Here is a 126,781-nt window from a genome sequence, read left to right as displayed (position 1 = left end):
ATGTGTGTGTGTGTGTGTGTGTGTGTGTGTATATGTTTCAGAGCACCCCTTCTCCCCACCCCAGTGTATTAATCTGCCTCCCCCTTACCCAGCCTCCCAAACACTTGTGCAGATTCTCCAGATGTGCCCATTCCTGTTGCTTTCCTCAGCACTAGGCTTTTCTACTCCATCCATCCCCAGCTTCTTTGTTCCTTCAGTCCTCTCTTAGTGCTGTCTGGGGCACCTGGGAATCACACCTCCATCCCCTGCCCAAGCCATGGGGTGGGGATAACAGGAGAGAGTTTATTCACCCTGCTGTTCCAGCCCAGGGACAGGGCCATGACGGGAACCTGCAAGGAGGTGCTGGAGAGCCAGCTACAGAGGAAGGAAAGGACAAGTGTTTCAGGCATGCTCCTGGGCCTTCGAGAGTGGTGGAGCTCGGCCCATTCCAAGTGCTGAAGGACAAAGAAGCTGCCTTCTCCCTCTCCCCCACCTCCCGAAGGAGGACAGCCAATCAAAGGGATGTTCCCATAGAGGGACAGGTGTTCCCCATAGACTTCAGAAATCCTGAAAACCTGCATCTATGGGGAAAACTATGGAAACCAGAGCTGCCAACTCTGCTGTCACCACCTATGTGGTGTAGTCACTGCAACTCTGCATTATCTTTAGTGGGACCTTGATAAGTGGCCTACAGTTTAAGAGGTTGGCCATAATGCATCAGTCTTGCCCAACTGGGACAGTCCCACAATCCAAGGATAAACCTTTATGGCACTAAAGCACGCACAAAATGACTTTCACGTCATGTTACTTTAATCCGATCAACGGCTGCCCGAGACATTAAAACCCAGTGAAAAATATAGACAAACACTGGAATTAATGCTTTATGAATCAGGTCTTAACATACAAAGTGTCACCTCACATTTAACAATCTTCCCAAATTTAAGTTTGGGGGTTCCTTTCATTTGTATGGCGTTTCCCTCCCCCAAACCTCAGAGGCTGCTTGAGAATATCTGCAGAAAGAACTTTCAATTCAGAACCATGTGTTTGTTCTGGAAACCTCGTTTTAACCAGTCCGTCACCACCACCACTTAAAACACAAAAATGTATCCCAAACCAAACATTTCTTTTAAAGCTTACAGTTCTCCTGAAAATCATGACCTATTGGCAGGAATTTGTAGAAATTATGACATTTTTAGTGAATAAATTTATGGGGAGGAAGTCAAACTCCTCACAGGCAAGAGGCAAAGGGGGGGAAAAAAGCATCTAAATGTGATGGATACGTTATTTGCTACGAATTATTCATGTTGCTTTAGCAAATGCGTTTGTTTAGCAGAATTGTTCTGTTATCTGGTTGTTTTTCTATGGCATTCATCTCTCCGTGCTAAAGTTTCATTCAGCCACTGAGCTTATTCTTGTTCAAGACTTCATTGTATTTCTACACATATTTTGTCCTGGGGCAAATGTTTTTTAAATAGGTGACATTTAAGTCAGTTCCACTTTATTCATATAAATCTGTTTAACCAACATTTTGCAAAGCTCTCGCATGCTATTTCCAATTATCACCTCACGTCTCGCTGTGAACAGTATACAAGGGAAGTCGTTGAAGGCTGAAGTGTTCATTTCCAAACAAAAGCCATAGAGATAGTTACGGGACAATAAGGCTCAGGAATGAAACGATCAGCAGTCTGGTTTCCTTCCTTGTGACAAGATCTTACCTGGAACCTCATCAGGTGTGCCATGCCTCAGTTTCTCCTTGTGGCCCAGTGTCTCCCTCCAGCTGGTAGGATGCTTTGGGTGCTTTAACCCTTTGGCCAAACCAAAAGGATCCTCTCCAAAAGTAAATGAGTCGAACAAAAGCAGACCGTCCCCCTCCCTCCTGGGTTGAGTCCCTTTCTCCTGAAGATAGGGATTAACACCAGTTCTTGCCCATCCCCGAGATAAGTTCTTCTCCATGGCTGCAGGGACCGGGTGTTGGGAGGCTCCTCCCCCTTCTTCCACAGTCCTGGCCTGGGAAACCCTAACTGAAGAGTAATTGCACAGAGGTGTCATCCCCATACTGCTCCATCTGTCCAAGCCCAGACCATCCTCCTCCTGCCCCAAAGCATCACCAGAACAAGAGCTCCTTACATCTCAATGCAGGGCACACTCCTCCTTGGCCCTAATAAAGAAAGCAACAACCCTGTATCTCAGGATGTCTTCCAGAGGCCTGTGATGGAGACCCACAGATAGCTCCAGGCCTCCCTGCCAGCTTTCTAACCTAAACTCCACCCCTTCCTTGGGTGCTTCCTTTCCCCAGCCTTTAGTTGTTTCCTCAAGGCTGCCTTGCACACACTTCTTTGTTCCTTCAGTCCCCAATTAGTGCTTTCTGGGGCAGCTGCTTCTGTTCCCTTCAGTTCTTCCCTTCCCAGGTCCAGCTGTGGAAATGCACCCAGCAGTGGTGCTGGAACTCAAGAGTGCTGGGGGTGTGACAGCACCCCTGGCTTTAAATGGTTTCCATCATATATAGCGTGTAAAGTTTTGTTCAATGGCTTTCAGCACCCCCACTATAAAAACTGTTCCAACACCCCTGCTCCCAGGTACATCTTGCCCTCCCTGTTTCCCTCTTATTTAGTGGGAGTCATGCCATCACATGATTCCCTTCTCAGTCATACAACTCGTCCAAGTTTTAAAAGGGCTGAGGCCCTACAAATGCACTGGTAGCAATTTACCTTTAAATGGCCAGCTTGCTCTGTTCCAGACCTCATCACTTCCTGAGAATAGGTCTGAAGGGCACCTCATCCTAAGTGAGGAGGTAGCGTCTACAGAGAGTTTGACTCAGGTCCCATACCACAAGGAAGACAGAGACAAGTTGGTAAGCTTGTGTACATCTTGCCAATGTCTGGAACTAAAGACATGGGGAAAGTCAGAAGTTACTTTAAAAAAAACAAAAAAACAAACACAAAACCAAAAGCTCATCTTGTAGTTAATTTGACTGGTCGTTTTGCCATTGAGTACTAAGACTTACAGTCAATAGGTTTTATTGTAATATTGATAATTTCACTTCAAGACCTGTAAAAATGTATTGTTTATATTTTGACTTGAGTCTCTCTGGTTGACCAAATCTTAGCCCCATGTATAGGAGTTTTGCCTTTAGCCTTCAATAGAACAAGGATCTGTCTCTTTATAGCCTAATCCTGCAAATATTAATGCCCAAAGTTTTACTCACTGTATGCCACCAAGACTGAATTTGGGCCACTGTCGTCAAATGAATTTAATAAATCCAGCGTGTAACTGAGATCAGAATATAGGCTAGTATCTCCAGTAGACAAACATAGTAGCTGAATGTATTTTTATCCAGTCAAGCTCGTAGTTGCTATCCCATCCTAAGTGCGGATTTCATACCCTGCCACTGGAACATGGGACATAAGAAAGCCATTTATCTAACATCTTATGATTCTTTTGTTGCTTTATTGATTAAGTGGATTTTAAATACACCATTAAAACTATTGTAAAAAGTTAATAAAAGCTAACATTCAAAACAAAACTTTTACATGGTGGTGACATTTTTCTAGCCTCACCAGACATGGTCTTTTTTACAAAATTAGGAAACTGAAAATACAAAAGAACATCAATTCTATGGACAGAGATGAGGAGTTTGACATACAATTTGAATATAGTTTTATATTCCTAGCCTATTTGCCTCATGAGATATTCCCTCTAACCTTGTTTTTCACAGCACTTATTTCACATTGTTTGGTTTGCTGAGAAACTCACCAAGAGATGAGTTGTTTTATAGAAGTGATGGAGTAGCATTTTCCTTTGTCTCCACCCTCTAGCCCTTGTAGCCAATCAGAATGCACAGTTGTTATAGCACTATAAAATATTCCTCATACCAAAGCAAGCAGAGTCCTGTACTGCAATTTGGACTATCCTGCTGCTACTGTTGTCCGTCTTTGTACCTTGAACTATGTATTTTTTTTAAAACAAGCACATCTTGTTCACCACTACATTGGCCAATGACCGTTGTGTTTTCATGTATAAAGGATATCTATTGTCTCAAAAGTACACTATTATACTTGCCAATGTCATGTCAGATTTTCAAAAACGTGCACAAAATGTCTGTAATTTGCATGCACAAGCCAGACGGTTGTACCTGCAAATCATAGAATATTAGGGTTGGAAGGGACCTCAGGAGGTCATCTAGTCCAACCCCTGCTCAAAGCAGGACCAATCCCCAGACAGATTTTTACCCCAGTTCCCTAAATGGCCCCCTCAAGGATTGAACTCACAACCCTGGGTTTAGCAGGCCAATGCTCAAACCACTGAGCTATCCCGCCCCAAAATAGATGAGGAGCATTTGAATGTTCAGTTAAATTAACTGTGCATGCAAATTAGGCATGCATTTTGTATACAGATTTGAAAACTTTGAAAAAAAATTAGCCCAAGATGTAGAGTATCCCTCCTACTGATAATTCTAAATCATTACCCCCAGCAACCAATTGATCGGCATTTCCCAGCATTCTGACGCGTTCATATCTTGCCATCTCTCTGAACAACCGGGCTGAGGTTGGGAGAAGGGGGAATGCAAAGTCAGCTGCTTATCGGCTTGGGGGTGGGGGGGTCATTTGTTTGTATCTGGTAGGAGTGCTCTGCTCCAGTTCCCAATGGAGAGATATTGTAATGACTTATGAAATGTCACTAGACAAGTTTTACATTGAAAAAAAAAACCCCGAATATATAGTAGCCTATGTGTGGAGAAAAAAAAAAAAAGAAAGCCACATGATTTAGAACTATCAGGAGTGCATCGTACAGTCAAAACACCTTTAGTAGGAGGGTATGAATGGGCTCATCTACATACTTCTAACTCCCGCATCATTCATGAGATGGTCCCCTGGTATCCAAAGACGTGCCACCATGCAGCAGCAGCTATTACTTTAGAATATTGTATTCATGGTTTTGTAAATCTCCGCTGTGTTTTTGTTCTTTTCTTTTGCTAATGCTCATAACAATCGCTTTGGCCAAGATTTTTGGAAGTGACCAGTAATTTGTGGCCCTTGTGTTTTGAGGGCCCAAACTAAGAGCAGCCTGATTTGCAGGAGTCGTGAAGCATCCTGCCTCTGAAAACCAGGCCCCTCTAAGGTCACTTAAGTAACCCCTCCCCCCTCCCAAAATTGAGGCACCATACTCGTTAGCCACTTTTGAAAATCTTCACTTACAATTTCAGATTGTTATTTAGGCTCTTTAAAAGAGGATCAGGAGAGTGGAAGAAATGAAAGTAATGATCCCTCAAATCTGTGCATCTGCACATCATAGCTTTAATCTAAAAAACAATCAAAAACAACAGACATTCTCATATAGACAACATTTTAAAAAGTCAGCAGCGTAAATACAGGAACAACATCAGGACTAAGAAGAATTAAACAGAATATGGCTCAGCTGTTTCTCAAGGATCTTAATCCTCTCAAAAGAATTTAACTGGGATGGAAAAAGGAAAAGAAATCTATACTTAAGTGCTCTTATAAGAAATTTTATGATTCCAAGACCGGGAAGAGCAACAGCTAAATATCAGCCTGAGAAAACAGTACAGAGGATCAATTCAGATGGCAATGGAAACAATTCAATTAGTGAAATAAATAATACTGAGATTGTCTCCAGGGTGGATAAGGATGGGCAAAAGATGACTTTCTGAAGTATACTTGAAGGACAGCCCTGTCTGTGCCACATGAATGTTTAAAATACATTATATTGCCTGCTGGGGGTACAGTTAGACGGATAGATTTGCTGCACATTCCACATTCTACCATTGTGTATAGTGGGCTCCTTCATTCTTTAGGGGTTTCAGCACCACTGTAAGGATAGTGACACTTCTGAGGTACTCAGAGCTGCATTTCAGTTCTGATCTTAAGGAAGCCAGTACACAGATGTTTATGCTACCAGACAGGCTGTAACTATTCTGGGCTCTCCCCAAACCCAGGGCATGCACACTCCAGAGTCATGGAAGGTTGCAGCCAGTATAAAAGAGCCCGATTCAGTGCTCACAGTAGCCTGATGGAGTTTGTAGTCAAAGATTATCTCCGCACATCATTTAGATTACCTTTACCCTGGCAAGGACTATAAGAAGCTGTGTGGAGCTGTGGCCAGGTCAGACTAAGCTTCACATTAATGTTGATTTTGCAGGTTTTAACATATGATCTACCACACCCAAACCAAGTCCAGTTTGGCCCCTATATCAGGACAGAAGTTCTTTGAAATACAATAAAAACATTCCTCAAATACTGTTCCAGAATCTCTCCTCTGCCACCTTTTACCCTGGAGGTTTCACAAAGATGATCAAGCAGCAAAACTAGACGCTGGTCTTCCTTTCAGTACTGGAGCACGTCACATCTTGGGTGTATCTATTATGATTTCTACTGTGCATTACCAACAGGACATGTGCAGGGACGGGGAAGCAGCTCCTCCTTGGCATATCTCTTCTATCAGCTGGTCCCTCTGAGAAGAGCTGATTCCAAATCCATGTCTTTCCAGAAACAATTACTTTTTCTTGTGCGCAGCTTTAACTGTAGATGTGTTATTTGAAGAATGCAAGCCTCTCCTTATATCAGGTCACTCATTATATCACTCCACAAACAAAACCAAAAGAATTCTAACACTTTTCAGAGAAACCATGAGACTTGAGGAGTGGGGGGATGGGGGAAAACGAGTCTAGTTCTCCCACCACTGTACATGTGACACTCACTGAAAAGTCCATGAAACTTAACACACAAGACAAGGAGACTAGACCGTTGATAGTGCTAGTTGATTTGACCATCTCTCTCCTCCAAAATGAGGACGTGGTCAAAATAAAGAACAATGCAAACCCAAAAGGATTAAGACACATTCTACCAGGTTCTTCCTCCAGGACAGGTCTCTACCCCACTTTCTCTGCACCTCTGCTTGCAGGTGCTTTACTAAAAGTATTCACACCCTCTGGATTCTGTGACCTAATGTTGACTTCCGTTGGTTACCAACTCTCACGTGCTCTCTTTTTTCAGCCTGCTGTAACTGAACTAGTAAAAAACATTCCAAACTAACACTGCTTATTTCCCTCCAAAGTAACAACCTTCCTCCATTCTGGGACGCCACATTCATTAAGAAAAGTTCTAGCTTTCTGCTCCCACCCAGAATCTTGAAACAAAAGTCTATTTTCACTCATGTTTTCCCTAGAGCATCCGTGGAAAGGACGGATTTTGCCTTATAATCCATTCAGCATGGGGGTTGATGTGGTACAAGTCTAAGAGGTATGTATCTGGATCCAGACAATGTTCACCTGTTGGATAAAAACACAAATTTTCAAAAGAAGTATTTTGCACCCTCAGTCCCATAGCTATTACTTTTTCCTGTGTGTAACACTATTCAAATTACTTTAAATATATATGTATAGCTATTTAGAGCAAACAAGTTCCATAAGTCAGTAATAGCTACCCTTGTTTTTAGAAGTGGACTCATCACGGCTCAAGTTTTAAGAAGTGGTTTTCATTTGTAAACAAGCAACTTTACCCATGCACCTTAGGGGAGTGGGACAGCTCAGTGGTTTGAGCATTGGCCTGCTAAACCCAGGGTTGTGAGTTCAACCCTTGAGGGGGCCACTTAGGGATCTGAGGCAAAAATCAGTACTTCGTCCTGCTAGTGAAGGCAGGAGACTGGACTCAATGACCTTTCAAGGTCCCTTCCAGTTCTATAAGATGGGTATATCACTTCAGGACCATTAATGCTCCCAGATATGAGATAGACAATTCCACCTCTGTGCTGGTGATGAGTTTTGCATGTATAAAGTTCTATCACTTGTTTGTGCTTTGCTGGAATCTGATCTGAGGCCTAGTCTGCATTAGAAAGTTTTACTGGTATAACAATTTGGTTATGGGTGTGATTTCTTTTACTGAAATAATTATACTGGTAAAAGTCCTAGTGTGAACAGTTATACTAGTATAAAAGTGACTTTTACCAGTATAATTATTCCCTTTCCCATACAGGAATAAGTGATATCAAAATTACTGCACCCCCAACTAGAGGGGTTGTAGCACTAACGTACTGCTTTAAATACACCATTATAAACTCTGAGTTTAGAGAGGGCCTGAGTGTGCAGGCAGTGGTGTTGGAGAAGTTTAAGCACAGAGATGGGTTACAACCTGATCTTCCCTTTAAAAACATTTTTTTAAAATAACGAAGTTTCCTTACCTGTGTTATTAATGCTACCTTAGCTTATAATGATGACAGAATTTGTATTATTTAATCTAGCTTTCACAATCTATGCTGCTTATTTCATCTTTTTCATTTCAGCTTGGTCAATTAAAAGCCACATTTGTAATTTTCACGTGTTTCCAGTCAATTTCACTTTCTGGTTCTCATGCACTAGAGAGTCTTTGGGTTTATCACATTCCAATGCAACGTTTCAGAAATCAACATCTATTCTTTTTTAAAATCAACCAGAGATCAGATTACCTTTTACTTTCCTTACACAGTTCTGCTGCATATAGAAATGGCAGACCAGAATAGAAGCATTACGAGTAATGCAGCAATTTACCGACTGTATTAACTACGGAAGTATGGCCCTGACTCAGCAAGGTAATAAGCATGTGTCTAATGCTAAGCATGTGAGTACCTTTCATTGAAGTCAACATCATGAGATTAAAAAAAGGCATGTGGTTAAACACATCACCCGCTAATACTTACATGTGACAATAATTTGTCCTGCCAACTGTTCTGTGTATTTTTAATAAAGAACTGGCAGCTAAAAAAAAAAATTAAGTTCATTCTAGATCATGAATAATTTCCCCCAGTGTTCTGTGTGTTTAAGTTCTGGGGTAAGTTGACAGTGTCCCTTAGAATAAATGACACTTAGTGGGCCATCCTCCAGCATATGAACTAGTAAAGATTCCTGAACAGATACACTCTTGTGGCCAACTTCAGTCACTACAGAGAACCAGCCTACCACCCCCATTCTTAGCTTTGGCCTTTTATCACAATAAAGGCATAATAACACAGTATTAACAGCCAAGAACTTTAGTGCTGGTAAAGACCTTCATACAGATCACTCGCAGCCTTTGGATCTGGTCGAAGGGATTTAGTTACTTCTATCAAGCAGGCAGAGTCCCTTGTCTTCTGTTGATACTATAATGGAGAAGCATAAAAGACAGACCTCTTCTGGTAGATAGAGTTATTCTCCTGACAATCCTATAGCTCATTATAGATGGACATTACAGAAACTCCATCTTTGTGCTTAGTCCATGTTGCCTCACCTCTATGTCCTTTGTACTCATTAGCAGAGACCATCTTTAAAGATTCCTAATACCATAACAAGCCTTATCAGTCCTCACAAGACAAGCAGGAACCCAACTAGAACCTTGAATTTGTTGAGCCAGCTGCTATCAGGGAAAGACAACCCAAACAGGTTGTTACTAGTTCATTAGTGAGCAAGCCTTCCAGCAGCATTAGCCTTCTCCTTTAATATGTAATAGATGATGATACTGTACATCATATTATGGCACAGGTTCATTTTTACTAATGCTGCAGACTCAGTCTTTAAACAGGATGAGGTGTACAATGGAGACTGACTCACAAGAATAAAGTTGGGTTTGGTTAGAAAACCTGTATATGAATTAGAGGATGGCAGAGGATGGAATGGCATTGCTCTGGATGTCTGTGTTAAAACCACAAGCAAGTTCTGCAGGTCATTCAGAATTAGTGCCAGAAAAGCCTTTGTATCACCATGAAAAGAAGTAGACACATACCTAGCTCTGCTGCATTTCAGAGAAGTAACTATTTTAGGGTCACATTTTAAAGAGATCGCTACTGTAGGCACCTGCGCCAAGTGGACCAATTTTAAGAAGAGCTCAGCACCCACAAGCTCCCATTGTTCCAAATGGCCTTGTTCTCAAGGGGAGCTGACCACAACTTCGGGATGTCTGGGCTTTAACACTGTTTATTGGGCCCATTTTTTAAATAACTCCCCTCTCTATCAAGCTGGATTGCCTGGATAACCACTTCAAGGATTCTTTGAACCGCTTAAGTGGCAGAGGGTTTCGTATGGGTCCTGTGTACTTGGGTGAATTTCACCCATGGGGAGTACAGTTTGCTCCACCTTTATCAGAACCCTCTCCCGCAGCCAGACTTTCTTTCTTAATTCCCCACTAATGCCCCAGCACCAAGAAGAGTTTTGTGGCTATTCAGCATCCAATCTCACATACTTATATTGCCGCCTACTTCGTAGAGGAGCAGGTTCAGCGACTCGACAGCACCATTACTGCAGGAGACAAAGAAGAAACACAACATTGTAATTGCGCTTTGTACAAGTCAGGCTGGAACAATCGCATCAACTCAGCAGTTCATGTTTCTAAGGCCAGCAGGGGTAAGAGAAGCTACAGGGCATAGGGCAGTAAACTCCCCTTGTGCTCTAGGAGTGCAACTCTTGAAAAGATCACCCAAGAATAAAGACTGAAGCAAGGGACATTCTTCACTGCTACGAGACCCACAAAGGGCTGGCAAAGGACTAGCTTCTCAGACAGAAGATAAAAGGCACAAAATCAATGTCTATCGGCAGCGTTCACCTTGGACGGACAGCCTATCTGAACAGCACTCGTCTGTGTAAGGAAGACTGCAGCAGCCTTTGGCAGGGAAGGCAGCTGGTCATTGGGATATTAGTGCTAATGCTTTCCAGTCTGATGTGACAGCTTTGATTGCTTTCTCCCCTGCTCTCCTAAGCCTGGACATACCATGCCCAGGGATGTGGTGCAAGAGATGCATCAATGTGTGCTTCCTGAAAACACTGCCAGATACAAGCAACTGTCTGGATTAGCACAAAGGGTGATATTTTGGCTGCTAAGTAAAGCTGACACCACCTCTCCTGGTTTACTTGCAAATTTCAAAATGGAAGCCAATAAGGGTTTCCCTCCCCACCCCCCCAGAAGGGCATCCACTCCTCCTCCCCAAGAGGATCTTGCACATATTGTTACAGTTCACCTGCTCTCTAGCACCCAGGGGGCAGCAGACCAGTAACTGCTCCACATCCCCAAAAGCCCATACGATGACGCAGTCACAATTTAAAGGGAGATTAGGGTTTCCTCTTCCCCCTCCGAAACACACTTCAAAAGATTTAAACAGCAAACCAGAATGAGTCACTGAATGTAGTCACTATATAACCTTTCTCCCCTTGCCAGCCTCCCACCCCTGCAAGAGAAAACATATGGAAACTGGACTACTCTGTCTGCTTATAATGAAGAAAGAGGCTTTTACCGTTTGATGAGGCTGACTTTGTTGACAATACTCCAGCCGTTCTGACTGAGGTGTTTCTGAAACTGCCTCAGGACATCAGCAGCTTTGGTTCCATTGTTCAGATGAACCTCCAGTGAATCCTTCAATAACAGAGATGTCTGGACTTTCACTGTCTTGGAAGGCTAAAAATAGAGGGGGGAGGAAATGGTTTTAAAAGAAAGACATTGGCAATTTAGAACAAGAGAGATGCCAGTTTTCTAAATGGAGGTGGGAAATCATGTACAAGTACAAATCCAATGGCCCATTGATGGGATTTATACCAGGTTGAGATGTGAAAATACAGAACTGTCTAAAAGCGGTGAAGATTAAAGAGATCGACTTTTGTTTTAATATTGTAGCCAAGGATGGAATTGTTGGTCTTGGATATAATTTAGAATAGAATTAAGTGTGGGTGCCCTCTGGTGGTCATGAGTGGTCTGGGCATTCAAGTTGGTATAGAAACTTTGACGTAGCTAGAACAGTCAGTTCCAATGAAATGGAAAAGCTTAGTGAAATTGGGTTGATTTTGCCTGAATTTCATTTTAGAAGAAAAACTGAAAAGGAGGGGGTTCTGAAAGCACTGAAATGCCCCACTGCAGCATTTTCCAAACAAAACGTTTTGATTTTTAAAAAATTTCAGTTTTGGTTCCAATCAGAACAAAGCCAAAATTTCAGTCTCAAAATCCTTCATAAAACTGAACTTCCGTTCTCTGCACAGTCCTTTGAAAGTTTTATAATGGATGTCCCAACACACACAGTTCTTCCTGCTTAAATTATACCTGTTTGTTCCCTACTGGATGGATAGTTGCCAACTCTATTAAGCAGCAGCTTTTCAACAGTGATAACATGCATTGCATAATGCGGGATTTGAGAGTGACCTGTCCCTTTTGTTTAATTGATTTGTGGTTTCTAATTGTTTAATAGTAAAAGCCAAAATTTGCAAGTACACCACAGTCTGTACATCACTTCCTAACTTCGACATTTTTTTTTTTAAAAGGAAAAAAAGAGAGGCTCCCATTTAGTAATTGTTTTAAACAGAATTTGGATAGGGTCTGTCAGCACCCATGGGAAAGAAAGTGGTACGGAAACAAGTGCAATGAATCACTATTATTATTTGCATTATCTCACTGCCTATGAGCCCTAGTCATGGAACTATTGCTTGCTAATATCCAGCACCACTGCATGCACCTTTACTCATTAACGCTGGTGTCATGCAACCCTACTGATCAGAACAAGTGTTTGGAAGCACAAAAGCAGGGCAGGAGAGACAGACAGGTACCTGAAGGCTGCTGCCCTCATCTCTAGGTTTCTAGGATTTCTAGCTGGCACTTGTAATAAAAGCCAGTGTGTATCAGTAAGATAAGCCAGTATGTCCATTGTGAGCATACAGGGCCAAATCCTCAGTTGTGTCAAGTTTACACTTGGTGCAGCTAAGACGACAAGATTCAATCGACAACATTTCAAATTTCCCTCTTCACACACAAGCCTGAGAGCACATGGCATCTAGGCCACAGCATTTGCGCAGTTTAGTAAAGGAAATGGGGGTGTTTTGCAGCAAGCCAGTGAGACGAATTTTCGAGGAGTTTGTTGTAATGTTTCTTTTCTGTTTCTCTTTAATTTTGGTTTAAAGAGAATTTAATTCCCTGGCATACACTCATCATTTATGAGGGGACCTTTAACGGGAAATCCTCATTCAACCCCATCCTCAGAGGGTTCAGCTTACTTACTTCTGCCTGGTTCTTCTCCACTTTGTCCTTGTCTGTGTGAATCTTCCGTAGCAAGTTTTTGATCCGTTTGTCGTAGAACTGGTACCTCCGGCTGCTGCTCTCATTCAGTTTTCTCACTTGAGCTACCAGGAAAGAGGAGATCTAAGGGAAATAAAAACAAACCAATAAATAGAACCAATGGAGAGGGGTGCGTGGATGGATACATTGAAGGACTAGACAGGCATTCTATAAAGATACTCGGAAAGCACTAGGCTCCAACAAACGTTGACAGTTACACTGGCGCACGCGTAAATTTTCCCTACATTGAAAGGCTGATGGGGTTAAGGAGAACATGGTGAATGGGGGGGGGGCACATCCCCACCCACTTTCAACCCTGAGGAAGAAGAATGCCTCCTGGGGCATCTGCAGAAAGTTACTCCTGCAATGTCCATTGCCCTTTAGGGGACTTTTGGTGGCTTTGTTTCTTTTTAGAAGGGAGGATTTGTGGCTTTACGCATATCACATCCACAGGCCAGGTCACCTGCAGAGAAATCAGTGAGTCTTTCAAAGATTTCTATTGTAAATAGGAAAAAGCCCCTAAAAAACAACATTCCATAGACATAATATTTTGCTTATGTGCCTTCAGAACAGCAAAGACAACAAGAGAGTTTAGCCAAACAACTTTTGTCTACAGAGTTCTGTTTCGTTTAAGATCTCCAGGATTATCTCATTCTTCTGAGTTATAGCCCAGTCTGGTTAATGCACGGGTTGCTATCACCCAACAGCCACGTGACTTACAGTCCAAAGCAAGTCTTGGTAATGGATCATCATCCGCACAACGTCAGCTGCCCCCTCTGCCAGCTGCTTCTCCTTCCCTTCTGGGATCTTATTCGCCAGTCCTTTATGCATGAAGAGATTTGGAGCGATGACTGTGGAAACATTCCAGAGATTCATTTTGTTCTTTTTCTCCCTAGCAACCACTTTACTGAGAAATTCCAGCAGAGCCTGAAAGAGGGAGAAAGACATGTGGTTTCAAGACATCTGTGCACAGTACGATTCAGCAAACCTGATTGGGCAAGTGCTGGGTTGCTTAGTTGGTTAATGTCAATAGCTTTTCATTTCTGGAGACCTTAATGCAAATCACAAGTGTAAGTGGGCTTGGTGGTCAGGTCCTTGCACTAAGAAGGTCATCAATTAGTTGTACCAAGCTGTGGTGGCGGCTTTTGGGGCATCAAATTCATAAGTCAGGAAAGACAACAAGATTTGAACAAGGCATATAAGGTCTTCTTCCCTGACCCGTGGCAGGTTGCATCCTTTGGAATTCACTCTGAAAGTCAGATTCCAAAGACCCCTCAAAATTCAAAGCTTCACTCAGACGAAACAGACAAGCGTCTCCTGTTTCTACCCAAAACCATAAGCCATCCAAGCTGCCTCAGAACACTAGAACAATTGAGCCGGAGTTTTAAAGTTACAATAGTTCTGCAGGACTATGCAGATATAGCACTTTGATCATCTGGAGGCGGCACTATCAAGCGACTTGGGAGATACTTGTGGGAATTAAGGACATGGCTTCTGCAGTACTCCTACCACCTGGGTACCCAAACTGCTAGAGAACAGAAGTAAAAGCCAAATGTCCTGCACTGCCACAAAACTGCCCCGAAACAACATTCTCTTGTTCAAAATTAGCTGCATAGGTGAGAAAGGGATTTTAATGCAGTCTGATCTGTAGGGGGTAGAAAGTTAAAACTTCTGCAGCACTTTTTTCCACATTTTAAACAGAGATTATATAAGAATCACAAAGATCAGCTCCATCTTGGTATCCAAGAGCTAAGGAGACGTTGGTCAATGGATATTCTAATAGGAAGAGCCAGATTTTCAAACATGGGCATAAGATGTACCCTGAAAAGGCATGACTCCTGCTGCTCCTGCATTTGCATGCATAAACTTGGCAATCCCACTGAACTCACACAGGAGTTTGTTTGGCCCCAGGCATCCACACCTAGACAAGTTAATGGAGTTGATGCAAGATCAAAAGAATAAGTCCAGATTGCTTATACCTCTCTCTCTCTACATGAGGTATTAAGACATAGGTTCTCTGGAAGGATTCACATTTTCTCACACAACTAACTGACACAGTAGAAGGTGGTTATTACCTTTAGGGTGTTTCTATTGGGCTCTGGCAGAATCAGGATAAGCAGGTTGAGAGCTTGCAATCTCTGCTTCAGGTCCGGGATATCTACAGTAGGGAGACTGTACTGTGTCCCATCAAACAGCAACAACATACATGCAAAATAATCTGAGTCTAGTTAAACATCTAAATCCACCTGGCTCCCACATGGAATCAGAGCTCTGAACGTGCTGGTGCCCTATTGTGAAACACATACCACTAATATGGGAAAAACAAAGCACCTAAGTGATTTAGGGCTTGTCTACAAGGTACTGCAGTCTGGACTATGAGGGTGTGAACTGTAGAACGCTCTAACTGCCCTGTATTTAGTTTGCTTTAGGTGGTCTATAAAGGGCAGTTAAAGCACACTACAGTTCACACCCCCAAATCCAAACTGCAGCACCATGTAGACTAGCCCTTAAAAGCCTGAATCCCTACTGACGATCGATGAAACTTCAGAGTTTAAGACTAACAGATGTATTGGAGCATAAGCTTTGGTGGGTGAATGCCCACTTTGTTGGATGCATGTCACCCACGAAAGCTTATGCTCCAATACATGTTAGTCTTAAAGGTGCCACAGGACTCTCTGTTGCTTTTTACAGATCCAGACTAACACGGCTACCCCTCTGATAGTCACTTTTGAAAAATGGCAATTAGTTTCCGAAGTCTGAGGGTAAATTTTTCCAATGAACCTCAGTACATTATTTCGATTCTAGGATAGGCACTACAGAAACGTGAGAGTGTTTTACAAAATTAATTGAGCTCACAGCATCCCTGTGAATAGACAGATTATAACCATTTCAGACATGGGTCAACAGAAGCACCGAGGTTGTGATTTGCTTTAATTAAAATAGCAACTCTGTGGCAAAGCCACTCACAGCACCCAAGAAACCAGATTCCTAGAATGTGCTCCAACTGCTACTCCATATTTTCTCCAGAGGCAGAGAGAGATAAGTAGAGAAAAATATGGAATGAGTAAGTTTTGCGCAACAGCATTAATAAAAATTAACTAATTTAATAATGCATTTATGTTCCACTACAGCAGCTGAAACACTTGAAAAATACACTACACTAGATGGATTGAAAAGTGAACTGGTGCCACATTCATCTCTGTTTATGGAAGCAACACGTTTTGAGACAAAAGCCATGTTCTAGCTGAAAACCAGAAGGGAAAAAGGGGCAGGGGGGGGGGAAGTGTGTGTGTATGTGGTCTTGTCCAGAGGTGTGCAATCCATGTGTTACGGCAGGCTAGGGAAGAAGCATTGTGGTCCAATGCGGGGAGGGGGGGGAGCAAAAGGACTGGGATTCAGGAGAGCTGGTTTCTATTCCTGGTTCTGCCACTGACCTACTGTCTGACCTGGAGCAAGTCACTTCCTCCCTCTGTGCCTCTATTTTCCCTCCCATCCTTTATCGGTCTTATCTTAGATGATAATTTTTACCATGTGTTTGTACCGTGACTAGTACAACAGGGCCCTGAGCTGAATTGTGGCCCCTAGGTGCTACTGTTACACCAGTAATAAATAATGCTATTGGGATACTTGAGTGCCATGTAAACGACTTTCGTACACTATTGGAAATAAGAGAGAATCTAGTGTTTTCAGCACACTGGGTGTGGTGTCTGTATTTGACTGATCCTAGTTCATATCTGTCTAGAACACAAAAGCTTATGTGACACATATCAAATAGGAGATCACAAGACCAACAGAGCTTTGAAAAAAACCAAGGCTGCTAAGGCCAGACTGCTTGGAAAAGGACTCACTCTGCACAGCAGCGAAAGCCGGCAGATACTCGGCTGTCAACAGAGGGGTGGGCAGCTCTCGAATGAACCTCTTCAGTAAGCCAGACACATCATTCTGGCGGACTTCATCCCAGCGGAACAGACCGGTATAGAAGTCACTTTCCAGCTTTTCCTCCAGGCTCTGCATCGGGAGGAAATACCCCATCACTTTCACTAACAAACAGAATGGGAATCCAACAGGGGGGATCTTGCACAGGGCAACAATGCAGACACTGCAGAGTACTTCACAACGTAGACTTACTAGCAGGCTCCCCAGCAGTGAATTTTCCATATTGTGTTGGCAAGGTGAGTGGGGATAATTTTAAATAAGTCTGATACCATACATCAGGCTCATGCAACATGATCACTTGACATGTACTCCCGTACTTTAGAGTATTACCGAAATGACTGTACCTTAATCCTGGTCTGGGACCCAGAAACTCTCAGGATGCCTTCAGTGTCAAGCCCTTTCTTTTCCAAACATGACAGCAACTACAAGGGAAACAGAAAGCTTTCAGGTACAGACCTGAAGGCAGCCGTCCAGCTTATGGTTCAAGGCCAAGGAGCTATCACGTACAAGTGAACTCTGAAGGTAACTTACTGCTTGGAGAATCAGTGGGACCTTGGTGTTGGGGATGAGTTTTTGGTCATTTTCCAACAAAGTGCTGAGTGGAACTCCAAAGAGTCGATTCTCTGCATTGAGGACAATACATGTTGTAATTCTTTACTATGGTTATAAACCAAAAGGAGCATTTCTTCAATTGCAATGAAGAACTACACTTTATTATTATCCAAGTTGTTGGAGGAAAGAGAGGAACAGAAGCTACAACAGTAGTTAGCAGAGCAAGGGTATAGGGGAGACCCACAAAAAGCAGCAGTGAGAAACATGGACCTATGTTCTGATCTCAAGTGACAGCTGTGCAAGTCTGGCATATCTCGATAGTCTTTAGTCTGGATTTACATTGGTGAGACTGAGGGAGTCTGTAATGAAGTCTAGCATTACTGAGACCCATTGTCTAACTTTGATCACAAGAACCGAGATAGATAGAACTGACCTTTTGTCTTCTGTTTGGATGCCTTGTTCCTCTTTAACTCCAAGCCCAGGATGTCGCAGAGAGCCGTCAGCTCAATCAGGGCCAATGTGGGGATCTTCTTCATGTCCTGTGGAGATAAGTCTCCTATCCGGGTCACTCCCAGCCTGCCCTTGGGAATCTTAAACTGCTAGAGAGAAAGAATGGAAGAAAGTTTGTAAGGTATGATGGGGATAATTCTGTTGATTTTATTGTGTGTCGTGAATTCCTTTGTGTCCCTACCACTTCCTTCCACCGCTCTTATGGCTGTAAATCTGCCTCTCACCAGCCACAAACCACTGCCCAGGAATACCACTACTTCTGCTTCACCTCCAGGGAAGTTCTTATCTAGGCATTCACCGCCTCTTGTCTCCACTATTGCAATCACCTTCTCTGTGGTTTCCCCAGAGTCCTAAACTGCAGGTTTCCTAGCACCTGTAAAGTTTCATGCTGCAGCCTGCTTTGCACCCAGAGCTCTCATTAGTGTAGCAGAATGGGTTGAACGCAATAGTTCAGCTTCTTGCAGCGTCAAAATGCACCACCACTAGTATGGATGGGACTCAAACCAGATTACAGTTTCAAGGTGGATGCACATATGATAAGTGTGTGTTTTAAATAAACAATGGGATTTGTTATGCTCTGGAAGAGCTCACTTCCTTCAGCATTGCTTTTCCTTGATTGTGGTCTTATTTGGGATCCCAATTTTGTCAGGCAAATTCAATACATGAGACCATCCCAATCCACTGTAGCACTTAGAAAGGGGCCCGATAGCTTCATTTGGCTTTGACAGAGTCTCTTTTCCTATGCAAGTCAAAATTCCCCAACACAATACCTTGGGTCTGGTTATTATCCTTCCTCTAATGTACAGTGAAAAGAGGAAATGCAAGTGGCCCAGACACCAACAATGCAGAACTGTAGTTGTTACGTCAGCTAACATTTGGTGCAGAGATACCTCCTTTCCTGACTTCCACCACAACACAGTTCCTTTTATTTATCATTGCATTACAAGCACCCACATTCACATGTACACAGTTCTGCTATGCTTACCCAGAAGTCTAACCTTTTTAATACCCTGAAAACACAAAATGAACTAAATTCCCAAGGCTTCTCTCTATAAGAGTGGGGCTCAACAGGTTCCGAGGGTAGAAGTGCCTTAAAGCCCTTACAGTTAGGGCGCTCTCGTCCTTTATCCTCCTAGACTCCCGCAGAAATGATCCCTTGAGCAAAATGGCTGCTTGCTCCGAGTAGGCAATGTCAGTACAGAATATCTCCTCTTTTCCAGGGCTTCTGAGCATGCAAGAAAAATCCTGGAGTCCCCTTGAATCTGCTATGGACAAAAGAATCTCTTAGTTGAGGAAGTTTGGAAAGCAAAGAGGACACATGGGCAAACTAACCTAGGAATGCATATTAAAGTGCAAGACTTCTGGAGCCACCATAAACAAACAACATCCATGGGTATTTGAGCCGAGCAAGGTTTGTCAGCACACAGCATTACATCCATGTTCAACAGAGTAGACTGGCTTAAAGTCATGGTATTATAGCTACAATCTATCAGGTCAGTGACATGCAAAATGTCTAAAATGACCTTGAAATGAATGAATGTCTAGATGGACAACTTCTTAAATAGAAGACGCACAATTGATTTTGGTATGATAGCATGTGTTAATCTCTAAAACTACTTATTTTCACAATCTATAGCAACTACCCGAGTCTGTAGCGATGTGATATTACTCCATAAACTCTATCCTCTAAAAAACCTAACACCACACCACACTATTTGAGCATTGGGACAGGTCTGGCAAACCCATGACAGATGAAATGTTTGGGTTAAAAATCTAGGCCAACGCTCTTCCATTACCAGATGGCACTGGACTTAGATATTGTAGCACATAGGAGATGTGTTACATAAAGATAATATACTCTTCTCAGAGCCTTTAATACTGGAGGCAAAGCCGTTTAAGAACTTAGATTAGAAACACGTCCCTCCTGGATTTTTAGCCCTACCTAGGAATTTCCTTGCTGTTGGAGACGATAAATAAAGGTCAATACATGTATGTAGTTGCACATTATCTGAATATTGTGTCTGCCAGGTTGACTCCAAAGTCAGTTACTAATTAAAAGTGTAAACATGTGCTGCACTTCCTGACTTTTTTTTTTTTTTAAACCAAGGATCAATTAGGAAAACCCGAAACTTGAACAGTTCTAAGCCTTGGCCTTTGCATATGTGAAAAGAGAGAAATTAAACAGCAGAGTGAATTACATCTCATGAGTATGTTTTAATCCCTTATAAAGGGATGAGATTCTGATGGAAGTGGTGCAGGTACAGCTCTTAGTTTTTCACTGCTGCTAACAAAGAGGGCAGAGGAATATTTGCTTGTGTTTTTATATTGTGAAAAAGAGCTCATCATAGATGTTCTGTTCCCAAAACATGCTCCCTTCCTAAACCTCAATGACATAGTGTAGGTTTACAATACAGTAAAACTGCCTTACGTTTCTGAGTGTAGTCTGAAGTCTCCACACTGTGCTGAGACCGATCCTTGTCAGACTCCTCCATCCCCACTACCATCTCCTAGAAAAAAGGATGGAACACAATATGCCACATGCAGAGCAGATCAGCGGCCAACATGGGGCATCCTCGTTTTGGCAGAAAGTAACATGTCAAATAATCTTGCTCTCTAGCATTGAAGAGCTATAACAATGCCATTTAGCTGAGTTGAAATCTACAAGGTCTGCCATGGATACGACAATCACTTAAAGAACTGCTATGAAATAAAATACTTCACAAACCTCAGTGTACATGTCTTCATTTTATAGTATCTATAGCTTACTTTCTTCTGTAGCAGAAACCTGCAATTAGCACTCCTCTCCCTGCCCCTTCCTCCATAACCCATACACTCACACCATTGTAAAATCATCAATTCTTACTCTTTCACAGCTTCAGGTGTCAGTGGACATATGCAGAGAAGTCTCAATGGCCCCATTTTATACAGTAGTTTAAGTGTTCTAACTGGCTGTCAAAATGAACCAATCAGCAGTCAGTTTTCATTCAAACAGCTCCTGTGACATCCACCCACAGCATGATCCATCCATGGAATACTGGCCTTTGAGGAGAAGTCACTTTCTTCAATTATATGCCATTTAGCCACATGGATGAAAATGCACTAAACAGACTAAGCAACACAATGTTTCCCTTTTGTCTGCTCTACAACACATCTCTTTGCCACAAATCATATAGGTCCCTGAAGTGACATGTGTCTAAAAGATCAGTGTGATCCCAGATATCGCCGAAGGACATGCTGACAAAATCCCATGGTCAACAGAGCTGGCTGTGAAACAGGAAAAAGAATATTTTCATTCAAGTTTTTTGCCTCAAAAACTTTAAGACTTTCTAACTAGCTCCAATTGCAATGGTCTTAGTGTCCAGTTAACATGGCAATAAAGAATAAAGAACCTATGCTGAGCCATTGCAAATAAGTAAAATCATCCAGGTGCAAAGAAAGATTTTACTTCTTTTCTTGAACAAAACATGCGACTGATTAACCTTGTGTATAGCTGGCCCAGTGACTTAGCAACTATAGTCCTGTACCTAACAAGCACACGGCATGACGTCAGAGCACCACGGTCCTTTCCAGCCTGGCATGCCTGTTCTGTGAACAACAATGCGGGTGCATCCACGTGTGTGAAAAGCTATGCTAGAAATGCAAGTCATTTTGAGGACTAAAAATGCTGCTTCAGAGATGTAAATAGGAGGTCAAGGCAGTCTGCAATCTCTCTCTCTCTCTCTCTCTCACACACACACACACACACACACACACACACACGTAAGATAACTCAGATAAGGAAATGTCATTGTGAAGCAAATTAAGAGTCCCTGCTGGTTTTGATCCATTGGAGTGCAAGTGGTTCCTTCATAGGCCCTGAACCTGCCGCTATTGAAGTTAACAGCTGGACTCCCATTGACTGCAAAACTGCAGGATAACTCTCACCGTTGTCATATTTATTGGGCATAATACTTTCCTTAGATCAAATGTGGCACCTAGAATTCACTGTAAGAACAGCATCAGAAACAGGAACATGGGCGAGGGTCTGATCATAGGACCAGGAGCCAGGTTTTCAATGGTTACTCTCTGCCTCTTGCACTGACTTTTTTCTGAGCGAGATAGTTTTGTGATTAAGGCAGTGGACTAGGACTCAGGGGATCTGGGTTCAAAACTCAGGATGCAGTGAACTTCCTGTGTGCCTGTCGGAAAAATCACATTACCTCTGTGTGTCTCAGTTTTCTCATCTGTAAAGTGGGGATAATATTCAACCACCAGACAAAGGGATATTGTGATCGCTCATGTTTGTGGAAGTACCAGGAAGGTAAGACATGCTAAGTATATTTGTTTGTACAGGGCTCCCGTAATTTTCAGCAGAAAATCCACACTTGCATTGGAGGGCAGAAGTTGGCCCAGCATTCAAGCTGTTCTGTGGAAAAAAAACTGGCCTGCTCCAAAGCCAATTGAAATCAATGGGACTCTGTATCAGGGTCTGTAAAAGGGTACCAATCAACATATTATACAAGTTGTTTAGGATCTCAGAGCACTAAAATAGGAAGAATTAAACATTACAAATAAATACACTGATTGCTCTTTAATGACCCGAATTAAGAATTTGGTATTTCCCCTGCAATGGAGGAGGGTATCACAAAACTCAGAAGAGAGAACAGATTAATTGCCCTTTTTATTTTAAGTGTTTATGATTTCATCTTCTCTTGCAATAAAGGGAAAGAAAACCCAGGAATATGGAATTCAGGTCTTGGCAAGTCAGTAAAGGAGGAACAAGTTTTCAAACAGCTAGCTTTAAAGTAAATTTATTTGCAGTTTTTAGCTTTGCTCACCCTGTCCAGTACATTCTGCTAATGATTGGGGATCGTAAACACATGACTGCAAAGCTTTGAAGTCCAACAATATTGAGACAGAGAAAACATGAATAATTCCAATGGCTCTAACCAGAGCCAGTAGAATGGTGTCTAGAAATCTGGCTTACAGCTAGAAATGAGATGGAACATTCTGTTTTCTTATCAAGTTAAAAGCTATTTAAATAAGCAGGCTTGGTATCTTTGAATGTGCACACAGTAGACCAAATATTTTAAAGCATGAAGTTGGATCTCAGTTGCATGGATTATCAAATGCAAATATTAGCAAGGTATCAAATGCACACAGGAGACTGATATTTATAAGCTCGGCAAATGCTTTAGGAGCAATGGAAAACGGAATAATTTCAGAAGAGCCAATGGGATCACATTACATTTGTTGCTGATAAGTCAAAACTAAAACATTCAGCATTAAATTTTCAGACAAGCAACTAGATTGAACCCCAGGGCACAAACAGTTACTGTAGCTCCACATAGGGTAACCAGGCACCCTGATACTAGGGGCTTTATCTTATATATGTACCTTTACCCTCCCACCTACTCACGCCAAAAAAAAGTGTCCCAATTTTTCAACACTTGCTATCTGGTCAGCCTAGTTGCACCTGCAAAATGACTGCATGTGTGCTGTTACCCACTTGTGCATGAACAAGAGCAGTCTGTATTTATACAGGATTATTCATAACCCTATCTCTGTGCAATTAAGCATGCTAGAATTATCTCAACCTAAGAACAGTGAGAAAGCTACAACTAACATCTGCCACTTGTTTCCAGCCTTATATTATGGAGACACTAGTTTATTTTCCCAGCATGTATTTAAACAAACATTTATACTATTAGGGTGTTCAACTGAAACCTATCAGAAAGGTCATCTGGAGAAGCATGAAGGAACAGCTCATTCCTGCCATAGGTCTGAGTTATAAGGATGACACCAGGCTAGGCTCGGCTTGTATAAATGAGCATTCCAAATTTGTAAAAGGCATCAGGTGGAAAGGAAGGAATTGGACAACTTCTATTGGGTAAGCTCCCTGGGTGAATTCACTAGCAAGTCCACTTTCCAGGGCTCGTAATGAGGTAGGTTTAAGGACTGTGCTATCCTGCCTAATGCTTTTTTAATAAGACTGATACGATCAAGCCTCTGAAGGCAAATTAATTGGAAGAGGAGCAATTAATCCAAATGTTCCACTTTAATGGGACTAAGTTCAGGAACATGTTAAATGGGGCCTGTATTATGATCCATTCTCTCGCTCCTGACTAGGCACTGGCCCCAAACTCCATAGCAAATTGTGAATTAATACCTCTTTTTCCTACCCTGTGTGTCCATGTGGTCAGCTTAGACCAGGGGTCGGCAACTTCTGGCACGTGGCTCGCCAGGGTAAGCACGTCGGCAGGTTCGGCCAATCGCGGCTCCCACTGGCCGTGGTTTGCCGTCCCAGGCCAATAGGGGCGGCGGGAAGCGGCGCAGGCGAGGGATGTGCTGGCCCCGGCTTCCTGCCGGCCCCATTGGCCTGGGACGGCGAACCACAGCCAGTGGGAGTCGCGATCAGCTGAACCTGCCAACGCGGCAGGTAAACAAACTGGTCCGGCTCACCAGGGTGCTTACCCTGGCGAGCCACGTGCCAAAGGTTGCCGACCCCTGGCTTAGCCTCTGAGTTCTCGGAGGACAGTGTACATGCATACACTGGGGCAATGTTCTTAGCTGCGGCCTCTAAGTGCTTTTGGAATACAAATAAAATACTAATGTTTTTGTGTGTCATACATGGAACATGTCATGAATTCAGATCTGGCCAACAAAGTTAACAACAACAAGAAGTCACTGGTGCTGCAAGCTGTGGAAAGCGGCTCTTACTCCGGTACATAGTCGACAAGTATCGAACATCACAAAGATCCCCACCACAAAGGACATTAACTAAGATGCTTGTTGGCAGTCTGCAGGAAAGCTATGGACACTGAAACAGCCCCTCACCGCAAAAAGTGTTAAGGCATATTGGCAGAAGAGTAGCTGGAAAACTTGTATTGCTGCTGCCCATACCATTCCTGTTCTGTGGCTACAGAGAGGTCTTCAGACTTACAGAGCTGCCATTCTGCTACCTTTCGCTAGCACTACACTGACTAGAGTGAAGTCTCTAAATCCTCAGGTTCTAGAATATTGTTTTACTGTAACCCTGAGGCGTAAACTCTGCAAGATACACTTCCGTTTAGGCTCAAAGGTAAAATCCTGCTAGTTCACAGTCATATAACCCCACAGAGCCAGAAAGCCAAAGAAGCTGCTAGGACGCATGGAAATATTCTGGAAGTCAGTAAAGCAACATACCTCAGAGTTGACCACACCAAAAATGTCTCTGACATCACGCACGGGCGGTTTGTTCTTCTTCCGCCGTGACCGCGAGTAAGTATCCAGCCTTCGCTGCACAGCTGCAGCCTGGGTCTTGGTCAAGGTGGAGAGAAGCACTATATTGCCATTGTCTGAGGTGTCCTCCCCAATTAGGTCAGAGAGGCCTGCATCCTGTAGCCACTCAGCTTCGGCTTCTCCCTCTGAGAGGCAAGGGATGAGGAGAAAGGCAGTGTCTGTGAGAAAGCAGGGTAACACTACGAACTAACAGATACAGTCGGGACAAAGCAGGGCTAGAAAGCCAGTCAGACATGCCAAAAATCCCAACGGCTCACTTCCTTTGGGTCCCTCAAGGATTGTTTCTCTTGAACTACCGTTTTATGAAAACTAGAGGGCTTTGAGCCACAGCCCTGGATTGGGGATGGATCCAAGCCACATCACCCCAGTGGGCACCAGGAGAGACTGGGCTTATCAATTAGCGTTGGGGGGGCAGGGAGGGACATGCCCATTGCAAAAGCTGCAACATAAACTCCTCTCTGCAGCTGGACAGCTCCATTGAGCCATGGGGAGAAAAGGTAGTGCCCTGCTACCACCAAGTCCTCTTTGGGGCAGCTAAATACTGAGGGCTAATCTTTACACTCTGACAGTGCACAGACTGCGATTATTGCTGAACACTGGGGATGAGGGTGGGGGAGGAAAAACTTGTGCTCTCCCATTACACAGCTGCCAGCCACAATCTGGTCTCAAAGGAACTTCCTGGGCAAAATTCTGCCCTGGCATAAGGCAGCACACAACTCAGTGAGTGCAGTGGGGTCGGCACCAGTTCACTCCAGGAGTGAATCTGATCCGACGGCTTCTTATAACAATCAAGAGAAAAGCTCTGTTAAAACACAACACCTGATATTCCCTAGGTGGCTTTTATGCTCTTACTATTTAGATTGTTCCTTTAACAGCTAGATACATAGTTAGATTTACCTCAGGATATATCCAGACTCTACCTGGATTCAATTTTAATCACCTTTTATTTAACTTCTTATGAGCAGTTATCTTGGTGCAGTAACATTATTCTTTTACCACCTCAGTTTAGTTGCCATTACATTTTAAGTGGGCCCAGACATCCTTGCAGTATTTCTATATGTAGGTAGAACTAAGTTCTGTATTTAGTTTACAACTATATTCTTTTTTAAAAAAAAAAAATACTACTACAGTCAAAGCATGTTATGGGTCCAAAGTGAAGCTCTCAGAAGTCAGGATCCGTAAAGTTATCTGCAAAAACTTAACTCTTTCCCCTTCTGCAAATGAATCAAGTCGGAGGACATGCCATATTTTTCCTGCATAATTCATTCTATGTGCAGGTCAGACAGTGCTGTGTGAATGAGGCAGCTGTTTGAACTCTGAGGATAAACATAGTCATGTATAGCTTCAGCCTTAATACATTGTATGCCATACAACCTCCTCTCTTCCTCAGCCCTGTCTCTGCATACTGCATTTATTCACTACAGGGAGGTTCACAGACATTCTGTACTTATCCATTTACAAACATGGCCGAAAAATCACTATTGAACTGACTGAAGACCGAATATTTGTTCATGCTCTTCCTCTGACAGAAACTGATATTTCCTCTCCTGGGACAGCTGCTCAAGCAAACCATGACTGTCAAATCTATTATACCATATGTCTGTTAAATGTTTTTATAGGAAGTACCCCAGCCTTGTGAAGTTAAATTCACCTAACAACTGGATAAAGCTAACATCTCATCACATAGCCTTAAAAAGAAGTATATTGAAGTAAAAGAATCAATATAATGAAGAAAGAGGAGACAACTCATTATGGAGTCACAGTTGCAAGATATTTTCCATGGTAAACCTTATTTTTTAACTTGGTGAAAATAGAACAGAAACAAATATTACTTGCTTTGTCGTCTAGATTTGCTATTCTGAGGTTCAACTTGGCCAGGAAGAATCCCCCCCACACACACACACACCCCCCTTGGAAAAATCTCAATGAAATGAATTGTGGGGGGAGGGGGGGCGGAAAAGTTCCCATTTTGTCAGAGAGCCATTTTTGCTGGAAAAAGCAGACAAAAAAAAAAAATTCAGCCAGCTCTATATTAAGCCCCCAATCCTATAAACACCTGTGCATGAATCACGCCACTGAATTCAATGGGAACTCAGGTGTTTGAGGTTACTCATGTATTTGCAGGATTGGAGCCTTAATCTAATTAAAGAGCCTTGCACTAGACACCTTATTCTGACAAAAATCCTGACCTCTGAAGTCAGTGGGAGCAAGGCATGCACAACAGGGCCTCCCTTTATTACATTTTGGTGATGAGGAGAAATGTCAGTGTAATTTTTGCAACTCTGAAAGTTTCCAATTCCAATCATAACAGGAAACGAAAAACTGACACAGCTAATTGGGTATCTGATTTATGGTTTTCTGTTAAACCTATTGGCCTATCTGATGCATCCAAAGTATCTTGGATATAATTCATCTAAATAATTTCCATTTAATAACCTTGGGCTAAATTACATTTACTGCTGACATACAAGGAAGCAAGTATGACTGGTTATTTCTCTGGGAAACTCCATTGGGAGGAATTGTCCAGTACACAGGCTCATGAAAATCTGGCCTCAGTGATTTAATTTGGAGAATAATTTCAAGGCTGACCCAAGCTATGTAGGTGCTAGACATAAAACATTCCCAGGGAGAGAAGGGAAATATGTAACTGAGGAAGACACACGGATCTGGGAATTTAAAGAGAACACTGACCATCATGAACACACCTTTTGAGATGTAATTTAACCAAAAATAGTAGTCAAAAAGGAACATTACCCTGAATTACCTAGAGAGATTTAGCCCATCCTGCATTGGACTAATATATGTTGTAATCCCAAAAGCTAAGGGAAAATTTCTGACACATGGGTTTCAAAGTTTTAGAGAAACTGTAAGAGGAGAGGGTTTTCCCTTGCACAGACCCCTTTCTTAGGCATATGGCAAAGTCACTCGGCTTCAAGCTGGGCAGAAGACAAAGAACTTCTGAGATTCAGTAATCTCACAATCTTTGTAACTTCAGTTTAGTGCCATCCCAGCACTGCTTTCTACAACGCACAAGTTCTTGACCTCTTATTTGATCATATTCTCTCTGGAAAAAAACCTGCTACTAAAAATGCCCATTTAAATCTACATGCTTGTGACTGGACAGCTGGGACAGTTGCTAGCATTGAAGATCCTGAACTATGAGGACTGGGGAGGCAGCATGATGAACAGGTTGTGATTAAAATACAATTTCAGAGGCTTGGAGAAAGCTGCCATCTTCCTCCCCACACAGTGCCACAGAAGGACTTATGAGGGCCTTTGGGAGTACCAGGAGAGCCAAGTAACCAGAAGGGTCCTGGCCATCTTACATGCATGATGAAATACAAGTGCCCCACTGACAGTCTGTGGGGGAGTTCTATGATTAATTTTTCCAGAGGAGATAAACCACTTCCTCTCAGGAAAAAAAATCCGGATTTTTTTCATTTGTGGCAGCATTTTGGGGAGCTCCTCATTTGTGCATAGTCCTCAGTTTGTTTCGGTTATGGTTATTATTTATGGTTTGCTAAGCTCCAACAACATGCCCTGGAGTGTATACTGCCTTAGCAGTGCTTTAAACTGCAGTCTGGATTCCAAACTCTTCCTTTGCACTTCATGATCTGCAAAAAACATTCAGTACTCTTTCGCTACACAAAGCTTTGAAGAGCTCGTGCTACAATGCCATCTAGTGGGCTGCACTGACTGCAAGGAGAAACTAGTTTCAAAGAGAATGAAAGTAAGAGGTCATTGGAAAATTTGTAGATTTCAAACCCAGAAGGGACTATTAGATCTAGTCAAGGGGTGGGCAAACTACGGCCCGCGGGCCACGTCCAACCTGTCAGACCTTTTAATTTGACCCTCGAGCTCCCATCTATCTTTCATAAAGGACCCCTGTCTTAAAGGCACCACTTCCCTTGGTAGTTTATTCCAATAGTTAATCACTCGCACTGCTAAAAATTTGTCCCTTAATTCTAAATGAGACCCTGCTGCACAATTCTTTCGCACCACAAATCTTTTTGCCCTTTTCCCCATCCAAATAGTTGCCCCTACCCTTTACCCCTCTCCCCACAAAAAATGTTAATAGGGTGATTTTTTTTGGTTTGGGGGGGGGGGGAATCACCAGGCAAAATTATCAAAAAGTACCTATGTACTTAAATGACTTAGGAGCCTACATCCCATGTTCAAAATGACTCAAGTACAAAGGTACTTTTCAAAAATTTACCCAGTGAGATTTGGACCTTGCCAACAACATACATTTTCCTCTCCATTGCTCCCTCCACCCATATTCCCAGTGACCTACCCTCTGGGGTTTTGACATCTGCAAGGTTGCACTCCTCTTGCTCAGTTTCAGTGCTCTGTTTGATGTTCTCCACCTCAAGCCAAAAATTGTCCATTGACAAGCTGTCCAAAGAGTCTACTCTGGAATTCATGCACTCCGACAATGGGGGCTCCATAGATCTCTTCTGAGAAAGCTGGCTCATTTTGCAAGGGCAACTTCTGCTGTGGAGAGAGGAAGGAAATAAATTAAAATCAATCAAGATCAAGATATCTGGGCTCGACTTTCATGCTTAGTGAGAATAAGTCAACACTTCATGATTAATGACTGCAACAACCAAATAAAGATAAGCGTACGACGTCCTATTGTTTTTGTTTAGCGATAATAGGAGGTTGAAGGCTGGAAACAAGCTCATTAGTCTAGCTACATGCATTATGATGTGAGTGGCGGTAGTAACAATGCAAATTTCTTTGGACTGTCCTTCCGACGACCTAATACAGAACACCCATCAATTTAAGTGAGGAGTAACAAAATCTCAGACTAGCTTGGTTCACCTAAGCTGTAGGCCTCCCCAAAGAAAGCTACAGTCCTGTTGAACGTGGGACTACATTAATGCAAACTAGGTACCTTTTAGAACATGCCAGCAGAGTCTACACGGGGCAGTTAGAGCACAGGACTTTAGAGCACTCTATAAATCACATCCTCTGGTACACTTAGTCAGCGCTGCATAGACAAGCCTTAGGAGACCAAATATGGAGACCAGAATTACTCCCCAGTTGTCTGCTGAGCAGCAGATTAAGCAAAGATACCTGATGTATTTTGAGAATAGGAGATGCTCTAGGCATAGTCTCAGAAGTGAGGATTTAGGAATTAACACTGCCACAGCACTCAAAGTGAGCAAGAGCAACTTAGATTTTTCACAATAGCTTTGACAGCTCGATAGTTTCAGAACCTGGATTCAGCCCCAGTCCCTACACCAGTTGATTGACACTTGCCTGATTTCCATAGGTATTCCCAAATTTCTTGAAGGAAAGAATGATTTTAGATCATTCCAGACTCAGAATGCAAACCTTTTGTAGTGCAAGCAATATATGCAACAGAGACAACCAAAAAATGAGACTACCACTCATTTTACCACAAGCTATATAAACTGATCTAGCCCTATGTAACCTACTAACTAGTACGATAACCCCAAACCTCTGTTATGTCACATCACAGAGATTTTGCCGTTATCAAACTCTGCATTTCAGAGGGCTGTCACTAGCTCTACAGGCAAAATCAGTGTTGCCAACTCTTGTGGTTTTATCACAAGTCTAACAATGTTTGGTCTTTTCCTTGAAGCGACAGCTCCTGCAGTCACGTGATTATGTGAGAAACTAGACTTTCATTTAAAAAAAATGAATCATGGTCAAGGAAAAAACCTAAAGGCTCAAAAACCAAAAGGCAAAAGGAGTCTTTACCCCAATTTTTTTTTTTTTTAAATCTCTGTGTTTAAGCCAGTCATGATTTTTGGGGACCCAACTCATGGATTGTTGTTTTTAAAACATTTGGGACTGGCAATACTGGGAATTAGTAAGAGAACCAAAGCAGCTAGGCCTTACTGAACAAAGAGTACGCTGTTCTAATTCCATGAAAGAGAAGTTCAAGATAGTAAAGCCCTGTTAGACCATCCAACCATCCCCCGATGAGTGTTTGCTTCCCCTCCCCAGCTGCTGTATTGTATTACTCTGACCGTCACAAAGTAAGAGATTAGCATTTGCATGTTTGGGAAGTCCCCTAGAAAGGAGACAAATGCTTATAAAAGGGATCTGATAACCAGCTCTTAAGAAGAGGAAATGAGCATATTATGGTAGGAGTTGGGGAGATGAAAAAATAAATATTCTTCCCCATTGACCCAAATTGAGTAGTTCGGCATGGTATTCCCCTAGACCAATTCCAAATGAAAGTAATGGTCACTTGATCAAACGCTTGCCTCAAGGAGAAGATCTATTTCTCATTCTACAGTGGTCATTTGCTTCACCAAGGAAGTAATTCTGGAGAAACAAATGACAGATCACGGCTCTTCAAAGTGAAATCAAATTGGAGTCAGGGACACAGAGAAATATAGATCAGTATACACAACGCAGATATTGATATGTAAATATGCACAAGTAATCATATTTAAATATATATACACACACACACAAACCACACACTTGAGTCTACATTTGATCCCATTACAGAACATAAAAACGTAAGGTGTAGAAGAGAATCTGGACACTGAATTGAGGACACATAGCCTTGTTTGCCCTGTGAGGGACAGTAGAAGACATTTATTCACACAATTCTCAATAATAGGATGCCACATCTAGAGCCAGCCCCACATTGTTAATTACACCAACGATTCCCACCCCAACCCCAGAAAATCAGAACATCCATGTTTTCTGACCTATTTACACCTGCTCTGTAACTGACACCACCATTTTCCTCACTGAATTTGGCCCACAGACATCCATGGGTTCCATTCCCACTGACATCACGTGTGAAGTTAGGCAGCAAGCTTTTTGGTGCAGGGGCCATCTTTCCATTATGCATTTGTACAGCATTTAGCATAATGGGACACTGCTCCCTGATTGGGCGCTCTATTTAAAGTACTTCTATGACCTGTAGTATCTGGTTGCCTCACAACCTTTAATGTATTTATTCCTAACACCCTGTGAGGTTAGGAATTGTTATCCTTTCCATTTTACTGAAGGAGAACTGAGGCACAGGGAGGCTAAATGATTTGCTCAAGGTCATGCAAGAAGTCTGCTATCGAGCAGGGACTTGAACCCAAATCTCTCAAGTCCTAGGCTGGCACGCTAACCACTGGACCACTCTTCCTCTCACACTACTGTAAGGCAAACAGATTTAAAGCCCAATTGTTTCTCTAATCTGAAGACAATTAATGTTTTCTTTTGATTTTCTAAAGAACAAAATTGACTGTTTAAAGCTGCTTCAAATATGTGACTGATGAGGCAGAAAGCATGCATCAAGTTAGCTTCAGATTCCAGACATTTATAAGATTATCTCTGTGAGGACAGTGAGGGAGGAACATTCAGTGACCTACACGAGTAACAGTAGTTTAGATTGGAGGTGGAGATTGTATGTTTTAAGCAAAGAGTAGGTGGAATAACCAAGTTCACTCAGGCGAACCATAACCATAACAAAAAGTTTAACACTTAGAAGATTTTTTTAAAAATTAACTCAAAGCCATTTGCTAGAAAATCAAGTTAGTGAAGTGCATAGTTTAAAAAAAAAAAACCACACACACTCATGGCAACCCTCCATCTTGAAAGACAATGGTGTGAGTGCCAAACCAGTTCAGTTGCTGCATGTCATGCTTGCAGCATCACAAGTAGCTAAAAAGTCCAATTCTAAAGTGAGAGTCATTGCAAGAGATAATGTAGGCAATACGGTGCAGGGCCAGAAGATAAAGCTGACTCACTACAAGAATTTTGCTTTTTCAGGTACTTTGCTATCAGGCACCTTGGTTCCCCACTTAATATTGAAAATACAACGAGGACAGCAGGTGTGGAAGCTGTTTAATCTTCTCTCATGCCTGCTTAGGTGCTCTAAGTATTGCCACCATACAGCAGCATGCTCAAAATGAACTTCTGGAAGACCCATATCTTAGTGCTCAAGTGCTTAGTCAGTTGACCAAATGCGCGTGGCAGCCCTTCTCAGAACTTATCATCTAGAGATCAGGTATCAAATGTAATTGACCCGAGATAGCAAAACTTGTGCATAACTTCTAGCTTGGTACTAGCTATTAAAACTTCTGGTGCAAAAAAAAAAAAAAAACACACAACATTGTCTTCTTTAGGCAGATGGTTAGTCTGAATTCCTCACAAGCTAATGCATGCTATTGCAAAGCTGCTGGAGCTCCTCCCACTGTGTGTGAGAAGTGCTGTGTCATTGGCGTAAAGAAGTTCTCTTATCATGCTCTTAAATATGCAATGTTGAAGCATTTTCCATCTGATCTTGTGTGGAGATGAACACCGGTGGTATTAGATGAGAAAGCATTACAAAGCAGCAGAGAAAAGAATATACCAAAAAGGATGGGTGCCAAAACACATCCCTGTTTGACACCACCTGTGGATTTTAAAGCTACCAGTATGATCACCAACATACTAGATTGTAGCCTTCATGCAACCATGGAAGGATCAAATCCAAATGCAACTAAGGGAGGAGTGAGGGACAACCAATTCTCTCTAGGAATTGGAAAAGGCCCTTTCTGCTGACCACATCAAAAGCCTTTGTAAGATCTATGAAGGCCATATAGAGAGGTTGTTCGTTGTTCTTCACACTGTTCTTACAGTTGCTTTAGTTCGAAGAGCATGTTGATAGTTGATCTACCAGCACAGAAGTTGCACGGATTCTCTGAATATGCACATTCAGCAAGAATTAAGAACATAAGAATGGCCATACAGAATCAGATTAATGGTTCATCTAGCACAGTATCCTGTCTTCCGACAGTGGCTGGTGCCAGATGATTCAGAGGGAATCAACAGAACAGGGCTATTTATCCAGTGATCCATCTCCTGTCATACAGTTCCAGCTTCTAGCAGCCAAGGATTTAGTGACACCCAGAACATGGGGTTGGGTCCCTGGCTATCTTGGTTAATAGCCATTGACAGACTTACCGCCCATGAACTTTTCTAATTCTTTTTTAAATCCAGTTATACTTTTGGCCTTCACAACATCCCCTGGCAAGGAGTTCCACAGGTTGATGGTACATTGTGTAAAGTACTTCCTTATGTTTGTTTTAAACTGCTGCCTGTTAATTTCATTGGGTGACCCCGGTTCTTGTGTTACGTGAAGGAGTAAATAACACTTTCCTATTCACTTTCTCCACACCATTCATGATTTTATCATATCCCCTCTTTCGTTTCTAAGCTGAACTGCCAGCCTTTTTAATCTCTCCTCATAAGAGAGCTGTTGCATACCCCCAATCATTTTTGTTGCCCTTCTCTGTACTTTTTCCAATTCTAATGTATGGCTTTTTGAAATGGGACAACTAAAACTGCATGCAGTGTTCAAAGTGTGGGCATAAAATGGATTTATATAGTAGCGTTATGATATTTTGTCTTCTTATCTACCCCTTTCCCAATGGTTCCCACCATTGTTAGCTTTTCTGTCTGCTGCTGCACATTGAGCAGATGTTTGCAGAGAACTATCCACAATGACTCCAAGATCTATCTTGAGTGGTAATAGCTAATTTAGACCCCATCATTTTGTATGTATAGCTGGGATTATGGTTTTCCTATGTGCATTACTTTGCAATTAATCAACCTTGAATTTCATCTGCCATTTTCTTGCTCATTTACCCAATTTAGTGAGATCCCTTTGTAACTCTCTGCAGTCAAATTTGGACTTAACTCTTGAGTGATTTTGTATCATTTGCAAACTTTGCCACCTCACTTTTCAGTGTTAAGAATGACCCATGCGAATGCCTTACCAGCAACACTAACGAGAGAAAGTCCTCTGTAATTGTTGCAATCACTCCAATCTCCTTTTATATACTGTATTCTGATGATAGCATCCTTCGTGTCTTGTGGTACCCCTCCTTCCCCTCAGCAGGCAAGCAAGGCATTGTGCAAATGTTCAAGCACAACTTCTCCTCCTTGTTTCAGTACTTCAGCTGGAACTCCATTTTTTTCCCTGGTGTCCTTCCCTGATGCTAGGGAGGTGATTGCCTTTTCAAGCACATTTATAGATGGTTCTATATCGAACTCTTCACTAATCTAGAATCTACGGATCATGCTTAGCACTGCTTCAAAAACAATGGTTTCATGCAAGTAGTTTGTAACTGATGCAACATTGGGTGGAGCATTGTTTGCTTCTATCAGTAATGATGTCTCCATTAAGAGATTTGAGTGGGACAGTCTTCTTGGCAGAAAGATGTATTGCTTTCTTGATTACATCATACATACCTCTTATGTGTCTATTCTCAAAGGAAATTTGCATCTTCTCGCACAGACCAAGACAGCGTGAGGATACTGCAATGCACCCTTGACCACTCTGGGGTTAGCACATGTCTCAGAATAGAGGTTAATATCATCGATAAAATATGCTCTGCACTTTGCTTCAATAACTGGAAGTATTTCTTCAAGGTAGGATTAAAGCGATAATGACTAGGCCCAAAGACTTGAAGACCATGATGTTTGGAAGCCAGCATAGCCGCAGGAGATGCTGGAGGGCAGAGCTGTACTGTAGTGCCAACCACCTGACATTTTCCCCACAGCAAATTTGATTCAGGGTTTTCTCCCCTGGCCTTTGTTCAGTCAAGAACTAGCTGCAAGGAAGCAGCACCAGCTGGAGTTACTCCTTTGTGAACATTGTTTTTTATTCCAATGGGGATCTGGCATACCCTCCTAAAGAAACTACTCTATAGTGATGTGAGCCATGTCAATCCAGCCTTCTCTATGAAACAAACGAAGGGGGGAAAAGAGGGGACAATTCTTCAGCCATCTCTACAGCCCATTTCTTGTAAGCATCATGGAGAGGAAAAGACACAGCCTTAAGGATCAGTTCAGAGAGGGCATTCGGCATGAAAGGGGCAACATGAAAAGCAGTGCTAATATTGTTATGGGAAAAACAGACAAAACAAGATAATTAGGCCCCCAACATTGGTAAAGTTGAAGGAGTCAGGGTGAGAGATAGAACAAGGACACTGCATTTAGCCCATTTCAGCAAGCCATCCACATTCAGCAAAGCATGAATATAAAATGGGACTTAGGCACATGATTTGGCATTCACTTGACATGTTCAAGCCACATGAGACTTTACTTACTAATCAACATCCCCACAAATGACCGACCAGCACGATTTAACACTTCCACCTTTATCACCCTGTCTTGCCATCTTATTTGAAGAATTTTACACAAGCATCTGATATGAAAGCAGTTTAGTTTTTTGGGTATGTTTAGCGTAAATGCCAGATTACAGGAACCCAAAGAGTGCACTGTATTCTGAAGCTCGTGGAGGGCGTAGAAAGAGAGACAGACCGCTGTGGAGATTTGAGGATATTTGCAAAGATGACTTAGTATCCTTTGGAATCTCTGTGGATGACTGGGAAAGGAGTGCAGAATGCCATGCTGGTTGGCAAGGCCAGCTTGTAGATGGAACAAAGCGGACTGGATCAAGCTTCCTGATGACTAGCGTCAGAGGAGGAAAGAATCTGCTGCTCTGATTCAAAGCATTGCTTGCGTGTGGGTGTGCCCTACCAGTGGGGATGTCATCTCACTAACCCTCCCCTATGATGCTCAGGTCAATCCTGGGCCAAGTGTTGTGATGGTAAGAAATTAGGGAGGGGGGACAGGAGGCAATCAGATCTGGAATGACATGAATTTTAAAGGCACAATCTTTCAAGATGCTATGAGGACCAGAAAGAAATGCTTTCTACAGCACCACTGGAAAGAAAAGATTTCCCTCTCTCCAACAGCACTTCTTCCTAAATCTGGTGGCTTGTAAGGCATCAGATGTCAAATCTGTCACAGCCCCTTGGTCCTGCAATGCTTTTGGGGTACTGGAATAGTAAAACAGTTTAATTTTTAATCAGTCGACATTGACAAACACAAAACAAAGTGCATCGTAAAACACTCACATAACCCAAGCTCTTCCGAACCCAATAAGAAAACAGAACAAAATGAATACACAGCAACACTAACACTGGATCATTCCATCCAGAGAGCTGCTCTCAATGGGGTGTTAGCTCCTTGGACTTCTTCCCCACTTGCTCCATGTTCTTTCGGTATTGAGAACTCTTCAGACTGCCTCTCTTTCATCAGATGCATAAATAAGGTTTCCTCCTGTTGTGATGAACTACTTCAAAGGGGACACTTGCTACCAGTTTAAGCCAAAAAAATATGACCCAAGTTAAAACTGTTCCAAACCTAACCGAGGTGGGAAAAGGCAGGAGATGGTGAAGTCTTCCAGATATTAAAAAATGCAAGACAAGATATCACTTAACTTAGAAGTATTTTCAAGGACATGAGCCAGGCCCAGAGGGACTCCTGGCACCAAGAAACAAAACAGACAAGAATGAGTTTGAAACTAAAATGAAAAACTAAACATAAAACTGTATAAACTCAGAAGGAGTCAGCAGGGTGCAGTGCTACAAAAATCACAGGTTTTAAAGAACAACATTCAGTGTGGAATAAAGAACAGTTCTTGAGAAGGAGAAAGCAGGAGTTGATTGTCATTAGTTGGATAGGCTATTAATTTAGAGGAAACAACTGAAGCCCCTCTCTTGTTGGCCTTCAATTTATTTCTCAAGGTCAGAAAAAAACTCTAAAAACAATCAGCTGGCACAGGAGCGCAGGATTAAAGGAAACGTAGGAGGCCCATGCAGTGGGAAACTAAGTCCTCTTTAATTTGCTTCCAAGTTTCAGCCTGGAGCCATGAGTACAAATCCTAATGAAGAGGCGTACAAGTGAGTTCTGAAACAGAGCTGCACATAGGACAGATCAGCTGATAAGGGCTCCCAACAGGATAGAGTCTCCTTTGCATTTGGATCCCTTAGCTCTGCGACCTAGCTACACAAAGGGGCTGAAAAGTAGCTAGGTCTGGCCAGCTAAGCATTCCCCTCATTGTGGGGGAACTGTAAGCCATTACAGAGCCCAGATACCTACCTCCATGCCATGCCCACCATAGAATACGGTTAGCAGGGAAAGGCTGCAGCCAGAGTACAATGCACAGGCAGCGTTCAGTGGTCATATGGCCCCTCCAGACCATAGCCAGCTGACTTAAGAACAGCATCTAAGTTGGTCTACCCTACACTGGAGTTCAGTATGGCACAGATCCATCCCAGACACTTCCCCCTTCTCACTGAGATAGGAAGCTTAGTGAAGCAAAGATTCTTGGCCAGCATATTTAAATAGGCTACTTCAAGCAATCCGGTTTATTCACATGTATATTCATAGATTTTAAGACCAGAAGAGGCCACTGTGATCCCACAGTCTGACCTCCTGCATAACACTGACCCTAGAATTTCACTTAGAGATTCCTGTACCTTGCACCCCAAAGAGAATCTCTTACAGCTCTCTGTCTCCATACAGCAAAGATACACTCAAGAACCAACAAAGGTAGCTCATTTGAGAAGCTGAAGAGAATCCTGAAGGAAATGAAGTTGTTTCATTTGATTCAGAAATATTTTTTAAATGTTTTTGGAAAAACTATAGAGTTTTTGATAAATTAAAAAAAAAAAAATTCAGTGCACAAAAGGTCACTTGTATTTACAATATTGATCTGGCTGCCAGCTACCCAATGCTTAGATTAAACTATCAGTGTCCTATCAAAAGCATAGGTCTTTAAAAAACAGGTTACATTGTCCGTTGCAATCCCCAAGTTCAGTTGACTTAAAGTACTGTCCTCAAGTCATGCTACCAGTTGTCTCTGAGGTTTGACAGCATAACAATACAACTCACCCCTTTAGAGAGACTCATAGCCAAATAACAAGGTTGGTGCAATTGTTAGGTCCATAACCTAGTTGTAGTCCAGGCCATACTACTTCTCAACTATGTCATAGATGAGGTACCTCAAGCCTGGACAACATTTGCATATGCAAACGAGATAGGGTGACCAGACAGCAAGTGTGAAAAATCAGGATGGTGGGGGAAAATAGTTCCCTATATAAGACAAAGCCCTTATTATCAGGATGTCTGGCCACCTTAAAACAAGAGCTTGTGTTTGCAAATAACAATGCCTTGAGTGTACCTTATTTCTGAAACAGTGTTCGACAGCCACATCCTAACCAGTGTTTTATACACTGATAAAATATAAAATTAGATGTTCTTCAATGGATTTATTTTCCTACTTGCTTTTAAAATAAATCTAACTGCTCCCATACTAACACAATAGGCATCAACAGTAAACCAGAGCAAGTTACTCTCCTCTCGATTTAGACTGCTGGAGCAAAGGAAGAAACAATGCCTCCTTGCTAATGTAACTACTGTTCCTATAGTATTTGAAGGGGAAGGGAGAAAGAACAGCAAGAAGGAAAGGAAAAAAAAAAAAAAAAAAACCACCATTTGTGACAGGATCACCTTGTACAAGATGGACTCATGCCAGGGCTATTTTAACTTAGCTTAACAAACAGAAGGCTAAGGAGTGATTGATTACAGTCTGTACGTACTTACGTGGGGAGCAGATACTTGATAAAGAGCTCTCTAATCTAGCAGAGAACGGTATAACATGATCCAATGGCTGGAAGTTCAAGCTAGACAAATTCAGACAGGAAATAAGGTGTTAATTTTTAACAGTGAAGCTAATTAACCATAGTAACAATTTACCAAGGGTCATAGTGGATTCTCTATCACTGGCAATTTTTAAATCAAGATTGGATGTTTTTCTAAAAGATCTGCTCTAGGAATTATTTTGCAGGAGTTCTCTGGCCTGTGTTATATAGGAAGTCATACTAGATCAGTGGTCCCCCTTCCGGCCTTTGAATCTATGAATAAAATCCAGTCAGTGGTTAACAAGTTTGCACAATCATATAAGAGAGAAACACACAAAAATCTCATTCCAGAGACTAATTGCTGGAAAGCAGAAAAAGGTAGAACCCATCTCTTTCTAGGGGCTGTCTCAGCTGATAAGTCTTAGAGTGCTTCGCTTTTTTTGTATGAAGGGTCATTGTAGCCAAGTCGGTCCCAGGATATTAGAGACACGAGGTGGGTGAAGTAATATCTTTTATTGGACCAACGTCTGTTGGTAAAATACTACCTCACCCACCTTGCTTTTTTGTGCACATATAAAGCAGGGCAATATGAGTGTATTTTCCAAATACTTTCTAGATAAAATGACACATCTTTGTACTGATAGCCTTTACCTTGAACAATGATTTTTTTTAAATTTACCATGGGCCTTGTGAACAGGAATGTCAAAGTTCAACTTCTCTAAGGGTATGCCTACACAGCAAGTAGACACCAGCTGACTTGGGCTCACAGGGCCTGGGCTGTGGGTTGGCTTCATTGCTGTGTAGACTTCCGGGATCAGGCTGGAGCCCGGTTGGGACTCTCTCACCTCACAGGGTCGTAGAGCCTGGGCTCCAGCCCAATCACAGAAGTCTAAACAGCAATGAAACAACCCAGCAGCCCTGATCTTTTTATTTACTTCAGTGGGAATTGGACTGAATCGGTCCCGGAGATTGTTCCGTGAAGATAGTAATAGCAATAGTAGTAAAAGCTGCTGCCATTGCATCCCTCTGAGAATAGGAATAGGTACTGGTAACTTCCATTTAAAAGTGATAGCAGAACAAAGAATAGGACACAGCATTAAGACAGTTTGTAGGCTATTTTGCTGACTACAGACCACTCTCGGTACACAGAACCCTGAATTAATGGTGGCATCCCAGTCTTTCATTGCAGTTTCAAGACCAAGTTTTTTGGGTGCAAGGCTAACACTTTACACTACATCACTAATGAGTCTGGCCTTAATGCCAGTATAATCAGCTCAGGGAGGATCGACCCAGTGCAAGAGCGAGCCTTCAAAGCCATAGCCAGTGTAGGGGCTTCCATACTGCCCTTCCTCTACTGCTGGCATTTCAAGGAAAAGGGGCAGAGGTGGGCAAACTACAGCCCGCGGACCACTTCCAGCCTGTGGGACCGTCCTGCCCGGCCCCTGAGCTCCTGGCCCGGGAGGCTAGCCAGCCCCTGGCCCCTCCCCTGCTGTTCCTCCTCCCCCACAGCCTCAGCTCGCTCGCTCCACTGCCGGCACAATGCTCTGGGCGGGATGGGGCAGGAGTCCCGGGGGGCCATCAGGAATGAGAGGAGGGGTTGGATGGGGGGGCAGGGGTCCAGGGAGCAGTCAGGGGACAGGGAACAGGGGTGTGTGGATGGGGCAAGGGTCCTGGGCGGGGGGCCATCAGGGAATGGGGGGGGTTGGATGGGGCAGAAGTCGGGGGCGGGGGGGGAGGGCAGATAGGACGTGGGGGCCAGGCCACAACCCCCTCCCCTAACCGGCCCTCCATAAAATTTCTGAAACCTGATGAGGCCTTCAGGCCAAAAAGTTTGCCCGCCAAAGTAGGCTATGCTGATCCTCTACTTGTGGTTTGAAGCCAGTGAAAGTTAGAGCTGCCTCCAGGGTTCTCTAACCCAGCACGGCTGGATCAGCTCTGCAGAACAAGAGGCACCAGTTGCAGAGCAATGCAAAGATGAGCTTTAAGCCAGCTTTGCACATACCTCCCCTGACATGCTACATGCAGGTCATCCACAGCCCAGGGGAACCACAGCATTCATGCTTGTGTCAAAATACTTTCTCAAGGTTGCTTGGCCAGAAGACTGTAGACTTGCCACTCTCAGGCACTAGCAACAGTAGCTGGGATTTTATTACCACCATCTGCCTATGGGATTATAGTTTTTGCTCAGAGATATGACAGTTGCTTCAGCATGGCCTTCCTCTACACTGGGAACAGCTCAGGAGCTGGCATTCTCTGCTTCAGCTGCCTTCATCCTGATGTCAAGCACATTTTTCATTGTGGAAGCATGTTTCCAGCCCACTGATGATCCCTCAGCACAACAGAAATAAGAGTGCAATGCCGGCTGACTGCCTCCTTCTGTCAGCTGAATGTAGTATTGTGCTGTACTTTTAAAGCAGTTTCTTCACTTGCACACGGGGCCTCCTTAGACAATAAGTGTTCCACAGGCTTGGCATACCTAGCGCGTGCACTGACTCATCTGTGCAATTCTCCCCTGCTCTGGCTGAGTCTTCTCCAGGAAAAAAAGAGAGCATGCCCCAACTGCTGGCCTCTCACCCCACAACCCTGCCCAGAGCAGGGAGAGAACATAGTGGGCAAAATACTACCTTGCCCTGTCTACATGAGGTGGTGAACTATGAGGCCTAAATTTGCCTACAAGCGCATCCTCAGATCAACTTGTACTCCTGCATCCAAGCAACAAAAACGTTTTCTGTTCCAAATCTAAACCGCGCCAATCTCCATTTCTATTTCAGCCGTGCCAATGTAAGAGCAAGTCAAACTTTCATGCTCAATTTCCCGAGCCCTGGGAAACTGCACCTCAGTCCTCTCCTTTCTGGGCTTCATCCCAAGAAAGCTACCATTACACACCCAGGGTGTGGTGGTGAGAAAGGAAATAACCAAATTAGAGGTGAAGGAAACAGGAGATTTGCACACCACTATTAAATAAAACTACCTCAACCATAATCGATACATATGAAAAAATCAATTTGTAGGGGAAAAAAATCAAGACTCATTTTGCATTTAAAAGTGATTTATTAAACAAAGGAAGTATTATTGTAGTTAGCGAAGTGAACTGCTTGTTTCTGGCCACCATGTCCTTCAAGATTTCAGAACTGGTAGATTTCATCCGCTCACGCCTACTTTTTATTCATGGATTGGATTAGAACGCTTTCCTGCTTTCTCAACTCTCAATTGGATTTAACTAGTTGAATAAACTGGACTGAAGAAAATGTTCTCTCTGTACCAACAAAGGGGGTTACTGCTGTCAAAAGCTGGCACACGCAACCTCTTCCAACAGTTCAGTGCTTTGACTGTCTTTAAAATATGGCAACAAACATGTACTCCTTGATATTATTTTCTGAATTTAATTGAAATGGATTTTAATGGATTATAATAATTTTTGGACTTAACATAAGTTAATTTCAAACTTAGTTTTAAATAGGTTAAGTAAACCTGCATTTAGTTAAGATTAAATAAAAAATTGATTTTTTAAAATCAATTTATCCACTTTGCAATCACACAACCATGATTTATTTACCATCCTACCCACAAGTGGGAGTAATGATGATCTACTTCACATCACACATAAGGTAAATAAGGTAACTGGGACACAGAATTTCAGTCATTTGACAAAAGCCAGAGGGTCAAAATATCCTAGCTCTTAGACTTCCGCTCCAACCTGTGGACCATGTTGCCTCTTTGTTACAGTAAGTGAGCTTGGTTCTAGTCCCATCTCTGCTGTGCAACCTTGGGCAAAACACTTAACCTCTGTGTACTTCAGCCTTCCTATGTGTACAGGGACAAGTTATCGGTCTCTCTGTGGGGAAGCTAGTCTGTGTGTTAACATGCTTTGAGATCCTTGGGCAAATAGTGCTAGGAGGGTACGCCAAGGATTATTTTCTGTTTGGGCCTTCGTTTATTAAAGGAAGGCCTCCTTGGAATTACAAAGATACATATCTCATGTGGTTAGTACGTTTCTAATTTGCCTTACAACTACTCCAGTGCTGAACACCTACTTAATCGGTGTAGTAATTACTATGAAATAACTCACCAGCGCCAGTCATTTCCTGTTGCAACTCATTCTAGAAGCTGGCCAATTTCACTGTGCATTAAACCAGATAGAATAGATAAGCATAGTTTACTGCTCAGGAATGCTGGGGAAAAATTGGCAAGAGGTTACAAGGAAGGTACATGAATTAACTACTGACCAACAGCATTTAAAAAAAAAAAAAAAAAAAAAAAAAAAGGACCAGAGAAGGATACACTGAAGGATCAAGTTAAGCTCCATGCTTAAGAGATTTAGGGACAGTGGAAAACAGGAAGGGTCGAAACATAAGCTCCTTACTTGGATTGCTCAGGTTATGTCTACACTTAAACGAAGAGTGGCACAGCTGCGTCACTGTAGTGCTTCAGTGTACACATTCACTATAGTGACAGGAGGGATCCTCCAGTTGCTGTAGTTCAGTGGTTCCCAAACTGGGGTTCACGAAATGTTACAGGGAGTTCTCTGGAAAAAATTCCCTAATGGTGGACAGAGCTGTCCCTAGGGACCCCGGGCAGCACAGGGCCAGCAGCCTGGAGCCCTTGGACTTCTGAGAGCTACGCATTTCAAAGCAAGCAGATCTATCACACTGAGGAGATTTAAACTTCAAGACTCCTTATAAGAAATGGAAAGGGAGGTGGATATTTTTTGCTGTTTTTAAAATTAATTACGCAGCTACTATTGTTTTTAAAATTATTATGAAGAACAAGTTTAAGCTTTGTTGTAACGTGCATTGTTTGCCTGGGCCGCTCAAGACCTGAATGCTTGTGTAGGAGGAACTCTTTGAGTTGGCATCTTAAATACCTTCCTGCTGTTTCACATCTGATACTCCTTGATGAAACATAGGAGCCTTGTCTCATAACAGGCTTATTCAAAATGATACATTGCTGTTTTCATAATGTAATAAAATTACTGTAATGATAAATAATTAATAATAAATAGTGTGTAATAAGCATATCATAAAAACAAATTTTATATGTCCAAGATCACCGCTTTTATGAATTATACTCATGTAGAGGAGAAAATCCCTGGAAATATTCATTTTTAGGAGGGGGTTCGCAAGACTTGACATTTTAGTGAAAGGGGTTCACAGATTGTTAAAGTTTGGGAATCACTGCTGTAGTTAATCCACCTCCCCGAGAGGCGGTAGCTATATCAACAGAAGAATTCTTCTAGCATGCTCCACATTGTGGGGTTAGGTTGGTTTAACTACATGGCTCAAGGGTGTGTATTTTTTACCCCGAGCGACATAGCTGAGTTGACTGCACTTTCAGTGGCATATGCTGAAACAGTAAAAAATGTTGATTTTGCACAGAGACAGAAGATTCCATAGCTTGGTAACTGTTCTCAGACGTTTAGCAAAAGCAACTGCCAAGGACAGGTTAACCTCACCATTGTTCAAGATGCATGAACAGTTCCTGTGTGCAGCTTGGTCATCTCACGGAATGTCACTAAGCAAGTTCTAGAGCTCAGAGAATGCAAAGCAACTGGCTTCCAGCATGCAGAATAGGGAACTCACCAATACTCACACATGGCCTTTGTCTGCCAGATTTAAATAGAAGGGTTAGAAGTAATAGGGGGAGGTGCACTCAGGATCAATAGCTCTTTTCCAAGATTGCTTGAGAGGAATGGTAACAAGGGTACCATTACAAGGGATCCTGGGTATACGTTGGGGTTGTGTTCCTGAAAAGGGTGACAGATACTGAAACGACAGATACCAGGGAATTTTTCCCCATAAGAAATAATGGCCCACCCCGCCGCTTCCTGCCCCCGCTAACCCCCCCGCCTTGTTCCACCCCCTCTTCTGAGCGCACCCCATCCCCACTCCTTCCCCTCCCTCCCAGTGCCTCCTGAACACCGGGGGAAGCACCCAAAGAAAAGCCACACAAAAGATGAAGCGATGGATATGCGGATCGGAACTAATACAAATTGGAACATGTTCCCCTATTGATGAGCGATGGATAGGTGAAACGACAGATAAGGGGAAGACATATACAAGGGACCCCCATACTGGGTAAAATGGCTGTCATTAAGATACCTATCCAATACACATTCCATAGGTACCACTGCAGGAACAATGGATAATTAAAAACAATTAATATGAACACTGGGATTTTCGGCACATCATTTCACAAACATCACTTCATTGTACAGCAATCAAATTCTAGGTCTATAAGACTACTGTAGAGAGATTAGTTATACAAGAGTTAAGTAGTTTACATAATGGCTGGACCTGAATGAGTGTTTCTAACTAACACCTGGCATTCTGCCTTCAACCTATTGTTTGGATTTAATGAGAACTACTTCTACTCCAGCACCTTCAGACTGAGCAATACAAGTATTATGTTGGTAGTCTGGAGAATTACAAACAGGTGGCTAAGTGGTTTTTTGAAAAACCAAGAGTTCAAAATATTCAGTAGCCAATTGTCTTAAAAGAAAACCCTCAACTGTCTCAAAGAGATACTGCTGACTTAGAATCTAGTCCATTTTTCAAAAATGTGGAATCTAAAGTAGTGTTCCCCCCACCAACGGTTTTTACAAACATGTTTTTTGTTTTCCTCCTTTGTTGCTATGTGAAAGACTCAAACAGACCGATTATACAGCAAAACAGACCACACAAAGTACTGTGAACTTCAAAAGCAAACAAACTGAAAACAGAGAAACATACATTTTCCTGTAAACCCTTTCAGATGGGATAATCTACCCTGCTCATTCTAACAATAAAACATTTTCAAACAGAAGCATGATTTTTAAATAGAAGGTCTCTTTCCAGCCGGTGTATAGTCTAGATACAAAGTGGTAAACTAGCTAACTACCCGAATCCAGTAAAAGATGCTCTGATATGATGCAGCAGGTCAAAACAAGAGTAACTCTGTCAAACATAAAACAATCTGATTTAGTAATAAATTATGATGTAAACTAGTGCAACAGACTCACTGACTAATACACACACTACACATTGTACAAAAAACCCCCACACCATTCCGGTCTCCTGTGTTCAGTTTCACTGACAAATATAGAGAATAATCTTTTATGACCAAATGATTACAAATGCCATTTTATTTCTGAATCTTGGATAAGGAAGTTTTCAGATGCTATAAGTTAGTCCCCCGTGACGCTTCCCACTCCCCGCCCCCGTCTTTTATAAAGTTTGCTGCATTGATTCTGAAGGTTTATTCTGTTTCATACAAGAACTCAGAGCCAAGAAGTGTACTTATGTGACACTGATTTAAATTAAAATGCTATAGGAGAATTTGTGGAAGATCAAGTGTGTTTTTAAAGGAATTCTTAACTACTCTTGTTCATATTCCCATTAGGGTTTCACCTTGTTTCCACTCATTTGTATATTCTACTGGGGTGCATTATTGTTCTACCTCTACATCCTGCTTTCTGAATAAAACTTAAATGCATAGTAAAAAAAATAAACTCAAAAATGTGAGCACTCCGTACCTGCAAATGCCAGAGACCTGCGAATGGGAAGGAGGCTGGATGGAATGGAATACAATTTGAGGCCTGGGAATCCGAGTTCTGGCAAACCCAGAACCAGGCTTTCCAAGTTTATCCATGGTCTTGGTTACAAGAGGAATCAATGTTTGCTTTCTTTCAGCAGCAGTAGTCCATCCGTGTGCCTTTGACAGTCACAGAGCAAGGGAGTTGCTGTTATTCCTTGTGTTACATCTGCAGCTGATTGCAAAGAAAGCAAAACCACAGCACCACCTACTCATGCTGCAGAAACTCTGCTAATTGGATGGTAATTCCCTCCTCCTCTTCTCATCCACCCAGCCAGACTGATGTAATAAAATCATGGTAAACATACCTGTGACTTTAAATATCCAGCTATGCAGCCTGGCCAAGAGCTATAATCATCTGTCCTGGCTGGGAATGCAATACATACCTGAAGGACATAGTGAAACCAGCTTCTAGCATTTGAAAATTGTGTGGCTATGCATTTAGATCTAGAGAAATTGTTCGCTCTACCATTTTCCACATAACTGATGCAAACCAGACAGGGAACATGCCCAAACCAGGGCTGGTTAAACGATAACTAAAATTTTAACCATGTGAAAAGTAACTCCCATGAGTGGCATAAGTAGCAGTGAACAATCAATCCACTTGAACTGTACCAAGGGTCCTCACAGACTGGGATACGTTAGCCTTTCAATAACCCCAATGAGAATGTCATCTGACCTCTGGTAGATATAATGCATTAAGAAGTGCACAAATTGAAGCCCAAGAACTCTTGGAGAAGAGGGGAAAGACAGTTATATGGCTGTTCCAAGCTTTGGTATCATGTTCTGAACCCTATTTCTTGATGAGTTAGGCGTGTAAAGAGCAGATACTACTGTCATCCAGTTAGTACAACAACATGCAACCAAAACATATGCCAAGATGCAAATCCCAGGCCCTAAAACTCATTTAAGACAAGCAATATATGACAGGGGAGGGGGAAAGGATAAAGCAGTCATATTCCCTCATCAGCTTTCTTCTTTCCACCTTCCATCCTCAATTGTTCTGAGATTTTTCCTGTCTGATTTTCAGTGTTTGTTTTCCGCTGCAAATCTTATAGAAAAATAAAATCACATTTGAAATTTACTCAGTGAAGCCATGTGAGGCTTGTCAAATACTAACAGATCTTCCCAATGTTCCTATGAGTCATTCTCCTTATTATTGGAACAAGAGAAGGGACACCACCAATTGAATTTCCTCAGAAGGACTCAATATTTAAAGTAAGAGTATGCTAAGGAATCTCATTTGTGGATTTCTTCTACTTATTAACACAGCCACTATTCCAACCTGTGTACTAGTAACTATAGACCCTATGTGGGTGATTCCTAACCACTGGAACTGCATAAATTTAGATATAGCAGCCAGCCTGCACTAGTTGATTCACTGTAGGCAAACGTGGCCCATGGCAGCAACATGTGGCACTCTACCCACATTGCCGTCCCTCTGCAGGGCTAACTTAGGAACTGAGTGAGGCATGGGGCTATGTGCAGATTCCCTGCACCCGGGTGAATTTCACCACAACCCAACTGTAGAATTCAGTAAGTCTCTCGCTTGGGCATTAATACTAGCTAGGAGGGGAACATTTCCAGTTTTCATAAAAGTATAAAAATTACCCTCTCTTCTGTCCTGTTGAAGAATTTGTCCTTTTGAAATTCTTGGAGCTTGACAGAATGAATGTTAATTGTTGATTAGATATAATTTTTGCTCATAAAAATAAAATAACTGAGCCCAAACCTGGAGCGCTCTCATATCTGCAATACATGCCGAGACACATCAACTTTCTTGTTCAATTAGAGCCTGATCCAATGCCCAGTGAAGTTCCCTATTTCTACGATATGATGGGGGCTAATTTAGCTACAAGTCAGGGAAAAGATCTTGAAGTCATCGTGGATAGTTCTCTGAAGATGTCCACACAGTGTGCAGAGGCAGTCAAAAAAGCAAACAGGATGTTAGGGATCATTAAAAAGGGGATAGAGAATAAGACTGAGAATATATTATTGCCCTTATATAAATCGATGGTACGACCACATCTTGAATACTGTGTACAGATGTGGTCTCCTCATCTCAAAAAAGATATACTGGCACTAGAAAAGGTTCAGAAAAGGGCAACTAAAATGATTAGGGGTTTGGAATGGGTCCCATATGAGGAGAGATTAAAGAGGTTAGGACTCTTCCGCTTGGAAAAGAGGAGACTAAGGGGGGATATGATAGAGGTATATAAAATGATGAGTGATGTGGAGAAAGTGGATAAGGAAAAATTATTTACTTATTCCCATAATACAAGAACTAGGGGTCACCAAATGAAAGTAATAGGCAGCAGGTTTAAAACAAATACAAGGAAGTTCTTCTTCACGCAGCGCACAGTCAACTTGTGGAACTCCTTACCTGAGGAGGTTGTGAAGGCTAGGACTATAACAGCGTTTAAAAGAGAACTGGATAAATTCATGGTGGTTAAGTCCATTAATGGCGATTAGCCAGGATGGGTAAGGAATGGCGTCCCTTGCCTCTGTTTGTCAGAGGGTGGAGATGGATGGCAGGAGAGAGATCACTTGATCATTACCTGTTAGGTCCACTCCCTCTGGGGCACCTGGCATTGGCCACTGTCGGTAGACAGGATACTGGGCTAGATGGACCTTTGGTCTGACCCGGTAAGGCGGTTCTTATGTTCCCTCTGGCTGGTCTATCACAAAAAAAAGTTACTGATTTCTAGTTACCAAATGAAGGCTGCACATATTGCATTCTACACAAAGTTCTTTCAGCTTCTTATACCCAAGCACACATCACTCCTCACAGGACTTCCCTCCCCAGCTCTCACAGATTTATTTCATAACTAAAATTAAAAAAAAAAATCTATAAGCTTCTATTTTAATTTTGCAGTGATTCCACACTACGAACGGTCAGCTGAAGAGAGGGGAAAGAGTCTTCAGGAACTACATAAGACCACTCAGATGAAGAGCAATTATGTAAAATGGTAACATCTTGCTTGTAAAATGGTAACATCAATAGATCTGCTCCCTTTGTGTCTTCACTCAGATTTGCTTACAGCAGTGATTTTCACTAATTTTAGTCTTGTTAGTGTGAGGTGACCTGCTTTCCTATAGGATAGACAATAGGGCTGTGCCCCTTCGGGTTGTGTTTTGTCTCACAGCTCCCATTTGATTTATTTATTCACACGTAAGACTAGCCCCCAAAACATTTCAACTGAACAGATTCAACCACTTTTGAGTGCTTTGTGAACATAAGGCATCTTCAAGTTTATTTTTAAAAGGGTCCCTTCCCCCACCTTTTTGTAGTTTAGGGGTTTTCCTCAAACATGCAAGACAGACAGGAGAATGTTTTCAAACGCTACTGAGCATGTGAAAATGGGAGGGTATAATAAAAGTCTAGATGCCATCTTAACTATAGCTTTCACAACAGTAAAAGATAAATTACACAGAGTACTATCAAATTAAATCCAATAGGACAACAACCAAAATTACAGATCTGGCTAACCCACAAAAGCCAGGGAAAGGAATTCAATTCTCCACTCGAACCCAGATACATACACGAGATGCTTCTACAAAACCTATACTCCTGCAAAGTGAGAACAATTTGTAATCAATGGGCCAGATCTTCAGTGGATGTCAATTGGCATCACTCCCTCAGTTGCTGCACTGGCTTCAATGATCTGTCCCACAAGAGGTCTCATGCCAAGTGCACTGTGCTCTGACACAGGCTGTAAAATTCACAGCCTTTTCTCTGCCTTTTAGAATATCCCTCTACGGCTCCCCCTTAAAATTCCTATGAAAGAAAACAGGTGCACATAACTACCATTGCTGAAAGAACAGAGGGCACGTCACACCCTACAGATGCCTTCTCCCAGCACTTGTAGGCAGCCTCAACATGTCTTGCCCTTGCCAAACTGGTTTTCCAATAATACAAGTTGTCTGCAGGATACCCAATAATAATAATACAAACTAGCTTCACAGTCCTGGGTTTTTAAACGGACAGTGACTATACAGGACGATAGTTCAATCAGGTAAGTTACAAAATGGAAGAGTTTAGAGTACATAGGATGTACTGAAACAGGAACAAGTTTCAATTTGTTTATGTAACTTAATTCCTGGGAGCAGAGCAGCTTGTGCACAACATTTCAAAACTGAGTTTAATAACATGGGTACATGTATGCACCTCAGAGTTGCTCCACATTTTATATGCGGCCAACTGGGTGAAAGTGTTCAGCCTATCCCGTATTCATTCCTTTCTGCATTAAAGGTGGTGACTTGCTGGCATCTGGGAGGGATAATTCGTGTGTAATGTTTTCCAAAAAAGAATAGAAAGTCACACCGCCTGCTAAGCTTGTACTCTGGGTGCAACTCCACTGTTCTGACTCTGATCTCACACCACTGAGAATCAGGAATCTCTCCAGTGAAGTCAGTGGGATTACACGGGTATAAAGCCAAATTGGGTTCAGAACCAAGCCCCTCACGCGCATCCTCAGTCATGCATCTTCTAGACGGAAAAAAAAAAGATGAAGCCAAAAGGAAAAAACAAGAATTCATTTCTGGCTTCTGAGAGCATTTGAATGAGTCATAAGTGCAGCACAGCACCGGGATTCTGCTGTTAACAATATAGGTGACTCCAGCTTCAAAACAGGAGTTGCTGCTTAGTGGCTTGCCAATGCCGCACAAAATGTTTTCAGACTGGTTGGCCAATACCAGTAAACCCTGATTTCACTAAGGGAGTATGAGGTGGGGGGGAGTGAAGGGCACAATGAGAGGTTCAGATAACCAGGAGGTTCAGTCAAGCAGTCTGCACATGCCCCACAGGATTGAAGTCTCCGGATAAGCAAATGTGCAACCCCCAAGATCTCTGTAGCTACATTCCTGTGAGAGAGTTTTGCTCCTGCAGGATGAGCTCTGCAAGAACAGTTTCAGATGGTGCAACACCTTTCTGGGTAGTGGTGTTAGCCTGCATCCACACTGCTGGTCAGTCATGTTAGAAGCTGACGGGCTGCGCTAACTCAAGCGGTAGCCTATACCACTGTTTGGGCCAGCCAACTTGAGTCAAAAATCACCACCATATTTCAGTTAAGAGCATGCATGGGCACGGGACTCAAGTTAAGGCACCACTCCAGTTAACTTCGCAGTGAAGACAAGCCGTTAGAAGCAACAGCAGAAATAGATATTGTAGAGCGCCTTTTAACCATTCAGACTTCATATATGCTTCCAAGTGAAAGACAGTGTTTACCTGGAGTGAAGCGTGAAAGTCTGTCACGTCAGCTGAAATCCCATAAAAGAGAATGAGGTCCTTTGCTCAAAAAGCACAAAGGTTAGAAAGCCTGGAAATTCCAAGCGAAGGCTCCTATTTTACAGAGTGCCCATTAACACTAGGGACTTAACATTTTCTTAAGTCATCCAAGTAATTTTAGCTCTTCCCCCTGCTCCTCATCAGAGATCAGGAGAAACCTCAAGCTACACTATCTATCCATCCACACATCCTTATTAAGATTAAGTAGTAATTATAGTTTTTGTAGTCCGTAATGAGATGAGCCTGTGTGATGGATGGATAAGATTATCCGAGTCTCTGCTTGTTCTCAGAGTGATGCTACAGATAGAGCCGTGCGCGGATACAAAATTCGCACCCGCATCCAATCCACAATCTGCAAACATGCAGATGAGGATATCCACAGATATAAAGCAGATATCTGCGGATTTGCAGGGCTCTAGCTACAGAGGCATAGTTGTGGTTTGGGGTAGTGTAAAGTAACAGTGAGGTTTATTTATTGGTAACCAACCAGAAGCTGTAAAGCAGCTACAGAGATTTTTTGACCTGATGGAGCTCCCAAGTTTGTGGTTCTATAGCTCCTCCAAGAGTCAAGATCTTAGTTTTACATTTTATCTGGAAAATGGCACCTCACACAGTTCCATGCTATGCTGGGGCATCAGTTCAGTGCTGACTCAGAGAGGAAAGCATCACCTTCAGTGAATCGCCAACATTACTTTACATCATGCAGCCACCTGGCTTTTAATCGGAGGATTCAATCCAAATACTGAGCAGGTGAGAGCCTGCTCAATGACACGTATAAGACCCAATCTGATCCCAGCCTAAGACTGTAAATCAGAGGGCATAATCCTCCATTTGTGGATTCATAATCTGCTTTAAAGCACCTACATGTTATGTGACAAACAGAGAATCAGAACTTCAAGTGAGAATCAACAGCAGGAGCAGATGATTCAGAAAAGCAGCGCAGATTCTGTTTTCATGCAAATAAACTTTAATCTTGCAATTGATGATTATTTTTTTAAAGGCATGATGGTCAGGGAATACACTAGCAGCTGGGGAAAATGGGGTGGAGTGAGAGCTAGAGACAAGTAGTGGAACCCAGAGTTACTTCTGTCCATTCAACACACGATCAGCAGTTGTAGCTGTGCTGTTCAGTTGAAAGTAGAGCAGAAGCTCGGAGCTGTCTGCACACACCAGGAACAGATTGCCCACCTCCCATGGTATGCAGAGGGGAAAACAAAATTTGCAGGATGGGGAAATGGAGAAGAGGGCAGGAAGAGGCACCGCAGAGCAGGCTCTGCATTCCCAGTGATCTCAGCATTATCTCACCTCTTCTGCTGTTCCCCAGTGTGCCTCTAAAGTGGCACATGAGAACTAAAGAGTTAATAGTGAAGACAAGGAAAAAAAATGCAGAAAAGCATCTGTACACAAAAGCCCAGAGTTTCAAATATTGTATTCAGATTTAGCATACAACATCAATGATATTTCAGTTATAAAAGTACCTTTGGCCCTAACACAGCAGTCACCAGGCTTGAGAGATATAGTGAACGTTGAAGAACCTTTTCCTTTACAACCCACCCATGTTGACTTACTCAGACCTTTGTCAAACAATCTCCTTTTGAGTTAAAGCTTTCCATGATTGCTCCTACCCAAGGTAGAACTGCAACCTGTATTTCTCTGTCTTAATCACACGCAACTTTCCAAATACAATAGGGTTCGGGGGAGGGGCATCCAAAGAGGTAAGGGTGTGTGTAAGTAGAAGAGAGTATATATGCTAGAGGCTAAGGTGGGAGCAACTGTACTGGGAGGGGGTGTTACACAGAAACATTATAATTATCAGGACCTTAAAAAAAAAAAAAAGTCTTCTCTCATACTACACCAAAAATCCACTGAGTCATACACTTCAGGCCCGCATACCTTGTATTGGGATGCTGGATCATTCACTACGATATTTTGCCACGAGAGCTTATTTAAATTCCGATGTGAGTAGTTCAGACCCAACTTCGTACATTTATTTTAAAACATTCTGCACCCTGAATTTGATTCAGTCCTGTTTGTGCGGAGCATTCATTTTTGGTGACACTTCAGGCCACCAAAAATTGAGCAACTTGTGCATGAATGTGCATTTGCTTAGAAGTTTGTACTCAAATTTAGTTACTGTCCTGTTTCAGTCATCCATTCTGGGAACCAGAACGCTTGCAAAATAGCTGTTAGGAAACAGCACCAATTTTATTATTCCTGCATTTTTCCATACGCCATTTAAGAGAATGCATTTCTGCAACTATCATTTTTGGGCCCCATTAATGACATCATTTCACACTCAGGCCAAAGCTCTCCGTTCAGTTGTAAGCAGCTCTACAATAAAGTTTATCTAAACAAATGCATGTCTAGTCACTAATGTAAATAATGAGATTTAAACCACCCAAAACATTTCCACTGCCCAAGGAAAAGCTGTAACAATAGAAGGAAGCTCTAATACATAAAAGCCACTATTGCTTTGATGAATGAAGCTATTTACTAACCTAGTTGCACAAGTTTCTGCCTCCAGGGCATTTTTCAAAGTCTGTAAAAAACTGCAGCTCTTAAGTAGATTACAGGTTATGACTTCGTTTACCTAGCTGTTGAACACACCCCACACTCGTCCACGAAGGGCAGGTCTTCACTACGGGGGGGGGGGGGGGTCGATTTAAGATACGCAAATTCAGCTACGCGAATAGCGTAGCTGAATTCGACGTATCGCAGCCGACTTACCCCGCTGTAGGGACGGCGGCAAAATCGACCTCTGCGGCTTCCCGTCGACGGTGCTTACTCCACCAACGGAGGTGGGAGTAAGAGCGTCGATTCGGGGATCGATTGCCGCGTCCCGACGGGACGCGATAAATCAATCCCTGAGAGGTCGATTTCTACCTGACGATTCAGGATGGTAGTGTAGACCTAGCCAAAGAGAAATAAGAACAGACAACAGTAAAGAAGTTAATGGTGTACAACAGGGGTCGGCAACCTTTCAGAAGTGTTATGCCAAGTCTTCATTTATTCACTCTAATTTAAGGCTTCGCGTGCCAGTAATATATTTTAACGTTTTTAAGAAGGTCTCTTTCTATAAGTCTATAATATATAACTAAACTATTGTTGTATGTAAAATAAATAAGGTTTTTAAAATGTTTAAGAAGCTTCATTTAAAATTAAATTAAAATGCAGAGCCCCCTGGACCAGTGGCCAGGACCTGGGCAGTGTGAGTGCCACTGAAGATCAGCTCGCGTGCCACCTTCGGCAAGTATGCCATAGGTTGACTATCCCTGGTGTACAATATTTTGTATCAGGTTATATCTTTCCAGCTGTACCTTCAAGACAGATACAAACCCAATGGCAGAGTGGAATGAGAGCCACCAGTCTAGCATGCTAAACATATTTTTAGTAGTCAGGTAGTTTTAGGAATACCGGTAAAAATAACTGGTGGCCCTTTGAACATACTACCAGATGACATGAAATGCTGCCTGTAACTTCTGAAGATAGAATACAAGGATGGGGTTGGTAACTGGTCAGAGGATCTTCCACCCTCTAAGTTCAGCCCCTTACCATAATGGCTAAATATCCAATTTCCGTGCAGTAGCCTCAGTCCAGTTCACATTGGACAAGAGTCCACATCACAAAATACACCAATATAACTGGTCACCTCTGCAGAGCAGCCAAGAACTGACCAAACTACTCTCTCCCCCTAGAGGTCACCCCCTCCACACCAGGTTTAGGACCCACTGGCATAGTGTGGTGTTGAAAGCTTGCACTACTCTTGGCTGCCCCCTACTCATTTCCCTGGATAAAGAGCCTGCAGAGCTCCAACTCCAGCTCTCAACTTAGCACATTCCAAACACTAATTTCATTTTCCCCCCACAAAGAAGTTAAAGGAGACCCTCGCTATAAGACTTGACACACTAGGGGTACCCAGATGGATAGAGCTGTAGGGAGGGGCAATGCTATACATGGACCCACTATTTCTTCTCCTGCTGCCCTGCTTCTCAGCGTGAACCACAGAAATTTGGTTTATTTCCTGGCCCATAATTACAAGAATCTCAGCAACAGCTGGATGGTGACCATGAGCTCAACTTACTGTGAGTAAATGCATTTTCCAAACATCCCATGGGGTTTACAATTCGATAAGAGCTAAGAATGACCACTCTGAAGGAGCACAGCTGCACATGTAACTTCACTGTTTGCGTAATTGTGGGATCAGTTGCTCTAGGGTTGGCAAGGTTGTGTATTGTCCAAAATGAGCTAGCCAAGCAACAACTAGTGACTGTATTGTATTTGAAATAATATCCAGGCAGGGATTATAAAGAGGGAGAAAGAGAATCTAACCACAGGGAGGAGGGCTGAATCTCTCAACATTACTATAGTGAGATACCCCATTGCGAGCAGTACCCGGACACAAGAACTAGCACAAACTTTGAAGTCAGGATATTTTTTTTTTTTAAAAGCAAATGCTACTTCTTACAAACTCAGTGTATTGCACCTTCTTCAATCTTGCCCCCTTTTGCATTTTTGAAGACAAATTTATCTAGGTGCCAAAATCCCTTCTGGAATTCAAAACAGCTTGCAGCTTGTTCGTTTGTTCCAAACCAGCCGCTGGTATGGTTTGTCAGCATTCTGCTTTGTAATAATGCACAAAGAGATAATATAAATTGAATTCGCTTCTCCAGAGTGATGTTGTTTCTCTCAGTACCCACAGAAAATTAGCAAGCAAGCACCCACATGTTATCATGGCCAAGGTTACCTCCAGCACTCAGTATTTTTGGACACAAACTTTGTTTTATTTTTCTCTCTAGTTTGTTTTTTGAAGCAAATGCTGCTGCACTGGTTTGTGGTTTTGGATACCAGCCAGCCTCTCTTTGCTGAGCAAAGTATGACAGGAGTGCCAAACAAGAGAGAGAAATACATTCATCTACTAACATTGTCAACAGGGTCCCCCGTCTCCTGAAAAGTAGATAAACTGATGCACGCAGACAGCTTTAACTCCCTCGCCACTCACCCCCATAGGTTGCCCTCAGAGCCCTTGCTCTGTTCCTTCTGCAGTGAAGAGAGAATTTACTTTAAAAGGTCATGTTGTGCTGCAAAAGCAAGGGAGGATTTTGTTTCCAATTCAGAGGAGCTGGGGGCACTTTCATCTCCGGACAATACTCCCAGTTTCACCAGGGCACTGATGCCCACTAGTCTCACCCCCAAAAAGAAGTCAATTTACTTCTGCTCCCTTATTAACTGCATCACTTGTCCTCTGCCTGCAAATCAGAAGCTTGCTGGGGAACCCCTCTCCAAGTAGTATCAGCCAATTTTTGTACGCAAAGGCATAATTACGGTTGCACTGGTTTAGCATAGACTACATGTCTAAACTTGCAGCCTGCTTCCTCTCCACAAGAATTTTGCCATCCATCCAGTGGGAGCCAGAGCAGGCCCCCCGAGGAGGAATTCAATTGTTTTCTTAGTCATACAATTATTTTCTTATGGCAAATGTCGTATGACTGAGATTTACACTCATTTTCTATTCATGTCAGTAGCGATTTGGGACTGACATAGGACAGCATCATATTTAGCATGTTGACCTTTTTCCTTTGAAAACTGTGCAGTTAAAGACAACTTGGTTGCCTCAGTTTACCCCACACTAGGTCTTCAACAAAACCAGACAGATCCTTGCATCATGCACAAAAAAATCTGTTAGAATGACAGCTGGAACAAGCTCGCTCTCGGTACCTGCAATAAGAACGCAACAGTGGTTTTCACAATACAGCTACCAGTTTCATGAGGGGGCTATGAAAGATGACATCAGATACAAATCACTTAGTAATAACCGCGCATCTTTATAATCCTACCTCAACAATTCAAAAACATCCCTCAGTGGAATTTCTAGTTTTATTTTTCAAGATATTTTAGGGGAAATGATAAATGGAATTACATTGATCTTAATGAAAGCCAAGATGGGCACATTGCATAGGTGATCTGCGGAAATACAGAATTTAGTTTTTGAAGTGAAGTGAAAACCTTAAAAAGAGCGATGACATAATAGTAAGATCTGATATAGCTATTTTTATCAATAAATCTCAAAGTGTTTTACAATGGAGAGCAAGTACTATTATTCCCAATTTACAGGTTGGAAAACTGATACAGAGAGGTGAAATGATTGCTCAAGGCTACACAGAAGAAGGTCAATGGTCTAGGCTGGACTAGAACCCACGTATTTAAAAGGATGTCATAAGGAGGAGGGAGAAAACTTGTTCACCTTAGCCTCTAAGGATAGAAGAAGCAGCAATAGGTTTAAACTGCAGCAAGGGAGGTCTAGGTTGGACATTAGGAAAAAGTTCCTAACTGTCAGGGTGGTTCAACACTGGAATAAATTGCCTAGGGAGGTTGTGGAATCTCCATCTCTGGAGATATTTAAGAGTAGGTTAGATAAATGTCTATCAGGGATGGTCTAGACAGTATTTGGTCCTGCCATGCGGGCAGGGGACTGGACTCGATGACCTCTCGAGGTCCCTTCCAGTCCTAGAATCTATGAATCTATGAATCTTTACTTCCTGTCCACTGTCACATAACATGCAACATCCTGCATCCCTCACATGTCTACAGGTTAGAGCAAGGAACTGGAAGCCACAACTTCTTGTTCTGTTGCTGACTTGCTGTCTGGTCTTGCAAAGTTACTTAAGCTTCCTAGACTTCAGTTTGTGCCCAGTGTGCAATATGGAAAGAATACTTACTTGCGTGACAGTGGTGTTCTGCAGCTTAATTTGTTTAAGATTCTCTGACGAAAGACATTGTATGAAGTACTAGAGATGGACAAGGGGACAGAATTCCATTCCATACAAATTCCTCCCTCTCCCCCGTCGAACCCACCCCTCCACACACACACACACACACACCGTGAATTTCAGGTATCTCTAGATTAAGTTTAAATGAGCACACATCCATTACACAGATAGATCTGCTATAGCAGTGAATTGGTTTCTTAGTTCACAAATCCTGCACATCATCACAATTGTACTATCTGAACTTCAGGTCAGCTCTAGTAAGTGTTATAATCCATCAGTTCTAAGCAGCAAAGCATGTCCTTCACAGTTGATATTTCCCCCACATGTGCGTGACTCCATTCGGATGTTTTATTGTGTTCAAATGTTATTGTAAACTTTGTGTTGTGCTCAAAAGGTTACAAATCTTTTTATCTACATTCACAGATGTCTCCTCCAGCAGCCAAGTGGTGTTTCCTTTACCTTACAAAGTCTTCCCTTTCCTTGCCCTCTGCATTGACCGCAATGGGATGCTCATTTCTGCTGTAGGACTGGACTCATGACTTACCTGCCAAATATACAAAGAGTAACCTTGGAGAAGCAATTCTTTGGTCATGTTTAATGTTACCAATGTTTTGTTTGTCCCCCTTATTAATGTTTTTCTTCTGGCAAGGCACCATATCATGTATTAGTAATAGCAAAGGTCTCTTTTTTTTTTTTTCCATTGCCAAAAGGCTTTTTCAGTATGTACTGGAGTTTAGTAAAACCTCAAGTTCTTCTACACTAGTGACTTTAAATAGTTCACGTATTTATTTTACCAGCAATGAGTGATGTAGTAGCAGAACGTGCTTACTCAAATGATTTTTAAAAAGATCTAGTGTGCAAAACTTCAGACACTTAGGATGTGATTGCTCCCCTATTGGAAGTGCAGCACACTCAGGCACAGCTGGGTGTGGAAGGGACAGCATAAAAGGTGGCTTTAAGCCATTTTTGTGCTCCTGGGATTCTGGATTAGTTGGAAACTGGTGCGGCCCCAGCATAATTCTGCTATTCAGAATGGCAATAGAGCTTTGTGCTAGGACTCCACTCCCTCATGCCCCCTACAGGCCCCTTGTGCCCACAGCCTCACCCCTAGCACATTCCCACACACTAGGACTGGCCAAGAGCCACGCTTACATTGGAATGCTCCCCCAGTCCCTGTACACCAGCACAGTGCTGCACAGAAACTGTAGCAGCAGAAATAATCTCTCTCTTACTAGTGTATCAGAAGACAACATTAATTGAAGACAAAGGGACTGCTTACAGTAATAAATGTTTGCAGGATGAGGTCCATAGTTATTAGAGACAGTGGTGCTGTGCATGTAGCACCTACAAAGGCTATTAGAGTGCTTTGTGAATTGGGTCATATTTCCACATATTGAGCCCTAGAAATTCACATGGATTGAAAATAGCTTCTACAAGACTAATGTATCCATTCAGATCATTCTTGGTGCCAATTTATTCACAAATCGGAAGACATTACAAATCCTACAGTGGCTGGAGTATTTTTAGCTTACAACACCTGTACTTCACCATACATCCGCAAACAAAGTTTGTCCCAACAGTCTTAGAAGTGTTGCTTGTAACACCAGGGGAATGCCTTTAGCTCAAGTCCCAGATGGACATTTATACTCTGCAACCATTTCTCCATGGTGCAGATGGGAAATCACAGGCATTATAGCCACACCAGTTCAGCCAGCCCTCCTAATTCTACCCTGCAGTGCCTTGCCTCATGTTTGGTCTTATCCAGAACCCCTATTCTCAGCTAAAGTGCTGAAGCACCTACCCTCCAGTGTTTCAACAACTCCAAAAATGCACCAGGTACAGGAACAAAATCTACGTAACAAAGAATCCTCAAGCCTCATCCCTTCGGTCCCCCTAAAACCCATGCTACTCACAGCACTCCATGGTATACAGAAGTACCTCTAGTCTGCCCACAGCTATCCATCCACCACTCCACTTACACAGCAGAAAAACACCCAATTTTGCTTCACCCTCAGACAACCTGCCCCTGACTACAGATAAATGCTACTTAAGAAGAGCCCACACCAATGACTGCCATTTGGTGGTGCAAACCACCACTGGTGGGCACTTGAGCGTGGGCAGTAGTTTTGGGAAGTTGTGTGTGCAACTCCCAGCGTACGGAGTGTTTTCTCTTGAGCATCATGTCTTGTTGTGACCCATCAACTGCTCTGTCAAATGTTTTCAAAATTCTAAATCCTGATGCAAGGGTGACAACGTAACCATGAGCAACCATTCATCCAACCATTAACAAACAACTTACAATGATTTCTGCAGATTGTGACCCATCCAACACACACAAGTTACAGAACATCTAGACACACAAGGTAGGGGAAGGCTTGATTGCTCACTAGCCTTTTTTTTTTTTTTTTTTTTTTTTTGAGAACAGCTTTAATCCAAGTCCATTTCTTTCTACCATTAAGGGTAAGAAAGTTCTTGGGGATTTTTATGTGGCTCAATTTAAAAATAGTTTAGGGAACAAAAAGTTGAGTTTTTTAAAGGGGGGGGCAACAATCTTCTAGTGAAGCATCTCCCTGGCACTTCCCTATTGCATATACTTATGTCATATTATTATAATATATGTGTAAGTGTTACATTCTGGATCCATCTTAACACTTCAGGCCCGATTCTATTACTACGGACATAAGAACAGAATTGAAGTCAACAGAGTCACACTAGCGTAAGTGAAAAGAGAATCAGGCCCTTCATTATTATTTCATATTTACATTGTGGTAGTATCCAAAGGCTCCAATCACAATCATTGTACTAGGTGCTGTACACTGAAGATGTGGGCCCCGCTCTGAAGAGCTTACATGTAGTGAAGGATGCTTTACAAGCTTCATCAAGCCACGTGCTAGGAAAATTGTTGCCAGAAGAAGAAGGTACAGTTTCTACACTCTGATCTTGTCTCCTCCAAAATCCATAAGTCACACCTTGCTAGCCCTCTGCATGTCAGACCAATGGAGGGACATTCCACCAAATGGTTTAAAGGCAAAGGGTTATAGGACGTGTGTGTTAGCACACACCCCATTCCACCCATGACTTCTATGCAAACTCAGACACTCAATCACTCCTGTCTCTGGCTCCTAACCTGCCTTAGAGCAGAGGGATGCGTGGACAAACCCAAATGAGTGAAATACGAGTTCAACGTGATGCTATTTTTGCAGCAATTTTTTCCCCCACCTGCTTTCAGGCTAGAACTTGAGAGTGTCATGTTTCAGGTCTGAAAAGCTAAAACCATCTCTCTCAAACCAAGCTGCTGGGGATTCTACTAAGCACTCTCTAGTACCAACGCAGGATTGGCTACAATTTTCTTTTACAGTTCTTTGCAGGAAGTAGTTTTGCAAGGAACAGAAATTACCACAGCAAAGATCGATGCTACGGACCTTCTGTTTTCACTGCGGTTAGAAAACAAAACCCAGAGTTGTAACACACTAAACCAAAATCAGAGAAGTTCTCGTTACTGCTGCAGATCAGAATGTTTTTGGTTCTGTCACATTATATGTTGGATAATGTTACTGTACTGTTCAAAGTCAGGAGAACTCCATTACATCAAATGGGGGAGAGGGGTCACACTCAGCAGATGTTTTAACACCACTCTTGAGCCTCTTCTATGCTGAGAATTGGTTAGGCTCCTGTTACAGGTTAAGATCAGCATTGAGGTATACACTAGTTGTACTTGGCTCCAGACTAGGGGCTGTTCTGGAAACCAGAAGCCTGAGCACCCACATTGTGTCCCAACATACTCCCTGAGCTTGAACGGGCATACAGCTGCTTACCTCAGCACCTATAGAGTTGGTGTATTTCCCTGGGCTGGAATCATCTGACCACTTTATAGCTCCGTTACTTTGGCAGAAAGGAGCCGGGGCACCAATGAATCAAGCCCTGAGACTCTTGAATTAAAGGCATCAACTATCTCCTCTACTGCTCCCAAAAGTCACCTACCTCTCCTGCTAGTTTCAGAGGAAATGCTGCCTTTGAAACAAGAGCGGTTACCATTACTTCCTTGTTTTTAACATTCATTTGCACACACTGGAACAAGTCCAGAGATTATGGAGCTTTAGCCAAGCAGCTGCATTTCAGATCAGCTGCAGGGATGTATACGCATCTCACCCCTACCTTCCACAAGGTAGTCAAGGATTTCCTTCCACTTGAGCTCGCTGCGATTTCAAACATTAACATTGTCTGAGATTTACATTGGTGGAGAAAAACAACCTTCATCAGCGTATTTGTTTATCCGTTGCCCAAAAAGGATATCCTTCCAATTCCATTATACAGTGGCCATCTGTTCCCGAGCTAGTGGCGCTTGGAATAAACTGATCCCTATTCACTAGAGAGCGTTACAAATCAGCTTCTCGCTGTTCTAAACAAGATCTTGAATAGCTAATAGACAGCTTCTTCACAGATCCATCTATAATGATCCACCCTCCACCTCAGAAAATTAACATGTATAGTGCCACAAAGCCGTATTTCAACTTTTGCAATGCAGAAATTATGTTCCAGGTTTTCTTAGACACTAGTACATTTACTTTTTCTTTTTTTTAAGATGTCAATCTGTATAACAAAATTAGGCTACAGTGTGCAGATACATACAAGATGAATACTCCATGGGCACATGTGGAGGGAGGATCATGTTCCTAACTCAAGACATTTCAAAGCCATCAGCAAATAAAAAGCTTTGATCATTTTTCCTTGCCACATGGCAGTGCACTTATGGCAGGCTTGTTTGTTTCTAAAACTTCTCTGGTAGTTAATTCCCATTAATTCAATACAGATATTACTCAAACAGCACAGCCATCTATCCCCAATCTCATGACATGGCACTTGGACTAGAAACCTTGTGGCTGGCACGTAATAGCTTTACCGAATGAGGTGAAAGACATCTTTCCTCTGATTCTTCTGCATAAAGTTGTCTTGTTGGTTTCTCCCTAGAAGATCTCATGGATTATAACTAAAGATTGAATACATGGTGAGGCAGGTTGGAATTAAGTGGAATTCTGTTCTCGCTCTGCCATTAACGTCTCTGTGGCTTAAAGCTAGTGCACTTTTCACTGCAAAAGACCCCCGGCATGGCCACAGCTGGCCCAGGCCTGTTGACTCAGGTTCATGGGGCTTAGGCTATGGGGCTAAAAATTTCTTTGTAGACACTCAGGCTTGGGCTGGTCCCCAGGCTCCAAAACCCCATAAGGCGGGGGGGGGGTACGGGGAGGGGGGTTTCAGAGCCTGGGCCTCAGCCTAAGCCTAAATGTCTACACTAAAATGTTTAGCCCTGCAGCCCGAGCCCCGCAAGCCTAAGCCAATTTACCTGGGCTCTGAGACTTGGTGCTGCAGGTATTTTATAGCAGTGTAGACATAACCTTAGGGCCTGATTTTCAGAGGCTGGGGTGGGAAGAGAGAGCGGAAAGACATTACATTTTCACAGACAATGGGCCCTGTGAGAATAGTGCATCCCCCCGAACTGAAGGTTACCCAGGACACAAGTTAAAACAAAAAGCCTTCTGGTTACCTTACACAATAAGGACCTGATGCACAGCCATTTGAGGCAGTCCATTGACTTCAGTGGGCATCGGAATGGGGAACAAATATTTATATTGGGCTCTTCAGTCCAGCGGAGAAAAGTAGAATACAATCCAATGGCTGGAAGTTCAAGCTAGACAAATTCAGACTGGAAATAAGGCAAAATTTTTAAACTGTGAGGGTGCTTAGCCACTGGAACTGTTTAAAAAATTCCACTGCTGACAATTTTTAAATCAAGATTGAGTGTTCTTCTAAAAAGATATCATTAGGAATTATTTTGGGGGAGTTCTCTGACCTGTATTATACAGGAGGTCAGACTAGAGAATCACAGTGGTCCCTTCTGGCCTTAGAATCTATTAATCTAGATCAGGACCCTTAGGTCTAAGCTCCTCATACTGTTTAGCATGTCAACAATGGAAGGATGTTTTTGGTAAGTCACACCGCGTCTGAAACAAACGTTACTATTTTAAAAGGCTCACATCCCCATTCTTAGAGGATTTACATTTACTTCATAAACATGCAGACATGCCAAAAATAAAAGCCCTCTGCATCGGAAAGAATTTGTTCCCCATTCCAAGGCCTCTCAGCGGGATGCTTCTGATTTCACTGTCAGGATGAACCAAACTGGTATTTGCAATGCTATGTTGGCCTAAGGAAACCACAGACACACCCAGAATACTACATATCAGAAAGGACTGTCTCACACTGATTCGCTTGTTTGAACCCACAGACTCTTTCAGATCACAAAAATTAATATCCAAGTGAGGATGGTTATGTTGCATCTTTCATCTGCAAGTGTTTCACAGACTACATACACCCAGCACCAGTGAAACAGTCACTTTTGCAGCAGAGAGCAGCGGCTAGACCAGGGGCAGGCAAACTTTTTGGCCTGAGAGCCGCATTGGGTTTCATAAATTGTGTGGAGGGCCGGTTAGGGGAGGGTGTCGTGGCCCGGCCCCCACCTCTTATCTGCCCCCCCCCAGGACCCCTACCCCATCCAACCCCCCGTTCCCTGACGGCCCCTCTGGGACCCCTGCCCCATCCACACACCCCCGCTCCTTGTCCCCTGACTGCCCCCAGACCCCCGCCACCACATTCAACCCCTCCTCTCATTCCTGACAGCCCCTCTGGGACTCCTGCCCCCATTCAACCCTGTTTCCTACCACCACCACCACCACATCCACACCCCCACCCCGAACTCCTCTGCCCTCTATCCAACACCCCCTGCTCCCTGCCCCCTTACCACGCTGCCTGGAGCACCGGTGGCTGGTGGCACTACACCCGCACTGCCCGGCTGGAGCCAGGCCACACTGCCGCCACCACGCAGCTCAGAGCACCGGGTCAGGCCCGGCTCTGCAGCTGCGCTGTCCCAGGAGCTCACAGCCCCGCCGTCCAGAGCATTGTGCCGGCGGTGGGGTAAGCTGAGGCTGCGGGGGAAGGGGGACAGCAGGGGAGGGGCCGGGGGCTAGCCTCCCGGGCCAGGAGCTCGGGGGCCGGGCAGAATGGTCCCACGGGCTGGTTGTGGCCCACGGGCCATAGTTTACCCACCCCTGGGCTAGACAGACAAGTGCAGCAGGTCCCACAACTATAGAAGCCTCTTACTGAAACAACACAGCTAATCATTTAGATCTACTGGCACCGGCTTGTTCTTCTGAGGCCAAATGTCCTGGGTGTGGTTGGTTGAAATTGTTCTGTCAGAAATCAGGGATTTTCAGCTAAACTAAATATTTAAATTCAGAAATGCCACTGCAGTGTCTTGTGGGAGTTGTAGTTTGAGTGCCTCATGGTCCTTTTCTCCTCTACAGGCTGGGCTCCCGATTGGACTACATCTCCCACGAGGCATCGTGGCCATCCAACGAAGCAGAAATTGGTGCATCTTGGGAAATTTAGCCCAATCAGCGAGCCCAGCCTGTAGAGGAGAAAAGGAGGGCAAGGCACCCAAACTACAACTTCCATGATGCACTGCAGTGGAATTTCAGAATCTAAATGCTTCTGTTTTCAGACAAAGTATTCTGTTTGATTTTTCACTGAAAACTTGAATTTTTCTATGCAAAATAACCCATTTTTTGCCCTACACTAGTCTTGGGTTCAGTCCCCACAGATTACCATGGTATCTATATGTACTCCATGCTTGAATAAAAATAATATGGCAGTTGGAATATATTACTGACCACCTGACCAGGATGGCGGCAATGACTGTGAAATGCCCAGGGACATTAGAGAGGCTACTAAAGCAGAAAGTGCAATAATAATGGTTGATTTCAACTATCCTCATATTGACTGATATGTGTCACCTCAGGGTATGATGCAGAGATAAAATTTCTAGATACCATAAATGACTGCTTCTTGGAACAGCTAGTCCTGGAACGCACAAAGGGAGACGCAATTCCTGATTTAGTCTTAAGTGGAGCACAGGATCTGGACCAAGAGGTAACTATAGCTGACTCGCTTGGTAATAATGACTCTAATGTTATTAAATTTAACATTCTTGGAGGGGGGAATAATACTAAAACACATACATACCAAAGTAACAATTTTCTTTAAAAAGGGGAACTACACAAAAATTACAAGGCTTTATAGACAGAAATTAAAAGGGCCTGTCACAAGAGTTACATGCCTGCAAGCCGAATGGGGACTATTTAAAAACACCAAAATAAAGGCTCAGATATCCCAAATCAGAAAAGAAAACAACAGGAACAAAAGAATGCCACCATGGCTAAACAGTAGAGTAATGTAGGCCATTAAGTCAACGTCTACCGAGAATAACAACAAACTCTAACAGGTTAAGTATAAGCAGGCAGGCCAAGAAAGAATTAGAGAAGGAACTTGCTAAGCACACAAAAACTAACAGGAAGAATTTTTTAAAATACATCAGAAGTAAGAACCTTGCCAAACAGACACTGGGGCCAGTCAACAATAAAGGTGCTAAAGGAGCACTCAACCAAGACAAGGTCGTTGCAGAGAAGCTAAATGATTTCTCTGCATCAGTCTTCACTGCAGAGGAGGTGAGGGAGGTGCCCAAAAAGACTAGCTCTGATGTGGGTAACAAATCTGAAGTATTGCCCCATACTGATGTGTCAGTAGGAGAGGTTTTAAAATAAATTGATAAATTAATGATATATTGCAGGAGCAGGCAAACTTTTTGGCCAGAGGGCCACATCTGGGTATGGAAATTGTATGGCGGGCCATGAATGCTCACGAAATTGGGGGTTGGGGTGCTGGAGGGGGTGAGGGCTCCGGCTGGGGGTGCAGGCTCTGGGGTGGGACCAGAAGTGAGAAGTTCAGGGTGCAGCAGGAGGGGGATCAGGGCTGGGGCAGGGGGTTGGGCCGGGGTGCAGGCTCCGGGTGGCACTTACCTCAAGCAGCTCCCAGCAGCAGCGGCACGTACCCCCTCCGGCTCCTACGCGGAGGCACAGCTAGGCAGCTCTGCGCACTGCCCTGTCCACAGGTGCCATCCCTGCAGCTCCCATTGGCCGTGGTTGCCGTATAGCCAATGGTCAGTTTAGCCCAGTAAGCTGCCTCCGAGAGTGGCCTGTACCAGAGCTTTGGGTGGTGGAGGGGGTGTACAGAAGAGGGCAATTTTGGAGATATCCACCCATCTTCTACTCCCAGTTTCTGGTAGTCAGAGGTTTAGTGTTGTCCGGAGCATGGGATTACATCCCTGACCATCCTGTCTAATAGCTGTTGATGGACCTGTCTTCCATGAAATTACCTAATTCTATTTTGACCCCAGTTATATTTTTGGCCATCATAACATCCCATGACAATGAGTTCCACAGATTAATTGTGCGTTGTGTGAAAAAGTATTTCCTCTTGTTTGTGTTTATCTGCTGGCTATTCATTTCAGCGGGTGACCCCAGTTTTTATGTTGTAGGATTGGGTAAATAACACTTATCTGTTCAACCACACTATTCATGATTGTATAGATCTCTATCATATTCCCCTTTAATTTTGTCTTTTCTAAGATGAACAGGCCTAATCTTTTCAGTCTCTTCTTGTATGGAAGCTGCTCCACACCCTTGATATTCTTTGTTGCCCTTCTCTGAACCTTTTCCAGTTCCACTATATCCTTTTTGAGATGTGACGACCAGAACTGGACTGGACACTATTCAAGGCACTCCATGGATTTAGATAATGACGTTATTATATTTCAGTCTTATTTTCTATCCCATTCCTAATAGTCTTTTTCACTGCTGCTTCAGATTGAGCTGAACTATCTGCAATGACTCCAAGATCTTTCTTGAGTGGTAACAGTTAATTTAGAATCCAGCATTATATATGCATAGTTGGGATTATTTTTCCCCCAATATGCATTTATTTGAATTTATCAAATGTTGAAATTTCATCTGCCACTTTGTTGCTCACTCACCCAGTTTTGTGAGATTCCCTCTGTAATTCTACACAGTCAGTTTAGGACATAACTATCTTGAATGATTTTGTATCATTTGCAAACTTTGGCACTTCACTGGTCGCCCCCTTTTCCAGATCATTTATGAATATGTTGAACAACTCGTGTCCTAGTACAGATCACTGGGGTACCCTGCTGTTCACCTCTCTCCATTGTGAAAATGGACGGTTTATTCCTACCCTTTGTTTCCTGTCTTTTAAACATACAGCTAAGGGTATCATAAAATCCCTCCTCTACCTGTAAAGTGTTAAGAAGCTCAGATAACCTGGTTGGCACCTGACCAAAAGGACCAATAAGGGGAGAAGATACTTTCAAATCTGTGGGGAAGGTTTTTGTTTTGGGTTCCGTTGTTCTCTCCGGGTCAGGAGGAACCAGGGCAGGGAAAATACATCTCTGAACTAAGCATCTAATATTACAGAAATAGTAAGTAATAGCAAGGAAATGCGTTAGGTTATCTTTTGTTGTAGATTGTGAATTTTCCCTGTGCTAAGAGGGAGGTTTATCCCTGTTTTTGTAACTTTAAAGTTTTGCCTAGAGGGGAAATCCTCTGTGTTTTGAATCTTTTTGTTACCCTGTAAAGTTATTTTCCATCCTGATTTTACACAGATGATTCTTTTATTTATTTATTTTAAATAATCTTCTTTTAAGAACCTGATTGTTTTTCAGTGTCTTAAAGACCCAGGGGGGTTGATCTGTGCTCACTTTGTAACCAACTGGAGAGGATATTATTCTCAAGCCTCCCCAAGAAAGGGGGTGTAGGGACTTGGGGGGATATTTTGGGGGAGGTAGGGCTCCAAGTGGCCCTCCCTGAATGTTTGTTTAAATCACTTGGTGGTGGCAGTGATACCAAGGGCAAGGAAGGAATTTGTGCCTTGGGGAAGTTTTACATCTAAGCTGGTAGAAATAAGCTTAGGGTTTTTTTTCATACGGGTCCTCACATCTGTCCCCAGAGTTCAGAGTGGGGAGGAAACCCTGACAGAGGACCTTCCCCTGACTGCTGTACATTCCCCCGAATCTAGAGAAAAGATACCACCATTAAATTCCAGGGTTTTATAGAAATTCTCCTCTCATTAGTTTCTGGAGGCCTTTTCCATAAGAAATACACAGACAGCAAGCAAAAGATGAACTGAGGAAACGAGAGCAAGAAGGGAAGTGAAAATAGCCATTGCCATCTTGTTAATTAATGGCTCAAGTTTTATTTCTTCTTTGTCTCAGTGCAAAGTTCACGTAGGTCAGGAACAGTTCCCATCTCTGAGCAAGAAAAACCATCCATCATGCTGGACTTTCACACTACAGGAATTGTTTCACAGCACAGCGTGGGGCAAAACTAGAAAAATTCCTGTAACATATAGGATGAGAAGAGTTGTTTTCACTGCAACTAAAATTCCCCTGATTAGGGGAATTTGACATGAATTTTGTCAAGAGGGAGAGGGAAGAGATCGCTGAGTACTGTGGTTGGCAGTCATCTTGTTGCATGAATGTTTTTGATGTGCGAATAATGATCCCCCCCCCCCCAACACCAAAACACGGGTCTTTCCAACTGGAGGTGAAGCACTAAATCCATTAACTAACAGGAGCAGCAGGGTAGCTATTTCTCTGTGAGTCAGCCACAGAGGGATGCATAGCACACTTCACAGATGTGTTACATGTACGTCTTCCAATATTACTTTAGTGACAGTGTTCTCCACTGCCATGAAGCAGACCTAAGTTTAACTGCCTCATTGCTTGATTCCTAAGCTTCCAGTGCTGGATAGCTGACGGAAATGCTATTCAGATGGAAACAATTATCTTGGAGGGAAAAGAACTCCTACGCTGATGGAGCAAAATTTCAGAAGATTAAAAAAATTGAAAACATTCCACACTCGTAGAGTAACCTACCCTGGGGATTGGACTTTCCTGTAAACTATGCTAGCTTTTAATTTCCTTTGTCTTCACAAGCATCCACCATAACCCTGCCAGTCTGAAAGCCAATGTAATGAAAGAAAGGATCTTCATACTAGTCAACAACAACTATAAGGACTTATTATTCGATCTGCCAATAGATTCCAGGTTCACATGTTAATATTATTCCAGGCAACACGGACCTGCTCTTCCCCAAGGACTTTGCAGCTATAGTTTGTCAAGTATGCAGTTATGACCTGCCTTTAGTCACGTACAATTCAGTACAAAAGCCAAGTGCATACATTATTCCTAAAATCATCTATGAATTGTAAAGGAAGTATATTACTATATATAGATTAATCATTAGCTTAATTGATCATTTCCATACTTCATATTGCTCAGATTTAATTAGCAAGCAGTCTCGCTGTGCTTCGTAATGGTTCTGTTAAGTAGAAAAGTAACTTTAGGTTAACAAAGCTTGTTCTCTTTTGTAAGCTATGTTGGTGGTAAAAAGGGAGAACTAAATTAACGTAATAAAGGCTATTACAGAAAATAATTAAAACCATGTTTATGTTCCTGACAGATTAGAACAACTCAAGTGGTTGTTAATTTGGATACAAAATCCTTACCAAAAAAAGAGTTAAGAAGAAAGATATTTTATATACTATGATGTGGAAAAAAGTATCCTAGGCAGATGTCACTTTAAAAAAATAGACCAGTTAAAATATCTCAGCTTTTTTCTTTTTTAAAGATATCTATTTAGAAAAATTCTATGAATTCTTCAAACAACATAGAAAACCCCCCCCCAAAAAATGTAGTGAGTAAGACAGTTAAAAAGTGAGGTCATATAGATTTATTAGGGTGTTTTTGGTAACTTGGCTAATACAGGACATCATTACTAAAATATTTTTAGGACTTCAACTCAACCACATAATCACACATTTGAACTATGAGCCCATGGATAATCTCACCCCTATTAAATATGTGCTTTGCTGAATACGAGACCTACGTTTCATTTGGAGCCATAATACACTGAATTTATGGTCATGCACTAAGCCTTCCCAATCTCAAAATTAAAAAAGAAAAAGTGTGAATCTGAACAACAGTGTGGTTTTGTATGTTTGCATTCTTTTGTTCTGAGTTATATCTGGCCAAAACAGAAAAGCCACAATACATCTTACAGTAAACATCTAACAAAGACCAAACAATTACTTATGATTTTAGGTTAGCCAAAATAAGGACTGCTCCCAGCATGAATCCATGTCTGCTGTTTCAACCTGTTGCAATTTTCTCCAGCCAGTTAATCCAAGCCATCAAAAACTGGAAAATAAGATTTACAATCAAAGTGTTACTGCCAGAAATCTTCCTGACTGAAGTGTAAAGTGTGCTGCTGTCACTGCACCTCCTGGTGGCAAAGTGAATAATACGAAGTCTTGCGTGTAATTTTTCTACTTACAGCTGAAAATGGGCTGTTCCAAAGAGCCTAATAATGATGGTTGCTTTTCATTAAGCACAGATGTTACCATGAGCATTTGCAGCTGAAGTTATTCTGCAACTCCTTCAGGATAAGGATGCAAACAACTGTGATACACACCCTGCCAGTAGGATCAGGAACAGACACTGATGACAAGTTACACAGGAGACAGATCCTCAATTACACAGTGTGTACTGTGTTGCCATAGCCTGAGTAGGTTATACCTACCTCCAACAGATACCAGATAGCTGAAAGGCTGGGAATTGTTTTTTTGTTTGTTTATATTTTTTCTCAACCACACACTTTTAGCAACACTTGTAACCTGCATCATTTGTCATGCCAATGAAGACCTGTGGTCCTAAAAATTAACTTGTGAGCAAGAGATGAAAACCCATCTTGCATTTCAAAATATTGCTAAGCAAAGAAACATTGTTTCCACTGGACTCAGTGGCAAAACTACCACAAACATCAAATGGAGCAAGACTGAACCTGAGCATGTAAAATGCTGAGCTATACCTTCCTTCAACAATGGTCGCTCCGGATGGTGCAAGGATCCTCAGTAGACTATGCATGTTTGATGATGATGCACCCTCCTTCAGTTTCAGTTGAGGGCACCAAGTGCCTCAACAAATTGCAATTTCAGCTAGGGATGTAAATATCGGTTTAAAAAGTTAACCAGTTAAATGATTAAAATTATTTCGTTTAACCAGTTAATCGTTAACTGAGGTAGCTGGAGGGTCCTGGCACGGTGGAGGCTGCAGGCAATCCGGCTTGGGTCCAGCTGGTGCAGTTGGGGCTGGGGTCCCATGGCCCACTCCAGCCCAGTGGGGGCTGGAGCCACTCCTGCCGGCCCAACGTGGGGCTGCTGGGGTTAACAGTTAACTTTGGTTAACCGTTTACATCACTAGTCTCAGCTAGTAAAGACTTTAAAGAATTCATTCCGATCCTAAAATACCGTAAGTTGAAACAAAGTTGCCCTTCAAGGATGCTAAGTTTGGGTTTTCTCTGCATAATAATCATATATATGTTATACTCTATATACAGACACATGCATAGCACAATGACAATTACAACACAACTCAAATGGAAATTACGTTGTTTCTAGGGCTGTCAATTAATTGCAGTTAACTCATGTGATTAACTCAAAAAAATTAATTGTGATTTAAAAAATTAATCATGATTAATCGCAGTTTTAAGCACACTGTTAAACAATAGAATACCAACTGAAATTTATTAAATATTTTGAACTTTTTTCTGTATTTTCAAATATATTGATATCAATTACAACACAGAATACAAAGTGTACAGTGCTCACTTTATATTATTTTTTATTACAAATATTTGCACTGTAAAAATGATAAAAAGAAATAGTATTTTTCAGCTCACTTCATACAAGTATTATAGTGCAATCTCTATCATGAAAGTTGAATTAAAAAAAACAGAATTATGTAAAAAAATAACTGCACTCAAAATAAAACAATGCAGAACTTTAGAGCCTACAAGTCCACTTAGTCCTACTTCTCGTTCAGCCAATCGCTAAGACAAACAAGTTTGTTTACGGGAGATAATGCTGCCCACTTTTTATTTACAATGTCACCAGAAAGTGAGAACAAGTATTCGCACTGGACTTTTGTAGCCGGCATTGGAAAGTATTTATGTGCCAGATATGCTAAACATTCGTATGCCCCTTCATGCTTTGGCCACTATTCCAGAGGACATGCTTCCATGCCGATGACGCTTGTTAAAAAAAAATAATGTGTTCATTAAATTTGTAACTTAACTCCTTGGGGGAGAACTGTATGTCTCCGGCTCTGTTTTACCCGCATTCTGCCATTCATGTTATAGCAGTCTTGGATGATGATGCAGCACATGTTGTTCATTTTCAGAACATTTTCGCTGCAGATTTGACAAAACATAAAGAAGGTACCAATGTGAGATTTCTAAAGACAGCTACAGCACTTGACCCAAGGTTTAAGGATCTGACGTGCCTACCAAAATCTGAGAGGGATGAGGTATGAAGCATGCTTTCAGAAGTCTTAAAAGAGCAATAGTTCAATGCAGAAACTACAGAACCCAAACCACCCAAAAATAAATAAATAAACCAACCTTCGGCTTGTGGCATCCGACTCAGATTATGAAAATGAACATACTTCAGTCCGCACTGCTTTGGATTGTTATCTAACAGAACTTGTCATCAGCATGGATGTATGTCCTCTGGAACGGTGGATGAAGCATGAAGGGCATATGAATCTTTAGCACATTTGGCATGTAAATATCTTGCGACACCGGCTGCAACAGTGCCATGCGAATGCCTGTTCTCACGTTCAGGTCACATTGTAAACTAGAAGCAGGCAGCATTATCTTCTGCAAAGGTAGACCAACAAGTTTGTCTGAGCAATTGGCTGAACAAGAAATAGGCCTGAGTGGACTTGTAGGCTCTAAAGTTTTACGTTGTTTTGTTTTTGAATGCAGTTATTTTTTTACATAATTCTACATTTGTAAATTCAACTTTTATGATAAAAGCACAATAGTATTTGTATGAGGTGAATTGAAATACTATTTCTTTTGTTTTTTACAGTGCAAATATTTGTAATAAAAATAAATATAAAGTGAGCACTGTACACTTAATATTCGGTGTTGTAAATGAAATCAATATATTTAAAAATGTAGACAACATCCACAAATATTTAAATAAATGTTATTCTAATATTATTTAACAGTGCAATTAATCGCGATTAATTTTTTCATCACTTGACAGCCCTAGTTGTTTCATAAAAAAAAAACCCACAGAAGTTATGAGCACCCTGGGGTGTCCTTGAGGACTATAACACGTGAAAAAGTCAGTTAGAAAAAGAATAGCGAAGTTCTCCACTGATACAAATGATGGAAGATACAACTGGCAATAGAATATGCATCTAGCAACAAGTTATGCCTCTTAAAAGGCCAACTGGATACAAGAGTATGAGGGAGTTTGAGGTTTATTTTAAAAGGCAAACCACAAAAATAATTGCATGCTCTTGTTTTCAAAGGCTGAGAATCCTTACATAAATAAAGGAACTGCCTAAGATTTTCTAATTGACCAGTGATTTGAGTGTCAGACTTGAGACACCTTAAAAGGAACTGGTTTCACAAAGCAGATGCTCAGAAGTTTGAGAACCAAGTTCCTTAAAAGTGTTAAGTAAAGTAGCCAAAAATTAAGAGATCTAAATTACTTCTGAAAATCATAATTAATCAGCCCCCATCTTAATTCAATGGGTTATAAGGTGATACTACTACAGCTAGATTTCTTAACTTTTATGAGTGTTCTACACTCTCTCTCTCTCTATATATATATATATAAAAAAAAAATCTGGTAGTAAGTCAGTAATATTTTCAGATCACAATATTCCTATACAAAATACCATCTTAGCTTATATAAGAACAAACAGAAATTACTTATACAATCCATTCACACTCCTCCTCCCCACAAATGCACTGTGTATTAGGCCATTTTAATTTCTTCCTTGATAGAAGTAGAGTGATCCAGGAGACCATTTTCCAATTTTTCCAGTTACCTGAGCTCCAAGGACACCTTTAAAGATCTGTTCATCCCAAAACCAATAGTACCTTCTAGAAGAGAATCCCAAAACACTTCACAAACATGAACTAAGCCTCATAATATGCCCATGAAGTGGTGGTTTTGCAGATAAGAAAACCAAGGCACAGAGAGCTTAAGTAACTTGTCCAAGGTCACACACAGCACCTGTGGTAGATATAGGAACACAATCCATGTCTCCTGATTCCTAGTCCTGTGCTTGAGCCTCAAGAGCATCCTTCATCTCATACACCACCATATACTAACCTTTACTCCAAACTGATCCCCAAAAAGGTAGACTGAACAGAGATTCAAACTTTTCAGTTTGGAGAACATCCTACGTATAGCAATACAAAGGGCTTAAAAGCAATCCACTGATTTGCCAGAGATTAATTGAATATCCTGTTGAGTAACGGAACTCAAGCCAAAAATGTCTGCCGCTTTTATTTTAAAAAAAAGTTTCTATTCCCCGTGAATGCAGAAATAACCTTCCAGATCAGAAGAGGTTCTGCATCAGTTCCTGAGTCTGCACACAGACAGCTGCAGTGTCTCTGCTTCTGCTTATAAAGTAGCTCTTGCATGCAGCAACAGAGTAAAATTATGACAACATACTACTGTTCAGGTACCTGTGGGAAGCAGTGAAACTAGAAAGAATCATGACACTTGCATCAACAGAGTGTAACTGTTTGGGAAAGTTATAGGCAGTAGCAGAGGCAGGCACTGGAGTTATTAGCATGGAAGGAAAAATTTAAAAATTAAATGCAATATTTGGAAAGAGAGAGGACACAACTGATAAGATGGAGTCACAATACTTCACTTCCAGTAGGAAATGCAGAGGGGCCAAAGCCAGAATATCATGACTCTTGACGTTTCACAGGGAGCAGGGTTCAGATTTGACTCTTCATGCCAACAGTTTTGGTTCTTGGCTGAATCCAAAGCCAGAAGGGCCAAATCTCTGGGCCTGGTTTGAATGCAGCCAGAAATCTTATGAAAATAAGCTTCAAATCCAAGCTTGAGCCTAAATATCCTCATTTATTTCTAGTAGAGCCAGGTGGTGGCACATCATTATATTCAGGTATTTCTGCACATCTTTGATTCAGTGACCAAGAAAAACAAACAAACAAAAACTTATTTGCCGGCCAACCTTAAAAAACAGAATATAGCAATCCAATGCAGCAGATATTAATACTCAACTATAATTTAATATTTCAGGAGCCCGTTAACCAGCAATAACTTATCCAGCTATTCATTATAAAAATGCTTTGCCAAGATCACTAAAAATAAATCACTGTGGTGGCACTTTTGCAGCTGCTGGAAGTTACCATGACCCAAAGCAAGGCTGACTAACTTCGGCTCAGATGCTGCAATTAGATCCATGCAAACGACCCCGAGTCAAGGGATCTCCACGTGGGTGAGCCAGGGACTTTGGGCAAGAATCCAACTGCAGGATCCTTGTTAACACACGTGTGGGTGCACACACGCTGCATGACGGGCCAGGAAACGCTCTTCCTGCTGGCCGAGGGAAGAGAACATTCCGGTAACACCAGGGGGCTTCAGAGCAAACAGGAACAGGGCTCGCTCGCCAACATGACAAGAGACGCTGAATCTCCAGGGCACGCAGCAGTGTAACGGTCCAGCTGCACCACACAACCACTTACCCAACACCATTAACACGTACGATTAGACGGATGCTATAAATATGCAATCCTGGTGCGTAGGGGAGAGAGGAAAAGGGGGGGGGGCAGAAGGTGTCCCCTATTCCACTGTTCCCACAACTTTTTACTCACCTGTAGCGGCTGGACTAAAGCATTCCCACTCCTAGATGTCTTTCACACACACTTGTTCGCACCATTGCCATGTCCCCAGCCAGCGTTGCAGCCCTTCGCAGAACAAGGCTGGACCATGGGGCGGGGGTAGAGTGACCAAATGTCCGGATTTTATAGGGACTGTCCTAGTATTTTTTTTTCTTATATAGACGCCTGTTACCCCCCACCCCGTCCCGATTTTTCACACTTGCTATCTGGTCACCGGGGGGGGGGGGGAGGGTAGGCTCGCACTGGGGATTTTCGGGTGTTGCAAACCCCACAACCATTACTGGGGTCTGTCAACCAGAGGGTCCCACACCCACCCTCGGTAACGTTCTAGCCACGGGGACACGGCAAACCTCTCACCACTAGGTCCCCTGGGCAGTGAGAGCAATCCCCAGCGCCCAGAGCCTTCCTACCTCGCTTGCAATGCCCTGGCGAGGGGCGCATCGTCCCGGCCGAGCCCCGCCAAGGGACCCTGCAGCTGCGCGCCCCTCCCTGGGACCCTTAGGAACCAGCAGTTGCTGGGGACACAAAGGCATCGCTGCTCCAGGGATCTCCCCTCCTACCTGCTCTGCCTCCGTGGAGAGCCTGGCCCGCAGCCCTGCGTAGGGATGGAGCGAACCCCCGGCTCGGCGAGAACCAGCGGCGTGAGAATCCGCGGGTCCGGCTGGGCTCCTCCGCCGGTTTCTAATTGCTGGCGCTGGGCAGGAGAGGAGGGGCTTGGGCGGGTTTGAAAGGAGCCGGGCTGCAGGGAGAAGGGGTGGAGTCAGGCAGAGAGAGCTGAAGGCACAACCCATGCAAAGGAGGGAGGAGTAGGGGTCTGGAGAAGTCTGGGTAGGGACAAGGAAAAGCTACTCTCTATCCTTTGCTTGAAGCACAGCGCTCTTCCTTTCTTCTCCTGGCTGCTAGGGAAATACGCTTGTTCAGAGAGACTAGGGAAGCAGCTTGGAACAGGGGCTGGGTGGTTGTTGCCTTGCTTTGAGTTTTTTTTTTTTTTTTAAAGCACAAGTTAGTGAAACCTGAAGGGAGATCGGGTCCTGCAAAACTAGCCTTACTGCAGAAGTAACTAATTCTTCTTGGTGTAAAGCGACGAATTCCCTCCGCTATCTTAAAACACAGCGAGCTCGCTAACTACGAACCTTTTTTTAGGTTCCGCCACCTGGCGATGTTGCTGATTGCTGCTTCTGGGGGCAGGCTGGGGCCACCTCGCACCCAGCAGTTTCTCAGGCCTTGAATATGTGATTGCTACTGCAGAAATATTCAAGGTGAACCTCCAACCGCTTAAGCCCGTTTCAGTGTTTGCCGGATAAAAGCCTTCAATGTGCAAAGACATTATTTGTTATCTTCCGTGACTTGCACTGTTGCGTGGGAACTTAGGAGAAACAGTCTTACCAACTATCCTTCATTCCTATGCCAATCTGAGATGAGATAATTAATATATGGGATAAGTGCTCTGCCTCCTCTGTGTGTGTGTGTGTGTGTGTGTATATATATATATATATATATATATATATATATTGGTTCCTGTTGCAAATTAACGTTTTGTGGGAGGAGGAGCTCAATAGTCCTTGGGATAAGGGAAGGGAATTAGATGTCTAATGGTGAAGCACTGCATTAAAGGGGCTCAGCTCACTCGAAAGTTGTAGCAGTGAGGTGTATACCCAAATTAATTTTGAAAAATGCGATAAATGAAAGTGAGCGCACTAGGATCTTTATTATAAAGACCTATGCAAACCCACTACTCTAAATCTATGGTTTTTTTCTACTATGGGAAAGCATCTGCAATAAGGTTCAAAACCAGATCAATGCAAATCATACCATGGTCTGAGGGACTCCCATTCATCTGATTATTTCAAAGCTAGCCAGCTATGAGAGGGAGTGGTTCTATGTGCTAATCCTATTTCTATGGTCAGATGAAGCTACTGTTCAAATAAATACCTAGGGCCATGCAGGACTCAGGTATATACTGGCAATAGGGAAGAGCTCACTACCAATACTTACTTTTCTGCTGCTTCAGTGGAACATGAACCAGTTAGAAATAGAAGAATACAAAAAAATTAAGTTGGAAAAAACAAGGGGAATATCTCCTTCCATTCCTTCTACCTCTTACTGTTTCATGTTCCACTGGAGCAGACAGAAGAGTAATTTATTGGTTCTGAGCTCTTCTGAAGAATAAGAGTGAAATTCCAATGAAATGGACATAAAGGTTGCTTTAGTCTTCTGTGACCTGTTAGAGCTCAAATCTGTATTGGTACATTTGATTTCCTAATCTGTTTTGTAAGTTTCATTTACTACTTCAAGGAGGGGGAAATGTCAGTCATTTAAAGATCAGGAAAGCTCAGACAACCCCCTGTTGTACCTAGAAGCTACAGCTCACATTAAAAATAGTAGCAGGCTGTAACTACCGTTACTCTCCACTGGCACCTATCTTAAATATTTAAGCTGGCCCCTCTTCCTGAGACTGTGGTGTCAGAAACCTGCCAAGCCAGTGATTAGTACATACACACCACTGTGAACTGGGGAGAGAGAACAGACCTTCTTCCAGTCACTTTCCCACTGTGACTGCACTGATTTAGCATGGTCAAACTGTGAGGCAAAATCTTTTACTCATCCTCATCAGTGTTCTAAAAGGAGAATCATCCCAGCCCTATATTCACCTTCCAGGTGTGGATACTTTAATTCGCCCCAGCCATCTGAGGAATGGCAAGTAAAGTCTTCTTAAATAAACTATTTATTCAGTCTTGTGCAGTTTGCCACATGCTTTATTTAGAATTTAGCAACCAGCGAAGTCCCAGGAAATGTAATAGCTGTTTTTTTTATAAGTGTCTTAGGAGAAGACAACAAATGCTCAAGACAGGCTGCATCAATTGCATAGGTTAATACAATAATTCTGCAGTCCTTTCATGTACTTCTATGCAGAGCAACTTATTTACAGAACTTCTCTAGAAAAAACAAAGGTTCTTTCAAACTCTGGGAATGCTTTGATTGCTGAACAATGATACAGCTTGTGTGTGGTTGTGATCTGCTGTCCTTTTAAAGATTTGTCAAGAACTTATTGACCTCAATGCAATAGTCAGTGTCCCTTCTGCTTACAATGTGTCTATCAGGTATTCCCTTAGGGCACAAATTAGTGGCTCACCCCATTTTCATCAGCCCTACGATCCCTGCACCTAGTAGAGGCAATTTAAATTTCTGAGTACAAATGTACCCCTTTGAGGGCACAACCTGACATATACACAAGATGCTAAGTGCTTAAAAAGAATGCACCAGGAACACTGGGCAGGAATGGAGAAGTCTTGTGCCCAATGTCTCTGTATATTGTGTGGCAATGAATCCATTAGCAATCTAAGGTAGGTTTGTTCCATTTCTCAGGAGCTGAGAACTGAAAAATCTGCTGATCTCTAACATTTGGGGTCTTACAAGTTAGAGACCAAAAAAACAATGAGCTGATTGAAATATGAACCGTTATTTTCTGTCATTGGAGCATAATGGTGCTTGAACAATCAACAGATGTTCATTGCCTTAAGTGTTTGAAATGAGGTTGGTGCTGGCAAAAGGTGTCAGCTCAACTGACAGTAGTTGGTCTATTGATATTATCCACATGGAAGCCAGTTGTGATGTGTGTGTGGATGCTGTGTGTAGATTAAAATAAAAGAAAAAAACAAAGGAACACATAGTCAAGATTAGTGTGGAGCAGAGGCATAGGAATTCTCTAACAGCTCTCAAGGACATTGAATAGGTTACTGCTAGTGGCAACATCCCCACTTGTTTTATTTGCACACCAATGTAGTTCTCCAGTTTGGAACCACCATGCATATTGCTGCATCACTTTGCTTCAGTTTTCTCATATCTCCTCCCAGTGAATGAAGCAGACAGCCCTCTGATTTCTAGTCTCAGGGCATCCAAGATTTTCACCACCTTTTCTCTCAGCAGGGTGAAAAGCTGAGCTGGGCAGATAACCAGAGATGATGGCAGCAGCTGAATCGTCAGGACATTAGAGATCTCGAGCAATTGGCAGCCAAAGTTCCAGATGAAAGAAAGAAGCAGGGTGCACAGTAGCTAGCAGGAAAAAGGGGGAAAGAGATTTTTCCTGGTGAAGACATTATTTAAACTGATGGCATTTCCAATGGGATATAAAAGGTGTAAGACCACAATGAGCATCTGGTTCTCCCCTCACGTTCCCCCAGCAGACCTGGCACATAGCAAGGAACTGCTCTAAATCCCCAGTCCCCAAGCTACTCCACATGGACAGACCCCTGAAGAGCCCCACTGAAGTCACTGGATATCCAACTGCAGGATCAATACACAAAAAGCAAGATCAATAGAAGATTTATATTCATGTACTTTATAACAGGTTTTTATAGCATTTGAAAGATATTTCCTACTTTACTGACATGCCAAGACCCCGCAGGAGTGGATGATATCATAAATACTTAGAGAACAGGTAGCACTGCATTCTGTGCTCTGAGTTAGATGCTGGGGACTTTAATATCAGCAAGGAAACTGGAGAATCCTGAATTCAGGTCTTGTCAAGTAAATGAAGAGGGCAAAATAATTTTTGAAGGAAGAGCCTGTATCTGTAATTTTTAGACTTACACATATTCCATTATTTGGAGTCTAGAACAGCTTTAAAAACTATATTATCAATACATTCAAAACTTACATGCTGACATGTTATATCAAAGGGGGTTTGTATACACAAGTGTAGCCTTTTAGCTGAATCAGATCACTGAGAAAACTAAAACAATGAAAGCTACTGTTTACGTGTTGTGTCTGCCTTTTGAACTAGAGTAACTCTACAATGCTCAGAATATTTTTTTTAATATATAAAGGCACTCGTGTGTCCTTACATAGCACCTTTAACTACTACCCAGAACAGGAACCATTGGAAATGGAGAAGAGTTTGGTATGGAACAGACACAAATAAATTGTTTAATCAGCAGGGCAGAAAATAGCAATCAGAATCTGAGTTTGGTTGAGGTGGTGGGGAGGAAGAGACAGGCATGAGACACACACAAAAACATCCCTCACATAAAGAGGTGGTATTGCTGGTCCACTCACCGTTATGGTATTATACAGGGCATTCTTCTCAAAGCGACATAGCCTTGTCCCCTGGGCCCATGACAGACTATCCGAGATTGCAGTAAAGAGGCCTTTCGTTTGGACTCTTGGTTTTGAACTCAGATAAGCCGGCTTGGGCCCCATAGGGGCCTTCATCCACATGTCCTTTTGGAACTCCATAGCAGGCATCTCACTCCAGCTTTTATTCCCTGGGGACTCATTCTCAGATTTAGGGTCTGCATTGTCATCAGACTGATCAGAAGATGGCTTCTTTATTTCTTTGGCACAGGGCAATTGGGCTGAAAACAATTTTTTTAAAGTTAAATGTAAAGTAACTGTATGGGATTAGGGTTGGAAAAAAAGAGAACAGAAGTGTTAAGTATTAGGGTACAGCAGCTGCATTTAAAGTATGGCTCTGCTGTGAAAAATTACTCTAGAAAGTTGCATTGTGGGATACCATTTGTATTGTGTCATAGTGATTTCTATTTCAAAGGTGTTCAGGTTACAAGTTAGAGATTTGTTTTCCTTCTCTAACTGCTAGTCCTACAAGCTCAACTTGGGGTCTGAGACTCAAGTGGGGTTCCTTACCTCTAGCATATCACCATCCATAGTCGAGGTTTTGGAAGCCAATCTAGGCTCTCATACACTTGTACATTACTATGAGACTGAACAAATGTAACCCTAGAGTTTAGTGAGCAATTCTCTTGAGGTCTGAGTAGAATCCATCTCACTCTCCCACAGTTGTGCTGACTCCAAAGTTAACTGCTGTAAAATACTACGAAACATTCCACACCATGCTAGTTATGCTGATAGACCAGGTAGGGACTAAGAAGGGTCATTTTACATAGCCTGTCGACTTACCTTACTCTTCTCATCAGGGGTAGAGTACAGGGGTCGACCCAGCAATCTGCTATCGATTGGCGGATCTTCCCTAGACCCGCTAAATCAACCGCCAGTGGATCGATATCAGAGCGTCAATCCCAGCTGTAGTGTAGACCTGTCCTGAGATTTATACTGGTGGAGTAGCTTCATCAATGTAGCTATACCAGCAACCCACTAGATGCATTATACTAGTGTAAACTGTCACTTGCCCTGGGGCAGCTTATGCATACCCACACCTCCACACAGAATAATTTGAAATGGCAATGAACTAAACATGTATGTATAGCCATAGCCAGACCATTATATAAATACACATATATGCACACAGTTAGGCCATGCCTTCAGCAGCATTTCCATTCCACCTATGTAACTTTGTGCTACCATCACCCCTAAGTCCTGAACCTTTCAATCACCCCCACAATTCAGTTATATTATCCATAACAGTAAGCTTCAGGGCACACATAACAGGACTTTACTTACATGGTAACCAGTGGGCACTGAAATATGGTTGTCACCTGCCCTGGTTTGACCAAGACAATACCAGTTGTAGTCTTTGTCCCAGAGCAATCTAACAATGGGATCCAAAAATCCCCAGGTTCTTCCCTCAGCAAATCAGGACAATAAAGTGGTGAATCTTAGTTTCTGCAAAGGGGGACTCCAAGTCAAAATATAACATGTGAGTGTCTGTGCACACACATGAGGGGATAAAGGATGGTTGGAGACTACCATCCTCCTTAGTTACCAGTACTTTCATTCTGCTGCTGCCACACAGTCCAGTAAAGTCCATTCTCACTATTCCCACAGAACCCACTACAGGACTGGGGCTTACACGATTGAAAGAAAAGCAAATTGCATCCATTTGAGCTGAAGACATGTTTTACATTAGACTTTATTCTCTTTGAAGGCAGTGCCTTCAAGGGAGAAACACTCTTTCTGAGCCTAGAATTGATTCCTGTGCTCTAATCTAATCCAGTCAATTACACTCCAAGGTTAGAACTAACAATGCCTTATCCCTTCAGGGACATCAGCAAGCCTGTTAGCCACTGATATATGAGAAGGTGGAGAAATACCAAGGGGGAAATCCCGAAGAGAAGGGAAACAAATCAATAAATGAAAACAAACACTTTTCTCCCTTGCAAAAGCTTCCTTTCAGTCCCTGTACTATTTGACAAGGCATCAGTGCTTGAGAACAGAAGTGTTAAGTATTAAGGTACAGCGGCTGCATTTAAAGTATGGCTCTACTGTGAAAAATTACTCTAGAAAGTTGCATTGTGGGATGCCATTTGTATTGTGTCATAGTGATTTCTATTTCAAATGTGTTCAGGTTACAAGTTAGAGATTTGTTTTCCTTTTCTAACTGCTAGTCCTACAAGCTCAACTTGGGACTCCTAAACAATATCATAAGTGACTGAGGAGAAGAGTAAATACCCAATAGTTATGAGATAACTCCATAATATTTGAGGTTTCACCACAAAAAAAGGAGGGGAGCTTTATTTAAAATCCACAAAACACTCTTCCACAACTTTGTTAAGTTAAACCATTGCTTTTCAGAGAAAGATTAACAAAGAGAATCCACCATTAATAACAGGTCCTTCTAGCTAGACTTTCTTGACTGATAAAACATCTTATACTGAGCTTGATTTTCCACATACAACCTGCTGCACTGAGAAAGTCTTTAGTTTCTTTAGGAGACAAGCTGCATTAGCCTAAAAATAGCTAGCAGAGTGCTGTAAAAGGAAAGCTAATACTTAAAGCCTTTATACAAAAGCATTTATCTATCTGATAGTAAAACTTACCTTCATTGAGTAAAAGGTGAAGCCAGATAATCAGTAGGATCAACAACAACCCAAATGGCAAACAAAACCAAAAAAAGAGCAGAGGAAAGGTCAAATCATTCACCAAAGGAACCAGAGGATACCTCATAGCTAGTTTCAGGTCAAGCTAAGACTAAACTGGTTGCTTACTTTGCTTCAGTAGCTACCTTTTGGTAGCATCACAGTCTGTGTCACAAAAAGACTATGCTGTCATTCTCAGCTTAGCTAGTATTTAGGACAACCCCTAGCCCATTGAGGAAGGAAACAAAAAGGATTAAGGGCAGGATGAGAAAAAGAAACCGGAAAGAATCTGGTTTAATTGCCCCTCCTTATATTTGCAATTAGAAGATAGCCATAAATTATGAGCCCTCCAAAGCCTATAAAAATATACTAAACACTACTTCCATGCCTACTGTAAAAAAATAGATGACAAGGCACTTTAATATTTGTCAAAAACAAGGTGACTAGCACATCTTCCAAGGAAAGAAACCACTACAATCAGAATCCAACCTACAGAGATGGCTAAAGAAGAAAACTTATATTTATTGAAAAGTTCTTATGTCAGGCTCCCACAACTGAGATGAGCAATACGCAATTTTCAGAGAAATGATGGATAGATAGTATAACCATCTCAGTATGCTTGAATCCCTTTGTGATTCTTTTCTTTCCTTAAAAAGAAGAACAGGAGTACTTGTGGCACCTTAGAGACTAACAAATTTATTAGAGCATAAGCTTTCGTGGACTACAGCCCACTTCTTCGGAACTCTGAAACTTTTCTTTCCTTGACAAGTATATTAGTTAATAAGATCACTGTCCTTTAACTATTCTTTTTTTTTCCTTTTTTTTCCTCTTAAGAAAGGCAAAATAATTCCTTTTTATAGGAATTGTGGGTCACAAGGGAGTTTGGTAGTGATTAGAGCAGGAATACTAGGAAAGAAGCCCTCAGTCTCTCATTGACCTATGGTGCAACTGTGGAAAAATCACTTAACTTCTTTCTGTGTGTTTCTCCATCAGTCAGATAAAACCATTACTAACCACTCATCTCTCAGGGGGGTTGTGTTGCTTAATTAATTGTTTGTATAGCACTTGGAAAAAATTTCAAATGAAAGGGAGTATATAAGTGCACATTACTAATATTTGCATGCTTTTAGTTTTCTTGTTTGTGTATACATTTGTTTTCTACAATATTCACAACCTTTTGAATTTTTTATCACAGGTTCTCCAGGTGCTTTGTAAATTCTAATTAATGAAACCTGACAGCACCCCTGTGAGTTTGGGAAGTCTTGTTATTTCTACTTTATACCCTGAGTAAACAAAAAAATCAGTGACCTGAGTTTCAAAGAGGCCGAGTATCTGCAGCTGCCATTGACTTTCACAGGAATTGTAGGTACTCATCATTTCTGAAAATCAGGCTATTAGTGAGTTGCCTAAGGCTAGATAGTCAGTCAGTGCTAGAGGGGGAACAAAACCCAAGATTTCTGACTCAGGTCTCTTGCTCTAACTAGACAATGCTTCTCTTAGTTACCTGTATACTAAAAATTTAGTTACAGTAAATATTTCTAAAGAAAAACTGTACAATTAAGGCTTTGAGATAAAGCATTAACAAGATTTGACTTCCATAATTTTTAGTTGGAAGGGCTTAAGGGGAAAGCGTAGTCAGAAAAGACTCTACTCTGATCCTAGCATCGTGAGTTGTGAAACTGAGAAGGGTGACAAAACTTGGCTTTTAAACCAGTTTTACCAGGTGTGTCCTTCCTATACTGAATTGTTGCTTCTTGTAGAGCTCTTTCTTCATATAATTCTTCAAGAAAGTACTCATCCTTAACATTATCCTTCTTGGAAAGCTGCTTAGAGTGACTTCTAGTTTAGCCACTACATTTTAGGGCCCCTTTGATACCCAAAATCTTCCGGTTTGTCACATTTATTCTCTGAAGTGCTAGACACGCTAACACGATAGAACCGTGTTATGGGCACCTGAGAAGCAAGAGGAACTAGATCAAACAGAAGTGAAACCAACGAGTTTGTTTTCACCCAATGCTAGCAGTAAAGAAATGATAAAAAGTAAAATTTGATTTTAAAACTTTATCCATCGGCAATAAGCCGTTATTAGTAACAGTGGGATTTCACACTAACACAATCAAGACGTTTTTTAAAACAGGACGATGGTTTTTATCTCGATAAACATTACTTGAAGTTCTCTCTCTTTTAGGGACTCTCGCTTAGGGGGTGCTATGAGCCTGTTGTCCCACATGCTCTGCAAGCTGGATTAAATCAGAGGAGGCCACATACAAAGCATTAAGCCTTCGCGAAGGTTGTCAGCAGCTGCCTACCCCCACCCCGAGGTCTGTTTCACCCGCCCCGCTGCCCCCTGAGCTCCGCCCGGCCCGGAACGCTGGTGGCGGGCTCCTGTTCCCGGCCCGGAACGCNCCTGAGCTCCGCCCGGCCCGGAACGCTGGTGGCGGGCTCCTGTTCCCGGCCCGGAACGCTGGTGTCGGGCGCCTGTTCCCGGCCGGAGGGAGAGCGGCGGCCCCAGGATGGCGGCGGCGGGGGGCCTGGTGTTCCAGTTCCGCGATGCCCGCTGGCTGCCGGACCCGGTGCTGGGGCCCAGCCCGGCCGTGCGCACGCCGCAGCCGGTGCCGCTCGTGATCGATAACGGCTCGTTCCAGGCGCGGGCGGGCTGGGCCTGTCCGGACCCCGAGGTGCCCGGGGAGCCGCTGCTCCGATTCCGCTCGCTAGCGGCCCGGAGCCGGGGGGCCCGGGGCGGGGCTGGCACCGAGACCCAGGTGGGCAACGACCTGGGCAGCCCCGAGCCGCTGCGCTGGCTCCTCCGCTCGCCCTTCGACCGCAACGTGCCTGTGCAGCTGGAGCTGCAGGAGCTGCTGTTCGACCACATCTTCCAGCGCCTGGGCGTCTCCTCGCAGGTACCGCCCGGGGGCAGGGTCCGGACGTGGGGAGACCGGGGAGGGGTTTGAAACCTGGGCCCCGCGGGACAGCAGGGTCGGGGGCGCTAGGCCCAGGAGTGGGGGGGCTGGGGGATAGGGGGGGGGAGGACCAGATGAAACCCAGCAGAGAATGGGGGATGGAGTCTGGGCAGAGGGGTGAGGGACATGGCTTGGGATGGTTGTGGGAAGGAGGATCCAGTAGGAGCAGAAGTGGAGAAGAGTTTCTGGTATCGCTGTTTGGGGTGGGGGGGAGATCGGCACTGGGCATTGACGGGGTGGGGGGGAGATCGGCACTGGGCGGTGACGGGGGGGGGGGCGGGATGGGGAGACTGAAGAGCTTGGGGTGGGACAGAGTTTGTGGCTGAGCAATAACGGAGGGAAATGGGGGAGTTCTCAGGTAAGGCTGCTGGTGGGTGAGACGGCCAAGGTACGGAACAGGGTGTGTGTTACGGTAGGAAATCCCAAGGCATTTCTAGGTTTCCCTTTAGGGGGCTGTGTTCTGATTGTGTCCATTGTCTTGGGTTCTTTGTTGTAAAACGAAGTTGCCCAGTCCATCCTGCACTGAAAACTGCACCGGGAGTGGGGCATTGACTTCAGGGAGGCTCTGCAGAGTTCTTGTTGCAGGATCTTGGTTGAGAACAGTTGTTTAGAGCCAGCCTCAAGCAAAGAGATTTGGGGGTCTAGCTGAGTGGCCATCCCTCCTTGACCTAGTTGTCTGTCTTATATATCAGACTGCATTTTGTTTGTATAGCCCTTTACCATATTGTGTGCAAAAATTCCAGCCCTTTTAAGCCTTGGGTAAAGCTTTCAAAACAGCCTATATCCCACTCACAATAAGACTTAGGCCTTGTCTACACTACGAGAGTAGTTCGATTTTACTTAAATCGAATATTTGGAATCGATATTGCAAAGTCGAACGTGTGTGTCCACACTAAGGACAGTAATTCGACTTTGTGAGTCCACACTAACGGGGAAAGCGTCGACATTGGAAGCGGTGCACTGTGGGCAGCTATCCCACAGTTCCCGCAGTCCCCGCTGCCCATTGGAATTCTGGGTCGAGCCACCAATGCCTTCTGGGTAAAAAAAATGTGTCGAGGGTGCTTTTGGGTAACTGTCGTCATCCATCCATCACTCACTCCCGCCCTCCCTCCCTCCCTGAAAGCGCCGGCGGGAAATCATTTCGCGCACTTTTCAAGTCATTGACAGCGCGGACGCCACAGCACTGTGAGCATGGAGCCCGCTGCAACCATCGCTGCAGTTGTGGCCGCTCTCAACGCCTCGCAGCTTATCATACAGGTTGCCCTGAGGCAGATGCAGAAAAGTCAGGCGAGGAGGCTACGTCAACGCGGTGATGGCCTGAAGTGTGAGAGTAGCACAGACCTCTCAGAAAGCAGGGGACCCAGCGCCGAGGACATCACGGTGGCAATGGGTCATGTTGATGCCGTGGAACGGCGATTCTGGGCACGGGAAACAAGCACTGAGTGGTGGGACCGCATAGTGCTGCAGGTCTGGGATGAATCACAGTGGCTGCGAAACTTCCGCATGCGGAAGGGAACTTTCCTTGAACTTTGTGAGTTGCTGTCCCCTGCCCTGAAGCGCAATGACACCCGGATGCGACCAGCCCTGACTGTCCATAAGCGAGTGGCCATAGCCCTCTGGAAGCTTGCAACGCCTGACAGCTACCGGTCAGTCGCGAGCCAGTTTGGGGTGGGCAAATCTACCGTGGGGGTTGTTGTGATGCAAGTAGCCAAGGCAATCGTTGATGTACTGCTGCCAAAGGTAGTGACCCTGGGAAACGTGGAGGCGATCATAGATGGCTTCGCAGCGATGGGATTCCCAAACTGCGGTGGGGCCATAGATGGAACTCACATCCCTATCCTGGCACCGGACCACCAGGCCAGCCAGTACATTAACAGAAAGGGCTACTTTTCCATGGTGCTGCAAGCACTGGTGGACCACAGGGGACGTTTTACCAACATCTACGTGGGATGGCCGGGCAAGGTTCATGACGCTCGTGTTTTCAGGAACTCTGGTCTGTTTAGACGGCTGCAGCAAGGTATTTACTTCCCGGACCACAAAATAACTGTTGGGGATGTGCAGATGCCTATAGTCATCCTCGGGGACCCAGCCTACCCGCTAATGCCCTGGCTCATGAAGCCCTATACAGGTGCCCTGGACACTGAAAAAGAACTCTTCAACTACCGGCTGAGCAAGTGCAGAATGGTGGTGGAGTGTGCTTTTGGACGTCTCAAGGGGAGATGGAGAAGCTTGATGACTCGCTGTGATCTCAGCGAAACCAATATCCCCATTGTTATAGCAGCTTGCTGTGTGCTCCACAATCTCTGTGAGAGCAAGGGGGAGACCTTTATGGCGGGGTGGGAGGTTGAGGAAATTAGCCTGGCTGCTGATTACTCACAGCCAGACAGCCGGGCGATTAGAAGAGACCAGCGGGAAGCGCTGTGCATCCGGGAGGCTTTGAAAGCAAAGTTCCTGAGTGAGCAGGGTAACCTGTGACTTTCTAATTTTGTGTACAGAGAAGCCTTCACCCCACTTCCAACACACGTTTCAAAATAAAAATAGTTCTACTTTGTTAAAGCACACCGTTTTCTGTAATACTGTTTTCGCGGGAATTTTTTAAAACTGGGACGCAGACTGTGGTGCGGAGCGGGTGTAGTGTAGTCGCGCGAATGCAGCTTCTAAACTGAAGGACTGACAGGCTCCGGTGCGGTGGGATGGTTCTTTCAACGGAGCCTGTCACCCCTCCTGATAGGGACTGTGTGTATGGGGGTACTATGTGACTTTGTGGCGGGGGGGGACGCTTACAGATCCCCTGCTGTGTGGCTCTGTGATCCTGCCTAAGGACCGCCGCTTCAGATCTCTAACTGCCCTCCCGTGCCACAAAGTCACAGAGCAACCCACCTCCCACCACATAACATGAAAAGAACCTCCCAGACTAACCAGGGTAAGTAGTCACTGCATCACTGCACTATGTATGTGCCCTGCTGCTGTGCCTGCCCCCGCCTATGTACCCTGCCAAAGGTGACTGTCCTGTCCAATTACCAACCCCCTTTCCCCCCCTCCTCCAAAAGAACATGATGGAAACAGTAGTTAACAGAAACATATTTTTTATTAACAACTACACAGGGGACTGGGAAGTGAAACTTGGACGGGGGCTTGTGTCAGGCGGGAAGGAAAGAACTTGTCAAACTTTGGGGACTGAGAGCCTTCTGCTGCTCGAGCTCTCTGCAGGGGTGCAGTGAGAGTTAGCAGGGACTCTGCCGCCTCTCCTTCTGTGCACTTTGGGTGAAGGGAGTATGGGACTTGGTGGCGGGGGAGGGCGGTTAGAGATGGACTGCAGCGGGGCTCTGTCCTCCTGCCTCCGTTCCTGCAGAACATCCACAAGGCGCCGGAGCGTGTCCGTTTGCTCCCTCAGTAGTCCAAGCAGGGTTTGAGTCGCCTGCTGGTCTTCCTGACGCCACCTCTCCTCCCGATCCATGTTGGCTTGGTGCATTTGGGACAAGTTCTCCCGCCACTGGGTCTGCTGTGCTGCCTGTGCTCTGGAGCAGGCTATAAGCTCGGAGAACATGTCCTCCCGTGTCCTCTTCTTCTTATGCCTAATCCTCCCTAGCCTCTGGGAGTGTGATGACAGGCTAGGTTGTGAGACAGTCGCAGATGGGGCTGTGGGAATGGGAAAAAGGGAGTGAATTCCTCAGAAACATAAATGTAGTTGTGAACAAAGAACATAGTCTTTCTCTGTGAACAGGACCATGCACAGCACCTATCACATGCGCACTCAGCACAAGGTCGAATTCTCGGCCTTCGCATTCACTGTCTGTGGTTTTGCAGAGCACTTTTGAGAACCCTGTCAGGACAACGGAATTTCTGTTGCAGGCAGACATGGTAAGCCGTAGATTCGTGGCAGCTTAAAACTTTAATATTAGCAATGGCCTCATTTCACATTGAAATCAATGTCGGTCCCTGCTGCCAGCAATCCGGCAAGCAGGAAGTTTGCTCCTGTCCCACACCCTCGCGGCTGTCCCCGGGAACGATCCCTTTCGGCTGACCCTTTCCCGCCTCCACCGCGTGGCTGCAAACCAGCCAACACTAATAACATTCCCCTACCTCATTCAAAGCAGGTCTTCATGAGCGACATCACCCTCATGAGGATCTCTGAGAGCGACAGACAGAGAATGCTCCGGGAAAGCCTCCAAAGACCAGGGCCGTATGCCGCCATGCTGTGCCAAGCAATGATTCCGGAGTACTTGCTAGTCTCGTGGCGCGGCAACGTGTCCTACTACGGAGGACCCAATAAGGCCGCTCTCCCCAAGAACCTAATGCAGCGGATTTCAAATTACCTGCAGGAGAGCTTCCTTGAGATGTCCCAGGAGGATTTCTGCTCCATCCCCGGACATATAGACCGCATCTTACTGTAGCTGCAGTAGCAGGGACTACACAGTAGAGCGGCTTGGGCAGGACAATCATGCAAAACCGGACATTGCTAGATTTTTTTGAAATACTTGCACTGCCCATGACTGAACCGTTAAGTTATTCAAAGTAATCATGAGAAACCCATTTTTTACATTGTTAATAATCATGTTCTGTTACAAATAAATGTTTAGATGTTTACAACACTTACTGGATGATCCTTCACCAGATTCTGTGTCCGGGGTAACGGCTGGGGAGGGTTGGTAGGGGATCTCTGTAAGGGTGATGAAGAGATCCTGGCTGTCGGGGAAATCAGCGTTGTGAGCGCTGTCGACTGCCTCGTCCTCCTCATCTCCTTCCTCATCTTCCCCGTCCGCTAACATGTCCGAGGATCCGGCCGTGGACACTATCCCATCCTCAGAGTCCACAGTCAGTGGTGGGGTAGTGGTGGCGGCCGCACCGAGGATGGAATGCAGTGCCTCGTAGAAACGGGATGTCTGGGGATGGGATCCGGAGCGTCCGTTTGCCTCTTTGGTCTTCTGGTAGCCTTGCCTCAGCTCCTTGATTTTCACGCGGCACTGCGTTACATCCCGGCTGTATCCTCTCTCTGCCATGTCTTTAGAGATCTTCTCATAGATCTTTGCATTCCGTCTTTTGGATCGCAGCTCGGAAAGCACGGACTCATCGCCCCACACAGCGATGAGATCCAAGACTTCCCGATCAGTCCATGCTGGGGCCCTCTTTCTATTCTGAGCTTGCACTGCCATCAGTGCTGGAGAGCTCTGCATCGTTGCCAGTGCTGCTGAGCTCGCCACGATGTCCAGACAGGAAATGAGATTCAAACTGGCCAGACAGGAAAAGGAATTCAAATTCAAATTTTCCCGGGGCTTTTCCTGTGTGGCTGGTCAGAGCATCCGAGCTCGTACTGCTGTCCAGAGCGTCAACAGAGTGGTGCACTGTGGGATAGCTCCCGGAGCTATTAACGTCGATTTCCATCCACACCTAGCCTAATTCGACATGGCCATGTCGAATTTAGCGCTACTCCCCTCGTCGGGGAGGAGTACAGAAGTCGAATTAAAGAGACCTCTATGTCGAACTAAATACCTTCGCGGTGTGGACGGGTGCAGGGTTAATTCGATGTAACGGCGCTAACTTCGACATAAACGCCTAGTGTAGACCAGGCCTTAGTCTTTAAGGTGCCCCCAGACTCCTTGTTGTTTTTGTAGATACAGACTAACACGGCTACCCCCTGATACTTTATTCAAGCACAAATTTTAGTAAGGGATCCTACTCAGGGAAATGGCATTAAACCCTCTCTACAGCTGAAAAGCAGTTAGAAGCCTATGGTGCTATACACTCCCTTCCTACTGGTGAAAGGAAGACGAATGAGGAAAGTGAAAAGGAAGTAGTGAAAAAAGGAAATGCATCTTTTTTTAAGATAGTAACAAGCTTAGTTCAGCTCCCAACCCCCTCCCATCAACTGGGCTTCTTTTATTGGTTCCGCTCACTTGCTGTAAGTTAGCATAGCAGCACTAACTGCTATGGAACCACTGATTTACACTGCTGAGGATGTGATCCTCTCTGTATGAGCCCTTCCCTGAAAGCTGCACACAACCTCTGGATTTGGCTGATGTCAGATAAATGGCAATGTTTAGAGAACAGAAGGAGGAGAATTGGAGAGGGGGGGGAGAAAAAAAACAACAACACACTCCTCCAAAATATTGTTTTGGAATCAAAAGGTACTGGGGGTATGTGAGTGCCTATGATTGTTCAGGTTTTTTAAAAAGGTCTCAAGTTCCAGTGTTGGGGGTGGTAGAAGATTCCAGGTATATTTGGGTATTCCTAAAACAGCCTACTATGGATCTAGATAAGATTTGCATTTTAATTCAGCGTAGGGTGACCAGATGTCCCAATCTTATAGGGACAGTCCCGATTTTTGGGTTTTTTTCTTACATAGGCTCCTCTTACTCACCACCCCGTGCCGCTTTTCCACATTTGCTGTCTTGTCACTCTACTTCAGAGTGAGCACACCTAGAACACTGCTGGGTTTACTGAAATTATTAAATTAATATCCTGTCTCCTAGAACTGGAAGGGACGGCTGGCCGGAATAGATTGAAATTATTAAATTGCTGTTATAGAAGGCAATCCAGATTTTAAAAATATCTACAGTTTTTCCATAGATAAAATAAATGAGCCTGATAGCAAGTTCCTGTTTGCCATGAAATTAATTTACTCTGGAGGGGAGAGGTTTCATGCTTTATATAAGGAAATTGTTAAGAACAAAAGCCACAAACAATATTTTGTACTTCTATGAGGTGTTCATTTAAGGCTCTCAAAGAACTCTGCATGTGTTAATGAATCAAGGCAACATCCTGATGATATAATGTTTATATCCATTTTGTTGACAAGTAAACTGAGGTATAGAGAAAATCATTTGCCCATGGTCATAGTAAGTCAGTAACAGAGTTGGGAGTATAAACTTTCGTGGACTACAGCCCACTTCTTCGGATACATACAAGTACTCCTGTTCTTTTTGCGGATACAGACTAACACGGCTGCTACTCTGAAACCTGAGAGTTGGGAGTAGAACCCTGGAGTCCTAGCTCTGAATCTGCTTTAACCACAAAACCCTCTCCATGTGGAATAAAAGACTGTATATGCACAAATTCCCAAGTGAACCCTACAATGCTTTGTCATTTGTTCTATCCCCCCCCCCATTATAAACACAGTATAATGCCAGTTATCTGAATTCCCTTTATCCAAAAATCCTAGTTATTCAAATCCACCCTGCATCCCTCATGTAGCCCTGTCAGCTAATCACTTCTGTTTATCCAAACATCTGGTTATCCAAAACATTCAGGTGTCCCCCAGGCTGTTTAGCTAAACAGGAATGTATTGTACTACAATAATGAAGGCTTGATGTGAAGTGCTTTGTCTAGTAGAGTAATCTAAGAGGTCCACTGACTACAGCAATCTACCTCCTGTAAACAAAAGGCCTCCAGGCTTTAAGGCAGTGCTTAATATGTAATGAAAGAGGTACGGGGCTCAAGCAATTTTTTTACATTCATAACTGATGCAGCAAGTCCAGAGGTGCAAGGGCTATGACCTGCCAAGCCTACAGATGCCAGGGCTCAGCCCAGGATAGCCCTGGCACAAATTAAGCCCTGCTTTAAGGACTTGATACTAAAGGAATTCTGTGCTTCTCACTCAAATCAGTGAAGGATAAGGGGGTTCGACACAACAGCATTCAGATATCAAGCTGAAGGGTGCATTATACATAGCAGACAGAGATAGAGCTTAACAGCTTTGTGCCCCACGTGGAGACAACTATTCCCTGGATGTGGCCTACAAGTGACCAAGGAGAAAGCTCAGTGCTACTCACTAGAAGGACACATAAAAATTTAACAGTAGCTTAGCTGGTCTGCCATCAGGATGCAGGTTCTGCCTCAGTCACCCTCAGAGATAGCACCTCTATCCAAATCAAAGAGAGTCTTCCCCTTCCACAAGGAAAAACCTCAGCTCAACAGCCCTCCCTAAACACAATAGTCCTTTTTCCACAGCCTGCCCTGGATACAGGAGAGGGCTTCCTCCCACACTTTCCAGAACTAGGCTTTAGGAGTCTAGGGCCCTCAAACAACAACAGATACCAACACTGGGCTTCTAGTCTACACCAGTGCCATATTCTCCAGGCCATATCCCTGCTAAGTTCCACACTTCCCTGGGATTTTTCTGTATCCTGCCTCCTCACAGGCCTTTCCTACAGCCACTTCCAAAGAGAGGGGTTCTTCCACTTTTTGTCAACAGCCCACAGCAGACCTGGTCTCTCCTTGGCCCACTGCAGACAGACTCCCAAATACTTCCTACTTCTCCAGGCCTCTCCTCCCCCAGCAGCAAATTTTATAGTTCAGCCATCACATGATCCTTAGTCAGCTGACCTCTCCCAGTCAATGTTAAAGGAGCCCAGACTGAGCAGGGTTGTACTGGCTCTCGTATACTCTGCCTTCAGGAAATACTGGTGCCCATTATCCCATTCTAGGGAATTGTTCCAGCCCAACACATCACTTTACAATTTGAAATATGGACTTTCCCTTTGAATAGCAAGCTTCTTAATTAACCTGGAGCCTTCCACATGTATAACAGCACAGCAAAAGTGTTGTATTGGGCAGGGAGTGTCAGCATGTGTGAAGCTTTTGTCTGGTCATGTCCCAAGAGTTAGTTCTACCCCGAATTAATTTATTATCTGTGCAGATCCAGACTGATCAACCCTATTGTTTAAAGGCAGATTCCAACAGGGAAAGCCTGCCACAGCAAGAGACTTATTCAAAAATAAGCTGGTGCTGTGACAGATTAGAATGGGGTACAGAGTCACTGTGTCTGTCGTGCTCTGCTCTGTATGTCATCTCCTGGCCTGTTGAGGAATATCACATATACACTTGGGTGGAGGACAGCATCCACAGTTGCACAAGCCAATCCTGTTCAAAGTATATTTGTTTGTGATCTTCACTACTTGCAAAGACCTGGGAAACAGGGCTGATGAGAGGAAGACAGAACTGTTCATCTCCAACAGGGATCTAGAAAATCAAGACAGCTTGTCTGAAGAAGGTATGTAGACACCACACGGTAGAAAGGGTGAAGCAGTTGCTGGTTAGAAGTGTCAGGGTAAAGTGGAAGTTATCTAGGAAATCTGTGCCATTAGCTTATGTTTGCCTTATAATCACGAGACTAGGGAGGCAGCATGGTCAAGAACTAGATTTGGAGTCAATGGCAGAGCTGGGACTACAGCCCAGGTCCTCCTGATTTAAAGTCTTTGACAACCCTAGGCTTAGCATGGCCCCATGTGAAAAAACATTTGAAGGGATCCATCCAGCTCTCTCAAATGTGACCCAATCCTTCGAAGGAAGGATGGTCCTGGGGTTAGGGTTCTAATCTGGGACTTGGGAGGCCCAGGTTAAATTCCCTGGTTTGGCACAGACTTCCTGTGTGATCTTGGGCAAATTACTGAGTGCCTGTGTGTGTCCATTTTCCACTTCTCGACCTCACAGGGGTGCTGAGAGGATAAAAATGTCAAAGATTGTGAGAGGCTCAGATAATATGGTAATGGGTCTATATCAGTAGATAATCTCCCTCTTTTCCAGCTTGATCACCCCATACCCAGCTGAAGTGCATTTTACCAGTCAAGGCAGGAAGGGAGTTTGATCTCTCAGGCACCAGTGAGATATGGCAGAGTCAGAGAGTTGCAAAAGGGGAAGCAAAGATTGCACTCCAGTTGGCACATGGACCTACAAGAGGCAAGGTGATTCCACAGTTTACATTGCTGTGAGGATGCTAGATGGAAGCCAAGGAACAAGAGCTGTGATCTGTACCATGCTCCACTTTGCAGAAGCAAACCAGAATGTTGGCAGCAGCTAGGGTGGCAGGACAGGGGACTCTTGACTTCTCTTCAGAGAGCACCAGTGAAGCAGAGACCCAAATTCACTGGCAGTAAGAGAACTGCCAAAGGACATCACTTAGGTGTAATTTTAATGCCTTATTCCCAAAGAGACCAAGGGCTAAACTTAGCATTGTTGTAAGCAGGCATAACTCTGGAGTTGCCCCGGCCCCTTACCTGAGGGCTGAACTTTAGGCTTTTCTGATCCTGGGTACAAACCTAGAAGAGAATAAGATAAACTAGGTACTAACATCCTGTGATCTCGTTACCATAAAAATGTAGGCTGTGCATCATGGGAAGGTTTTTACCTCATGCTCTTGTATTCTAAAAGAGTATTGGTCAGAGGCAGACTAGATGCTAGCAGCCAGTTGAATCTATTTGGGGGCGGGGGGGAGAAAGAAACAGAAAGCTATAGCAATTTAAGATTTGAAGATTAGAAATGGTGCCTGGCAATTGGGAAGAGACTAGTCTAAGGAGAGGGGCTAGTACAATAGAAGGGGCTAAACAGGGAGTGGGAAACACACAGAGGGAGCTATAACGTAAAGGATAGGGAGGATTTAGAGAGGGAATAGTAGGGAAGAACAGATGTAATTTGGGGAGATTACTAGGGCCTGACTGGTGAGGAGAAGCATAGTGGAGAGGAAATCAATAAAGTGATTCAAGGAGAGTTGTGCTGAGGTCAAAGCAGTAGGAAAAGATCATTTTAGTTGTGGTGTTTTGGATAGGCTGGGAAAGGAGACAATTACAAAAATCAAGCCAAGAGGCATGGGAGCAAGGATTTTAGAAAGAGGGGTGCAGAGCAAAGGATGGAGTTTGGGGATATTATGTAACAAAGTATATATTCAGAGGTTTGGAAAGGGGTTGAAGAAGGTGGGGAGGAAGAATGTGGAAATAAAGATTTTAAGGCTGTGAATCTGATAGAAGAGGAATAGAGTGGAGCGGTCAAAGGAGGAGTGGGAGGAAGAAATCCAGTATTGGGGAGTTGGCAGCAGGAGATGCAGAATTGGACAAACGAGGAGAGGAGTAGACTTAGGAGTTTTCCACATAGAAGTGGCAGTAGAAACCATGGGAGTGGAAGTCTCCAAGAGACTAAAAGAGGAATAAGCCTTGGACAACTCTGAGGGACACCAACAGAGAGGGGAAGAGCTGACACCCCAGGAGATACTGAAAGGTGGCATAGTAGGAGGAGAACCAGGAGAGCACAGAGTAAAGGCAACCTGCAGTGGAGGGGAATAAATAGAGATGACTGATTAATGGTACAGCAGGAGGCCAACAGATCAAGAACAGAAACAGAAGATAGCCCTTCGATTCAGATGGGAGGAAGTGGTGATTGACCTTGGGGATGATGGTTTCAGCAGAGCTAAGAAAACAGATGCCAAATTGCTATGTCACAGCCCAGAGCATTAAACTGGCATATGAATACCTAAGAGATGCCAATAAATGATTCAAGTGCCCACTGCGAAATTAAAATCCAGTGCAGAGCCAGTGGTTTTAGAATCTTAGTGAATAAATTTGAAGCTGTAAAGGGAAGACCATTTAATCAACCCCAGAGGATTAGCAAGAGATTAACCCTTATCAGGGTCTAGCATTTATTTTCTCTATTTTGCTGTTCCCATGAATACATAGGGCCAAGCTCTGTCATCTTTATCAGAGAAGACTCTCATGGTAAGAGTCAAAGCACATTTTGTATGGGGGATGGGCTCCAGATGCAATAGTCAGATCTGGATCTTGACCACCACAACACGTGGGGGTGTTTGGATCCAGGACTTGGATTAGGCTTTTTATTGAAAGAAATCTTTTGTGGAACTGGAAACCAGATCTAGGTTTGCATTTCAAACACCTCCACTTGTCTGGACCAATCACAACTCTGGACTGGTCTCTGTAAGGACTACAGGATTTGGCTCCTGGATATTGTAAGGCCAGGAAAACAATGCTGCAGGTTGATTGAGAGAAGATTCTGTATTAGTGCAGGCACTGATTGAAATCTCTGTGGCTAGTAGCTAGCCATCTGCCCAGCTTAGTGTGAGAAACCATGCACCCATTATCATTATCCCATCCTCCACTTACCTGTCTGTTAGTTTCACCCACCTGTTACATCTCATCTTAAACTGAGATTCTAAGTTCTTTAGTGCAGGGACTCTTATTATTGCTCTACAGTGGCTAGCAGTGGAGACCTGGCTTGATTGGACCTTCTAATAGGATCTAAGGAGGCTCCAGTACATTGGGAAATGGGGCTGTTTTGCTAAAATTGCTACAGTAATAAAGATAAAAACCACACCTCTAGGTTGTGATTCTCTACCACCTTGGTTAGCTGTTTACAGCTGTGCCAAGTGAAATGGTCACACCTGTGAGTGGAGGCTTCTGATTGGGAAGAGCCTGCCAGCCTGTTTGTAGGTGATCACAGGTGTAAGTGATTACAGAACATGTTGGTGGCTGGGGAGACCTGAGCACCTTGAGCAACAGGGACAAGACAAATTTTCCTAGGAATTGGGTTTCTTCCTTCAGACTTTGTACAGATTTAGCACTGACAGCTGAGATTATACTTGCACTGGCCTGGAGCCTTGTCCACTGGAAGTAGCAGAACTTCAGTTAATGGGGTCTGTAATCTCAAGATTAATTCCTGCATCTTTACTAATGCTTAAAATGCCCCTGCTGTGGCATCTGTCATGCTACTGTGAAGCAGACATCTTTGCCTTGCACAGAATGCATGTATGGCAGGCACTGTTTAAAGTCCTGCCTACACAGATTCTTTACTGAGCAGAAAAGAAACTCAACACCTAGATGATGCATCATTTATTTCTATCTATTGTTTAGTTTTGGTCGTAAAGTCCATTGTGCTGCACTTAACCTGTGCACTTTGTTCCTCTAATCGGAACAAACACATTTTACCTACCTCGTAAGGGGGTAATTATATAGATGGATTCAAGATGCAAAGTTTGTCTCTAGTGTGAGATTTCAGAGACCAGAGTTTGGGTCTGTGAAGCAATAATGCACTTTTATAAAAGCTCTGTATTATGATTTTACATACGAGAGCACCAGGATATGAAAGACAAATGGCATTAGGCTTAGCCTTTTTGTAAAATGTGCTGGAAGTTTATTACATGAGCACATTAGACTCCCCTAATTAGAGGGCACCTATTGTAAAATGACAGAAGCCCAGTAGAACGTGAGCTGTGACACAAGGATACTTCTACGCCACAGATGTGTTGTGAAGCACAAGGTCAAAGACCTTCAAACCACCTGCAAAATGTGGGCATTCCTAGCCAGCCTCAATCTCAATGTTCAATGACGGAAGAAGGATTTTAGGAAGGTGAAGCTGTGCATTAACCCAAGGGGGAGGTTATCAGCAGTGCCTAAAAATGCAAGTGCTCTGCAGCAGCATTTACCACTGGGCATTAGTCGATGAGTTCTTTTGATACAAGTGCCATCAGAACATAAGAACGGCCATACTATGTCAGACCAATAGTCCACCTAGTCCAGCATCCTGGCTTCTAACAGTGGCCAGTGACAGGTGCTTCAGAGGGAATGAACAGAACAGGCAATCATCAAGTGATCCATCACCTGTTATCCACTCCCAGCTTCTCCCAGGGACAGCCAGATAATGGGGTTGCATCTCTGATCATCTTGGCTAACAGTCATTGATGGACGTATCCTCCATGAACTTATCTAATTCTTTTTTGAACCCAGTTATACTTTTGGTCTTCACAAGATCCCCTGGCAACGAGTACCACAGGTTGACTGTGCATTATGTAAAGAGGTACTGTACTTCCTTTTGTTTGTTTTAAACCTGCTGCCTATTAATTTCATGGGGTGACCTCTAGTTCTTGTGTTATGTGAATAAATAGTATTTCCTTATTTACTTTCTCCACACCATTCATGATTTTATAGACTTCTATCATATCCCCCCTTAGTAGGGTGACCATATTTCCCTGTGCTGAACACGGGACACCCGGTAAAATTACTCATATTCAAGCAAGTTCAATGGCAATCAATCAGAACTACGCAGTACAAATGTTCAAATGAACATCAAGTTGACCAAGCCCCTGTTAAAAAGAAATACTGTGTAGTTGAATTCTTTTTATTTACCTTCTTGTCTTTAAGGCTTTAGGGTTCACACATGGAGGGGTGACAAATACACACTCCTGTACACCGCTCTCACACAGGGGAATGACCGACCCAAACATCCCTGTCTGGCTGGGCCCCCGGGATGGACTTGCCTCTCCTGGTACATGGTGCTGCATCTTCCCGAGGCAACATGGGGGACACACGCAGGGTCTCATGCTCCCCCTCCCCCAATTTCTGCCAGGGTTCACACCAGAATGTGGCCAGCAGCAGCCTTTCAACACTGTGCACGAAGGAAAAGACAGGAGCTGCTTCCAGCCACAGGGAAAGAGGAGGCGGGCAAGGGATGACCTGGCCCATGTCTTTGCAGAGCTAATCTCTTTCCCCTCCACACCCCCTGTTCCCCTGTGGATGGAAGCAACTTCGGTCCCTTCCTGCCTGCACAGTGTCAAAAGGCTGATGGCCACCAACATAACCCAGCCACCTCCTGTCCCCTGGCTACAGCGTGGACAAGAAGGGGTTAAATCCTAAGGATGCATTATGCACAAGGGCACAGGGAACCTGACTGCAGGGGCTTCAGCCAACCGGACCAGAGAGGTGGATCAGTAAGGGAGGGTGTCTAGAGGATGGAGCAGCCCCGAGTTTCCTGGGGGCAGGACCCAGGGCAGGGAGGGGGGTGGGTGAAGACGGTGCTAAGCCCCTGCCTGGGGGCTGCTGAGGAGCCTGCAGTGTCAGGGAGCGAACAGGCTTGAAATCACTTCACCTCCCCACTCCAGAGCTTAGCTGAGGGGACGGAGAGGCTTCCCTGTGCCAGTGCTGTGCGGGGCTTTGGGACATGCAGGGCTCAGCTGCTCCTGGCCAGTGCCCTGGGCCGGAGGGCCTTGGGCTTTCCTGGGGTGCTGGCCCAGCCAGAGGCAGTGGGGGAAGGAAGGAGCCTGCCAGCCAGGCTGTTGATGAGCTGAGCGCTTGGACCAAGGGCTGGTCCTCGGCACACTGCTGGGAGAGGGACACACCCCACTGGGGGGAATATGAAGGAGCAGCGGGATTGGGGGTGGTGAAGGGGCAAAGCAGGGAGAGGACACTGAAAGGGGGAGCACATAAATGGCTAATGGGTGGGCAGCAGAGGTGACACGTAACCAGCCGCCGCCTGGTGCCTGCCTGCACTCACCAGCCATCGCAGCTTGCACCACGCAGCCAGTGCTGGCTGGAAACGGAACAGGGGGTGGGGTCCTGCTGGCCAAGAGCTGGCATGCAGCGGGAGCTGCACAGACGGACCAGCCGGGGGAGCAGCTGGCCCTGTGCGTTGCAGCTTTGCCCTGCCACCAGCCTTGCACACCCACCCCCACCGTTGTCCACTTGACTCCTCCCCCCACCCCCACTCACCATTGTTGGGTGGGCAGCTGGTGAGCAGGGATCTGGCCAGCAGCAGGACCCGCCAGTACTGATGTGGGGGACAGGGCTGGCTGCAGGCACCAGCAATCCAAGCAGGTGCTTGGGGCGGCAATTTGCAAGGGGCGGCAGTCCGTGTGTTTTTACCACCCCAAGCAGCGCGCTGAATTGCTGCCCCGGACAATTTGGTGGCAGCTTCTATGTTCAGCTGCCCGCAGCGGCAGAAACAGTAGAGCCGGCCCTGGTGGGGGAGACAGAAAATATGGGACAATTTGATAATTTTAAAGAAAAAATCGGGACACCTGCAGAAGGGCTTAATTATGAGACTGTCCCTTTAAAAATGGGACATCTGGTCACCCTACCCCTTAGTTGTCTCTTTTCCAAGCGGAAAAGTCCCTGTCTTTTTAATCTGTTTTCATACGGAAGCTGTTCCATATCCTTAACCATTTTAGTTGCCCTTCTGTGAACCTTTTCCCGTTCTATTTTTTTTTTTTTTTTGAGATGGGGTGACCAGAACTGCACACAATATTCAAGGTGTAGGCGTACCATGCCTTAATCTTATTTCAGTCACGTTTACTCCCATTGCTTTGATTGAAATAAGTGATCATCGTCCACAGACAGAATACCTTTTACTTCCATTACACCTCTCCAACAGGGCCACAGAAACAGAACTGCAGAAGCATGTATTTTACTAATCAGAGAGGCAGGAGACTGGGCAAAACATGAACTTAAGGATCTATTGAAAGAATCCAGAGCCAAAGACATGAGGAAACATAAACAATCCCTAAAAGCCTGGAAGAGGAACTGTTGTGTCCTGTGATGAATACGATGAAGTAACTGAAAGAGACATTGTCTTTAGAAGCAAACACCATTTCCAGGGTGGAAGGAATATTGTGCTGGTTGCAGATAAGGTCAGAGCATTATCATAGAATAGGAAATAACATAATGTGTGTATTCATCTTATTGAAGATCGTTCTCCTTTGCCTATAACACTTGCATACTAGCAAATGGTTAAATAGTTCCTGTGCTTTTGATCTGAAATTCATTAATGTCACTGCAGTCAGTGTAGGAGCCTTTCCCTGATTTAAGTAAGTCAGCCAGCCACCTTCAGAATCTCCTTTCCACCCTTTCATTGCTATGGGATTCAGACCCTCTGCCTTCTTCAAAACATCAAACAGCTGTCTTTTGCAGCAAGCCTGGAAGGCCATAAAATTCAGATTTTTGGAGTATTTTCTAATTAATATTTTCTATATACTTGTTTTTCTGTGTTGGGACAAAATGCATGTCAGGTTTCATTTCTGGAATGGGCAAGGCAGGCTTGAGGTCTTGGATCTGCTGGAAAGACATTTCAGACTTGTTGCTGCAGGTGTTTTCAGCAATATCCCTTTCCAACCCGAAGCAAATGTCTCAACGTAGATAGTGACCTAGAATCTGGAATGTGTGTCAATTCCCAAGATAAAAAGTTGCTTGTATAATTCATAATTGTCTCCTTTGCAGTGTTGCCCCTTTGGGGGTGTATCTATACTAGAAGAAAAGTCCCCTTAATGCAGAAAGCAGTTGCATCTACGTTATTTTGTTAATAGAGTTGTGCAAATAACTGAATTTGGCCATCCTGAAAAATAAAAATAAAAAATCATTTTGGATCAGACAAAATATCTTGTTTCACTGGAAATGTTTGGACTTTGTGCTTTTACTTTTTAAAATTAAACTGATTGAAATTTCCAAACAAAGTCATTTTGAATGAAAAGGTCAAAACATTTTGTTTCAAAAATGTCAAACATTTTGATTCTTTCAGATGTTTTTGACAAACAATTCAATTAATTCAAGATGAATCTGTGAAATGTTTTGGTTGACCCCAATCTCCATTTTTTGGTGAAAAAACGTTACCCAGCTTTTTTAATGGAGACAGGTCTCAGATATCTGAGCAGTGTCTAGAGCACATGGTAGTGAAATGCCTGGGCCTTGTCTACAGCAGTGCATTTGCTACTGTTGCTGCTGGAGTTGCTGTAACAAATATACTAATTTTTCCAGTGTAGACAAGGTCTTGGAGTTGGTGTTGAGCTGCCAACCCTGTGACTCAAGCTGGCTGTTCAGTGTTCAAGCATAAAAGGAGAGATCCAACCTCATGCAACATTCAGGCTTTATTCCTTCCTTCATGTTTTATTCTCTCATCAAGTACTTCCTGAAAACATGTATTAAATTCCTATACATAATCACACTATAACACCCCCTACTGGAAAGCCATTTTTCATAACAAATGGTGGTGGTCTTTCCTTGTTAATGGAATTAGTGCAGCACCAGCCAGTCTTAATTTGATTAGATTAAGTGGACATTTAAAAAAGGATCCTTTGGTAATTTCAAAGTGTGGCACTAACACTAAAAACCAGAGGAGGACAGTGGGTGGTTTGAAGCCCCAGATTCTATTCCCACCTTCATCTCTGTCCATGTATCATCTTTGGTAAACTGCTTAACAGATGTGAAAGGTGAGGCACACAGGTTAACAGGCCACAATAATGCCTACCTCTCAGGCGTGTTAAGCTTCAATCATTTCCAGACAAATACTTGGTTATGATAGTTAAGGCTGTAAATTGCTAACCACTTCAAAATGCTGTAGTGACTGCATTTCCTTACTGTGCAAATGCATGTGTCTAGCATGAACATGAGTGTGTTGGAGGAGGGTGTCCTCCATTTCAGAAGCTGCAACATCAAAGTCTATAAATAGTTAGAGTTCCAATTCTCGGCTTTTATTCTGCCGTTCAACCCTCCCTTCTTAGAAGGGAAATTCCACTAGTTAACCTGAGCAGCTCTTCCCTCTAGCTTTCATTTGCATTGTGCTTTCAAGCTCCAAGTGAGATTGGGGCTCACTGTGCAGATGCTGGACGAACTCCTCATAAGACAGTCCCTGGCCTGAACAGTTTATAATTCAAGTAGACAAGACAGACAAAGGGTGGGCAGGTTAGTTGAAGATGTGGCTTCCAATGTTCAAGGACGACATTGGAAGATGGGGGTGATGGGGAAGATTGATATCCAGTCTGTATCTGGTAATTGTGTCTCTGACAAATATGGAGGGTGATTGACGTAGATCGTACCACCCAACCAAGAGTAGATGGTAAATGACGGCTAAGGCTGCATGGACCACATGGGGAGGTTAAAACATAAAGTGTTAGTGTTTAGTCTGATCTCAAGCTTTTAATGAGGAGGAGGTTCACACATGCCAATAGACCAGGGGTAGGCAACCTATGGCACGCGTGCCGAAGGCGGCACGCGAGCTGATTTTCAGTGGCACTCACACTGCCTGGGTCCTGGCCACTGGTCCGGGGGGCCCTGCATTTTAATTTAATTTTAAATGAAGCTTCTTAAACATTTTAAAAACCTTATTTACTTCACATACAACAGTAGTTTAGTTATATATTATAGACTTAAAGAAAGAGCCCTTCTAAAAATGTTAAAATGTATTACTGGCATGCGAAACCTTAAATTAGAGTGAATAGATGAAGACTCGGCACACCACTTCTGAAAGGTTGCCGACCCCTGCAATAGACAGAATTTCCTTTGGGATACCAGGAGGGAGTCTGTGTTTGAAAGTCAAAAGGGTCTGGGGGTAAGGAGCAGGGAAGTGGGGTGGGAAAGAGCTAATGCTGGTGTTGGCAATTAAACAGTAGTTCTGGGCTGTTGTAGTTCGTCAACAACCTTCAAGCCAGCCACTGGCTTGCTGGTTGACCTTGAGCGAGTCACATCCCCTCTGTGCCTCAGTTTCCCCATCTGTAAAATGGGGATAATGATAATGACCTCTGTTGTAAAGCATGTTGAGACTTACTAATGAAAAACACTGTATAAGAGCTCAATTTAATTATTTCCTGATGTTCAAACTTTTCTTGATTTACAAACTACAATAATGTTGGTTTAATCCCACATCTGTTTACAGCCTTCACTCACTCAAAGTTTTCAGTCTGGAAATTCCCAATGTTCCTACCTCTTATTTTAAAGTTAATTTTTTTCTAAAAGGAATTGTTCAAGAGAAAAAAAATGTGCTTCTCAGACTGCTTGCATATAAAACCACCACCACTAATTGCCAATTTAAAAATGACTTGGTTTATATGCAAGTATATAGGGTAGCAGTGAGGCCAGAGAGTAACAAGAAGCCACTTGTCAAGAAAACTCAATCCCTAGATTATGTATGGAAACTTAGATGCTCCACTAGTCAGAAGCTCAGGAGCAGCGGGCACAGGACTTCAGTCAAAGCTCCACACAATTCCCAGCATTGCTAGATCCCTGGTCTTACAGAGTTTAAGCTGCACAAAAATTCTAGCCAGGAAAGCACTAGAAAGCTTGGCAAAAATTGAAATGTTAGTAGCCATAGATCTGATTCACTACCGTGTTACTCCAGTTTTATGCTGGTGTAATTATGGAAATCAGTAGAATCTGGCTGGATAGCTAAAATGAATGACACCCTCCCAAATGCACTTCTCAAAGGCAGCAATCTTCACTGAATGCAAATGAAGAAAACAAATGTGGAATCTCTAGGACTCAGCAGTTTGGGATACAACACCCATGAAAAGTTACACTGCTTGGAAAAATGAAACACTCATTCCCTTCCCTTCGTAGTCCCTCTTACCTTTCTGAAATACCTTGTCCAGCACGCATCATTCTTACTCAAACATCACACCAAGAAATCACCCACTGACCAAAGGCCAGACCTGAGTTTTCAAGAAGTGAAGGTTTGTTGTGATCAGACAGGTGTAGAGGAAAGCTAGTTATAACCTCAGCTGTATGGAATCACTACCATGTCTCCATTACATGGTGGAGGGCTTAAAGATCCTCCACTTAAAAAGTGCTATAGCTATTGTGTAATGTAAAAGTGTAATGCTATTACTGTTGTACTTTGCAAACCAGACTGGAGGTGATTAGTAGTTCATGCTGTACCTGCCTAATAGCAGTTTATTATGCACATTTCAAAAGCAAATTCACAGGAGGAAAAAAATGGCCTTAAGGCATCAAGTGCCAAAACTGACCTAATCCCTTGGAATCTCGAAGACCTAAGCACAACTGCAAATTTCCACTTCTAACAATAGTACCAAACAGCATTCCAATCTCAAACAATACAATAGAACATGGATCCATTTACCTTCAGGGCACTTTTTAAAACCCATGCTGCAAAAAAAGGGGTTTGTAATCATGTTTCTAAAGTCAGATTAATGAGAGCCAGCAGGTGAAAAATGTTCTAATGCTGTATTGCAATTTGCTTCTTTGGCAAACTATAAAAAGCATTGTCCAGAACATTCTATATTTCTTTGTCCTTTGTAACACTGAAAGCTTGAAAATATTTCCCCTGCACCTCTCCCTGGTATTGCTTTTAACCTTTTCCACTTGGTAAACATTAATTTTCTTTTGCCCCATTGGCACCGAATTGAACATATGTGTTTATTTCCTCATCATTACTTCCTGCTACACTTAATTGACTATTATTGCTGATAATGTCAGCAGAGTTCTCGGAATGACTATGGATGCTGGAGTGCTACTTGAGCCAGCTAAGGGAGCACATAAAGGCAAAAATAGTGGTACTGGTTTCTTTTTCTCTTTAGCTTTGTAGTATCATACTTGGTCATGTAACAACTCCTCTTCCCTCACCAGATATTTAACCAAATAAGAAGTCAGATCCCAGGGTGAAAACTACTCCTGTTCCTGCCTTATGATTCCCAGTTCAAATGTTTCATCCACAGGAGTAAAATATGAAACATAGTGGTAATAGTGCACCTTTCCTCCAGAGCAGTTCATAACTCTAGATGGATACCCCTGTGCATCCACTTCCAGCTTGGAAGGTGGGACAGCAGATGGCAGGGAATCGCACAGGATAAGAAAAAGGAGAAATTTGGGCCAAGGACACTAAAGCAAGCCAGCAATCTATGAATTAGACCATGGGATATTTAGGGTATGGGTTTCAACAGCGCTCAAGAGAAGCATAACTCTGCTCCCATTGGCGTCAAAGACCGTAAAGAACATGGCCCTCAGAAGGAAGAAGGGACGAATTAACATTACTGGGCTTTTCATAGATTCCAAGGCTAGGAGGAGGGCAGGGGGAGAAGAAGGTTCATGGAGTCATAGATTCCAAGGCCAGAAGGGACCATTGTGATCATCTAGTCTGACCTCCTGTATAATACAGGCCAGAGAACTCCCCAAATAATTTGTAAAGCGTTTTAAAAATTGTCAGTGATGGGGAATATACTACGACCTTTGGTAAATTGTTCCAATGGTTAATTATTCTCCCTGTTAAAAATGTACACCTTATTTCTAGTCTGAATTTATCTAGCTTCAACATCCCGCCACTGGATTGAATTATATCTTTCTCTGCTAGATTGAAAAGCCCATTATTAAATATTTGTTCCTCATGTAGAGGCTTATAAACTGTCACCAAGTCACTCCTTCACCTTCTCTTTATTAAGCTAAACCGATCGAGCTCTTTGAGTCTATCACTGTAAGGCAGGTTTTCTAATCCTTTAATCATTTTGTGGCTCTTCTCTGAGCCCTCTTCAATTTATCAACATCTTTCTTGAACTGTGGGTGCCAGAAGTGGACACAGCGTTCCAGCAATGGGCGCTCCAGTGCCAAATATAGAGGTTAAACAACCTCTCTACTCCTAGTTGAGATTCCCCTGTTTACGCATCCCAGAAACGCATTAACTCTTTTGGCGGCAGAATCACACTGGGAGCTCATATTCAGCAGGATTTTTGAATGAATAGCTAAAAGATCCCCCATGCACGACAAACCTTGCCTGACTGGGGATGACAGGACTGTCTCACAAGGAGCTTTTGTGCCCTAAATGGGGCTTTGGAAAAGAAATCCACTTATTGTTCCTCTAAGATTCCACAAGAGTGAAATCCCCCACTCCTTTATCTCATTAAAAATGAAAGAATGCCAGGTATGTCGCAAGAATCTAGGATGAGGGGAGAGTGTGTCTGGTGGGGGGATGTTTTAACCAAGCTGTAACACAGAACTTGCAAAAGAGCATGGGGGTAAGCATGTTTCCCAGTGGAGAGACTGTTGGGAATGCTGTGCTGATACAAACCACTAGTGCAAGGGAGAAGAAACGAGGTTTTAAAAACAACTTGCCGTGTTCAGAAAGCAAAGCCATTTACCCTGCAACTGGACAAGTTACCACTGCTCTACACAAGACACTTTTAATTAATAGCCCAAACCTCCGTGTTAACAGATTGCATCTACCCTGTAATAACTTTCCTAAAGCGGGGTAAATCAGTGGTGGAAGTGCGCTAATGTGACTGCATCTGAGGAAACAGGTCTTTGCTATGGGACGCTGCTTATGGACTGTTTGATTAGGAGCTCATTGTAGCCTTATAACATAGATGACTATGATAGGTCAAGTGTTTCAACTACTGCCTTTGAAAGCAGCCTGTAACACTAAGGAGACCTCCCTGTTCAGCTGCCTTATGGGGATAAAGGTGATTTGCAAAGGGAAAAAAACCACCTGAATTTATGCCCTTTCTTGCTTCTACATGATGGATAAAAGCAGCTTGAGAATTCCTTTGAGGGGGAAAAACACTCTTCAGATGAGGAATCTAGGTCTTGTTTACTCTGGATAACTCTGTGAATGACTGGAGAACTGGTAGGATTAATATTACAAATACCAAGGAAGTAAAACCTCTAAAGGCTGATCTACATATTGGTTTTGTACCCATGTAACTAATCCTTTTAGACACAGGTAGATATACAGCTATAGGCTATACATGTATAACTCAGTCAACATTAGGGCATTGCTGCGATTTAACTATATCTCGTTCTAAGGGGAGAGTTGAAGTCCTGAAAATAGCGTGTGGAGAAACACTTGCTTTTGGACTGTACAGACTTAACTCAAATGCCCTGCAACCAGCTAGAAGAAAATGTTAGTCAAGGTCCCTTCCCTTTTCAATTAAAGGATGCTGTTGCTCCAATACACATCGGAGAGCCCCTAGCAATCCCCCAGCAAAAGCAGAGAAGACCAGCTGTGACATTCCTGATTTTTTTAAATGTAAAAAACAAGCAACAAGAAAACCACCTGGACTGAGGCTGCCATTACCATTATGAATCACGAAGTAACAAAATAAACCCCAGACCCTACTTCTTCTCCCTTTATTGCAGGTCCCCTTTAACAGCCATGGGGAAAACACATTCAAGAACAGAGTCTCTGTACATTAAAAGCTTTGGTGGGAATCCGAGGTTGTCCTTAGGTCCCACAGCTATGCTTTTCTAGTTGTCCTGAGCTTGCTGCCTCCCACCAAACCCCCGGGGTATTTAGGTAGAGAATCCTCAGCCTTCCGGCCATTAAGAGAAAAATCTATGCCTGGTTGTCTATTTAGCAGTTTGGATTGGAAGAGGCAACAGGGTTGGATTGGAAGAGACATATGATAAACATGGAGAGGTGGGTAGCCTGGATAGAAGGGGGAGTAGGAAAAGAACCACAAGCCCTCTGCTAAAGTGAAAAACTTCCCTAGAAGTCTAGAAGAGCCCTGGTGTCTTGCCAAGCCAGGTTTCTCTCTACACCAAAGCTCTCTAGGGTGCACTGACTCACTCATCTGTTTCCAAGTGCAGTGGAAGGTCTTTATTTTGAACATGGTTAGAGCTCTGGTTATAATACAGATTGCCTCTCTCCTTGTACATTATCTAGCTGAGATCAGCTGAGGCACACCAGCTAACTGCATTTGAACACAGGGAGCCTAAGTGTGCTGGATAGAGAACTCTCCTCCATTGAATTCTCCTTGACAGAGGTTGGCCTGAACCAAGCCACATTTTTCTGGCATGCTGCAATGCTTGTCCATTCAGCCAGCCCTTTTGAGGAAGGTGGTTTGAATTTCATTGGTGGGTTGGGTTCTTTTTGAATTGACTCTTCTTTCTGATTGCTTCCATTTACACATGAACATAGATGCCCTCAGAGGGTCACTTCAGTAAGTTGAACAATAAATGAAGCAGATACTGCGCTACACTGCTAAAGAAAATGGTAGACAAAGAGGGAGATCCTGCAGGTACATTGTGTCTGAGTCTAGAAAGGGAAAAGCCAACTTTTAATAATCCTGCCCGGCCTGCAGTTGGCTATGAATGAAGTAAGACTATGAAAGAAGTAAGACTTATCACTTGATACTTCCATCTCAAAGCAGTTTACAAAGGTGGTTAGATATTATTTATATTATCATAGTGCCTAGGCACCCCAGCCATGGACCAAGCCCATATTGTGCTAAGAGCTGTACAAACACAGAGCAAAAAACACCATTCCCTACCCCTAAAGAACTTACACTCTAAGAAATTAGTTTTTTTTTTTTTTCGTTTCAAGATGGGGGATACTAAGGCACAGAAGAGTGCAGTGACTTGCCCAAGGTCCCAAAGCAAATAGCCTCTGGTCTATCATCGTGTATATAACAAGGCAGAGACAGGAGTGGAATTCCGATCTCCTGACTTTCAGTCTAGTGCCCTGCTCATTGAACCACACAGCATGCTGAAAGGGAAACCGCCCCCTAGTACTAGTGTTCAAGAAAAAGAAGAAAACAAGACCGTAAAAAAAGAACATTTACCATAAAAATAACTTAACACGATACTGCCTAAGAGAGCCAGTGCTGGGCATGTGTGAAGGGGAGGAGGAGGAGGAAAGCTGTGTACCAGCTAAATATAGGTAGCCAAGAAACGGGAGCAAGAGCCAGTCTGCAGAATACTTGCTGTGCTAAGAGGTGCTAGGTAAGGAGGGATTCAAGCATTTTACATCTCTGAAAGGAAACTCTTCTTGAAGCTGAACTTTTAGGGCCTGGACTATTTCACACCCAAAGGAAAAGAGCAGAGAGGTAGCACATGGGAATGAAAGGTAAGACCCAGGATAGTAGTCTCTCAGGATGCATAGAACGCTTGGGAAAATACATGCTATGGGTTTGGGGACAGTAATATTACAGGGGAAAATCCATTGCATCATTTGCCTTCCCAACTATTTATGCACTTCTCCTTCAGCCCCATTTCTGACTCCCTGCCTTCCCACTGGTTGTCACAGGATCACTGTATCCTCTCTCTGGGTGGGAGAATCCTGCATTCCAACCTTGAGGGCAGTGATAATTCAGGGGTGTCCGCCCATTTCTCTGGACAGCTCACTTATGCAGCACCTTACATGTTTCACAGATTGTTAATTGGAGCAAAGGGTTCTGATCTTGGGCTGTTTTGGTGGAGACTGAGAATGAGTCATAGCATTGGAGTTACATTGGGACAGAGAGCGTAAGAAACCTTGAACGCTAAAAACAAACCTGCCTGCAGCTCAAACTGAAATCTGGGACATTTAAACAAGTGGGACATGTTCTCAGTCTCCAGGGCTTCCCAGTGATGTGGTGTTTCCACTCAGAACAAATCTAAGCAAGTCTGTGAAAGGTGGAACCCAGTTGAAGAGTGCCTCTTTCAGATTAAACAACAGACTCAGCTCACCTAGCTTGTCACAAAGTGGTAATTTGTGTCTTTGCGTTCTTTTACCTGAATGAGGTGATAACACACCATTTATTTTACGGAGATCTATGTTACTGTGAATTCATATGTTAAAGGCACCTGTGCCTCAATTCCCCTTCTGTCAAACAAGGATAAAATAGTGTTTCCCTAGCTCACAGGAGGTTGTGAGGATAAATACATTAAAGATTGTGAGGCATTTGCTATACAGTAATGGGCACTTGTGAGAAATCCCCTGTGGAAGGCTGCCTTGAGCATCACTTTGTACTCGCTAAACAAGCTTACAGGTTACACTCCGGAGATGCAGGTGGATTTTTTTGCAGTTAAGACAGGGCTTTTTACTGTGTAGAAGTCACTCTTACAGGGGTTCTGGAACAATTTGTATAGTGGGGGTGCTGACAGCTATTGAACCAAACTGTAAACCCTGTATATGGTGGAAACCACTTCAAACCAGAGGGTGCAGCAGCACCCCCAACACCAATTCACTCTTAGTACCTATTACACAACCCAAAACCAAGCTAAAAAACCTCCACCTCTGGGCCGGATCCCTCCACAGTTTGCATCTTCTAGTCCCACCTGGCACAAAGCCCAGTTACAGGCTTAAATTTTCCAAGAGCCCTAGGGGATTTGTATGCCCAAGTGCCATTATAATTAATGAAGGCCTTCAAAACCCTTCAGAGACTTTGAAAATCTCACCCATGCAACATCCATAGGCTGGAATGCATTTTTAGCAGCCAATGAGTGCATTCCATCCCTCTGAGTTCTCATTGGCTACTACAGCTAGCGATGGTGTAAAGTGACAAATCAATAGTTGCTATTTTGGAGCATTATACTATTTTACTCTTTGAGCAGCTGATCTGGCATCTCTGGTTCCATCACACTGATTGCGTTGCTCCAAATTAAGCTACAGACAATAGCTGGAACATTCAGCATAGCTAGTCTTTTGTTACTCCAGTCTTGAGGAGTCGAAATGAATTCCCACTGTTATTGAAGTATTTCAGCGAAGAGTCGTGCTGCCCCACAGCGAGGGGTCTGTCAAAAATGAGTGCATGGCTAAGGGACGCTCAGCCTTTCACCTCCACTTCATTATAGTGGGAGAGCAAATTAAACAGCAAATAGTATCAGCCTTAACAGCTGACTTCTAAATTCTCTGAAATCCACATGCTGCCTCTGATTGTTTTGAAAACTGTTGTGCCTCCCTGGGGACCCAGATCAGTGGTCCAAATGCGAGGTCACTTGAACAAGGGGTTCCTAAGATATAGTCCCCTCAACCCCCCAAACAGCCAGACATTAATTTTTTTTTTTTTTAAACATATCCTGAAGTTCAAACTATGGTCCTCATCCTCCCCAAACTGTTATCACCTGCTTGGGCTTGATCTCAGCTAGTCTTTGGGCAAGCAATACTCAACACGTTAGGCAGGCGGTAAAATGAGGTTCAAGCCAAGCCAACAAGCCAGAGATAGTAATTTGCACTTGTGCAGCAGGACTGGGACTCTGTCGCAAGACAGTTTACAGGCAGCCTGACAATAAGCGGGTGGCTCAAAGTGCTGCACCGTTGTCGCTGCACCTGATGCGCAGCGCCCACATACTGAGTCTGAGTCCTGCACGCGGCAGTTTTCTTAGAACCTGTGTTGTGTGCAGTAGTTTCTCTCTGCCTGCGTTCTGCGGAGGCTTCTTCTGGAAATTCTGCTCTAAGAGCAAAGCTTCTGATTTAAGAGCTGATATTCCAAAGTGCTCTAAAATACACATGCATGCTTATTTGTTCCTTCAGGAGCATGGTCAAGGAAAACAGTAAAGAGAAGGAAGACTCTAATAAGCAGCAACATTAGGGTAATGTAATTATGCAGCAGGCTCCTTACCCTCATCAACGGGAGTGTGTGAACAAAAGAGCAAGTGGCTGTGACTCTCAATGCCAGCATCGTCAAAAGAGTTTCTGAGCATCAAGAAAAGCACCCCCATAGAAAGTTTTCTATTCTAAGGATTGGTTTAAGGTCACTATTGGCTAACATGGCAGGAGTATACTGTCAGTCAAGACATCAATTTGTATAGCTGAAATTTATTTGGCAAGCTATCTACACCTACCAAAGGTCACACCATTCAGCCCCCTATGTGCTGTACTACTTGTGAAAAGGGGGGTCTGAAGGAAATGTCAGACACTAGAAAATTTTTAGTCACATCCCCTCTTTAAAGCGGTCACCGCAAACCTTGATTGCTATTTCCTCCCACAGATGGCTATAGGGGAAGAAAACAAAACAAAACCCCAAGCCGTACACAAACTACAATAAACTTTAAGTGATCTAAGTTACGCAAGACAATTTTGGCCAACCTTTTCCTCCCCATTGCAGTGGAAATCCTGGTGTAACCTTAACTGTGGTGGCACCACCATGCCACCATAATATCGCTGTGCTACATTAGGGCTGTGGTAGAATTCATGGTGCAAGTTGGGGTTGTTTGGTCCAGGGATTCCTCAGATACAGGACTTTCAGATTGCTCTAAAACCCATGGGCACAGCAAGATGGTCTTAAACCGGTATTCCACAACAGGGGCAGACTCAGAGAGAGGGGAGGAGAACCAGTCAAGTCACATCTCTCGGGCCTATTGTCTCAAAACTATCGGTAGGTCAAGGGGCCACTCTGACCTGCACCTCTCCTCTGCCAGATCCTAGGTATAGTTAAGGATCTGGCAAGCCCATGAGATTGTAAGGTCTTTAGGTCAGGGATATCTTCACACTTCAACTGCAATTAGCACAAGTGACCCTAAAGGGGACAGTGATTAAAACAAATGATTAATAAAAGCCAATTATGGCTGCTGATTCAAAACATTACTTATTTCGAGGGTGGGAGGAGAAAACAAAAATCGATGGTCAAACCAACAAGGATTAGAGCCAGTGCATCAGCCCAGCTTTCTGTTTTCTCATACCAATGAAGTGTGCTGGTTTTCTTACAAACCACTCATATTGTAATGGGCAAGAGAGACCCCTGCTGGACTGCTACATTATAAATCCTGCTTATAGAATAAGTCATTTAATAAAACAGCACCATAAAAAAGTAAAAAATCTTCTTTGATTTGAAGAATTCTAAAAAACATATTCTGTAATACAACTCTCAAATTCCAAGAGATTGATCATGTTTTTCATCTGAAATATTTATCTTCTGTATTCATCCTCTTGCTCGATTCCCTCATAGAATGGATGCATAGTCCCATAGTCTGTGCAGGCAACATCAGACATGGAGCTGCCGAAAGCTTCCATGTTACAGTGTTATGACAAGGCCAGCTGCTGCTCTAGAGACAGAGAACAGCTCCCACTCCTGATTGTTCAAGAGAAACTTGCTACCCAAGGTGCTAAATGCTCTGTGCTAGGCTCCAGCCTGCAGTCCATGGTGAGTTTACTGTGCAGGGTAGCAACTATTCCCTTGCTTGGCATGCAGTCACTTTACCCCTGGGTGTGTGGTCAAAGTCTCTCTGCTATGCCAGGTCACAGGGATTGCCTACACTAGCCGCCAGTACTTTGGTGGGTGCTAGAGCTTCAGTTGTCCGTGGAGCCTGTTTTGGAAGGCGAATGGGGACATAGACATTTGAAGCACAGTGCTCCTTGAGGTATTCACCACCTTTTTCTTCATAATCTTTTCTGGTTATCCAGCCTTCTTCATGGTTCACATATTCCAGTGCCCAATCCCTAGCTCCATACCAAGCATCCAGAATGGGATGGGAAGCAAGGTGAACCTACACAGCAGAAAGCACAAAGAAGAGGTCTGTCAATGTAGGTGAACCCTGAAAACAAGAGAGACTCTGGGAGAGAGTAGCCCCTTAACTTACTTCACAAAAATCAATTCTACATACTGCAGTATTCCATACATTACGTTTAAGAGTTTGAGCCAATCCCACTCAATGCCCTGGAAGTCATGGGGGTCAAAGTATTGTTCTTTGGCTCGTGAAGACAAATCCCCAGTGGGTTTGGTGGACCTCTGTATTACGTACATCAAAAATCCCACCACAGGGTTCAGAACAAGTGGAAGCCCAAGGTTAGAATAGTAGTGGTGGGGTAGCACAGGTTAAGTGCATTGGCAGAACGGTCTGGCAACCTAGGACTAGAACAGCAGAGAGGAACTGCAGATTAACAGTAAGGAGTGCTGTACTGGAGAAGCTTGCACTGTATCACATTCCACTGACATTGGCCTTTTCTAGGAGATTCCCAGCACCACCACGGATTCAAGAGATATCAATGTTAAAATGAAGACTTTATGGCAGGGGCTTCTACAGTGTGGACCACATCTTACTGGGAAGATCATCATGTTGACACCTCCCTTCCCATATATGATCACATAACATCAGTGCGGCAACTACAATAATAGCTTAATAAGGAAGTCCTTATAGGGTGCTTAGTTCTTTACTTGGAGGCTTTTTGTTTTGTTTTTTTGAGTCAGCAGCAGGAAACCAGAAAAGCCAGCACAATGTAAACAGTCAACTTTCCAGAACACAGTTTAAGAACTGCCAACTTATTCTACCTGACTTACTGGCTACAGTGATCCTGCATTTAATATGATCAAATAGCTGGGAACCTACTTGATTGTGTTCCAAGCACTTAACTCTCACTCCCTGAAAGCCAACATCCAGCTGTATGGTGCTACAGTGCAGCTGGGAATAGCAATGCAAGCATGTTGGATGTAGAGCACTAACAGGGAGTGTCACCTCATGGGGGGCTGCGTAGGCCAAATGGGAAGGCAGGTTGCTGGGTAGAAAAAAAGAGAAAGGAAGAGACTATATCAAGAAATCAAAGAGTAACGAAGTAGGGACACCAAAAGCTGGCACTATGTTGCTGTGAGGAAGCTAGCAGTCCCAAATTCACCTTCAGCTGTGTACAGCAGAACTACACGGAGCACAGCAGCAAATAAGAGGATTACGTGATTAGAAGAAAGCCACCCAAAGGTGGTTAATATACAAAAAATAGCGAGTGGCATTCAACAGTAACCCTTATTACAACTGCCAAAAACATGGCTGCATCCATGTTTCTGCACTGGTCAGTGATATGAAGGCCAGTGCTATGTAAAGTCATCAAATTGCAAAGCAACAGATATTAAACTAATAGACTATGATTACATCAGTCATTTTATACTGTCTATAGGCCAGTCTGCTATTTAAAAAGTAAAGGCAAGTTGTGGGAAAAGCTGTGGGAAAAGTTGTTTTGAGATGGGTAGGAAGAACCTTGCAAGTGTCATTACAAAAACATACAGAAGACTTGGATTTCATCTCACACTTCTCCTACGCATGCCTTACTGATTTTTTAATGGAATACACTGTGAGCTTGTGCATTTCCACAGACAATACCGCACCTGAAAAGAAGACTGGAATGGCCTCATTTCAAGTAGCTCCTTCTGGATTCTGGCTTTCAGTCCAGGGTACATTGTATTTCCACCAGTGAGAAAGACATTCTGGACAAGTAAAGCCTGTTGCTCCTTTGGATACCTGCAGGAAGAAAACCAATGCTTCAACTTTGGGAGCATCTCACTGCAATGAGTGAATAGCTATGGAGAAGAATACTGCCACCTCAACATCAAGCGAGATTTCTTTGGACATAAGCAGACAGTCCTTGCTTCATGAATACCACACCCGGTGCTCATATCTGTTTTCCTGTAGACAGCCAGAAGTTCGCGGAGGTGGCAGACGAAGTCATTAAAATAGTTCCTGTGCTGGCTCCCACGTTATAATCAGAATCCTACGTTACCAGAATTCTTTTTATAGTGATTTCAATCCACAGTCCTTTATGTAGGGCTAGAGCTTTTCTCATATTAGATTATTTTTCTGGTCCTACATTTGTGGGGTGACTCAGTGCTGATAAAAATAAATGAATTAGGGCTCTGGGTAGGGTTGGGCATCTAGTTAGTGTCCCTCTACACCAGTGGTTCCCAAATTTGTTCCGCCGCTTGTGCAGGGAAAGCCCCTGGCCCGCCGGGCCGGTTTGTTTACCTGCCGCGTCCGCAGGTTCGGCCGATCGCGGCTCCCAGTGGCCGCGGTTCACTGCTCCAGGCCAATGGGAGCTACTGGAAGTGGCGTGGGCCGAGGGACATACTGGCCACCGCTTTCAGCAGCTCCCATTGGCCTGGAGCAGCGAACCGCGGCCACTGGGAGCCACGATCAGCCGAACCTGCGGACGCGGCAGGTAAACAAACCGGCCCGGCCCGCCAGGGGCTTTCCCTACACAAGCGGCGGAACAAGTTTGGGAACCACTACTCTACACAGATTTGCAAGCCCCTTGGCTATTCTAATCCTGACCCACTCCAGGTTGTAGTGTCATGATTCAGATTCCTACAAGGGGCTATTGCTGGCATCTGTATCTATTTAGGCTAGCACAGGATTGTTACTCGGTCACTAACGATTCAATCCAGAACACAAAGGCCACATGAAGCATTGTGGATCAACTAAGGCCGGCAAAAGAAATACCTGTGCTGTCAAGCAAGCAGCTATTTTGACCCAAATGGTGAGAGCTGAAATTCAAAACTAAGATGAAGATTTTCAGAGGAATTTAAGGGAGTTAGATGCCCAGACCAAAGTGAATTTTAGTGGGATTGGGCCCTTAATCTGTTTTCAGTTTAGCCTAAAGGAGTTAATTCCATTTCCGCAAACAAAGCCCACAGGGAGCCATGCAGTTTTGCTAACTCACCTGTCCAGGACGTACTGCATGGTTTCTGCTATGCCCGCCTGCTCTTCTCCTATCAGAGAGGGTTGGAAGAGAATTTCTGGAACCCGGATTCTCTCCGTACCAAGAAAAAGCTGGTGGTACTCTGCCAGGTTAAACACGGGCTTTAAATATAAAACATTAAATATTATTTATCTTTTCCCACTATGTTTTCCCCTCACTACTATGTTGTGGGACCTGATTACAAAACACCAGTGCCCTGACAGTTCACACACAGTTTGACTTGGCAGCATAGATAGGACTAACTCATGTTTTACCTGTATTCCTACAGTGCAATAGGGCTTGAGCCTTGCAGGTCTGTAGAACATATTCAATATGGTTGAATCATGGTTCCGTTCTATCTACATTACAAGGCCAAAGTGTGTGTTTTAATCATGTTGGGGGACTACAGTGTCAGAGTCATAGAATTTAAGCCCAGAAGGGACAACCAGATGATTTATTCTGATCTCCTGTACATCACAGGCCACCAACACCACCAGGCACAGGCACACAAAACTCAACAACTGAAATTACACCAAGATATTATAGCCCTCAGAAGACTAGACTATTATGTGCCATAGGCAGAGAATAGGATGTACTGAGGTGCACCAAATTTGAGGTTTCTGCAATGGCAGGGAATTAAGTGAGGTATACTCCAATTAGCCTGGCAAGAGACCGGCATCCCAGGCTGAAGGGGGCAACCCCACCTTGCCTCCCTCTACCCCCTCAACAGGTCATATATAGCAATCAGTTAGACCTGGACCACATGAACAAGAACTAGCCAGCCAAGCACCTGAGAAAGAGAATGCTCAGTACCATCTGAGAGCACTGGTCATCCCCATCCAGTGCCCTGGCTATGGCCATCTCTGATGCTTCAGAGGAAGGAGACAAAAAGAATCCAGGTTACATTGGGGGGAGGAAATCCCTTCCTGACCCTTGAAGGTGACTGGCTGAAGCCCTGAGATTTTAGGGACAGACAAACCAGAAGGGACCATCAGGCAACATCAGTGTTGTAATCCATAATCACTATATACTTTGTTTCCCTGTTTCCCATTTTCCCAGCAGATTGCTGCTTAAATGGATTACAAAGGCACCAGCTACACAGGGCAGAGGTTAGACAACCACGCTTTCAGTACAGTTCTGGGCAAGCCAGGTTGTAACATGGTTTGGCCAGCCAGTGTGGGCAGGGCCAAATCATGTTATAAAGCCAGGCTTCAGCCCAAACAGGCTGCATCTATACTGGACCTTTTTCTTACTGTTGTTACAATTTGAGCTCGAAGGCACTAATGGTTGCCCAGACTTTTAAGCCACCGTTTCACATAGGTCTGCCCTAAGCAAGGTTACAAGTCATATTATTTTGTTAAAACCTCCACTGGGGCCTTGTCTATCTATACTAGTGCTCTCACTGTTGCTACCAGCAGTGGCATCAGTGGCAGCAACAGTCAAATGAAAAAACAAGGCTAATGCAGACAAGAGCCTAATAGAGACATAGGCTGGAGCTGCGGTCTAGCCTGTTAGGACTGGGTTTATCCCCATCCATGCCACCGAGCCAGATTCTATTGTAAAAGTCAGCTAAGCAAGGTTGTTTGCCCTTTTTAGATATGGCCAAAGTCACTGGTAACAGAGCCGTGTTAGTAGAGCTTTAGCGCTGTTTGCCTCACCAACATCAACAGGGACCTTTTTCTGACAAAGCTGCTAGCAGAACTGTGCTATAGACCAGCACCTGATGCAGGGTAACAGCCTGTTAGCACCATTTTATATTAAAATTTCTCAGGGGGAAAAAAAAAAATCCCTGCCTATGTTGTTGAGGGAAACAATGCCAGAACCCTGCTAGCAAAAGCTACATTGACATATTATCGTAGCGAACATGTTTGTGTTTCTAGTGTGAACAGAGTTAAACTGGTAGCAAGAAGCCCAGTCAGCTACAATGCTAGCAGCCAAGTCTCACTTGCTTGAAGGACATCTTCATAAAGAATGAAATTAAAGCATCTGTGCAATGTATCAAGCTGACCGCAAGAGGACAACCATCAATTCTATTTTTCAAACATTTAATATTTCTTTCTAATGAATCCTTGTTTATAAGAGACTCTTACAAGCTGTAAAACATTTCTCCTCACTAATGTTCATCTTTTTAATGGAGTAAAAAAAAGATCAGAGTCTTTTCATTTAGTTTCTTGGCTGCACACCAGTCTCAAATCAGTCAGCTGAACCATGCAAAGTTCTAGCATGCCTCTATTATTTAATTGTGGCTGCAGAGGCAAACAGTAGGTTTCAAAGTATGATTACACTTTTTGAATACGTATGGGCAGCTACATTAGCTAGGACAAAAAAATTGCAAGGGCCATCAATCCTCATGCACCAGAATATAACTGATCAACTGTGGCTGGGAAGAAGTTTCCTCCATAGTTTAACGTTCCAGGTGACGAGGAACCTTTCTCTAATGCATCCAGCATTGGCTGCTATTGAGCTAGGATAGTAGACCCACTGGACAATTGGTCTCGACTGGTAGGGCAATCCCCATGAAGTGAAGAAAGATTATAAAGAGTCAAACCTCCACTGTGGTAACTGGCTTCTCAACTTCAGGCTGTTCCTCAGCAAACAAAGGCTCAAACTCATGAATGCTTTCCACATCCTCCAGGGACTGTTCACTGCCCAAAGGGTCCAGGTCCAGGGTCTGGGAAAGGAAACCAAGAGGATCAGTTATTTCAGTGACCTTACCTCTGATAACAGCCTATAACAGGCTGGGATTCTGATGAAACAATGGCCTGTTAGCCTGATCCTGCTCTGCTGCCTGAAACCTCATCTCTGCAATATACTTACACAAGCATTAAAAATTCTCAGGCACTGAAGAGAAACCCAAACCAGGGAACAATATTATATTATTGCGCGCGCACACACACGCGCGCACACACACACACACACACACACACACAAAGCCCTTTAACTCCTGATCAAGATGCCAACTCGCACATTAAGCCTCCTATTCAACAGACTGACCACCCATCTCCCTGAATTAGCCTTGTTAGAAGAAAGGGTCTCTGCTATCCAAACTCTACTTTAAATCTTATTAAAATAGATTTTTAAGACCAGTTAAAAGAACTGGAAATGAACCAGATTTTAACTGCTCTATAATTACCACAGTTCCTCACCTTGTTTGTGTGGGCCTGGAAAATAAACACCTACTGGCTACATAGCTGCCACATGAGTCTTGGAGTTGCCTAGTTTCAGACAAGCAACAGTCTGGGTGTGTTGTGCCAAAAAGGCCACAAGAACTTTCTGTCAGACATAGGGATGGTCATGGCTCCAAAGCTCTTTGCTGAGCAATGATACCTTTAGCCGTGATCCTAGAGTACTCTTGAGAACTGGGAAAGATTTTAGGGTAACTTTTTAAATTACCTCATTTACTTCTACAATAAACAGTAATTTGGGTTTGGGGTTTGTTGCAGAGGACTCGGCTTTGCTTGTTGTACACCAAACAGGCTATTTTGAAACACTGAGCAAACAACGGGAAAAAAGTTAAGTTTTAAATGGTCTGAGTATGTTAACAAATCCCCTTATTCCTTTTTTAAAATGGGAAGAGAGGAATTTAAATAAAAAAAAAAAACCTCACTCAAAAGTCTTAAATGACATCCTATGTTTTTGGGAAGAGTTAATTTTAGATGGATGCTGTTAGCTGAAGATCTGTTAAACATTTAGGCTTCTTTTAAAAAGACAAAATAAGACAAATACCCAAGAGGGAAGAAAGTAGCAAAAGATAGGAAAATGTGGGCCAGTTGCCGGATGGCCACAGGCACAGCACATGGTACACAATGTAATTAACCATTCCTGAATCCTGGCTTTTATTCCCTTAGGACAGACAGGCTTTCTATTCCGATCTTTCTGAGCAGATTTGGGGGGCAATTGCCCCCCTCAGGCCTTCTGAAACAGGGTATCACAGGAGTCTATTTTATCAACTTCCTGTTCAACGAGCACCACTGTTGGTAGGATTAATGAAGGAACATGGGACTCAAGTGTTCAGTATGGCAATGACACCCAGCTCTACATCTCCATCGTGTCTGACCTGTGTGGTTTACTAAAGAAATAACCAACTCTCTCGAATTTGGAGCTCAGATGGGGGATAGCCGGCTGAAACTCAGTCTGGACAAGACTGAGTATATTAGTGGGTTAGGGAAAAAGTCAGCCAGGTGAATCAGTGAAGCTCCTATCAGCACCCCTAACTGAGGAAGTGCAATCACCAGATGTGCCATCTTTATATTAGTAGATCCTGGGTTGGTCTTGGGTGGACAGGCAGCAGTGACAGTCAAGATCACTTTTTTCACCCGTAAATGGTGAGATGAGTGAGGCTCTTCTCTCTGATGCAGGGACTGTGCCACAAATTTTCCATGCCTTGATCACCTCAACATCTGATTGCTGCGACATGCACCAATTGGGACTTCATCATGAAACCACTCCCAAATTAAAGCTCGTGTAGAAGCTGGCAGGCCAATTACTTGGAGTCTCACACGAGCGCTCTGGGATCTGCACTGGCTGCCAATAAGTTTCTGGGTAGAATTCAAGTTGTTAGTTTCAACCTGTACAGTCCTAAATAGTTTGGTCACTTGGGTCTACTTCTGTGCCCGTGCCATGCTGCCGCCGTAGAAATCAGCAAAGGTACTTGAGATGGAGCACCCTCACTACCAATAAGGAGTTGGAACAAGGTGCTCTCCATAACAACCCCTCAACTTTTGGAACTCGGTCCACCCTTTGGTCCACCCCAGATTTGTTAACCTTCTCGGCATGGTGTAAGACCCAACAATTTACGTATGGTTGGAGGGGCCTGATTCTTATTATGTCTGTTGATGTCCCTTTATCTGTGAGTGGGATGGCCTGTCCATGTTGATATTACTGTGGAAATTAATTATGTGAAGATACCCAGAACATGGGATGGACACTTTTACTCATATTTCATAAATCTAATAATACATTATTCCTAATTTTTTTATGGGTAGGGTTCGGCCCAGTGCTGTGTCTGGAGTACAAAGGAGGAGGAGAGAAAGTGTTGCTAGGTGCTGCAAATGGGGATACATTGTATAACGATACTAAGTTATAGGTGCTGCTTAGAGTATGTGTTGAAAAGAAGGAAAGGAAAACATTCACCCCTCTGACTGCTCTTGCCCCAATCCCAATGAAGATACTTTCTCCTTCCCCCACCCTCCTAATTGGCTCTGGGAGGAACCAGGGAAGCATGTTCATCCCAGATAATTGTACAGTTTAACTAAGTGTCAGGATGGCTGATCTGATTTTTGTACTGGAATATAAATCTAAACAGACACCCAAGAGATGTGTGAGGATACTGGGTACTGAACATAGCAAGAGTTGTGAATTTCAGGCAAAACCACAAAGCCAGCTCCAGACCTACCCATAGCCAGGTGGGAAGAGGGGTGGCAGTGGGGAAGGGCAGCAGTAATCAAATCAATAGGGAGTTACAAGTTGCTAAAGGGAAGAGCCGTTCAGTTACGAGAATAGTCTAGAGAATGGAGACACTCTTTGAGTGTATTACATGTAGTAACAGAAGTAACCTGGCTTCAATGCCGT

At 43.5% G+C, this 126,781-nt stretch overlaps 3 protein-coding genes across 8 annotated transcripts in view; all 3 read right to left on the bottom strand.

Annotated features, from left to right (window-relative positions):
- Positions 1–5,249: 5,249 nt before the first annotated feature.
- On the bottom strand, positions 5,250–47,491 carry ARHGAP40 (Rho GTPase activating protein 40). Of its 6 annotated transcripts, none has more exons than XM_034787502.1 (15): positions 47,265–47,491; positions 29,581–29,780; positions 25,191–25,411; positions 20,455–20,533; positions 19,131–19,291; positions 17,950–18,115; positions 17,496–17,587; positions 17,309–17,386; positions 16,877–17,036; positions 15,104–15,186; positions 13,749–13,955; positions 12,972–13,112; positions 11,227–11,387; positions 10,182–10,237; positions 5,250–7,264 (listed from the first exon to the last, which is right to left on the bottom strand). In XM_034787502.1, the coding sequence occupies exons 1-15, from the start codon at positions 47,378–47,380 to the stop codon at positions 7,158–7,160; spliced, it is 2,028 nt and encodes a 675-aa protein (XP_034643393.1). In that variant the 5' UTR covers positions 47,381–47,491; the 3' UTR covers positions 5,250–7,157. The 6 variants fall into 6 exon arrangements, with proteins under 6 accessions (XP_034643393.1, XP_034643397.1, XP_034643396.1 ...); XM_034787506.1 differs by having other exon boundaries at positions 17,950–18,112; XM_034787505.1 differs by having other exon boundaries at positions 19,131–19,288.
- Positions 47,492–80,821: 33,330 nt separating this feature from the next.
- ADIG (adipogenin) lies at positions 80,822–86,495 on the bottom strand. Its single transcript, XM_034787877.1, has 3 exons — positions 85,815–86,495; positions 83,137–83,435; positions 80,822–82,134 (listed from the first exon to the last, which is right to left on the bottom strand). The coding sequence occupies exons 1-3, from the start codon at positions 85,939–85,941 to the stop codon at positions 81,901–81,903; spliced, it is 660 nt and encodes a 219-aa protein (XP_034643768.1). The 5' UTR covers positions 85,942–86,495; the 3' UTR covers positions 80,822–81,900.
- A 31,046-nt stretch (positions 86,496–117,541) lies between these two features.
- ACTR5 (actin related protein 5) overlaps positions 117,542–126,781 on the bottom strand; it is a 13,705-nt gene continuing 4,465 nt past the window's right edge. Inside the window, exons 5-8 of the mRNA XM_034787535.1 lie at positions 123,759–123,881; positions 121,193–121,332; positions 119,865–119,997; positions 117,542–118,257 (exon numbers count right to left, since the gene is read on the bottom strand). Coding sequence (XP_034643426.1) covers positions 118,000–118,257; positions 119,865–119,997; positions 121,193–121,332; positions 123,759–123,881 — 654 coding nt within the window. The 3' untranslated portion in view covers positions 117,542–117,999. The remainder of the gene's footprint in view (positions 118,258–119,864; positions 119,998–121,192; positions 121,333–123,758; positions 123,882–126,781) is intronic.

Source organism: Trachemys scripta, chromosome 12 (genome assembly GCF_013100865.1).
Source record: "Trachemys scripta elegans isolate TJP31775 chromosome 12, CAS_Tse_1.0, whole genome shotgun sequence".
Taxonomy (NCBI): Eukaryota; Metazoa; Chordata; order Testudines; family Emydidae; genus Trachemys; species Trachemys scripta.
This window is presented reverse-complemented; position numbering and strand designations above follow the sequence as displayed.

Coding starts and splice junctions, on each gene's coding strand:
- ARHGAP40 (XM_034787502.1), bottom strand. CDS start 47,380: ATGGATAAACTTGGAAAGCCTGGTTCTGGGTTTGCCAGAACTCGGATT. Junction 13,956..15,103: donor CCAATAGAAACACCCTAAAG/GTAATAACCACC, acceptor TCCCTCTTTCAG/GCTCTGCTGGAATTTCTCAG. Junction 10,238..11,226: donor AAAGTCAGCCTCATCAAACG/GTAAAAGCCTCT, acceptor TGTCTCCTGCAG/TAATGGTGCTGTCGAGTCGC.
- ADIG (XM_034787877.1), bottom strand. CDS start 85,941: ATGAGGTATCCTCTGGTTCCTTTGGTGAATGATTTGACCTTTCCTCTG. Junction 83,436..85,814: donor TCACCTTTTACTCAATGAAG/GTAAGTTTTACT, acceptor AATTGTTTTCAG/CCCAATTGCCCTGTGCCAAA. Junction 82,135..83,136: donor CCCTGTATAATACCATAACG/GTGAGTGGACCA, acceptor TTTTCCTGCTAG/CTACTGTGCACCCTGCTTCT.